The 121896-nt window shown below is 35.4% G+C and overlaps 6 protein-coding genes across 11 annotated transcripts; 5 read left to right on the forward strand and 1 right to left on the reverse strand.

Annotated features, from left to right (window-relative positions):
- Window positions 1-10919: 10919 nt before the first annotated feature.
- On the forward strand, window positions 10920-12914 carry LOC128211970 (neurotrypsin-like). The gene is made up of 4 exons (XM_052917160.1): window positions 10920-10936; window positions 11398-11445; window positions 12320-12467; window positions 12636-12914. Exons 1-4 carry the CDS (start codon window positions 10921-10923, stop codon window positions 12811-12813), a joined length of 390 nt encoding a protein of 129 aa, XP_052773120.1. The 5' UTR covers window position 10920; the 3' UTR covers window positions 12814-12914.
- A 4783-nt stretch (window positions 12915-17697) lies between these two features.
- On the forward strand, window positions 17698-33746 carry LOC128210816 (scavenger receptor cysteine-rich domain superfamily protein-like). The gene is made up of 21 exons (XM_052915169.1): window positions 17698-17732; window positions 21480-21556; window positions 21860-21928; window positions 22786-22906; window positions 23579-23704; window positions 25565-25735; window positions 26503-26673; window positions 27167-27231; window positions 27593-27701; window positions 27935-28105; window positions 28785-28920; window positions 29054-29232; window positions 29580-29727; window positions 29884-30062; window positions 30433-30559; window positions 30726-30904; window positions 31275-31422; window positions 31582-31760; window positions 32125-32263; window positions 32442-32620; window positions 33651-33746. Coding segments are annotated over exons 1-21 (2694 nt in total). The 5' UTR covers window positions 17698-17713; the 3' UTR covers window positions 33653-33746.
- A 1865-nt stretch (window positions 33747-35611) lies between these two features.
- LOC128210817 (putative protein CRIPAK) lies at window positions 35612-36514 on the reverse strand. The gene has a single exon (XM_052915170.1). The coding sequence runs from the start codon at window positions 36512-36514 to the stop codon at window positions 35612-35614; it is 903 nt and encodes a 300-aa protein (XP_052771130.1).
- A 2886-nt stretch (window positions 36515-39400) lies between these two features.
- LOC128210818 (uncharacterized) lies at window positions 39401-49422 on the forward strand. Its single transcript, XM_052915171.1, has 7 exons — window positions 39401-39416; window positions 39866-39907; window positions 40675-40742; window positions 42366-42434; window positions 44504-44627; window positions 48423-48548; window positions 49154-49422. The coding sequence occupies exons 1-7, from the start codon at window positions 39401-39403 to the stop codon at window positions 49420-49422; spliced, it is 714 nt and encodes a 237-aa protein (XP_052771131.1).
- A 2894-nt stretch (window positions 49423-52316) lies between these two features.
- On the forward strand, window positions 52317-63776 carry LOC128211969 (neurotrypsin-like). Its single transcript, XM_052917159.1, has 7 exons — window positions 52317-52420; window positions 54311-54481; window positions 56815-56950; window positions 57493-57665; window positions 62234-62381; window positions 62514-62686; window positions 63694-63776. Coding segments are annotated over exons 1-7 (837 nt in total). The 5' UTR covers window positions 52317-52386; the 3' UTR covers window positions 63696-63776.
- Window positions 63777-69745: 5969 nt separating this feature from the next.
- Window positions 69746-121570, forward strand: LOC128211593 (leucine zipper putative tumor suppressor 2 homolog). 6 transcript variants are annotated; one of them, XM_052916570.1, is made up of 4 exons: window positions 69746-70013; window positions 93737-94678; window positions 117838-118058; window positions 119244-121570. In XM_052916570.1, the coding sequence occupies exons 2-4, from the start codon at window positions 93767-93769 to the stop codon at window positions 120340-120342; spliced, it is 2232 nt and encodes a 743-aa protein (XP_052772530.1). In that variant the 5' UTR covers window positions 69746-70013; window positions 93737-93766; the 3' UTR covers window positions 120343-121570. The 6 variants fall into 6 exon arrangements, with proteins under 6 accessions (XP_052772530.1, XP_052772529.1, XP_052772533.1 ...); XM_052916569.1 differs by lacking the exon at window positions 69746-70013 and adding an exon at window positions 73897-74026; XM_052916573.1 differs by lacking the exon at window positions 69746-70013 and adding an exon at window positions 80759-80775.
- Window positions 121571-121896: the final 326 nt, after the last annotated feature.

Consider the following 121896-nt stretch of genomic DNA (forward strand, 5'->3'; position numbering starts at 1 on the left):
CGTCTCTTATCGCTCTGATTTTCATATTTATTGACAATCAATTGTTCCAAATGCCTACTTTATGTCTCATCATTTTAACAAAACAGGTCTGATTCTCTACCAGATACATCACAATAGAAGCTGTATACTGAATATTTGGGTTGTGCGCCATCTTAAAACACAATAAAAAGAATTAAGAGAGTATCAAATTTTAATGACCATGATCCGTGAGCATTTAAACACACGGCCTCTAAACGCCAGCTCCACCACTTTACGGCGGTGCTAAGAAAAAGAGCTGTCGACACTTCCGTGGTGGAGCTGTGTCCAATGTTTACATGAACAAACGTGGGTATGATTTAAATTTTATTTGATAATTTCATTTAACGGACATATTTCGAAAATCGGAGAATGTGGTAACGTGTAAGAACACTTCTACTTCAGGCTGGTTACGATTTCGTTTCAATATTGTGCAAACTGTGGTGTAAGGAGCTTTTCTCCCGAATCGGACTTGTGCATATTTCGAGTATCGAGTAATATGTAACATGTAAACATTGGGCACAGCTCCACCACGGAAGTGTCGACAGCTCTTTTTCTTTGCACCACCGTAAAGTGGTGGAGCTGGCGTTTAGAGGCCGTGAAACAGGATCTTTGTGAACTGTTAGGCTACTGGGCTTGTCCCTGCAGGTTCTATATTGTTGTATTGTGTTCATAGTATCATAGAGACAAATATAGTTTACATAATTAAACGTTTTTCATTTGTTTTAAGTATTTGTCATGGATTTTTGTCAGTCATAATGAGACAAATGATTGGAATATTACTTGAGATATATGGCAACAATACAGTGGATACTAGAGGGACAATGTCAGTATCCAGACCAGATTCTGAGGCACAGAGTTAATCATGGCGTACATAGTGGCTCAAACCTTAAACTATAACAAAACGTTTATTTTCATATATACAGCTAGAGTTGTATATTATAGTTGGTGTTTATAGTTGTTGTTTATACTAAGTGTTTATAGTTGGTGTTCAAAGTTGGTGTTTTTTCCAAAGAAGCATTACATTTGTTCTGTTGTTAATATACAGCTTTTCTTATAAGTGTAGCAATACGGTGGGAAAAGAACAATATACATAATTATATAGGCAGCATTAATTATTATTAATAATAACATGTTATTTTGTAATTGTTATTATTATTACTGCTGTTTTGAGCCTGTTGGTACGCCATAGTTAAGGCCGAACAGGGAGACACACACGTAATGGTTCACGTATTTTCGAATCAAGCCATCAGAGCGAATATATACACATCGCATTAATTTCGTTTCTAATCCAAACTATTCGGAATAACCATATCTAAACTGTTTCCCTGGAGTATGTCTAATACCCCTTATTCATACTCGGAATAAATTGTTGCCAATAAAGATGCATAAACGATGCATAATATCCTAATAAAATTCTTAGACATTGATAGTGTTCGCTCTATTGACTGGTTATATCAAATTAATTCACTGGCAATTTTCTTTCACTATCCCCTCGGCTCTGTTTGTATTGAGTTAGTCGGTAGTATCAATAGACAATTATTTGGATGGCTGGTTATTAAATTGGGAGATGACCAGTCGCAGACTCTGTGGTAACATCTCAAATCAAGGAATCGCCAGTGGCCCAACTTCCATTAACAAAGTGGCTACATGGGGGGAAACCATCGACGGGGTAAACACCGGTAAAGCTTTAACCCCCAAAATACACTCTTTTATAATAAATGAGCATTGCTTGTATGGAAATACGAAATAAATAAATAATTAATTGATATTTACGTAATAGATAAAACGTGTTCTGTATGTAAGTATTCAAAAGTAGAATATGTGTGTCCACTGTCGAATCTCAGCGGGCAGAAAACAAACTATTTTAAGTTTTCCTAGGCGATATCACAATATACAGAGTAAATAACAGATACACATCTGCTGTTAAAGGCCCACAATATAGGCTGGTTGATAAATAACTTCTTTAATTTGAATGCAGGTCTAACTCATGTGACGTAAATGATGAAAACAAAAGCACATATAATTTAGGTACAGATAAAACAATATAAGCCTGGCTTTATCGATGGATTTTTTAATTGAAAGCTACGTGGCCACAATAAGCCCAGTTTAGAAAGCGCCAAAATTTCGCTAATATTGTTTATACCAAAAACATTCTCCTTTTTTATTTGATCATTTAAGTGATAATGCATTAAAATGAAAAAATATATATCTTGCCATCAATGTATATTGCGCGTCTTTAACACCACCATTACTTTGTCAAAAAAGGTCACATATTTAAACGTAAGTGATATCAAATATCCAACGTTCATGCACAGATATATGTGATGCATTTACAATCCGTCTACACGACAGTCATGCAAATGATTCCAAACAGGCGTATATGGCCTAAACTTTCACTCCAAAACAGGCAGCGTCCATGACGTCATGGCGGCGTCCAACCAGACACGCATGAAAATCGGCTATTTCGTACAGTATCTCCGCGACGTCACAAATTCACCTGTGCATGAACGTGTGATACTGGATACTACTTAGTCTTAGGTCTAAATATGTGATCTTTTTTTCGAAATATAAATGTTGTGTAAATAGCAGATGATTCCCTTTTCATCTTTTTATAGTGTACATATATATATATATATGCAGGCTAGGAAAACTTAAAACCAATTTTGTTCTAATCCCCCTGTGTGTCGAATAATGAAGGCTTTGTGTGTTTATTTCACGCTTAATTGAACGATGACCATACACTTACAGACCAGTTGGTGTATCGTAGTGGTATGATTTGAAAGAGTTTTGCGTACTCAATGCTTCATGTCTGAGCAACAACGTCATTACGTCGTATTTACCGATATTCTATTTCTATGGTGTTTCAGGCATCATGGCTACTTAAGTGCAATAGTTTAACGTTATTACAGGCTCGAACACTTGACCAGTCCTTGCCACGTGTCCATGCACGTGCACACAGTGGAGACCACCACGGTGGTACAGAAACAGCAGTATGGCATAGGTGCCGTGTCGAAATGAGATTGTGAAAAAACATACTAGTCCAATAAACCTGATATGTTTAAGTAATAAAACACCATTAAAGTGACACTCTCATTCATAATCAATACAAACATATGTATAACAAACATTAATTTTGAGTGATAAACCTTTAACTAGTTACTAAATTATACTGTTATGGAAAATATAAATAACTGATACAAATATTATAACCTTGTATTTATTGAAAACGCAAAAAACATTAAATGATTGGTGAGTGCTAAATGATTTACTGTGATCTACCATCGTCTCATAAGATAGAAATACCGTGTTTTTAAACTTTTCTTTCAAATTGAACTCGGTATCCTTCATCAGAATCATAGTTATTGACATTTATTCATCCTTTTTGGTATATTAAAACATTTGTATTAATTGTGGTAAATCTCAGTTGGGAGTAAGAGTGCATCTTTAATGGGCATATGTCTAGTAAGAGTGCATCTTTAATGGGCATATGTCTAGTAAGAGTGCATCTTTAATGGGCATATGTCTACTAAGAGTGCATCTTTAATGGGCATATGTCTCCATTGCCTCGAGGTGCTAAGAAACACAAACACTATTGAGACAATTGTGTTCAAAATATGAACTTAAAACTTTAGAAGATAAACACAGTCATGCCACTAAGACGAGAAAGAAAACGTAAATGTACAGCTGCTTTAGATATGTTTGAGAAACAGTTAGCTCCCTTTAGCCATTGGCCATCCAATATCATATTATCATTATTGCACGCGAACGCTATGGTACTACTAACGACTACTTTTTAAATTGGTCACGTACAACACTATTCATTCCGGTAGGTGTTAAGCGACAAAACGGTATCATTTTAATGTTGTTGTTTTAATGATAGCTACTCTGTGATTACATTGAAGAAATCGCCATTGGCCCAGCTTGATATTAACAGAATGACCGCGAGTGTGGAAACTACGACTGGTTAAGAGACTAACACTAGGAAAGCTTCACACAAAATACCCACGCTTTAAAAAAAAAGAAGAGTCTTGCTTTTGTGAAGTATATTTGCAAACATAGACGGTTAATTGAACGGTTAATTAAAGGTGGCCAGACAGTTACAGACATTTAAAGCACTAGCACTTCAATCGTCCAAGGTTCCCTTTTTTATAGATAGCTAGATTTATTTCAGTAAGGAATGCACCTACATGGACATTTAAAATAAACAACATGTATAGTAAATAACATTATACATACATGATATTTTCAATAGCCATGACAAGCACACTGAACCAAGGATGACACAAAAAAGAGAAAACTCTTATTTCCATTGTGGTCCTTTGTTTTGGTGGCTTGGCATAGGGAGGCATTGCATATTTAAGTAATAATATAGCTGTAATCGAAATTGCACAAATATATTAAAAGTTAGTCTTTATGCATTAAAATAAATATTGCCTTAGTTGTATCACAGTCACTTTACATAATTTAGCACCATAAAGTTAAAAGTTGAGAAAGTTAAATGTAATTATCACAATATAATATGAATATGACAGTATGCAGTACTTATAAAATGCGAGATTAAGTTAAAATAGTTATTTACTGAAAATCTTTGAATAAATAAATGAAAAAAACAAACAAAACCTTTTAATAGCATAACTAATTATGCAAAATTATCTAAAAAAAGATTCTTTACTAGCAATTTAAAAACAGGTAATTTCAGGAAATACCAGAAAAGAAGAAGGACTTTAACCCAAAACCATTGACCTCTGGAACAGCATAAGCCCCTTTCTGACATAACCTTGCCCTATGTGTGTACACGGTATCTTGGGAGATAAAATTGTCTCCCATGTAGTCCGGGGCTATGCCATTTTTCATTCTAAAGATATGACCCAAGCTAATCTGGTCTACACGTTTGTTGACAGGTAACCAGTTGAGTAATTTAAAGTGTTCTGGGCCAATGTGAGACCTTGCATTTAGACCCAAAACAAACCATTAGTTTATTTTGTGTGGTTTGGAGCTTGGTTTTAAGTAACTTGGTCAGACCATGATACCACATAAAACAGGCATAATCAAAATGGCATTGAATTAAGGCCATGAAAAGGGGTTTCTTGGTGTGTTTTGTAAGGTTACCCTTCTTTCGATATAGATATTTCAATCTTGCATTAGCCTTTTTTTAATATAGAACGAGCCATAGAATCAAAAGATAGAGTCTGATCAATAGTTGCGCCAAGATATTTAACAGCAGAAGTTGGTTCAATAGTGCTACCATTACATGTAATATCAAGTGTTGAGTTTAACCTTATTTTATGTTTAGACCCAAATAAAATTGACTCAGTTTTGCCTAAATGAAGTGACAACTTATTATCAACCAACCATTGACTGACAAGATGAAGGTCATCTTTCAATGACGTTTCCACAGAAAACTTACATTTACCTGAAACAAGTATGCCAGAATCATCAGCGTATATCAAGAGCTTGTTTTTAACCACGGCTGACATATTGTTAACATAAATCAAAAATAAAAGAGAGCCTAGTATGGAACCCTGTGGAACTCCACATCTTATAGTAGAAGTAGTAGAATGTGTACTGGAAACATCAACCAGTTGCTTTCTATCTGAAAGGTAGGATTCAAACCATCTTAAAATGCCATCACCAAGTCCTGCTGATCGAAGCTTCATAAGAAGGATGGAGTGGTCGACTGTATCGAAAGCCTTTTGGAGGTCTAACAGAATCATACCTACTACGTGACCTTTGTCCATTTCCATCCTTATGAAAACTGTTAAATGAATTACACATGTATCTGTTGAGTAGCCACTTCTAAACCCAGTCTGAAATTTATACAATAACTTGTTTACTTTGAAGTATGATTCAACTTGGTCATATACAACCCTTTCATAAATCTTTGATACAATACTTAAAATAGAAACAAGGCGGTAGTTACCTACAGAAGTTTTGTCATTCTTTTTAAATATGGGAACTACTCTAGCTGATTTAAGATCATCTGGTACCAAACCTTGAATAAGGGATAAATTTATAACATGAGCAAGAGGTTCGGCAATAATAGAAGCTTCATCTTTTAAAAAAACGAGATGACACACCATCTAAACCTGTAGCCTGATTAGCACTTCACTGAGATAAATATTTCAAAATCTGAGTTTCGGAAAGTAATGAAAAAGAAAAGCTATTTAACAACACGCCTAAATTGAAATAAAATTTTGTCACAAAAGATTTTCCAAACTTATTTACACAAACTGGTAATTTTTCAACAAGCTTAGAGGCAACTGTGGTATAAAATGAGTTAAAAGAGTCGGCAATAGTTTTCTTATCAAAACAAATATCTCCACCAATATTAAGACAAATATTGGAACTTGAAGAAGATAACCCTTTCTTAGAAGGTAAGCCAAGATTTTGAAGAATAGACCACAGAGACTTTGAATCATTTTTGTTTTCTTCCAGAGTCTCAGTGAAAAAGCTTTTCTTGGATGAATCAATCAAATATTGTGTTTTGTTACGTAATGATTTAAAAGTACCATAATTTTCATCACTTCTGACTTTTCGATACTGTTCAAAAGCTGAGTCCCTCTGTTTTACTGCATTTAGGATATCAGAATTCATCCATGGTTCCGTTCTATGTTTAATACGCAGTTGTTTAACTGGTGCAATATTGTTAACAACTGACATTAAAGTATTCTTAAAAAATTCCCAAGCTTTAGAAGCGTTATCAAAAGAATAATACTTGTCCAGTCAGCAGCTAACAAGTTTCCGTGAAACTCTTCTTTACTATAGTTTTTCATGGATCGTGTTGTAATAATATTATGCGATCCAATAAATGACTTAGAAACCTTTCGCGTACAAAAATGATGCTGTGATCACTGAAACTTGTTTCAATAACTCCAGATTGTGAAATATTATTCGGATCTGACACTAATATCAAATCTATAGTAGAGGATGTTGTACTACATATCCTTGTAAAATCATGTATCAGTTGTGTAAAATTAAACATATCAATAAAAGAACTAAAAGCAAAAAACAGAGTGCATGGTTTTGACGTCTTAGTGACATCAGTATTAAAATCGCCTAACAAAATTGTTTCATTCTTAGAAAAATGGCTAGTTGATGAACACAAACTGTCTAGAAGACTATAAATGTCTGTATACAACTCCACACAGAATAGGTTTGGATTTTGGCAATAGGACTTCCAGCCATGTTGCTTCTAAATCTTCATGTTGTAAATCGCTGCGACTGTTAAAAGCAAAGTCTTTGCGTATATAAATTAGTACTCCACCACCGTGTCGATTTCTATCTTTTCGTTGAACTGAATAATTATCAAGTGAAATTTCAGCATCCGGAACCGTGTCGTCCAGCCAAGTTTCTGTGATACATGTGCATGCTGCTTTTGTTTGACGTGAGATCATCCGAATTTCATCAAATTTGGGCAGGAGACTTCGCACATTTACATGAATAAAATGTAGGCCACGTTTGGTAAATGCCTTGTAATTGTCAGATATATCACTTCCATTAGCAGGTCCTGGACATGGGTGAACATCGCCACATAAAAGTAAGCATACCGATAAAAAGCTATCATGTCTCTTTATAGAATAGCACGACTGAGTGATCTTCTTCGTATTAGTGACATGCAAACTGGTAAAATGCTGATAAAAATATAAGTTGGCCATATGAAACTAGATGTATTTCAACAGTGTCGGAAATCCAATTGACGTCTGAATAATGGTATACGTTATATTTACATGAATTGTCTTCTTCAGGTAAAATGTCAATATTAAAAGCGTCTTTAACATATTCATTTTAAAATCTGTATGTTTGCTTTGTGGTTACTTCTTGAAATAATTATGAATTTCTTTAAATGTAAACAAGCCTCTCTAGGAAACACAACGCCTTGATTGATTTTCTTCTTTGAAGTTGAAGTTCTGACATCCCATTTCCATCTTCGTCACTCTTGATTTCCTGCGCCGACGTCAAGGCAATTTGAAGTTTTTCAATGATAACACAATCCATTTTGATATTATTTTTTTAAATTTTACTTGAGAAATAGCGTTAAAATAATTTATTTTCTGTTGAAATTAATAAGAACGTCATATTTTACGACTTGTTAGGATGACGTCTTAACTAGTGTGTGTATGCGTGCTTGCGTTTGTGCGTGCGTGCGTGGTGTGTATGTATATGCATTTGTGTGTGTGTGGGGGGTGTGGGGGGTGTGCGTGCGTGCGTGCGTGGTGTGTATGTATATGCATCTGTGTGTGTGTGTGTGCGTGTGTGTGTATGTGTGTTAGTGTGTGTCTCAAATTCTGTGTGTTTAAGCGTCGAAAAGTTATTACATTTTTTTTAAATGATTTATTCTTAAAAAAAAGCATCTCAATCAAAGAAAGAATATTGATGCCATATTAACAAATCTTTAACGACTTTAACATATTCATTTTAAAATCTCTAACCATTATTCAGACGTTACAAAAACGTTATTTCAATATAGGCCAAACAAGAAATAAAATACACATGTACGCCCGAAATGCACCATTTCGGACTAGAACCCAAAAAACCCTGCCCACATTTTAAACCAAATAAATTTCGGGTCTGAGGGAGGGGCACAAGTCAAAAGGAAACGCCCCTAGGATCAAATCCTGGTACCGCCCCTGGCTGGCAACAACACCATAACTTGTAATTCTGTTATTCTATTTAAAAGGACTACTAGGCATGAATAGTTATGGAAATATCAACAGGCACCATTTCTTAAATACAATAATTCAACGTTATTTCAAGCTTGAACACTTGACCAGTTTTTGTCACGTGTCCGTGCACGTACATGCAGTGGAAAGACAACGGTGGTACAAAAACAGCTCGGCAGTCTGACATAGGGGCCGTATTGAAAAGGAATTTTGAAAAAAATAATTAAGGTATATTTAAATATATATCAACAAGAAGGTTACCAAGAATGGTTCAGTCACTAGTCCAATAAGCCTGAAATGTGTTATAACAACAATAATCGGCATATGTCTGCATTTGCTGCAGGTACTTTGACACACAAACACTTTTGCTAAAACTGTGTTCAAAATATGAAACTTTTTTTTTCTTAAAGATGCACTCTCACAGATTGAACGTTTTGACATTTTTTTTTTATTTTTTGTCTTGGTAAGAGGAAATTTCATCCACTGAAATATTCATTGTCATATCATTGCGCGTCAAACTGGACAAGTATTTTAATTGGTCACCTATATTTCGCTTAGTGTGAAGTGATGGAAACACACCCTTATTTATAATCAAAGCAACCCATTAATGAGGTTTCATGAGTGTATCGTTAAACTCATACGAGAGCTCGCTCTTGCACAGTTTCAAGAGGGTGAACCCGACAACCCACTCTCTAAATGTGTCTAGGTAAACTTTATGACAACATGATAGATATGGTATGGATACAGTACACCAGAATGCACCATTTTACACTAACTTTAGCCAGATTAATATTGGGGAAAGAAAACCTTAAATTAAAAGTGAAATAATTTAACATTAAATGTATTTAACTTTGATGCCATTGCTGTTCAAATGTACCTGGTGTTTTAGATTTAAATGTATTTTTTTTTTCTGAATAAGCGAAACTTATAATATTATATGAATATTATTTCTACCATATTGTCATTAATATAAAGATATATAAGTATCAAGGATCCGGGCGCCGGGTTCACCTCCTAAAACCGTGCCAGGGCGAGCTACTAATCTACATGTGTAATCGAATTGAGTACAGTTTACTACATAGTGTAATGCAATACAAGTAAACAGCCGAACATAGTGTCATTCGTGGAAGACGATAAACGTTCTACGAAAGAAGCGCCAGTGTTAAGACGAAAACTAGACCAGAAGATAACTGATTGTGGCGAAAGTTTGATAACGTCTTAATAATATGGCGTATGATTTCTGCCATATTTACCAGTTTCATTTTTAACATCGTAGGATGGCCGAGATTTGGATACTACATGTACCAGTGTGTGTATACCACGTGATAAATTACGTCATATATGCTATGTCGGAAGGCAACATTATGCTTAAAATGAAAACTTAAATCAAAGATAACTTTTCTTTTCCTACATAATTTTAAATAAAACAAAGGGCAGTCGATGCCGCTTTAAGGGCCCCGCCTTCGTTTTATTTCCGAAGTTTGATAAGGTGGTTAATTTCATCAAACACTTCGACAAACCTGTTTCCAAAATTAGTGCTTGGCAGTGCTCCGTCAGACGGCCGTTGTGTCAAACGCTTTGTCGAACTAAACTCTCAATCAATCTCTGGTAAAAGACCGAAGATTGGGCTCTGTAAGCGGCATAGACTGCGCTATGTTTCATTTAAAATGGGGTAGAAATAGTGAAGTTATCTTTTTTTAAAGTCTTCACTCGAAGCAAAAAATTGCCTTCCGTTGTAGCATTTATGACGCAATTTATCACGTGGTATATACACACACTGGGTACGTTCAACTCCAATCCATGTACTGAAACAGAATGTTTGATAATGTTGTTTTGTTATGGGAATCGGAACGAAATAAAACAAACAAAAACAATGGGGCCATTTGGTAATATGGCATCAATATTCTTTCTTTGGTTGAAATGCTTTTTTTAAGAATAAATCGTTTAAAAAAATGTAACAAATTTTCGACGCTTAAACACACAGAATTTGAGACACACACACACACACACACACATGCACACCCACACAGATATACATACACACCACGCACGTACGCACGCACCACGCACGCACAAACTCAAGCACGCATACACACACTAGTTAAGACTTATATTTACTTTATGTTATAAATTATTTTGCTGTACGAAAAATAAAGAGAGAACCCTGACAGAAATCATCCACCGTATACGTATAGTACAGATAGATAATGTACGTGTTTAAAACTAATTCTGACTCGGAACGATGAAGGTGGTGAAATGTAAGTCGCTGAAAATTCTTTGAAGTATTTTAAAACTTGATAAAATATATATATATATTTACTTAAATCGTATTGGTTTTGGTACTACCTATTGATCCTGTAGATACTTGTTTCGAATTTGGACTAGCTCAGAGAGCCACTATGAACATTGCGGCTCCTTGACTTGTCAGGTGTGTGTGATATTGAATTCGACCTCCAGGTCAAAAATTCAGTATCACTTACATTTTTATTTTACATCCTTTCGTATAGAATATCATTTGATAAGCAATTTTTAACAAATTTGAACTATTTCTTCAAAGAGATAAAACCAACTATGACGGCCGACATGGATCAGTACGTACAAATATTTGCTTAAATTGCAAAAGGTATTTGAATATCATTTGCCACTTGTTCATTGTAAATTCACTTCTTTTTCATATCTAACTAGTGTTGTTAACATTTCAATTGAATTTATTTTTCAGATGTGATGTTGGCCACTATCTTGACGGATGTTGGCGGATCAAGTACAGGTAATAATGTAAGCTTTAAGCTATATCCACAATCCTTATACGACGATAAATGCATAATATAAATAGTGAAATAAATAATACCTAAACTATGTACACGAATCAAGTCCAAAATATGACTTATATGTGCATTATAACACCATGAGTATTGAAGTGTCACTTAAACAACATGTATAATCAAAGAGACAACATTCATTGTTTACTTCAATATTGCGCTCCGATTGGATTAACGCGACATCATTTAACTATTTTTTATACAAACGTATGTTGTCGATTACACTTTTTTTAAGAACAAATTCTCAATGGCAGAATATACTGTTAATTTTTAATCTCAATGAATAATTTTTGTTAATGTAAATATAAGTACTGATCTCTTTTTTTCTTGCGTATATGCTGTAGGAACGCAGTAGGGCAAAAGAGCAAATGACCAAGAAGCTCTAATGCGCTTTATAGAAATTGCTCGCGTGTCCTACTCCATTGCTACAGTAGAAATAGTTCATAACATTTTAGATAATACCATTAATTTATTGTAGTGTTTTGACGTGTACTTGGTATTACAAAGTTTAAACTGATTGCCAGTGAATTAAATAATTGCACAAATAGTTATGATTCCCAAGAGCAAAGTAAATAAGCTTAACTGCTAAATTGGAATTGCAACGCGATTTACTAGCAGCATAGTTAACTGCAAAGATTTCTGACATTATAAACCGTTTATATACATCCAAGGTTGTTTTGATGGAAAATGGGCGACGTGTTTCGAATATATCTACGGGCTTCCGTGACAAAAATTCGTCATGTTTCTCGTGTAACAGAATAAGGACCCTGTGGAAACGCTTATCATTCAAACACAGGATAATCTCATATGCTTTATTTCAAGACGGTGCAGTACGACTATCGGGATCAGGACCCAACAGCTATCAAGGCCGCGTTGAAATATATCTGAATAACACGTGGGGAACAATTTGTGACGATTCTTTCGACAACGAGGATGCTCAGGTCGTTTGTCGCATGCTTGGCCTATCCCGGTTTGCAACGATTAATTCATGTATTATAATATTCAAATAAGAACAAGAAACATAACAAATTCTAATTTCGTTTGTGTTTAGTGAGCAACTTCAAATATATTTTTACAATCTATACTTCACCGTTAATTTTTAATGGTGTACGCTGAATGCTGACATTCACACTTAAAGCTCGGGTGCTGTAGCAAAGAGCAGTGCATATTTTGGACCAGGATCTTCGAGTATGCCTATTTTGCTTGACGACATCAGCTGCTCGGGATCTGAAAGCAGTGTGCTCAGTTGCAGTCACCGACCTATAGAAACTCACAACTGTGGACATGGCGAAGATGCGGGCGTTATTTGTAAATAGTGTAAGAGGATACTTTGTAACAATTTTGTTTGTATTTGAATTTTCCATATTCTTCTGTGTCGCTCATATTTTTGTCCCATTAATAAATAGTGCGCAACTGTGTTTGTGTTATCCGATTTTTAATGAACTTTGAACCATCATTACTTTTGAAATCTCATTTATATAATTATAGTAACCGTGTTCTAACATGTCGGTCAAAGAATTAAAAAAAGAACAACATAAATAACCCGTACTAATAAATCTGAAAAAGCCAGTTTTCCACAGGTACGTTAGTGATGACGGCCATAAAACCAATCCTAATTGCTCTGTCGAAAAACGTCAATATATCAAGGGTCCCACTGATCCTACGGATCCCATGGATAGTGGTTTAGAAGCCTGTCATAGATATGGGAAAAAATGGGGTCACCGCGTGACCAGTCCTGGACCAATTGCGTTGCGTCTATTACTTGCTTATTTACTCAATGCATGATCATTCTACAAGTGCCATTTCCGGATTGAACTTCAATCACACGTTCGTTCTAGTACCTCTTTCTCAAGAGCCATATTCGTATGGCTCATTTGTACGTGTATGTCTCTCCATCAGTGTCAGTTTCACCTTTCCCGTGTGCCCAAACAGGGCCTTTGTTAATACTTTAGATACTGGGCGTGTGCCTGTAGTTTCCATTTTATTACCTATTGCAGCGTGTTATTGAACATAGTTCTGACAACAAGGCGATGTTCACTTAAATGTGTACTTCGTATGAATAAATGAGAACAAATATGAATGCACGTATTATGTTATTTTCATATCTAGTAAAATACTAACCAAATGCCACAGTGTTTATACGACTCAGTTAAATGAATAAGAAATCACCAATTTCAGCCAGAGTAAAGAAACAATAATACCTACCGAACAAGGCTTTTACATATCTGAATTGGTAAATAGTAAACTCTGTTACAACCTTACTCGGTGACATACGTAAGCAACATCGCGAACTAAGCTGTAAAACGACATGGAAGTAGAAAGTGAAAGTTTGTGTTCTCTGTCGAATGATGAAGACTTTGTCAGTTTATTTGTTATATTGTTTTGCAATAATATACACTTAATAGCTCAATAATAATAATAATAATAGCTAATTTGTGAGTTCAAATACATGATAATTGTCAAACAATTTAATCCCAAAAACGAGTTTTATATTGCAGTCAAGTCGTGCTTTGCTTTGGATGAACATTTTTTTAATTAAAATCACTATTAAAGAATTAAATCCCAAAAAATGACGTGAAATGAAACAAACTTTGAACTGTTGTTAAAATAGATGATCATTTTTCATCTTGTCAAATGTCACCATTCAAACATCACACGCTAGATGCATTGTAATGTCCTGTGTTGGCATATTAGAGACAACTACATGCATGAATGCAGTGCGCCTAATACGACGGCCAATGTAGGTGTTATAAAGTATTATCGTAGTTGTTAAGAGTAGGGCTCGCTCACAGTGGTCACTTTGCCTCTTAATCAATAAGTGTTACTTTATATATTCTAACTATTACACAGGAACTCATGCCCTTTAAGTGCACATGTGCGTACTACTGTCATACGAGCGACGTTGGAATTCCACTATGAAAAAGTAGGCCTTGCTCGCATGATAACAGTGCAATCCTAGTGACAAACACGTCATGTGATGACCTTTTCTACAAAAGTAGAGCCATTGTCAGACAATAAGACGAATACCACCAGAAGATAGATGATTATGGCAAACTCCTGATAATGCACTAAAAATATGGCGTATTATTTCTGTCATATTAACCTTATTTATTGTCAACATCGTAGGATACCAACGGTTCACATATTTCGTGACATTCGAATGAATAAAGAGAAACTGAATGTTTGCACATACACAAAATATGAAATATACACACACATACACACAGACTCAGACTTAATTTCAGTTCTAATCATGAAAACAGTTTGCTATACAAAACTGCCTATTTTTCCTAATGGAGAACAGAGGTGCTGGAAATAACGTTTCTGGCAAACTTACATAACAGGCATGTTTTCTCACTTAATGTTTTGTCTACAAACGTTAAAACTTTAGTCATTTGAGTATAAGCATGAAAATGCAATACATCGATACCGCACATATTATTTTCATTTATCATCGTAAGGATTTCGCAATTTGCATGACCTTTGTAAATGTAATCGTTTGTACTTTTGTTTTTAAAGTTTGTTTACAAAATAAAATACCGTTTTAACTATTCATCGTATAGGAGTTCAAAGCAAATCACAGCCGAGGAGAAGAATTGGTGCCATAAGCTAATGTGGTTCTATACACAAACATATATATTAATTATTGCCTGCAGCTAGCAACATATAGACACACACTACTCCAAAAGACGCTCCTTGCGCATCCAAGAATTCCTTGAACCCTGCCATAACGGGCCTACACAAATGTGTATGACTCGCTATGCGTTTGTTATTACTTATCTTGGTAAGAAATGCTAAGGAAATCAAGATATGAAAAAGCTTTCAAAACAATTAGGACGTTTAATGAAATATTTACATAAAATGGTATTCCAGATTCCAGTTCGAAATTATTCGGGTATTCCCAATTCCGGCAGGTTGGACATCCTGATCTATTGATACAAGTATAGACGTTAATTTGAGTTGGGTTTGTTTTTAAAAAAACAAAATCAGGGGGGTCCAACGTAATTTATTTTTGCGGAAACTCAAGTGAGGCGAATGTTAAATGTGGAACAAAATGGCGGTTTGGTAAAGTATTTTGGTGTTTTCGGAAGATATTTTAACCTGGTAATCACTTTTATCCCTTTTTTTCCATGAGGCCAGAGGAGTAAGCTCTCATGTCTTTGTTTTAACCCATGTTCCTAGAGGCCTTAACAGAAAGGTTAATGAATGTATTAGCTGAACGATAGCTTCTTTACAAAGTGAAATTAGAAAACTGCTTGACTTAAAACTGTACTATTCTTGTACATGTTTTAGCTATTTTATATTGAGTTTTTGCATCATTTTCTTTTCGGCGGCTTGTGCACTTAACATGGGCAATACACGGCTATTTTTTACGTTTAATCATCTTTCATGTCTGGCGAAGAAGTGTTATGCAGGTTTTGTTCGATGCAAAATTAGAACAAGCGTGCGTTAATACAAGTGTAAAAAGACACGAGCTGTTAGACATGTTAATATTTATTAAAAAAAGGCAATTTTGGTACCCAATAAGAACGTCTCGCGTATTTGATATGCAAAATTGTTTACTAGATACACTTGTATAATTTTATAGCAATTTATATATGTGCTCATAAAATTAAACCCCCTGACAATGGCTTAACAATAAGAAGATCGGCATTGAATTTGTGCGTTAAATGGTTTGACTTTTCGTTTCCTTCTGCCCCTGTTCAATGGCAAAAGAACAAAACAAAGATTTAAGGGTTGGTGTTACATTCTTGTTCGCCTTTCTCGTAAATTTAATTTCATCCTTTTACTTACATTTAAATTTCGGGGCCGATCAAACGTAGCTTAGGTGTCAGAAAACAAAGGAATATTTAACGCACCGGTTCTTATCGAGGGGCGACATGCGACAAGTCACTTTCAAATTTGAAATTGTGTCTTCGTTCTGACGCCTGTAACAGTCGATTAAAGATTAGACAGTGCTGGCAGAAACCATCCACCATAAACATAGATAAATCTCGTGCGTATTTCTATCTCTTTCTTTGGCATAATTTCGACTAGGAACAATGACGATCGGTAAATGTAAGTCGTGGCAAAATCTTTGGAAATTTTTTAAAACATCATAAAATATAGTTATTGAGTACTGGATATTGATGCAGTAGGTTGTTTTCCATTGACATATATTTTGAATTTGGACTTCTGCAAGTCGATATGCAATAATCTACAAGTCATCATGATAACACATTTTGGCTCCTAGTATAAAATTATTATAGAATTCATTTTGGCAATCTACTAAAAGTTGAGCGGCCGCAGCTCGCACTAAAGATTGCTACAATGAACTCTTAACTGATTTGGTGTTCGCACTTATTTGACCCATTAGATCCGCCATGTAAAGTCACGTGTTTTTTGGCGCGAAAATTAAACCACTCAGGCGTTTGTTTCATTAAGTGAGTGTCGGGCAATAAAAAATTGTCGCATCTTTGTGAATATGTTTAAAGACAAATAAAATGGATTGATGTTTGTGCAAAAAAATGAAAGCATGGAAACACGAACTTTTAAGGTACTTTAACTTTGAAATCAAGTAATTCTTCGTATTTCGATTATTAGTTTACCTAGGAATGATTGCAAAGCACAGAACTTAACTGGGATGACCTCGTTAAGATTTTTATCCATAATGATCAACGAAATATTGCACATTTTGATTTTGAATTTTCTTGATTGGTTATAAATTATAAAGAGCATATTTAAGGAAGAATGCTTGAAGAGTATTTAAATATTTTCACATAAATATTTGATTCTGCACTAAAATGTGGTTAGTACGATTTTGATGACTGTTTACACGTCTATTTTTTTAATTCAAGTACACCGACAAAATATGCTCTTTGAAAATAAATAGTATATTCACTGTAAATTCTACCCTACATGATATGGAGATACAATAAATGGGGGTAAATCCTCGATTGTCATTGGCACACAGAAGTCCAAGCTTTGTTAAGTGCATTTAATATTTATTTTTATAATACACTATTCTGTTTAAAATCCGAGCAGAAACATATTTTTAACATGCTTCATATTTAAATTTTGAACTATTTTTAATAAACGCTCAAACAAAATATATGTAAATGTCATTTATCACTTTTACATTATCGTATATATTCAGCTTACATATTCCACATGTGTACATGTTGTTTTCTTCTAAATTTAATTATTTCTGCAGATGTGATTTTGGCCATTATCTGGATGGATGTGGGCGCTCTTGGTAAGTTCCGACTCTCATATGTATAAGGCGCGTATGGGCTTAGGTGGCAGAGTTCGCGTTCACATCCCCATAAGTATGGCTTGCAACGGTGATTCGGCCACTAGCATTTATGTACCCATTTCTACTGCCATTTGTTTTAGCGATGATATCAAATACAAGTAAAAAAGTGTCATTATTATTTTCCGGCAGACAGTTGGCCATCACGGGTTTTCTGTCCGGATATGAGAAGTCAGAAGATTTTCTAAAGACATGTAAAGAAATGAGAGTGACAAACACATTCCCTTGTTCGATGTAAGATTAATAATGTATGTCATGTGTTTCCGGTCATTTTAGAAAAATCCGAGCAAGGGCACCAGCGTTGCCAGGTAACGAGCCTTGACGCAGCGTGCCCGGGGTCGGAATATTCTATAGGAGGGATTTCTAATCAGCCAGTGCTAAAAATAGATTTACTGATAAGCACAGTCCATAGCAACTGTAACAGGTGACTAAGAGCCTATGTCTTTTAAAAAACAACACTCTGTTATAACACAAAATGAATATTTCTTTCATACCATTCCCTTAACCTTAAATATAGTAAATCTTTTGGTAGAAGAAAAGGACTTTCTGAGGATCATCCAGGCCCTAAGCTTGAAACATATACATTAGCATTTTGAAAAATAAATGTAATATAGCCAGATTTATTTTTAAAAATAAAACTATTTTTGTTTTTTTGCTTCAATTTAAAGAAACCTTGTAACCGAATAGGTATTGATATTACATGTACATACTATTGTGGTATTAAATAATAAAAACAATTTTACTAGAACTATTGAAGGTGATTACAATATGTTTCAGATTTTACAGCAGATTGATAAATATGCCAGAAACAGAAAGGCCTTAAACACTAAGAGCTACATCTGTATCAAAGAATACGTTGAAGTTTAAAAGGCTCTTTTGCAGTATGACAAACAGACGTTCAACTCACCTTAATACATAACACAATATTCAGATTGATCAAGTCTTGCAGGAAATGTGCCATATGTTTGTATGCATATACATGATACCTTATACGATTAAGGACGACCATTTCGTGCGAACATTCTTACTTGTGTGTTTCATTAATCCAAATTTAATTTAAATGCAGTGACCAGCTGTGAAGCGGATTCCACTCAAGAGAATTCAAAAAAAGGGAAATAGGGTATACATACTGTAAAAGAAAAAAATATATGTCTTTTAAGCAGCTTCTAAATGATCTTTTTAGTTCTTACACTGGCATCACCATTTATCAATTTAGTCATTTATATCAATCCCTTACACAGAGTTTACATTTTTCGGTGAAGGAATCTGTATTCTTTGTAAACAAATAAAGCAACTTTGAAATGTATTATGTGCATTCCAGTTCTGGTGCTATAACATTTCTATCGGATGTGAATAAAGGGAGCAAGTGTGACAGGAACATGGTCATAGCTTCACAGTTTACGCACATCTTATAGCCTTGCGAATTAGTAATTGCTAATGGGGGATTTAAGACATCCTTCAGTATAAAAAGTGCAATTGCCCATTTTACCATTTTTAAGCGGCATTCAGAGACATTGAAATTAAATAAATACACTCTAACGAAACACAAGAATGTATTTAGTATTTTATTTTAATATCTGTATTGACAACACATCGATGTATATATATATATATATATATATATATATATATATATATATATATATATATATATATATATATATATATATATATATTTGTACTATGTGTGTACCAGATATGTTACACACTTTTCTGTATAAATCATGACATTGTGGACTGTTTTTCATTGATTCATTTACAGGTCAACTGGCATAATCCGTCATCAACCGGCAATATAATGACCTTGTCTTCCCTAGCTTTAATACAGGCACTGCATCTGAAACAAATAAATGCAATTAACTTCTTAATCATAAAACAATCATAAAACATCGAAACCTATTTTATACATTTAGTATCTGGGTAGATATCATTTATTCACAACTACGCATTATGACACACACACAATATCAGCTGTATGATAAGACAGAGAAAGTGTTCCTGTTTCTGACCAACTGATATACATTGTATATATCCATTTCATATGCATGTTTACCTAAATTCTAGGCTAGAAACAATATTACAATATATTAAGAATTCCAATGCAGCTGTTAGACAATTTTTTTATGTTAAACATACAGCATACCATATCATCACAATATTATACGTTTTCTTAGATGTAAACATATATACATGGATTGCATAAATTGCTTACCTGTTTATTAGTTCTGGTCTTTTCCCGGATGAAGTTAAACCTCAGCAGCACTGTCTCCATTACTTAATTCAACAATGGAATTCTGAGAGAAACTTTGCACCAGGAAAAACATTTCTAGTGAATGTTACTGCAAAAACATCAGGAGTAGCAGATCAGAAGTCAGAAGTAGCCATTGTTTACATTTCTTTGTAATACCTTCCTGGAAATTGTGTATCACGTGGTACACATAGCAAAAAGCAATGACGGGATGGAACACACATGATTGATATTATTTCTAGTATAGAACACATTTTTGTACATTTCACCAAGTGTAAAATTTTGTTAAGAAGCTATATTTTTGTAAAGTTATTGTTTATGGAAATCATCTATTGCAGGGGCGTAGCTTCCTTTAGTTCCTTTAGGCCGCGGCCTACACATTTTTCAGAAAATCGAATAAATAATATTGCTAAATCTGCAATAAAAACTGAAGGCATAGTGGGTTAGGGGCTTAAATTTGAAATCCCGATAAATGCGCCTTAATATAAATTTAATTCAAGGTAAAAAAGAGTGATATTGTTGTTCTCATTAATGTTTTTACAACAAAACGCACCAATCACAACCTAGCTAAAATAAAAATCGGGGTGGGGTGGGGGGGAGGGGTTGACACCCCAAGAAAGTGGCCTACACATTTATTTTCGTCAAGCTACGCCCCTGTATTGAAATATCATAATTGAGTTTACTTAAAGTGTATAATAAAATAAATAATAAGTATTACGTCATATCACGAGACTCATCTAGCATGGGGGTCCCAGATTATAAGCATTTTCATGGCCGAGAGTGTAAGATTAATTCAGAGCCGAGCGTAAGGTGTTTTGCGGAAACGAGGATAACCGAGTTTCCGCAAAACACCCAGCGCGAGGGTCGGGATGAACCTAGTTTACACGAGCGGCTATGGTAAATGCTTTTTCTTCCACCTCAGTTAAACAAAATTAAGTAAAATTGTATTTTTTTTTTGCTGGAACCCTTTTGTGCGTTGTGAAAATCAATGTGTATGGATATGTGATAATTCGTGGTTGTCATGGATATGCGCGCAGTGATTCAGATTATTTTAATAGTCAAATCGGTCTTTAAATAGTTCTGAGGAGAGTGAAGCATTGTTTATTGAAAGGTACGTGAAAACTGTTTTATGGTGACATTTGAAGCGAGAAATAATTAAAAAGCATTCTAAACATTGCCACAGTATGACTGAACTTGTTTATGTCAGTTTGAAAGTGTTGGTCTCTGAAAACTTATGGCAAAGCAATCCTGATCAAGGAGTGCCAAAACCAAAAAGAACAATGGTTCTAAAATTGCTCTTGGCTTCACAGGATGAAAAATACAACAACAACAGCTAATTATCATGCGCTAATGCGTAAGTTAAAAACCAAAGTGCTCCGTCTTTTTGGTACACTAAGTTAAATAAATAGATCATTTGTATGGAGTGTAGTTATATATTTCAGCCTTGCAGTGCTACTCCTGTCAAGGCACCAACGATACCAGCCAGTGTCAAACAACAACAACATGCAATTCATCAGAGGTAAAGAACATTTGACACAACTATAGAATATTTATAATTATTATTTTTTTATTTATACACATGTATTTTGTCTGACCCAAATTTCTCGAAAAGTCCCGGTGTAACTGTGTAAAACTGGGCATTAAGCTTTCGATAACTCAGATTTTCGAACAATTTGAAATATTGCATTCGGTTATGAAAATATTTCTCTTAAAATTATATTTGCCAACCTATGAAACTCCTTTTAAATCCAATTACTAGGTATGACATGGTGCTAATGTTGATTCGATATTTTAGCACTAATAGTAACATTTTCTTCGAAAGACGTGCTTTACAAACAAATCTTCACGTGCCTCAGGAAACATGGTTACAATGGGTTGTGCTTCGCTGCAGGTAAGATTTTGTTTTTTATTTGATTTTTTTCTATGGGAAAGTAATATTTGCAATGCATTATCAATAGTTCCTTTCTCTATGATTTACACAAGATTTTTGTCAGATAATTAGAAGTTCTTAACCGTCATGCGTTTTATCGAATAGCAAATGTAAGCTCTGTGTGGGGTGTTGTAAAAATCTACCTAAAAGTTTATCAAAACAGTATTAACATTAAAATATTGGGAGCAATTATAAACCTTTTGCTAAAGTTAGTTTTCAATAAGAGTTCGTGTTTTTGTCTGTTTGTTGTTTCTGTTTTTGTTGTTATGTTTACGGTGCTTTATGACAGACACAACAAATGGGGAATATCCCTTTTTCTTTCGGAATGCACGTACATGTACAAATGATACAAAATATTAAGTGAAAACTTATTTTCATACGAGACCGTTCAAACGCATTCTTGGCAATGAGGGCTCCATTTAAACTAGACATTAATTTGTTTTTGCTGTCAAAAATGGTCAAAACAGAAATCTTACTAAAGCTTATGTTCCGCGAAAAATTGTGCTTTACCTTGTTTCACTGTTCAAACATGTATCGATATATGAATTATTGCTTGCCAGCTGTCTATCCTCGCTGAAAAAAACTTGAGGCATCCGCCTAAACATATATACCAAGAACTACTCTGGTAAAAATGCACACAAATACTTCTAGGGACTCGACTGCTAGTAATCTGAATAGAACCTGTCGTTAAATTAGAAACCATAAATAACATGCAACTAAACTTATTGATATTTTATTACCCTTTTTTGTTAAGGATACTGATAATGGCATGCTTTGTTTTCTTTTTGTGATTGTCTTTTCCAATGAAATGAATACAGGTTTGTTCAAGCTCGGTGCATCACGGGGGTGGGGCGTTGGTCGGTCGAGCAGTGCTTGGTGACTGCCACGAATGCTGCTCAAGAAATTTGTGCAATAAAGCACTTTGCAACCACCTAGACCGTACGTAGTAAACATTACTATCACAGAGTTTGACTAAAGTATGGTCATGGGATGACAAAGGCTGACATGTGGCTCGCCAGAAATGAGTCCATGCATCATTTTGGAATAGAAATGTTTCTTGGGGAGAGGGGTAACTATGAACACAACTGCCAACATTTTAAACTACTTAAATTTCGGCTGAGGAGGGGGCGAATGTCAAAAGCAAAAGATTGTGCCCCTAAGTTACACCCCACTAACATCAATTCCTGAATAATGGTTCAGATATTGATAAGTGCAAGACCATTACAAAATTATATAGTAGTCAATAACATGTTTATTTAGATTAAGTTCTAATTAAATGATATGAAGTATCTTATTCATGGAAGTCAATGTATCCGTTCGAAAAACATTTTTTTGTGGAGTCTGGTTTTCATTGTTTGTATGCAGTTTTCTCTTTCAAACGAGGTCAACAGTAAAAGTAAAAGTACACCTCCAGTTTATTTGGTTAATTATTGTGCCTTATTTTTGTGTCTATTTTACACAACTATATTCGGGTTAAAGTCTTACTTCTCAAAAATGAAATCACACACAAACATGTAAATGTGTTCAAAATGTGATCGTTAGATGTTTGAGTTTTGTAATTGCGTAGTCTGTCTTAAACGAGCAGAACAATTCAACGTCAAACTATTGCAGCATCTGTGTGTGTGGATGACGAAGCTACCGACTGCGCCAGACTTCAGTCACTGTTTGATATATGCAATGGGGATGCGGAGAAGGCTGCGAGCATATGTCCTAAGTTCTGCAATTTATGCACCTACAGTAGGTACCATTTACTTCTTTTGCACTGGATGAAATCTCCGCAATCTGACGAATAAGTGTTTCTGTTTTTCAAACTTACCTACGAATATAAATTAAACTTTTATACAAAGTAGCATTCCATGATCGTGTAAAGTTCTCTTCTCTTTAAAGTTAATGATAGATTTAGGTATTTTTATCTGTTATTTGTCATTTTAAATTTGAATAGAGTCGAATTCGTTCATTTTAAATATAGTTTTATTTCCGAACGTTTAATATACACCTAACCTACTTTGAATTTGGGTATGGAAACATCAATCGACGAAGTTTACTTATATAAATGAGCAGACCTTTCCATTCCATTGAATTATCCAAAGAAACAAAATCCGGAGCAATGCTGAACTGGTCGGAATAGGGCCGCTATATTTTGCTCGCAAGATCATCTATTATTCTTCTGCATTTTGTTACAAAACTCTGAACTTCGCATTACTTTGTGCCGTGAAGTTATATTATTTAACAGTTATGTTAAAAATTGTAACGAAAATCTTAAAAAATAACAGTTTTTGGAGATAAACGTTTAAGGCTTTTAACAAAAACACATTCAGTACATTTAAAAGTCACACCATATAAAACTTTTGTCTCTTCGGCAAATTAGGTTTCAAATGACATCTATGTATCTGTTATAGTATTTTGCCACATTGATTTTTAGGAAGCTATACGCAGTTTTTGGTGACCAATTATGAAAATGGTGATAAATTTCAGTTTTTGTAAATGAGCGTTTCTGAAACTCATTTAGAGTCTTTGACGAGTTTTTTTGTTATTGTTAAATGGGTATGCTAATATACATATGTAGTAGCAAAAATGGCAGGTGTTTTAGGTCATTAGGCGGCCTTTAGCGAAATTATGTGAATTCAGCCGATGAGTGCTCTTCATTGGATTGTGATGATAAACGGGGCGCGAGGCAAATTACGAATCTAGTGCGCTAAGGATAGAGGGCACATTTGCTCCGTGTCTTAACCTTTATATTGCATACTAGTATGTTTTAGCTTGAAAGATATGGCTCTGCTACAGTATTTTCTATCGATTACACTATTTACATCAAAGGATATTACTGATTGGGAGATTGAATATGTCTTGCGAAAGAATAGTTAACTCGTGTAGGAACTGTTAACGTTGATTTCAGAGTTAATCCTCTTGTGGATATATTAACAACATTTTACCGCGTTACTTTAGGAATGACGTCACCATTACGTTATATGTACTTCCGTTGTGTGGAAAATTCCCAATAAAAAAATGTTCTTATGATTGATAGACATGTTTTCACATGCTCAATACACTGTAAATCAAAACTATCATTATTCCTGAAACTTTTATACCTTAAGTATCTATTCTTGCTTGATTTATCATTTAGAGTAGAGATTAAAGCATAAACCGCTGCCCTATAGTTAAAAGGTCATTTTGAAAGATCTGTCATGGCGGACGGTGCAATATTTAGAGTTTGTTTTTCAAGTGGAGTGATTTTTCTTAGGAATAACTTGACCCCCCTTTTTTATTGGCTTAAAAGGTAATTTAACGCTCGTACTTTAAGAATATATGTGGTTATCATAGCCTGCATTCGCTCGAAATGCCTTTAAATGTTGTCTAAAAATTATAATTTTACATTGAATTATATAGGGAATAACAATGGTGGTGTGTAACCTTTAAAGTAACGCACTAAATACTGAGTGGTCACGTCTAAGTTGGTGTTATCTGCCCTAGACTCACTGAGATCATTGTAGATCACCGCTCTATGAAAATTTGTCAACAGAGGAATATCCGGACTGACTTTCGTGCCTGTTAACTATGCATGTTTTCAATTTGACTATTGTTTCTTGATAACTGAAGCAAATGGACAGTGGTCGGAATGGTCCTCCTGGTCATCTTGTTCCATCACATGTGGAGAAATGACACTAACACGGTCAAGATCTTGCACAAACCCTGCTCCCTCCCCAAGAGGCAAACCTTGCGTAGGCTCCCCAGCGGACCACAAACAATGTGTTCTGGAAAAATGCCCTGGTAGAGTCCAATTCATGATCTATTTTCTTACTAAGTAAGCTTTTTAAAATAAGAGTCAGATACATAAACTTTCGTCTAATGTTATATTATATGTTCCTGTTTTATTTCAAATCATGTGTCTTTATGTTATTTTATATTGCCAATCATCATTCTATGTGACTTGAACACTATAGTTTAAGTGTAGTATAAGTTGAATAGCTGTGGCTTTCTTGTGCCTATTTTGCGAGAGTATGCATGCACACTATCATTCGTTGTCATTTAATTCAGATAACTGTTTGCCTTTTTATTCGGAAAACTGCTTAGCATTTTATCTTGACATATTGATATCTTTTTCATATCTGGTAACGATCTGCCATTTCTCGCGATAAATTATCACGGATTACAGATTTGCCACTTTGTTTGTAAAACAGATTTGCAGATTAACAGATTAATTTTAAATAATTATTTTTGCGATTTATGTCGGATAGTAATTATGCTTTGACATATCTTATAGGATGCCTGTTGAATCGTCAATACAAATAGCTGTTTTGAAATTAATACAGGATCACTGTTGCACCATTTCTTTTGCAAAACCCTTTCTTAACTCATAACGGATATTTCCTTTACGACACATCTTAAATATATTTTTACGACAGATTATTTGATAATTATTCTGACATTAGTATTTGGTGAATGTTTCGCAATTGATATGGATCTCTGTTTTGCTCAGTATCTTGAACAATAATTTCAGATTAAAGTGTTTGGCAATGTTATACTATTTGCTTTAGTTCATGGCGGTTGGAGTGGTTGGGTCGGATGGGGTACTTGTTCAGCAACCTGTGGAGTTGGAATTCAGCATAGAGAAAGAAGCTGCACGAATCCGGCTCCGTCTAGATTCGGCGACCATTGCTTTGGGGACTCAACAGATGATCGCGTCTGTGTAATACGACCTTGCCACAGTAAGTGTTCTTGTTTTTAACATTCCCCAGACCAAATACTACAATAAGTTAAACTTTACTAAACATCGTCTTTGATTGCTAAGCGTTTCGTCTTTTATGTTTTCCTGGTATCTCGTCCAAATAATTGGCTCAAGACCACAGTTATCTGCCCTCCGCCCGTTGATTAAAATCCGGATGTTAATACAGAAAATAGAATGAAAATTGATGAAAGAGAAGAAGTGGGTGGTCTTTTTGCACAGTATTGCAAAAAAAGTTGTTTGTAGCCTTATTCCGTCTTGACCTCAGGGTCATATATTTCTACTCAAATTTGTGAGACACCGTATTGGTCAACCTTATGTTTTCTTGTGATTAAGTTTTGCGTCTTGGACTGTTCTACAGCAGCCAGTTACTTGATTTTCAATTGTGACTGTTTTAAAGTGAAAAGCCACGTTAGTGTCTAAATTAAATATATAGTAAAAATAACTGTGGTCTTAGGCCAATTATTGTATTTCAGACGGGGGTTGGTCTTCGTGGCAAGCCTGGAGTTCTTGCCCAGTTTCATGCGGCGGAGGTTTGAAGGTGAGGTTTTTAACAAGTCAAAAATGTAAACCCATGTCTGAAAACCCTTCCGACCCCACTATTCTTCGTAAATACATTGGGGCGAAAACGATTATTCGAATTAGGTTTATTATAAGTTTAAAACATCCTAATAAATGCTTGAAATGGAGGGATGACATGAAGTGATTGATAACATATTAATCCAAGAGGACGCCATGATGCACGTTAAAGATTAAACGCGATTTTTCAGTTTTTTTATCAAATGGTAAGAAACGTCCTGATCTCATCCAAATTTTATTTTTTTGAGAAATGTTAGTAATTTAGTGTACTCTTTAGTGTATGTTCATTTATGCAAAACATATCTTGAAATATATCGTTTAAGAAACGAACACGCCAATGCAACAATCCAGCGCCTTCCTACTTTGGTCATGATTGTGTAGGGGATGCTATCGACACAATGATATGTAACAACACTCCCTGCAACACTGTTGGTATGTATATGAATATAACGGTACGGTATTGTACGGGTAATCGAGTACAACACTTTCAATAAATATAGAGGCGTAATCTGAAAATATAATATATATATATATATGTAATTCATAATATAAACGTAAGTAGCAACATATAAAGATCTAAAACACTGTTAAATAGCATGTGCGTGTATATTCCCCAGTCGTTTGTTGTACTTGTACTTTTTGAGGATTGTTTTTCACGTTTGCAGACGGGCACTGGTCTATATGGGATGATTGGAGTCAATGCACCGTTCCATGTGGCGGAGGATACAAACAGAGGCACCGCTCCTGCAACAACCCCAGCCCCTCTCAATTAGGACAAGTGTGCATAGGAAGTGATATTATCACAGTACCATGCAATGCCAATGAATGTGGCAAAGGTACGTGTTATGAAGGGAACATATAAGTTACGACGCCGCCGGACTATCCATGGGCGTTGGCCCACGTGAAAATAATTGTATTTCCTGTTGTTTGGTTTTAGTTTAGAGGCACCATATCTGGGCTGGTCGAGGTTTTCATGTATGGAGCTGAAAACAGCTTGCAAAAGGAAAAGTTAGATTCGGTAACAAGGCTGGGTATTGCACGTGTCTTACCAAAATATCATTCTATGACACCACAATGTTTAAAAATATAGCAAATAAAGTTCTAAAACAAAGCCACAAATATGGAGAGGAATGACGAAACAGTTGTTAACGTTGTCAAAATAAGTTTATTAAGTTCTAGCAGGTAATGCATGCTCGAACGGGATTTTCATTTTTTTTATGTTTGTTCAAAAAAAACATACAACAACCAACGCTAACGTCTATTTCCATGTGTTAGCGGATCCGTTATTGTAATCTGCAGCTACATTAATTTTGACCTTGATTTTGTTTCGTATTGACCGGATTGCCTTGCCTTTGTGGGTGTTTAATACTTCTCCCTTCTGCATTTAAGGTTAATTCTTATATTTTGTCTGCAAGAATAATTCCGATGCATGGTCACTAAATTTATATATTGGACTGACCATAGACCATAGAGAATACACAATACACGTACATTAAACATTTACTTATATAACAGACGGTGCAGTGAGACTATCGGGATCAGGGTCCGGCCGCGTTGAAATCTATCTGAATCGCACTTGGGGTACAATTTGTGACGACTCTTTCGACAACGAGGATGCTCAGGTCATTTGCTTTATGCTTGGCTATTCCAGGTAAGTATTTCATTAGATTCAAAACAACAAAAGCATAATAACTCGTAAACCGTTCGAATTAATTGCAAAATAAGTTGGATTTGTTTATTTTTTTAGATTCAATATTTAGGTCAATGTTTGTTTACAATGTAAGGTCGGGTGCTGTAGCAAAAGGCAATGCATATTTTGGCCAAGGATTGTCGAGTATGCCAATTTTGCTTGACGACCTCGGCTGCTCGGGGTCTGAAAACAATGTGCTGAGTTGCAGTCACCGTCTTAAAGGGCATGCCGACTGTGGACATGGTGAAGACGCGGGCGTTATTTGTCCCACAAGTATGTATTGACAAATTGGATCTAAATATCTTTCTTTTATTTCTCGTTCTGTGTTGTTTTTTTAGATATTTTACTCTCTTTTTAACATTCGCAACATTTTTGCATATCAAGATGACCAAACTTAAAATAACTTTATTTCATGTCAATATATGTCGGACATTTAAATCAGATCATGTACCTGCCTGTTCCTAGTCAGTGCGTTTCTTAAACTGTAGCTTTTTCTTTCGGTGGCATGTATGTATTTAGTACATATGTTTACTTGTCTTAAATGCTTTCACACTTTCGTGTATGAGTTAAACACAACATAATATAAACACGAAATTATTTAACATTATTTAATTTTAAAGACGGTGCAGTGACCTTATCGGGATCAAGTTCCAACAAATATCAGGGCCGCGTTGAAATATATATGAATGACACGTGGGGTACAGTTTGTGACAATTCTTTCGACAACGAGGATGCTCTGGTCGTTTGTCGAATGCTTGGAATTTCAAGGTTTGCATCAACTAGTTTATGTTACGTAATATTCAACCTATAATAATAAAAACCGTGAAAGCTTAGAAAAGTCAGAGGATTAAAAAGTATTTTCGTCTGCTGAATTACATCGCTAATTGCTATGGTATATATTGTATACTGATAGTTATATTGTAGTCCGGGAGCAGTAGCAAAGAGAAGTGCACATTTTGGGCAAGGGTCCTCGAGTATGCCAATTTTGCTTGACGAAATCGGCTGCTCTGGATCTGAAAGCAGTGTGTTGAGTTGCAGTCATCGTCCTTTAGGGCAAAACACCTGTGGGCATGGTGAAGATGCGGGTGTTATTTGTACTACAGGTATGTTTTCACAATTCGATTCCCATATCATCATTTTGTTTCTCGTTCTGTTTTGTAACTTATTTCGTTCATTATCAAATTATATTTACATAAATAACAAAATTAGGAGAACGTATTTCGATCTCAATATCAGTCGGACATTTGGATGAGAGTACAATTATACAAGTCAGTTCCTACAGAATGTTATTCTTAAACCATAAAGCAATTTTTATGGTACATGCATGTAATGCATTACTTTACTTTTCTCTATGTAAGGTGAGAAACAATAAAAGTTAACCTGTATATATTTTGAGTTCAAAGTTTGAGCATACAGACACGAGATATTTTTTGTGAGAGTAATTATTTCAAAACGATACAGTGATGCTCTCAGGAACAAACTCCAGCAGCCTTCAAGGCCGCGTTGAAATCTATTTGAATAACAAATGGGGAACAATTTGTGACGATTCGTTTGACAACGAGGATGCTCAGGTTGTTTGTCGTATGCTTGGCCTACCAAGGTATGCATTAATAACTCCTTGAAGCATATTATTCAATTGAAAACAATAAAAAACAATTACTTAAATACAGTTTCGAAGTAGTAAGCAAATTTAAAAATGTCTTTGTCTTCTGAATTCCACATTTAATTGATGAGTGTAACTTAAACATTGGTATTAACACTTTAAGTTCGGGAGCTGTAGCAAAAGGCAATGCATATTTTGGCCAAGGATTATCGAGTATGCCTATTTTGCTTGACGACCTCGGCTGCTCGGGATCTGAAAGCAGCGTGCTCAGTTGCAGTCACCGACCTATAGGGCATGCAGACTGTGGACATGGTGAAGACGCGGGCGTTATTTGTCCCACAAGTATGTATTGACAAATTGGATCTAAATATCTTCCATTTGTTTCCTGTACTGCGTTTTCGATGTATTTTACTCTCTTTTTTAACAATCACAATTATTTTGCATATCAAGATTACCCAACTTAAAATATCTTTATTTCATGTCAATATCTGACGGACATTTGAATAAGATCATGTACCTGCTTGTTCCTAGTCAGCCCTTTCCTTTAGCTGTAGCGTTTTTATTTGGTGACATGTGGGTATAAAATGCATAAGTTTACTTGTCTTAAATGCTTTTGCACTATTTAAAATAAAAGTAAACGTCAATATATTTGTATGAGTTAAACGCTTCAGTATACACCCACGAGATATTTAAACATTATTAATTTTTAAAGACGGTGCAGTGACCTTATCAGGAACAAATTCCAACAAATATCAAGGCCGCGTTGAAATATATCTGAATGACACGTGGGGTACAATTTGTGACAATTCTTTCGATAACGAGGACGCTCTGGTCGTTTGTCGAATGCTTGGAATTTCAAGGTTTGCATCGATTAGTTAATGTAACGTTATAATCAACTTAAAGCAAAATAAAAACACACAATGGCTTAGAAATGTCAGCGAATTAAAAAGTATTCTGGTCTGCTGAATTGCATCGTTAATTGTTATGGTTTATATTGAATACCTACAATTATATTGTAGTCCGGTAGCAGTAGCAAAGAGAAGTGCACATTTTGGGCAAGGATCCTCGGGTATGCCAATTTTGCTTGACGACATCGGTTGCTCTGGATCTGAAAGCAGTGTGTTGAGTTGCGGTCATCGTCCTTTAGGGCAAAACACCTGTGGGCATGGTGAAGATGCGGGCGTTATTTGTACTACAGGTATGTTTTCACAATTGGATTTCCGTATCATCGTTTTGATTCTCGTTCTGTTTTGTATTTTATTACTTTTATTATCAAATTTTTGTGTAAATGAATGACTAAATTAAAATGACTTAATGTTATTTCAATGTTAATGTCAGTCGGACATTTGAATGAGAATACAATTATACCAAACCGTTTCTACAGATTGTTATTCTTAAACTATATAGCCACTTTTTCTGTTACATGCATGTATACAGTACATAAGTTTACTTGTCTCTATGTTAAGTGAGTAACAATAAAAGTAAACGTGTATATTTTGAGTTAAACGTTTGAGCATACGAACACGAAATTATGTAAAATTATTTATTTCAAATCGGTACAGTGCGGCTCTCAGGAACAAACTCCAGCAGCGTTCAAGGCCGCGTTGAAATCTTTTTAAATAACGAATGGGGTACAATTTGTGACGATTCGTTTGACAACGAGGACGCTCAGGTCATTTGTCGCATGCTTGGCCTACCAAGGTTTGCATTAATTAGTACTTGTAACATGTTATTCAATTGAAAACAACGTTAAATGACGACAAACACAATTACTTTAATTTAGTTTAGAAGAAGTGAGCAAATATAAAAATGTCTTTGTCTTCTGAATTCCATCATTATTTGATGGGTGTAACTTGGACATTGGTATTAACCTTTTAAGTTCGGGAGCTGTAGCAATAGGCAATGCATATTTTGGCCAAGGATTGTCGAATATGCCTATTTTGCTTGACGACCTCGGCTGCTCGGGATCTGAAAGCAGCGTGCTCAGCTGCAGTCACCGACCTATAGGCCATGCCGACTGTGGACATGGCGAAGATGCGGGCGTTATTTGTCCCCATTGTAAGAGCATATTGCTTTTATTCGTTTCAAACTCTTTTTTTAATTTTCCTATTTCGCATTTTTTTTTTGACCTGCAAATAAATTAAGCAAAATCCATATTAAAATGGGTTTAAACAATGATTATTTCTGAAATCTCCATTTATAGTCACTGTGTTCTGAACGGGGGTTGCCAAATTGCTTATACATGTGACATGAAAATGCGAATAATCAGACATGTGCGATATAGCAATTCGTACTAATAAGTCCGAAAAAGCAAAATTTCATATTTAAGTTACACGTCGTAAGTGGTGACAACCAATCACATAAACACACATTACTAAACAACTTTGCCAAAAGTTCCCACGACTAGTGTTTTAGAAAACTTGCATGATGAATAGATATATTTCTTTAAACTATGACTTGCCTATTAGTTATATTATCATTTGTTTTATTCTAAAGTGTCCTCAAGTTAATGCATACTTTGATTAGATTAACCATTTACGTTTTTACTTTGGACTGACCTTCGTTCACACGTTCGGTGTAGTACCTGTTTTTCCAGACTTGAACAAGTGTATTCGGCATGACACACGTGTACGCTGTGTGTCTCGCGATCACAGTCTGTTATGTCTTTGCCTTCTGCCCTTAAACAGTCTTTTTTAAACATGGTCCCTATAGTGTATTGCCGCAAATATACACACCTTAAAGTTATTTTTGGAACGAACGTGTGTGTATGGACTACTGAGTATTTTTTAATAAAAATGCAACAGTTTGTGTTGGACAAGTACATATATCATATTGATAAGCGACTTGTTATGGAAATATGTATATTTAATACTGTAATTATTTGCTTAAGTAACATTATCCAGTAGAAAGTTCATAGACCCTGTATACTGTCATTTAATTATTATAAGGCTGTAGAAAATATTTTATGATTTTCGCTGCTTATGTTTGTCAAGTGTTAGAATTTGCTCTGATGTCATGTAACTCGTCATGTAAACCGGGTACAAGTTATGTTTGGTTTGTGGCTGTAGTTTCCATTGTTTATTTTCAGAGTGTTAAGAAACAGAGTTCGGGCAGCATGTCGACATTTCTTTGCAATGTGTATGTTGTAAGAATACTGTAAGAATAAAGGAGAAGAAATGAGAAAGCGCATATTTTCTTGATGTTTTTCATACCGAGTCAAATACAAACCAAATGCCAGTGTGGCGGTTCAGTGACTAAGGAATAGTCCAGTTTCAGCCAGAGTAATTAAAAGAAAGGCCACGTGCACCTCTGACAGTCCTTGGAAAAGTTTATGATAGAAACGGTGAAGGTCGTCTGCTTATTTTTGTCAAAATATTTCCTTTTGTCACCGAAGGAATTCTGAGTGCGATATACTGGGTAATTCTTGGAGTAGAAAAAGTTCGTCTCTGTGACCTTTTCTGATGGCATATGCCGCCGTCTAAGAAATTACAAATAACTGTTTTGATTTTGATTAAATGTGCGTTTCTCTGGTAACAACCAAAAGCCATATTGAAAGAAGAACAATACAGGAATAACTATAAATTGTTATTTAATTTTATTTTTTGCCGCAATTTATAAATTTTGAATGGCCGCAAATATTTGTAAGGCCTAAACGTTTAAACTAATTTACATCAAGATGTGATACACTCATTAACATTTGATGCTTCCTTTGTCTTCATAATTCTTAACCCCATGATTGCAAAGAAAGTTAAAAATGAAAATCGAGGCGACCTTTTGTTTTCATCGGAGGTTTTATACTGAAGTAAGGTATTTGACCGAGTTGTTTATTGAAAAAAATAAGTAAACTTATTTTAATGCGTTTTATGTTCAATAATGTTTTATCCCTTCGCAAATTCGTTACAAATTTGAGCCTTGGGCTTGAACGTCCTCCAATCACACGTGAATTGATGGATGTGGAACTTAAGATTCGATCTGTTTAACTACCGACATTGAAGAACCCTCACGTATTGGGTCATTTATGACCATGTTGAGTTTATAAATTGCAAGAAAACTGCTTTGAAAATAGGGATAACGTACGAGTTTTGTTTTTATTTGTCTATGCTTTATAATATATTTTGTTTTATTCCCTTACACCTTCCTCAGTCATGCATTCATAACCTCTACGAACCATGCCCACTCCGGCTCTGTGCTTCTCCGGAACCAGTTACATCAACTCTAATGAAGACTTTGTGTATTAGAATTATTTGTAAAGTTTATATGCCAGCTCACAGGCATCTGAATCATTGTTTGTCACTTAAATATTGTTTAAAACCATTTTGGGTACATACAATGAGATAAACAACACATCTGAAGATATTTAGTGTCTTTGATATACAAAAAAGAAACAAGGTATGTAACTCAAACTTACCCGATTTCACGGTAGAGTCCAGTTTTATGTAAATTTCGCAACCAACATATAAACAATCCATTTTTAAATAAGTGACATGGAAAGAAGAGTCAATTACCTTTAAAATGGTGTGCGATATGTTGGTAAAACTATATTGTCTTTAGACAAACAAGCATAATTTAATGTAAAATTCTCATGTTTTTCTTTAGTCGGAAAGAGTACAGCAAATTAAAATCTTCAATTTTCCCCGTGTAAACAGTACTGAACACAGACCTATTAAAGTTATTTTATGCTTCAGTGTACAGATAAATTAATTCCATTCCATTATATCACGAAAAGACTAACATCACAATGTTAGAAACAACTGTATCAGTCTTATACTAAATCCTTTTTAAATTTCGTAGGCACCCGGCCATTTTACCGACAAGCGCCCAGATGATGTCATTGACATGTACATTTAACATCTTTGTACCGGCTTGAATGTGAGCCACACAAGCTTGGATGGGTCAAATACTCTTCTTTGGAGGTTGATCAGAAACATCTGAGCGCTGTCAAGAGAATGTCCGCCTCAAACAAAATTTTAAAGTGGATTTAATTTGAAGACTGATACAGTTCTTTCTTAAACTGTGGTGTTAGTCTAAGTGTGATATAAAGGAATGGAATTAATTTATCTGGCGGCAGAGGACTAGGCCGGAACGGCAGTAATGCACGGCAGGTGTGTTATACTGGCGGCAGTGGACTAGACCGGCACGGCAGTAATGTACGGCAGGTGTGTTAAACTGACGGCAGTGGAGAAGGCCGGCACGGCAGTAATGCACGGCAGGTGTGTTATACTGGCGGCAGTTGGGTAGGCCGGCACGGCAGTGATGCACGGCAGGTGTGTTATACTGGTGGCAGTGGACTAGGCCGGCACGGTTGTTATGCACGGCAGGCGTGTTATACTGGCGGCAGTTGGGTAGGCCGGCACGGCAGTGATGCACGGCAGGTGTGTTATATTGGTGGCAGTGGACTAGGCCGGCACGGTTGTTATGCACGGCAGGCGTGTTATACTGGCGGCAGTGGGGTAGGCCGGCACGTAAGTAATGCACGGCAGGTGTGTTATACTGGCGGTTGAGGACTAGGCCGGCACGGCAGTGATGCACGGCAGGTATGTTATACTGGCGGCAGAGGACTAGGTCGGCACGGCAGGAATGCTTGGCAGTTGTGTAATACTGGCGGCAGTGGGGAAGGCCGGCACGGCAGCAATGCACGGCAGGTGTGTTATACTGGCGGCAGTGGGGTTGGTCGGTACGGCAGTAATGCACGGCAGTTGTGTTATACTGGCGGCAGCTGACTAGGCCGGCACGGCAGTGATGCTTGGCAGTTGTGTTATACTGGCGGCAGTGGAATAGGTCGGTACGGCAGTAATGCACGGCAGTTGTGTTATACTGGCGGCAGCTGACTAGGCCGGCACGGCAGTGATGCTTGGCAGTTGTGTTATACTGGCGGCAGTGGGGAAGGCCGGCACGGCAGCAATGCACGGCAGGTGTGTTATACTGGTGGTGTGGAGTAGGTCGGCACGGCATTGATACACGGCAGTTGGGACAGTGGACTAGGCCAGCACGGCAGTTTTGTTATACTGGCGGCAGTGGTCAAATCCGACATAGCAGTAATGCACGGCAGGTGTGTTATACTGGCGGCAGAAATGCACGCAGGTGTGTTGTACTGGCGGCAGTGGACTAGGCCCGCACGGCAGTTGTGTTATACTGGCGGCAGTGGACTACGCCGGCGCGGCAGTTGTTTCATACTGGCGGCAGCACGGCTGTGATGCACGGCAGTTGTGTGATACTGGCGGTAGTTGAGTAGACCGGCACGGCAGTAATTCACGGCAGTTGTGTTATTCTGGCGGCAGTGGACTACGGCAGTACGGCAGTAATGCACGGCAGGTGTGTTATACTGGCGGCAGTGGGGGAGGTCGGCAAGGCAGTAATGTACGGCAGGTGTGTTATACTGGCGGCAGTGGACTAGACCGGCACGGCAGTAATGCATGGCAGGTGTGTTAAACTGGCGGCAGTGGACTAGGCCGACACGGCAGTAATGCACGGCAGTTGTGTTATACTGGCGGCAATGGGGGAGGCCAGCACGGCAGTAATGCACGGCAGGTGTGTTATACTGGCGGCAGTGGACTAGGCCGGCATGGCAGTTATGCACGGCAGGTGTGTTATACTGGCGGCAGTGGACTAGGCCGGCATGGCAGTGATACACGGCAAGAGTGTTTTGCTGCGTGGACACTCCAGGCGGAGATCAGTTATGTTATATTGTTGACAGGGGATCATTATGGAAGACTGCGGGCATTGCAGATACAATATATATAGTTGGCAGTGGGCACAACCGGCGAGGCAATTATGTACACAGTTATGCAATACCGCCGGCAGTGGGCATTTTTGTAAATGTACGATATATCTAGATGTGCAGTTTAAGACAGAAGAGAACAAAATTCATTTCAGGACGTACAACTTATTAATTGAACATCAAAATCCTTTTGGTGCATGTGTCGTGAGAACTTGGAAAATTGTGGCCACGTAGCTTACAATTGATAAAACCCATTCATTAAATCATTACACAAATCTGTACACAAGTCATATATGTTTTGTTTAGTTTTGATCATTAAAGTCAAATGAGTTGATATAATTATGAATAAGTATAAAAATGCATCAACTTAATAACATTATGTTTATATTTATAATAATTGTTATCATTGCACCAAATTGACCTTATATTGGACTCCTTCACAGGGACTCGCTGATTTTTTGGCACCTAAAATAATTTTCCCGGTTATCTGAAAACAATTAGTTCACTCTTTGGTACCGAAATAGCAGAAAACGATACAATTAAAGTATAAAAAGCAACAACCTGGTTGTAGTCGGGAGCGAACCCTCGCCGGAACAATCAAGAAAAATAGTAAAAACCGATATCATATCCACTCGCCCACAGGGACTCCTACTTCATTGACGGATATTTAAATCATAATTGAAAACACAAATATCAACATTTTTTAAAGGGTTCCAATCGCTTTTCAGTTTTAAAACTCCCATTGCTTTTCCATACTTTATTCTGTAAAAATCAAACATAAAAAGGGTATTTTACAAAACATGAACGAGTCCATATTAAGTGTTTTACTTTTCATTGTAAACAAGTTGGCTATGGCCGCTTGATGGCGGTGCAAACCTAGTGCCATTTATGTCAGATGATAACCTTGTCTACGGAAAGTAGAGCAAGTGTCAGGCAGACTAGAAGACAACTTGTTATGGAGAATGTTCTAATAGTATAGCGTATGATTACTGCCATATTCACCTTTTTTGTTGTCAATATCGTAAGATACCCTCGATTTATTCGTTACAATATAATAAATGGAGAGAAACAGAATGGTCGTGCATGTTGTTTTGTCCAGATAGTCGAAACAAAACAACAGTTTATTGATACTATATTTATCTTCTTTTTACAGTATGAATTTTAGAAAAAAATAACAACTGTACGACGTGTTAACACAAAATAAATTAAATGCAAACACACACAAACGCTCGCAGTCACGCACGTACACACGCACAAACAAACACACACACGTTTATATGTACTTTGAGTTTCAATTATGAGAATAGTTTGCTGTACTTAAATGCACTTTTGATCAAAGTGGGATCGAAATTATATCTTAATTTCGCTTAGACAATTTTTGAGATTGCTTAAAAAACAGAATTTAAAAAGACATTGAAACCAACGTTACTCGGAAAAAATAAGTCCTACACATCAAACAGCATTACAGTATAAAAGGCCTCTTGCATTGTCAATCTTACACGTCAATTATAGCAAACAGTACCAAACTTCGCCACAGATAAGATATAGCATACAGTCAAGAAGCTGTCTTTCAACACTAAGGTCTTGTCCTTTACCTTTCTTACATGTCGTGTCATGATGGAGGATCCGTGGTCTAGTGGTTACACACTTGACTATCAATCCAGGGGTCACAGGTTCGATTCCCAATCGCATCACTAAAAATACTAATCGTCTTCCGGGAGGGGGTGCCGTGTGCGAGTATGAATAAGCATACACACCACTTGCCATAAATGTCGTATCATTCCCGAATGATTGGGCGACATTGTTGAGGAAACCATCTTGCACCTTTTCTAGTTTTTAAAAACCGAAACATTCTCAATTATTTTAATCATTTTTTTTCTCCTGGTCTTGATTACCACAACAAACCGGCGTTTTCCTCCGCGATGGTAACGTTAACGCGCCGATTTTTATCGTTTGGCGACACGTGACTTTTATTTTGTATCGTTGAAATTGTTGTCTTTTCGTAATGACGCCAGTCGATAAAGAAGAACAAAGGTGGCGGCAATCATCCACCGTATAGTATAAGTAGATAATGTGCGTGTTTAAAACCTCTCTCCGCGAGCTAGTTCTAACGGGGAACAATGACGATCGACAAATGTAGGTAGTTGAAATTTCGTTAAGGCTTTTAAACATTATAAATATATTTGTGTTAATTTAATTATTTTGGTATTGGTACTGCATGTTGATCCAGTAGGCTATAACGCATTGTAATACCAGACAATGCCAATTCAATAATCATGGAGGGTTATCACGATAGAACATTTTTAAATTCTTTTGAATTCGACCATCAAGTACAAATACGCAGTATCAATACCAATTTTTTTATAATACACAGTTCCATTTAAAATGCAATTTATAAAAAAGCGTATGTCAAAATTAATTCATTTAAAAAACATACAGTTGTTAAATGCCGAGGTACTCAAGGGACAAATCCATATATTGCAACATAAGTCGACTGAATGTCATTTGGCATTTGAACATTATGGTATAGAATCATTTGACTTATCTCATGTGTTGTTTACCTTTCAATCGAATTATTTCTGCAGATGTGATTTTGGCCATTATCTGGATGGATGTGGGCGCTCTTGGTAAGTTCCGACTCTCTCCTGTATCAGGGGCGTAGTAGCTTGGGCCTCATGGTTCGCGGTCGCAGCCCCAATATTCTGGTTAGCAAAGGCAATTCGGACACGTACATTTCTTTACCCATGTCATTAGACGCGCCTCGAGCCGATATAAACTAGTTCATGCAAATTTTAAGTAAAAGTTGACAGTGAAGTTACATTTTAATGATTAAGAATTGGATGTGTTGGCTGAAACATTATCAACACAAAATCTCACGGAAGATGTGTGTATCGGATCAGTGGCAGTAGACGGACCTTTATTAACACCCGCGAAAGGAGAAATTCTTAAGATTAAGTCTGGACTTAATGATTAATGCAATGGCTAAAAAAGTAATCCATACCTCTGAAAAAATTGCTTCCATCATTTAATGAGACGGATTGAGTGCTGTCCTCAATGCCCAGATTACTGAAATAGGCAGACATTTATAAACAGAAAGTGTGATTACGTACCTGACATCGACCATTTTCCACGTACCTCCTTAATTGTCTCGCATACATTTAATGCGAAATAACCTTTTTTGCTCTCATTCGGTTTATGGGAGGGGTGCATGTTTTATTAACATTAACATTGCTAAACATGTTTCTGACAACATGGCACTCACTTGATTTTATGTATCTGATATAATCAATTCTTATCATCGACGAAAAATAAAAGCAACCGAATGTTCTCCGTCTTGTATGTACATACTTAAATTAATTGATGCATTTGTAGGGAGTGGAGTTATATTTTTCAGCCTTGCAGTGTTACTCCTGTCAAGGCACGAACGACACCAGCCAGTGTCAAACAACAGCATGTCCAGAGGTAATACATCGTCGGATACCCCCTATACACATAACGCATCGTTGTGTACCGTGGGCAAATTCGACTAGGACAATCTCGTTATCATGAATAATTAATGATTGGCAGTATCAAAACCACACGGCCACGGAGTCTGCTGATACTATAATATTATTGTACAATATTTGAGTGTAACAATCGAAATCATTGGAAGAAGAGTTTTCTCTCCTGCCTCATGCAAACTGATTAAAACGATATATTGTCAGCCAATTGTCCCACGATATGCATGGAGTGTAACGGAAGAAAGTACCGCGGTTGCCGACAATGACGGTAATGAAACAATTTTCTGATGATAAACGTTTGACTCAACTCATTGAATACTTAGTACTGTTGGTCGACATATACATTTTTGAATTTTGGCTCTGTGGCTTTTATTTACATATTTAAGCTTTTGACTTGAATATCTATGTTTTAAACATATTTAGACATTCCCTGCATGGTTATAGTAGTAACTAACTATTTGAAAAACAGAGAAACACATTTTTCTAAAAGCAATATATATATATATATATTTATAGGACGCTTTTCTGGTGACCTGTATCACGTCAAGTTCGGTGTGTCGAGACGGATACATGTTTACTCACCGAACGAGACGTGATACAGGTATAAAGAAAAGCGTTTTTTATTTATTATATGCCTGTCTATATAATTGTTCCTTTTTATTTTTCTGTTACAATTTGATTTAAATTTACCACCATCTGTCAAATGCGCCCATGAATTTGAATATGTTACGTAGTTTTGTGTAATAAAGTCAAGGGAGGCTGCTACAGCGAAACGAAGTCAGAAGTTACAGAATTCACTTTATTGAGAAAAATAAGAACACAATAGTTTGTATTTTAGCAAAATAAACAAATTTCTTATCCGAGAACAATTATTAAATGCCGCAGCACAGAACAACAACAAATTACGGTACTTATTTTACGAGTATACACTAATCGTCATTTCCTGTAGACGTAACACGGCCATATTTAACAAAATAAATATTCGCGGGATTTTTTGTAGATCATAATATGCATAATTGAGTGAAGTTCGTGAGTCGATCGCTATTTCTATCGATGACGCGAGTAAGCCTTCTTCTTTTTATTGGCGAACTGCTCATATTTATGATAATAAACATGGATAATGCAACAATTTATGGACTTCGAAATGACAAACAACTAGTTCACTGAAGTAGCTGTCTAGATAGATTGGAAGTGTCCTCTGCATTGTGCTTATCCTCATGGTTCTTTGAAGAAAATGAGAACCTGAATGTTCCAGAATATGTACATGCTTTTGGAGCGTGGGAGAAGTTAGATCATTTAAAAATTTGGTTTTACCATTTTTTTGGTCACGCTATTTTTAGCAAAACGAAAGTAGTTCCGAGATTGCACACAGTACTCGCATGATACGGAATCAGAAAACGACAGTATCATGATACGGGTTTTTCAATACGGCGGGCTGTATTTCGACTGTTAGATATTGAAACGGAATTTGATAGGTATATAATAAATATTCAAATCTATGAGATTCCCTTTAAATCCGTGGTATAATACGATGCCAATGATTATTTGATATTTTAGCACTAAATGAAACTTTTTTCCTCGAAAGGTCTGCTTTAAACTGAAATTGGCAAGTGCCTCGGGAGACAGTTTTGCGATGGGTTGTGCTTCGTTGCAAGTAAGTATTTATTTATATTTTCTCACTGTTTGTTTGTATGAAATACTAATTTGATAATTATTATCAGGGCCGTTTTGTCCTGAAAGTTTCGAGATTGAGTTTGTATCTTTTATGAAAATAATAACTTATAACGTATATCATGTTCTGGATAATATCATATTATATTGTCACAATTTATTATTTGTATTGCATAATTTTAAATCGAGTTCATGCGTAGTAAGAAAAAAATGTTTCTTTGACAACCCATGTAGCATTCTAATGGGCACAATTAAGATTAAAAAAATAAAGATTTCTTAAAAATGATCACAGGGTTTATATTTTTTTCCCTAAATCAAAAAAGAAAATGATGATTGCTTTCACTCTGTGCAACATTCGAAAAGAAAATGAAAGTTAATTGGCGGTTTTGAAATAACAGATGAAATAAAGACGACAACGTCATGCGCGAGGTTAGTAGAATAAAACAAATCAGCGAAGTAGACTAAATGAAGGTTATACATTACAATCATTCGTGCGTAATCAAAACCTACATGAGAAAAAGTAAATAAATAAGATGCTAAAAGACAATGATAGAATCATGCCGAAATTAATGTACCGTACTATTCCCAAGTATATCACAAATGTTCAATCATGTAAGCCATCTTTGTGTAGATCGTATAAGTACTTGTCCTAAATGTTGTCCATAAATCTCGTAGAATGTATTATCATTTGGGTATTTTGTTTAACAATGAAACAAAAATCTTCCATCCATCGTCACATTCTGACATACTCTTACGACCACCGAACGCAACAGTAAAAGCGAAATCAGCAACATTTTACAAAAATGAATTTCAAATGACTAATGCTAAAATTGAAGTACCTAGAAATAAGAACAATGTCCAAAAGTTCACAGTATTTCTCCCACCTCAGATAAGTAGATCCATTAATTTAACCATGCTAGAAATTCTTATCTTGCCCACGTGCGAAGATAAAATGCCCGTATGGAACTTCTTTTAATGGTTACCACATTGTAATTACCTCCCTTGTTGAAGACTGCCGTCTGTAGCGCATCATGGAAACCTTGTCTTGTGGCAATATTTAGAACGCGAGTTAATTATTTCTCGCTTCAAATGTCACCAGAAAACAGTTTTCACGCACCTTTCAAGAAATAATGCTTCACTCTTCTTAGAACTATTTAAAGACCGATCAGACCATTTACATACTCTGAATCACTGCGCGAATATTCATGACAACCACGAATTATTGCATATCCGTACACAATTATTTTCACTAAGCACAAAAGAGTTCCGGCAAAAAAAAGCATTTTTACTTAATTTTGTTTAACTGAGGTGGGAGAAAAAGCATCTACCATAGCCGCTCGTGTAAGAGAGGTTCATCCCGACCCTCGCGCAGGGTGTTTTGCGGAAACTCGGTAAACCTCGTTTCCGCAAAACACCCTACGCTCCGGTCGGAATGAACCTTTCTTACACTCTCGGCCATGGAAGATACTTATAATCTTCACTGATCCTGGACTGGTATTCAATATGATCGATGTAGCTAATCGGATTACTTGTTATTTATAACTGACCAATACTGTGATTGAAGGCAATGATGTATGACCATAAGATTAAGTTGTGTATTGAATTTTACCCCAGGTAGTATTGAATGGCTACAAATTTGAATAAACATAAAATTTTGGAAACACACTATCAATGTAACGACAACATCAGAATGAGTTCCACAAGGGTTAAAATGTTACCTTCACAAAAGATGATGATGAAGTTCATAATTTTAAAAATGCTCTTGTACTGTCCAAACATTTATGAAGACTTAAACTTTTGTCTTTTCGAACGACTTACGACCAGGAGTTTGCCCTAATATAACAAGAACGCTCAATGCCAAACTTCAAACACCCTGAAAAACTTTCTACCAAATTCTATAAGAATCTTATTTTTGGAGACTTTATAAACGAAACAAATAGAAAAAATCGGAACATTCTAAATTAATCCTTACAAAATGATGCTAATATTTATAATTATTAAGTAAATAGTGAAATTTCTTACCTTTCCCTTTTCTCGTGTTTCAAAATAAAGGAGTGTTCAGGCTCGGCACCTCACCATGGGGGCGCGGGGATAGTCGGCCGATCAGTGCTGGGGGATTGCCATGAGTGCTGCTCCAGTGACTATTGCAACTTTGCTCTGTGCGACCATCTTGACCGTAAGCGCCTATAATCAAATGTTTTAACAAATGCAATTGGTATGATATATGGCTTGATATTTGTTTGTTTTATGGGTGTTTTTAATATTTACTATAAAGTACGAAAGAACAGCTTAAAGAAGTAATTAGACTCACAATATAATTATTTTAACATTTTATGTTGAGGTTCTAGTTGTTGTTGTTTTTTGTATGAACGAGATAAAAGGAAGGGGAAGAAAACATAATTGTACACCGGACACGCCTATTGTCTTTGGCTTTTTATAATGCTTATTGTGCTTTATAAAGCGACTACTTTGGTAATTAAAACAACAAAATAGGTATTTTATCAAAATTAGCCCAAGCAGCAAATGTGAGTTCATAATTTTCTGCGGTCCGTTTTCTTTTCACTGGTTGGCTTAATGCTTATGAGGGATATCACACACACATAAATGAATTAATTTATAAGTGTAAACCAAAGTATTCATTGAATATTTCGAAAATGTCATTGTTATAATAAACATAGGAAATATTTATTCTTAAGACTAGCAAAGAGTGATGCGTGTTGTGTGCGACTTCTGTTTTCTGCCGCAGTTCTCCTTTAAGTTATCTTTAGTTAGTTTAACATGTTTGTTAAGTTGTCATTCTAACAACTTAATTAAAGATAAGTATAAACCTAAGACAAAATAGTTTTACACTTTTTAATACGGAAAGCCATCGTTCTCCGTATGTAAAGATGTAAAACTATTTTGTCTCTGGTTTACTTGTGTACCTGCCTGGCAGCAAATTTGTGATCCACATCAACCGAATTTTCCATATAAACATTATACTACTCTCGCTAAAGTGCAGAGACAACACGGTTTGCCCTCAACTGTTCACGGAAGTTGACAACAAAACGAGTTTAAGTCATAGCTACTTGGAAAACCAAAAGGCAAATCCGTGTACTTAATTAATGAACCTTAATTATAAAGTTGTAAATCCTTTGAATCATGGCGTCAACATCTACAAAATATTTTGTCTCTGGATCAAAATTTTGCCAAGGTTTAATTGATGACTATAGTTACACTAAGCTTACACTGATCCAGGGGTTTCATATCAAGAGGACATACCATTGAACAACTGCAGCACTAAAGGCTCCACATCTAAAGCTTATGCTGGGGGTCAAATCGCTAACAATTGTCCTATCATCTCTCGCAATACTATCGTTGAGACATCTTAAAGATGCACTCATACTCCCAAATAGAATTACCACAGTTAATAAAATTGTTTTGATACACCAAAAAGGTTGAATTAATGTAAAACAAATGGTTATTCTGAGGGATACCGAGAAATTTGAAAGAAAGGTGCAGAAAACACGGTATTTCTACCAAATGAAATGATAGTAGATCAGAGTAAATCTTTTAGCATTCACCAATCATTTGATATTTTTGGCGTTTTCAGCTAGTAAATGCATAGTCATAATCTTGTTATCAACAATTAATAATTTCCAAAAGTGCATGGTTTAGTAAGTAGTCTAAGGTTTATCACTCAAACTTTATGTTCGTTTATTCAAATCATTTATCTGATAAAGGTCACCAGCCCAAAACAATCATAATGTACAAACAATGACAGGTGGATGCTGAACACAAGTTACATGCCAACAATATTTGACATAGAATAATATATGTAGTGATAAATGTGCATATAATACCATGTACACAGTAGAATAACCTTATATAAATTTATGAATAACAATATATCAGTATGGTGTATTTCAACACTGTTATGGTAGATTATTATTTACAAATTCTTCCCGCAATTTTAAAGAATATAAGATAAACATTGCTTAGTTATAAACAGTGCTATCTGCTGTTGTGTTCAGTAAGAGATGGAATTTATGCATGCTCGGATTAATGTAATACTTACTGGGGAGATATTCGATCCTAAGTTAGATCATTAAAAGTAGTGCATTTCAGTATGAAATGGTACTCAGTTTCAACATCTTATTGACATTGTTTACAAATTCTATTTTCATAGTGAGTATTATAATATCTACCTGATTCAACTTCTAAATTATGGGCGGAACACCTAAGCTTTGCTTAAGCACTTTGAAACTTTCTCATTTTTACATTATTTAAGTATGGTGCATGTCTATTATCCGTGTTCAAATTTCTGAATAGGCTAAGTTTATGAGATTCTGATATTAACCTCGACAATCTTGCATGTATTGGTCTTTAAGTAATTGCACAATGTTGGTCAAGAATACATATTCATTTTGGACCAGTTGATCTATCCATACATAACTATACCCCGTCACATTTAATATATGTTTAACCCGTGTTGTCCAATTTCTTAGTATTGACCGTAAGGTTAAATTCCTGTGTAAAATCTGATAGTTCGTAGAGTATTCTTTGATGGCCTACTACAGTGTCAGCCATTAAAGCTAAATCGTCTACGAATGGTAGGCATACTATTTCTCGCCAACCAGGGAAGAGCTGAATTCCTTTTAGTTGGCTATTCTCTCTATGTTTAACAAACTCATCGACAAAAATACGAACAATATCGGATAGCAAAGACAACATTGTTTTTAACCGGTTGGACAATCCAATTCATTTGGAATGATTTAATTATTAGATCGGACTCTAGCTCTATTAATATCAAAGTTTAGCGAGCTTCATTGACGATAGCCTTCTAATAACTCTCGGAACAATCTGTCATCATGGAACCGTTCCCTTATCAGACAAATTTAAACTTCTATTATGCCTGAACTATCCTTAGCATTTGAGAGCCTTCATGCTATCGCGTACTCAAAAGTTCTGCGTTCATTCCGAAGAAGACACATGGAAAACATCCTTCTTGAATTTGCACGAAGCCGGTCGACAAACGCACCTACATTATCTAAGCAAGTGTATATTTTTACCAGCTGATGATACATACAATTATACGAAGGTGCGACACGTCAATGTAGTACATATATTTTGAGTTACATGTAGTATCAGATCTCTCTGACGATAATTACGAATAATTTGATACCACAGTTATATCATTCCTATTCCTAGTATCACCAACAGTATGCGCTGTGTTATCTCGAAGCAGTCCCGTATCATGAAAATATTTTTTGTTGATTTCGAAGTAGAAGTTCTTGCTTTGGTGGTATTCAATATGGTGCTTAAGCAAAGAACAATATGAAACTTTCTCCTACCAAGACAGTTATGAGTCTATTGGCTTTTTTTGAATGGGCAAAAGTCTTATTTTTGGCACTTTCGGCAAGCTCTCACCGCATTGCAAGGTATAGTAATGGTCTCCTAAACTGACCTTCAACGTATTTGCTAGTGGTGTCCAATGTTCTGGTACTGTTGTATCACCACTTGAGTACATAATAGCTGACTAAGTCTCTTAAACCCAATTTGCATGGACTGATGAACAAGTGTGTAATATTACGAATGCCAATTTTCTTCAATGTCACGCGTCAATTTTAATTCCACACCTAGGTGACCTGCTTTGGATTGTCACTAATGTATATGTGTGTAAACGTGATAGTGATGCTGTGCTCTACATTACAAGCGACCAGAAATAAACCTTGTTCCGGTTTTAATTGAGTAGTTAAGAAAACATCAGGCGACTAGATTAACGTGTAAACCTGAAGCTCTCAGTGTTGGTGTTACAATAAAATATTACAGTCAGTTGACCAGTAAACATGTGTACTGACGGATAGTCAACCATGTGCCCAAGTAGTTTCTTTCGAAATGTATTCGTGTTAGAAGTTGTTAATCTCCTTTGTTTCTGGTTAACTTGTCTACTGGCGTTATACGCTATATTGACTTAGTCTAAATATTACAGCATCTGCATGTGTTGATGACGAAGCTTATGACTGTGCAAAACTTCAATCCATATATGATATATGCAACGGGGATGCAGAGACGGCTGCGGAAACATGTCCTCACTTTTGTAATCTATGCAACTACCGTACGTATCATTCATCTCCAGAAAAATGGTTTAGACATTTTGTTTATCGCGTATAGAAGCTGCGCTTGTGACAGCTTAAACTACATATTAAATAAAGAGCAGTCTGTTTATTTTGCCTTCCCGGTTGATCCGTCGGTAGACCAAAGCTTGTCCGAGTGATTACTCGACAATTCCTGGACGTATTGTTATCAAACTTAAAATGAATGTTGGGCCTGACCATAAGATAATTCCTATTGATTTTGGGGATCATCGGATCAAAGGCCAAGATCACTGTGACCTTTAATAGTAAAAGGTTGTCTAAGCTTGTCCGTGTGATAACTCAACAATATCTATATCTATGGTCATCAAACTTGACATCGAGGCTGGGTCTGTCCAGTAGATGATCCCTATTGATTTTAGGATCATCGTGTCGAAGGTTAAGTTCGCAGTGACGTTTAGTGTCAAAAGGTTTGTCAGAGTGATAACCCGACAATGCCTACACCCATGGCCCTCAAATTTGTCTTGCAGGTTGAGCCTGACCAGTAGATGACCCCTATTGATTTTCGGGGTCATCAGGTTAAAGACCAAAGTCACAGTGACCTTAAACACAAACCCGACAATTCCAGAACCTATGGTCATCAAACTCGACATAAAGGTTGGGCCTGGCCAGCAGATGACCCAAATTGATTTTAGGGGTCGTCGGGCCAAAGGTCATGAACAGAGTGACCTTTATCTCGATATGGTTAATAAAGCTTTTTCCAGTGATATCTCCACTATGAATGTCAAACTTGACATGGAGGCTGGGCATGACCAGTTGATGGTCCCTATTGAATTCAGGAGTCATTGGATCATAGGTCAAGGTCATAGTAACCTTGAATGTGAAAATGTTGTTTGAGTGACATATCTACGAAGCCTGCCCCCATAGCCCTCAAACTTGACTTGGGGTTGGGCCTGACCAGATGTTACTCCTTTTTATTTTAGGGGTCATCGGGTCAAAGGTCAAAATAACAGTGACCTTGAACGTAAAAAACTTGTCTGTGTGATAACTCGATAATGCCTGCACCCATGGCCCTCAAACTTAACATTTAGGTTTTGGGTGACCTGTTGATGACCCTTTGGATTTTGAGGTCATAGAGTCAAAGGTCAAGGTCATACCTCATATCTATCATTAAAGGTTATGTCATATTTACTTATTCCCTGTTACTAAAAAGATACATTTTATCTGCAAACATCATCTGAACAGGAATAAAACTTGTACCTTCTATCCGCATACTGTATATGGTCATAATCTTAAAACTGCCTAAAGGCATCCAATGACAATTCGGCTGCCATTTCGGTCCATGCATATTTCATTCAATTTTCCGAATGATCTTGACAACATGGCCCTCAGGAGGGCACAATGTTTGACAAACATCTTTTGTTTTACGTATGTTTATATGTTATGCTTATTCCATGTAGTATTGTACAATTATTGAAGTCCCGTAAGAAACTATGAGTACGAAGTTTGGCTTACATTCGTTTACTATCTATGTTAATTGTCAGTGTGTCAAGCAATGTTGTTAGTGTGTACTGAACTTCGTTTAAATATCATGCGATTCAGCTCGCTTCTTGTTGATTGGTTTTATCGAGGAAAACGTTTTGTAATAAATCTGATGTCACCGTCTACCTCTTCTCATGTAATAGTAAAGAACTCTTCTGCGATAACTGTCAGTTAACATTGCATTGATGTATATTTTCACCTAGACAGTACGCATAATGGATAAAACGTTATTATAATAGGTTCAAGAAACTGAAATTGTTTCGGTCGGCCAAAGTCGTCACTTTTTTAGTGTCACTTTTTCTTACATTGCTCCTGATTTAATTTGACCATTTTTTCATGACAATTCAAGCAAATGGACAATGGTCAGAATGGACTTCCTGGTCATCTTGTTCCATCACGTGTGGAACAATGGCAGTTACACGGTCAAGATCTTGCACAAACCCTGCTCCATCACCAAGAGGCAAACCTTGCGTTGGCTCACCAGCGGACCACAAACAATGTATTCTGGAAACATGCCCTGGTAGTGTATACTTTTATACAAGAAGGTATTGTGTATGTGTTCTTCTCTGCATGAGTTGGCATTAAATGGTAACGAATGTAAGTTTGTTATCACCAAACACTGACGATACATTTTAGGGCGCAATGACGTTGGGTAATATTATATAGTTTCATAGTTTATTTCAAATGCATAAAGGCCATAGGCCCATGCGAATACAAGAACTATGCATATTTACACATATCATGACAATTTATAGATCAATGGTCATATACAAGCTCATGGATACAATTTCTTAAAATAACTAACACTATATTATTATATAATTCAAACAATAATATATATAATTTTATAATATTATCACAGTGAGGAGACAGTGGCTGCTATATAGATATAAACGTATTACATATATACATATCGCATTGATTCCAGTTTGACAGTACATGTTGTCAACATGAGGGAAATATTGTTACGCGATGCGAAACTTTCAAGTTTTATCAATTTATACTGTAATTTTTTAAATGTTTTTCTGTAAAAATATTATATATAAGTCTAAAAATGTTACAAAGACAGTATTGATAAAAAGCAAATCAGCATATTCACTGTCAACACAAAAAGTTGCAAACACCTGAATTTACAGATTTACAACACATTCCACCTCAGTCTTAGGAAACCAAAAATGTATATTATTAGACGCGTGTGCTATGTGACAGTATCACGTCAACTGGTCATAACCGTACTGTCAGTTTGTTGCAATATGAAATTGCCCATAATGGGTATATGACAATTCAATCAGTCAGTATTGTTTAATGATATCAAATATAACACGTGATGGTTGTATAACATGCAAAATAAGTAACGTAATGTAAATGCGTAATTCATCTTGGATAATTGTTTAGCCACTTTTGCTAGTTAATGGCGGTTGGAGTGGTTGGGCCGGCTGGGAAAGTTGTTCAGCAACATGTGGAGTTGGAATTCAGCATAGACACAGAAGCTGCACAAATCCGGCTCCGTCTAGTTTCGGCGACCACTGCTTTGGGGACTCAACAGATGATCGCGTCTGTGTTATACGACCATGCCACAGTACGTGTTTTTAAAACATTATTCAGACTTTATTGGCTAAACTTTAGGCGTCTCGTCTAAGAAATTATCTGTATTGACGGAATAATACTATATTGGATTTCAGACGGAGGTTGGTCTTCATGGCAACACTGGAGTTCATGCCCAGTTTCATGCGGCGGAGGTTTGAAGGTGAACTTCCAGAGTATCGTTTTAATCTAATTAGTTAAAATTGTAAGGCATTGTCGAAATAGGCCTCGCTCATCGCCCCCTCTACCCCCCTCCTCTCCCCAACGTCAGTTCATGAATAGTTGGAATTAAGGCACAAACGATTCATTATGCCTTAAAACATTAAAAAAAAATTTGAAAATTCAATTATTTTATGCTAGAAATCAACCTAAAACTTTGTTCTAGCAAGTACATTTGACAGTTGGTGCTTGGTGTTTAATCATTTTTCTTACAGACAATCGATAATAGCTCATGTTTTGTGTTTGTTTTAAGTGTTGTAGAATTACATACTTACAAATAAGACGCGCAATCTGTCAGTTTTTTAACAAATGACAAGCAATATCTCTTTTAATGGCCCATCCACCTTTTTCAGTAAATGATAAATATAAGTGTACTCTTTAGTGAATTTAGTTCATTTGATGATTTGTGCCAAATAAAGATCTTTAAAAATATCGTTATAGCAACGAGCACGCCAGTGCAACAATCCAGCGCCGTCCTACTTTGGCCATGACTGTGTGGGAGATGCTATCGACACAATGATATGTAACAACACTCCCTGCAACACTGTTGGTATGTATATTAATAGATTGTAACAAATACTCGGATATGCATTAATTTGTTATTGATATGAAGTTTGTTATTTTATTATGTCGAGTGATCATATTGGGAGATGGTAGATAGGTCGTGTAGTGTTTACGTCCACCATGGAAAATGAATCACGTGCAACAACGCGCCAATTGAAAATGTGTTAATATATAGTTTCATAAGTATAATTCATGACGTGCCAAAAAAAAGAAAACGAATAATTATTTAAACATAGCGTAACAAAATTATTTAAACTCAGTGTTCTTTAAGATTATTTTATGTCAATATTTCTTCCAAGCTACTGTGTGCCAGGACATCAGTTAACAACAACACACGCACCTTTTGGTGAAATGAACAGAAACTTTGTTTCTAACGTCTTTATGTGAAATTTCGTATGCCTAACGTACCAATCACATGTTTCCGCCTCGGTCGGATTTTCCAATACGTAGCGGAATCACATGAATTATTTCTTCTATCTGGTGGCTTGTGTTTTCGACAGCCTCTTGTTAACACTAAAACGACATTTCTTACGAGGATCGTTCCCGAGATTTTGTGCCCGAATGTTAACAGAAGCGTAATGATGACCTAGTTTTTTGTTAAATAACACTTTCTCTAAATTAAGTTTATGTAATACTCACCTGTTTTGTTATTCTTATTTGCCCATAAAGTTCGAATGTACTGGAAATCTATTTTAATATACATAATAAACAAAAAAGACATTTACTTCCATGGGTCTGCAAACATGTCCGACTTCATTGGTCAAATAACTATTAAAGGGTTTCCCAAAAATACGTTTCAACTCATTAATGTTGTTTATGAACATTTATATATTCCTTCAAAATAGCTGGGTCCACCTTTCGGAAATTTCTTAAGTGTAACTCACTTAAGTATCTTATTTCATTTAGCAAATTTTCTTACTTAATGTGATGTTATGAAACAAAAACTAGTTTATCTGATTTATCTCAAATAATATTTGCATTAAAAGCCTCATTCAATGTAGCTCTTTAAAAGGATAATATTACACAATTAATAACAAATCCAGAATAAAGTGTGCTGAGCTTAATCCTGTAATAAGGAACTTCAGATGTTTCAAAATTTTGGGCCACAGCCCTAATTCATGTCTAGTATTTGTCCTCAGACTTTAAGGAACGATAGCTAAAACATCTTGATGCATTGTATAATTCTACGTACCGAATAAAAACAAATACCTGCTGTGAATGCATGTAAATACAGTCAATTCAGTATATAAAACAGACCTGCCAGTTAGAAGTATATGCACCTACCTTGTGGCCGAAAAACAGGTGATTGATGCACAGACAGTTGATATATACCGTGTACGTGTTGTGTTGATGTTTTAAAAGTATGCGAACTGCATTTGCATTTATTTTGAATATTGTGAATATTGTCAGTAAGAACTGATTCTTGAACTAAAGGGAGTTTTGCTCGTTTCTTTTCTTCATTTAAATTGTATTTCTGGAAAACACTTGTCAACAGGATATTACTGCATGAGTTGGTAGGATAGTGTTTCTTTAATATTGAATGTCAGTTGTAAAATAGAATAAAAAACGAACCTCTATTTAACATTATTATCTAAAATACACCAAAACACGGTTTCAACTATAACCACTTAATTATTTTTATTGTGAATTTGTTGCTTTCACTGACAGCTTCACGGCGACGATATACGTATACATTTGTTTTACTGCAAAATTATGATATGTCGTTTCACTATGCAAAATGTTCTTGTTTGTTCAGTGCTCTCTCGCCATTATGTATAAGTATAAGTAAACAAGATTAAAGTGCGTTTTTTCTAGCTTGCATTCCCCTGTGGTTTGTTTGAATACTGGTATTTAGGACTGCTAATCCAATTTGCAGACGGGCATTGGTCTACCTGGGCGTCTTGGGGCTCATGCACTGTGTCATGTGGCGGAGGGTACAAGCAGAGGCATCGCTATTGTAACAACCCCTATCCCTCGCAGTTTGGAAAAGTATGCATAGGAAGTGACATTATCACTGTACCTTGCAATACCCACGAATGTGTCAAAGGTAGGTGAATCAATAGTATGACTTTGGTTATGGTTATGTTGGGGGGGGGGGGGGTACTAGCTAAGTTCTTAAGGGGGGGGGGGGATAATTTCTCAGATAATGTTTTCGTTGTACATCGAGGACATAGTACTGTATTTACAAAAAAGGGTAAATTTTGGCATATGCGTTAATGATGTTTGTCTTATACTTTTATTGTTTGCAAACGATATGTGTATACTAGGCACGACACCACAAGATCTACAATCCTCCTTAGACTTTTTGAATATTGTACAAACTGGGGCTTAGAAGTAAACGTTGCTAAGACGAAAATAGTAGTATTTAGAAAAAGGGGTGCTTTAAAAAGAAATTAGTTATGGATATATGGTACTGAAACCGTCGACGTCGCAAATGATTTTAATTATCTAGGGGTCACATTAAAACATACCGGTAATTTTAATCTTATTATACAGGCTTTGCACGGAAAGGCACTGAAAGCAATGAATACGATGTTAAGCAAGCTTAAACAATACGAGACTATGCCAAAGGTAGCCGCTACTTTAACCGTTACAGTTATTCGATGAGTGTGTTTCCCCAATTGTTTCATATGGCTGTGAAGTGTTGGGTTTGAGTAAGTCTAAACTTTTGGAAAATATTCATCTTAAATTTTGTAAAACATTAATTGGTGTAAGACAATCCACTAGCAACGTTGCTGTCTACGGAGAGTAAGGGCGTTTTCCACTGTATGTATATAGATACATTAAAATAATTATTGGTCATTATAATCTCATATTAAAGTACAGTAGGAGTCTTAAATCGCTGATTGCTAATAGTGTTGCTCATCCCGATTTTTATGGTGATGTTTTAAAGAAAATTCGTAAAATTAAAATGTTTCCAGCAGGTAGTTGGGCAGATAGACTCAATGAATTACTTGGATTTTATTTAAACCGTGGATATAAAGGCAATATTTTGAAGAGCACTTGCCTTCTAGTTTTTGTAGATGAATTCCTGAAACAAAATATAGGGTTGAATATAGCATCCTTACATAACTAAGCTTTCAATCCTTTGATTTTATGAAGATTTTGCTAACTCATGGTATCTTTAAAACCTTTTTTAGCTAAAACTTTTTTGGCTGACTCGGAGTGTTTTGGCATGTGACTTCATTTTCTTCAAATATTTAACATTTTCAAACCATTTGGAAGCAAAGATTAGCTAATACATGTCGCTTTTATTTTTAATAATGTTTTCTTTATTTGTTCCCAGGTTTAGTACAATGATGCTTTTTACAATGTATTATGAAACTCTATGATCACACAGTTGTAAACCTTTTATTTTATAAGGCAGACTGTGTGGGATGTTCATAGTTTGACTGCATCGTATCTTTGATAAGTTTTTGCATTAGGTGCTCTGAGTTGTATTCCTCCGTCTGCAGATAGAGTTGGGATCTCTAATCATAGAAGTACTTGGGGTTTACCTTTAGGTTTATTATTATTTGTTTTATTGTTTCCTTATGTTAATGCATACTTTGATAAGATTTACCTATTGCGTTTTATTTTTATTTAGGATTGTTGGAATAAGAGTGAGGCTTGTGTACTTAAACTGATTTAAACCCCAAGAAAACTTACATTTAACTGACCGTTCCAAGGCGGTACCTAACACTCCTTGATAAACATACCTAGTTTTTTTATATATAGTATGTATACACTGTGCTGCTATGATATCGAATGATATTTGAGAGTTGAAAATAATAAACCCACACTATGTTTTGAACTAAACACTCTATTCAAATAATATTTGAAAGTGAACATGCTATATATCCTTTACATTGTGAAATGGTTTAAACTTATATATTCCTTATAAGATCATCAATCCTATGTGCTATTACCTTATGCCTTATAGTTTGACTTGTTTAAATGTATTTATTAGTCAAAAGAAACTATGTAGTTTACGTGAATAAAAATATGTTCTGTTCTGTTCTAAAACTGAGCAGGTAACTCTTCTTTCCAAACACTCGTATTTTCTTGATATACTCTTCTGCAAAATCGTCAATTATTTATACTAGCTGCTCTGATATAACAGCATTGCTTTTGATAAACTAACAATTACGCATGCAATACTTTATTAGCTGTATGATTTTTCTCTGAAGTATATGTTTGTGTATGTATGATTTTCATATATAAGTTCACGTCTTCGCCGTAATGAATATATGTTTGCAGTGAATGGCCAAATGCAATATGCCGATTTGCCAATACACATAAATGTATCACCAGATGCTCATCTGCGACCTATTACCGTATGGGGCAGTCTTGGGAGATCAATAGTGTGGGCTAATGGTATTTCCTGCTGTTTTATTTTAGTTCGCCTCACAGGTGGATCAGGATCCACAAGTGGGCGTGTCGAGGTGTTCATGTATGGGCAATGGGGGACGATCTGTGACGACAGCTTTGACAGTACTGATGCTGGAGTTATTTGTGTAATGCTTGGCCATCAAAGGTGCCTCTCATACAGTTTTCTTTCTTTGTATATATTTACTATGATTTCTATTTTCCGTAAGATGTAAAAAAAAATCTTAAGACAGTTATGATATAAGTATTCATAAAATGCTATGATATATCGATAAAATGATTAAAGGTTTAAGTATATTCATTTATTAAGCTACGACCTTCTGTTTGATCTTTGGGAATAAATTCGTTTACTTTACAACATACTTCATAAACTATACGTACACATTTGTTTTAAATGTGTTCACGGAATTCATGCACATGTACAAATTAGTAAACCATGCAGACTTAGTGTGTCAAGAAAAGCGTTAGATTGATAGATTAAATGTAAATTTGAGTAAAGCTTGAAAAAAAGTCATTTTTCGACTACTTAGGCCAATACATCGAGTTAAATATTCTTTAAAAATCAAAAACACAAAAACTCTCCAAAATAAAAATAAATTATCAACGTATACGTCCGTTAATATATAGCTAACATGTGTCTTTATCAATAAAATAATAATCTTATCTGTAAGTTGTAGGTTTGTTTTCTAGGGCTGATGCGGTGGCAAAAAGTGAAGCTTATTTTGGACAGGGCTCAAGCTCCATGTTGACATTGCTGGACGATCTTCAGTGTAATGGAGACGAAGCATCAATTGCAGAATGCCATCATAGTGTTCTTGAAGACTGTTCTCATGCCGAAGATGCTGGTGTGATTTGTGCTACAAGTGGGTATATAGCATCAGTAGTATGATGTGTTTTGTATATATGTGTGCTGGCAACAGGCTGTGATCAGTCATTTTCATAAACAACTCTATACCTATAGTAAGAAATATAAGAAACACGCCGGGCAATCATTGGAGCCATAACATTTTGTTATGTGTTGAAAATGCTCCAACGCGTCTTCCGTTATAGTGCCAATGAGTGGAATATGGATGTAAACAGTGAGTATGGTTTCTCATTTTTCATTTTTAGAGGTTTATACGAGTAAATTTAAAAAATTGGATATGTAGTTCCACATAGGAATGGCCATGAGTTGTTCTAACTGTAAAAGTTCAGAACAAAATTTAATATCTGATCGTCTAGAACTTGCATAACGAGCTAGACGTAAATGTTGACAACGTAAAAATCTGGATTTTCGTGAGAATTGTTCTCGTACCTTAGGTTTAAGCATTTTCTTTACATATGTGTGGCTTTTTTATTGACAAAAGGTTGCCGCGTTACAAATTTTTGCACTTTATTTGTTATACTTGCTGCACTATGCTCGATTTTCTGAACGTTGTGGTGCCAATGAATAGGTTGTGGTGCACATGAATAGTAATTTAGTAGGAAACGAATTGTGAAAAAACTGTAGAAATTTCATAACATGAAAATTAACAATTAACTGAATTAATTTCGTTTTCGATCTTTAAATGCTTAAACCTAAGGTAAGATATTTTTTCTTCAAAAGTGTTCTCTTACAGACGTAAGAGACCGTTTCGCTAGGACGAAAACGAATTTTATCGGCTTCGCCTCTGACAAAATTGATGATCGTCCTACCGAAACGGCTGTTAGAGGACACTTTTGAAGAAAAAGTTGTAATGTATCTTTTACAATTTTTTTAATCAAAGTCTTGTAATTAATGGCATAAGTCACATAACTGGAGATCACGAGAGGCTCGCAAGGGGGTGATAAGTCTATTGACGATGAATTACTGAAAACATATCATGTTTTAAAAATAATTAAATAGTTTGCGCTTAAATATAATATTTCATGTGTTTTCACAGACAGCTTTTGCTTAGGGAAAGTAATTAGACGTCAGTATCCAGAAAATTTCATTTCAAAACATATTTTTTCATTTCATATTAGTGCCTCTCGAAGGCTTGCCGACTAAACTATACTCCAATCAAAGCTGTTCATTTTCTTTATTTCTTCTACATTATTTATTTAACACTATATGTGAATGGTCTTTAATCTTATTCATTTGCTTAAACATCTAGGTCAAAACTTAGGTTAAACAGCTATCGCCGAAAAACATCAATAACCAGTTTTTTCCGCAATCCTACTGGCTAGCTTCTGTGCACGCAATGCCGAGCCCGAGCTGGAACAACTTTCTATACCTTATGCTGTTTAAACTCATTAAAACCCGGAAAACGTGGATCGTATTGAAGATGCTATTAAATACTCCCTAGGTGTACGATATCAAAGCGTAAAGCGTTGACAGGAATTCGACCTGCCTCGATTTCTGAATTCTCTGTTTGCCTCCGTAATATCAGCCCAGAGTCTTGGTCGTGTTGCATAGGCATACTTATAAACCACTGATATAAATCTGTTCATTTTGTCAGCGAGTCACATAGGTAGAGGGCAATATTAAGATATATCAATACATACAGGGATTAAATAGTATGTAGGGGATTCATGTTTGAAGGGTAGTAGTGTTTAGAATCGGTGCCAGTTTGACTATCGATACAATACAATAAAATACAACAGAAGGCCGCGTTTGATTATGTTTGGCACACCGGCTTGTTTTACGAACTAAAGTATAATCTGTTTTTGACAATACCTGTATTGTAGTTTAATTCTTGTACAATAACTCGTAATACTTACCTATGCTTATGGTATGTGTATGTTTGAAGTTATTTTGTGTTGATGTTGCTTTCTGCCATTTTGTTTAAGATAACAACTGAACACTTTCGAATGTATAAATGAACTCAAAGGAGAAAAATGTTGGAAATTACCCGAACTTAAATAACGAGAGGAAGGAAGAAAAACAACTGATCGTTTGAATCGATGGTCGATTATGACAAAATACAATCGATTGTCGCCAAATTTAGGTCAAACCAATAAATTTTTGATTATAATCTATCATCGGAAGATCACTAAAGTGTAGATAAGATTTTAATAAAAAGATGCTTATTAAGTGCATTGTTTATGAAACCAAAGTTCCAGATAAGGTTTTATATGCACCTGAGTATTACTCCATACCTTTGTAATTCTTTGGTTATTCCACATATTCAATGAGTATTTCAAGTGACTGATACGACATGGTGTTGTTTTAATTGTGTACCAGCATAAAAATCCAAAAGTGTCTGTGAAGGAATTCATGAGCAAGCATATACTATCTTAAGATATTTGTTTTAATTTTGTTTTACAATTACATGACTATTCTCACAAAACGTTGCAGGCCGAAAGCCTTTCAACGCTTTAAGCGCTTTGATTAATGCATAGAAATCCACCGACTTGGGATTACAAACCGGTTTCATGGATACCACTATTCTTCTAGCACTGTGACCTCGACATCTGTAGGGATGAAACCAGCGAGTTCTATCAGTAGACAATGGATTTGCTCTAAATACATATGATTCGTTACCCTGTTTAAGAGGAAATACTATCCATTCACGACGTATGGGTTCAGCACAAAGTTTACTTGCATACCGGACATGTGTTCCCGATCATGTGACCATTGCTGGAGAAACCCGTCTTACACCCCTCATGTAAGATGAGTCACGCGCAACAACGCGCCACTTCTTATTTCTTTTATTTTATGGTTAATGAAATGTATACTATGACTTTTCAATTAAGCGCAATCGAATATACAAGTATGCAAGACTTTAAATTAAAATTGAAAATATTTAATCGTAAAAACGCAATTTATAGGGGAACTATTTGACGTCAAAAGTGATTTAATATTACTGCGCTTTATGACATCAGTTAACAACGCCGCACGCGCTTTTTGGTGAAATGTACAAATGTGCGTTTTCTACGTCTTTTTTGCCACAAATTGATCATTTTAGATATGCAAGAAAAAATATCAATTATGTTTTTCCGGTCCGGTTCGAAAAATACGACTCTCGAGCACGCTGCGTGGCCGGCAAGGCTCGTTACGGGCTTACGCGCGTGCTCTCAGGTCGGAATTTTCGTTCCGGACCGGAAACACATGATAGATACTTATAATCTATTGCATCATTGCGATACTTGCTTACAGGTTATCTGCTCGATTTCAGCGCTCTTGATGCTATGTAATCATATACATAACCATTCTACAAAGGGCTTCTTTCTTTAGAACACAATTGGCATTGATAGTTATTTACGAGTTGAGACAAAACTTTATGTTTACTCGCACTTCCACGTCGGCTGTTGACGTCATAACTTTGTTGCAGCTTACCACACTGTTTTTGCTATTACTTATGTTATAAACAACGCACAACGGTAAAACTCAACGGAAATGATGTAATGACGTCGTACGTGAGCGTGATATTTTGGCGCAATTCTACTTATAGTAGTAGTAGTAGTTTTATTCGTGCATTATGTCAATAACAGTACATTTTACATCAATATAAGATATATCACATATTGTATTTGCATGATGTTTAGAGCCCTAATAAGTTATATCACAGAAAATTTAACATGAACTACATAATACTAGATCTACTAAAACAAGTATTTGTTAATGATAAAGCTATCTAATTTATTACCAAATAGAGTTTTACCAAATAAAGTTTAACATAATAAATGACAGTGCACAGGATAACCCGTAAAGATTTGCACAAGTACAAAAGCTTATTTCCAACGGGGTCCACGTCTAACGTATTAAAGTTGGCATTAAATGATTTAGTGAACAGTATTATATATTATTATATCATATACTCAGATTAATTAAATTAATATATGACATTCATCACAAATAAACTACTATCAGTATCACATATTTATATAATATACCACACAATTATACAAATAGTTAAGGAATATTTAAAAATTACCAAAGCAACTATATAAAAATTGTTCGTATTCTTAGAAAGCGCACTTATATTTATCTAATACATAAACATTATGAATACAAAAAGACAGACTTTTCAAACTTCTCCATCTCCTTTAAGAGGTGAGTTTTGACTAATTTCTTAAAACCATACTTTGATTCTGTGTCTTTGATGTTATTTATTTATACTTATACTGAATATATATAACATTTAATACTGGTATACTTTTTTAAAAATCGACGTGCTCCGGGTGTTGTTTCCATGGCTGCAATAGAAGCCACCTGTATGCTTATAAACGACGCTTTATCCTAAGTTTTTTTTTATAATATTACTAGGGATATTTATATTAATGTATTTGTAATGTGTAGCGTTTTCATAACTATACGATTGAAATTAAGAATATGGCACCACTTTTCCGCGAACTTTTCATACAGCCCTCGTATAGTGTGTGCTGTGTTGTTTCGTAAGCATTATTTCAAAAGAAAGAAATTGCTGGACGCTAGATATAGAATGAACTAACCATACAAAACATATATCTGTGGTTATTATTTTAACAGACGGTGCAGTGAGACTGTCAGGATCAAGTTCTACCAGATATCAAGGCCGCGTTGAAATCTATCTGAATCACACGTGGGGTACAATTTGTGACGATTCGTTCGACAACGAGGATGCTCAGGTCGTTTGTCGCATGCTTGGCCTATACAGGTTTGCATGTATATAAGGTTAAACCGAATCATGACTTTGTTCAGAGTTTTAACAATACTTGTAAATGAAAATGTCTTAATATTTCAATTTAATATTTAGGTTGTGCATTGTTTTGTGTTTAACATTTTTAAGTTCGGGTGCAGTAGCGAAGGGCAGTGCATATTTTGGACCAGGATCTTCGAGTATTTTGCTTGACGACATCAGCTGCTCGGGATCTGAAAGCAGTGTGCTGAGTTGCAGTCACAGTCCTATAGGAACGCACAACTGTGGACATGGTGAAGATGCGGGCGTTATTTGTCTCCACTGTAAGAGCATACTGGTTTTATTTGTTACTAACCCATTTTTGTAAAAATGTCCCAGTTAAAAAAAAAACGTTTCTGACGTGCAGACAAATAATGCAGAATTGTATTCGTGAACGCGGGGAATCAAACAACTGTAAAACTGTTAGAAACCTTTAAAATTTAGCTGTTCAAGTTTATTTAACTGTTTGTTTTTTTTAAAACAAAATAAGAATCAAGTATGCTTTTAAAATTCATATGCATATTGAAGTGCGGTTAATTTTAGATGTTTGTATATTGAAAGTTAAACACACCATTTTGACACGTGTATAATTTAAGCCTCAAAGAGGACCAAACAGCTATAGTTAACTTTGGATTAAAAGATATCAATTGCTTTTTAGAGATATTTTTCTGAGGAATTTCGACATAAGGTGAAATGAAGAAATATGTATATCGAACAGTATTATTTCTATAATTGTATAATTTATATGCTTAATATTTACTGAAAAGCCCTACCAAAATCGAAATACCCCAGGGGCAAGTCAGGTTTAAGTGTTTGTTTTTTATACCGTCACCCCTCTCAGTTAAGGGTCAGCCCGTTTGGCTTATGAGACATCTTCACGCCAATTCCTATCTCATATGTCAGGAGCCTGGCAGGAAGGCCAATCGGTACCCCTCCATTTTACTAGCTGCTGGGTCAGTAACTGGTCATGTCAGAACAAGTCCCGTGTGAGACTCGAACATTCGACCTGCCGCTCCATAGGCGGACGCCTAACCCACTAGGCCAGGGAAATCGTTAATATTATATTAAAACCTCGCAGGGGCAAATTTTCCCAATCTTCAGACAGTGGGCAAAATTTTACCAAAGGGTTAATTTACCCCACTGGGTATTTTCATTTATCCCTGGGGTAATTTACCAAAGAGAGTAATTGAATCTCATCATATTAACGGTGCATTTGATAATTTGTTAATTTCTGGGTACTGGGTTGTCACTCTAGTTCCATCGTAATATCGTAAATGTGTTTATTTTGCAGAACGAAAAAGAGGAAACAGAGTTCTGACATCTAGTCGACGTTTATTTTAAATGTGTTTTGTTAGAATAAATGAGAGTTCATGTGGATGCGCAAGTTTGTTACTTTCATTCCGAGTCAAATGCAAACCAAATGTCGCTTGTTTAAAGGTTCAGTTCAATGACTAAGGAAAATACCGAGTTCGGTCAGAAAGAAGAATTGCTGAGTGCAAACGCGTCGAAAGAGCTACGATGTTACAAAGGTGAACAACTTCATCAAATGCTACCCTTTCTCTTTGGTCGAGTTATTTACCTTACTTTGACGCTGCACACCATGCACATGTTAGGTTTGTGATGGACTTATTACAATCTTGCAGACTTCGCTCGAAATACATGACAGTTGTGACTTTGAACATGTAATGAACTGTAATCACTAAACAGTTATAATAAAGCAAAGGTACACGGCCTTTGTGGGAATCATTGTCAACTGATGCAAGGTGAATGCAATGTTAAGTCCAACCAGCGTTGTCGCATTTCGATGTGTATTGTTAACATAGCTCCTTGTATGGTCATAATTATACCATTTGGAGCCACTACTGGGTGTCTTAGCTTATACTACCGCCGGCGCTTGCCCCTGTACATCCGTGTGCAGGCGCGTAGCTGCTGAATCCAAGCGGCTGAATCCATATGATTATGACCAAAAAATGTAAAAAAAAGAAGATCAGCCAAAGTTGCAGTATTCGTACTTGACTACATGATGCTAAAACGGTCCATTTTTCCAGTACTTAATAAAGCACCTCGGAATGCCCAGAATGCACCATGGTTTTCAAAAATTTCCGCGGGGGCATGTCCCCGGATCCCCTAGCACAAATATGTTTCCGCATGAATAGAGGGCTAGCTACACCCCTGGTTTGACATAAGTGCCATTACTTACTTTACTTACAAGATCACCTTCCAATATATACAATTTTTAATATTTTACAGTTTTGTATCCTGCGTATATATCCCCTACGGGACATAACAGAGTAGAGATTAAAATGGTTTGGACTTCAATATCTGAAACACATGCCGCAGGCTGATATGCAGGCGCACCTATTAGACACATATAGACACGCATTTCTGTCAACAAACATGCCGGTTTTATGGCTGTTTTGTGCTTATTCCCACAGCAGACTAATCCGCGCCACATGTGGTGGTTGTAAGCCCTCGCACAGGCTGGGAACTTTGCATTTTCCCGTGCACGGCTACTTGTTCAAATGTAAAATTAGTTGGCAAGTTATACAGATGTGAAGAATAGAATTCTGCGTTGAAAGCAAGTGTGTATTTAGGCAATATATTGCTGCTTTAAAAAGTAATATGGTGTTTAATTATAAAATGTCTGGTTGTCCAAATGCAAATAAAATGTGGCACAATCCATAACTCGTAGTTCAAGTTTGATTGCTGCATATACATATTTGTCGCCATTTATACGTTACATGTAAGGTCACATAGACCACATGGGTCTATGATACGCTGGTGAATAAAATTAATCTTCTGTTCTGATCTACATGGAATAAATAAGGATATTTATCATACAAACCTGATTAAACAAAATGGTAAAAACGCTGTATATGTATGAACTATATAGTATGTATCTAACACTGTTTACAGCAGTGGGTACTCGGCATCAAGGATCTGTGCAACATGTAATAATTTAAAAAAGAAAAAAAAAACATGTACAGCTATTATTTTGTTTATTGTAAATAGGATGTGCCGATTCAAAAGCAAAGGTCTTCAAACAATAACACAGTATGACAAGGCGAGGGCCTGTACTCGTCCCCAAACAATGTCACAGTAAGACAAGGCCAGGGTATGTACTCGTCCCCAAACAATGACACAGTAAGACAATGCCAGGGTATGTAATCGTCCTCAAACAATGACACAGAAGAACTAGGCCATGGCCTCACGGTACTCGTCCCCATACAATGACACAGTAGGACTCGGCCAGGGCCTGCACTCGTCCCCAAACAATGACACAGTAGGACTCGGCCAGGGCCTGTACTCGTCCCCAAACAATGACACAGTAGAACTCGGCCAGGGCCTGTACTCGTCCCAAAACAATGACACAGTAGGTCTTGGCCAGGGCCTGGACTCGTCTCCAAACAATGACACAGTGGTACAAGGCCAGGCCCTCGACTTGTCCCCAAACAATGACACAGTAGGACTAGGCCAGGGCCTGTACTCGTCCCCAAACAATGACACAGTAGAACTCGGCCAGGGCCTGTACTCGTCCCAAAACAATGACACAGTAGGTCTTGGCCAGGGCCTGTACTCGTCCCCAAACAATGACACAGTAGGACTAGGCCAGGGCCTGTACTCGTCCCAAAACAATGACACAGTAGGTCTTGGCCAGGGACTGGACTCGTCCCCAAACAATGACACAGTAGGACTAGGCCAGGGCCTGTACTCGTCCCAAAACAATGACACAGTGGTACAAGGCCAGGCCCTCGACTTGTCCCCAAACAATGACACAGTAGGTCTTGGCCAGGGACTGGACTCGTCCCCAAACAATGACACAGTGGTACAAAGCCAGGCCCTCGACTTGTCCCCAAACAATGACACAGTAGGTCTTGGCCAGGGACTGGACTCGTCCCCAAACAATGACACAGTAGGTCTTGGCCAGGGACTGTACTTGTCCCCAAACAATGACACAGTAGGTCTTGGCCAGGACTGGACTCGTCCCCAAACAATGACACAGTGGTACAAGGCCAGGCCCTGGACTTTTCCCCAAACAATGACACAGTACGACTAGGCCAGGGCCTGTACTCGTCCCCAAACAATGACACAGTAGGTCTTGGCCAGGGACTGGACTCGTCCCCAAACAATGACACAGTAGGTCTTGGCCAGGGACTGGACTCGTCCCCAAACAATGACACAGTAGGTCTTGGCCAGGGACTGGACTTGTCCCCAAACAATGACACAGTAGGTCTTGGCCAGGGACTGGACTCGTCCCCAAACAATGACACAGTAGGACTCGGCCAGGGCCTGTACTCGTCCCAAAACAATGACACAGTAGGTCTTGGCCAGGGACTGGACTCGTCCCCAAACAATGACACAGTAGGTCTTGGCCAGGGACTGGACTCGTCCCCAAACAATGACACAGTAGGACTCGGCCAGGGCCTGTACTCGTCCCAAAACAATGACACAGTGGTACAAGGCCAGGCCCTGGACTTGTCCCCAAACAATGACACAGTAGGACTCGGCCAGGGCCTGTACTCGTCCCAAAACAATGACACAGTGGTACAAGGCCAGGCCCTGGACTTGTCCCCAAACAATGACACAGTAGGACTCGGCCAGGGCCTGTACTCGTCCCAAAACAATGACACAGTAGGACTAGGCCAGGGCCTGTACTCGTTCCCAAACAATGACACAGCCCGGTACTCGTATTTGATCTTCCAAAATATTGTTTTTTGGTTTTGCCTTGCCCTTAACAATCACGTAACGTTCAAGATCTAGAAAGGTTATACCATTTTACTCCAAAACAAAAAGATACCTATCAAATTACACACTGTGTCGATTGACAGAAAATAGCTGGAATTTTGTCTAATGACTGCAATTAGTTCTTGAAATGGTGTGATTTAACTCAATTAAGTGCCCTGGAACTGATTTATTGATTATGGTTTGTATATTTTGGGTTGGTGTATTGGCCGACCGTACCTCTGTTTAGTCACAAAAGTTTTACTCAGAATTTTATGGCTCGACCATGAACTTTTTTTGTCCGGATTATTTGTTTTTACCCGCGCAAACAAAGTTTAAAAGGGGGTATATATTATAGGAGTATGGAGTCACCATACGGTTGATTAGTTTGTTAGTCTTTTAGCAAAGTTTAGGGAGCGAACTACGCCAAACGTTGGAAAGGGAACACTCTGATACGCTGTACACATTGCAACCCTGATTGGTTGAAGTGCCTGTCGTAGTGTTCGTAACCAACGGCCATTTCTTATTAGTAATGTGCCATCGAATATGATTTTTACCCTTTTGGATATTCTGGAGTTTATGGATCGAACTACTCCGACAGTTTAAGAGGTGGTCTCTAATAATTGATACACATAACCACCATGGTATGTAGTAGTGGATGGCGTATGTGTCATGACCTACAACCCCTTGAGCTTATAGTTAGTTGCCGCTGTATATAGTTTTTGGTGGGCTATTTTTGGAAATTGTAGACGTGGCGCATTTTGCATCGTGACGTGTTCATTAGGTTTTCTTGGACTTTCTGAACTTTCGTTAAGATGACAGCCAACTAGAAAACATTTCTGTAAGCTTTGCAAAAGAAAACGATTTAAGTCATTATCGCATGAAAAGATGCCATGCTTTGACCAGAACAGGCGTGGTTTTAAATTTGAATGCCTGAACGACACGTTATATAAACCACATGGAAATGACGTCGAACTATAATGTCGTCAACGCCGAGTAAGAACGTCGGCACTTCTTTCGGGTCACATCTTGTTTTCAATCTCGCCGCACTCATACAAATAGATATATAAATGGGGATATTCAAATTAGTGTACAATGTATTATATACAAATCATCCCAATTCGTGTGAGATACACACCGCGTGCATGCGGTGGCGTGCACGCCATACTGTAGTAAGTCCTCCTATACAGGCAGGTAGTTACAACAGTCCTGCAGGCATCCCTCGAGGTTGCAATGCGTTTCAATTTTCAATTATATAAGACCTTACTTAGCTGCTTATAGGCGCACAATATAGGTAGATTTTCTTTTTAATTTTAATGCATTATTATTATTTAACTCATTTGATTAAAGTGATAAGATTTCTTTACAGATAAAAAGTATTAGCCTATATAAATGTGTTTTTAATAGCTAGGTGGCCACCATATGCCATTTAAAGCTGCACTCTCACAGATTGAACGTTTTGACAACTTTTTTTATTGTTTTCCTTGGAACGAGCGAAAATCCATGGAAACCTGTTATATAAGATTGCTAACAAAAAAACAGATCGCAGATTTTTATATTTAAGTTCAAAAATTGATGTTTTATGTGTTTTTCTTAGACCGTTAGTTTTTAAGCCATAAAACATTAATTTTTGAACGAAAATATGATAATCTACGATCTGATTTTTTGTCAGCAATCTTAAATTATTGGTTTGCAGATATTTACGCAAAATATTGCTCTTTACAAGACAAAAAAAAAACAGTTGTGCAGATGGTATATCTGTGAGAGTGCATCTTTAAGTTATGATCATTAAATACAAATTCGTTTAATACGATAACGCACTCAAATTAACCTTTTTATCATCAACCTATAGCGTGCGCCTTTAAAGGTGCACTCTTATTCCCAAATAAGATAGACCATATTAATAACATTGTTTTAATATTCCGAAAAGGATGAACAAATGTCGAAAATAGAGGTTCTTACGAAGGAAACCGAGTTTAATTTAAAAGAAACGAGCATAAAACACGGTATTTCTACCTTATGAGGCTATAGAGGACCACAGTAAATCTTTTAACATTCACCAATCATTTAATATTTTTTGCGCTTTCAGCTGTTGATTAGACGGTTACAATCTTGTTATCAATGCTTAATATTTTCGATAAATGCATTATTTAGTTAGTAGTTAAAGATTTATCACTCAAAATGTATGTTTGTTATACATGTTTATGTATTGATTTTGAATGAGAGTGTCACTTTAACAATAATTAACGTTTATTTAAAATCGTGTTATGGCCTGTCTGAAGTATTCAGTTTTGAAAAAGCATGACTATCTATGTATGTATAAACTTAGTAAGGGTTTCATTCATTGTTTTCCACCACTGAAAAACAATTCATTTTCGGGTCATGTTTTTTATTATCTATTCCTCAATAATGAACAAAGGACTTCCTGTGTATCGCTCAGTGGTACAATAACTCAGTGGTTAAGCGTCGTTAACTGACTCCTTTTTTGGTTCAATTGTGTTCGAGTGATATCGTTCTTCCGTTCGGATGGCTCCTAAAGATAACTTTGTCCTCACTGGCAGTATAATTGGCAGTTTAAGTCTCCCTGTTGACGAAAACTGGCGAAATATTTATTTTTCTACAAAGGAGAGAAAGTGAAAATGCAAAGCGAAACCATTGTCAGAGATTATTGACTGAAATTTTGTAACGAGCAGTTTGGGAAAAGCGTTAACAGTAGTTCCTTCTGCCGAAGTGTTTGTATCGACGTAAGGATATTGCCTGAACGTGGCATATAGAGGTTCTGTTGTTCTCAATATAATATACTTAAAAGTTCTTAAGGTTACGGAGTTTACGTTAAAGTGCATTTGTGAGTGGATTTAATACCTTCTGTATGCACGAGGGAAGAAGCAGGTATGTTCAGGTCAGGTTTACGATTTTATGCATCTTTATTATTCCCATTTACGGGTTACGAAATCAATTTTCATTATCGAAAATCTTCCTATATGTCATTTTATAGTACTAGAATTACAGCAATAAAGAGACGGCGTTTTTCATTGTAAGAATGATTTACTAGACAATAATTTATATTATATTCACATTATATACGCGAAATGGAGATATACGCACAGAGGTAGGTGGTTTGATATTACTTTAAGCTCCGAAAACATTAGCTTAAGAAACTAGTGAGTGGCTTATGAAGAAATCATATATACTGTTGTTTTGTTATAGTTTAATTTAAGATTGTGACGTCATCAGCGAAAATGAATCCGGTGGAGAAAAAAGTGACGTTTTAATCTTTGCGAGGTTTCGTGCCTCATAAGTAGGCCACCATAGCGAGTTTAAATATTTTTGGAAAGGTTCTTTAATTATTCAAAATGTTATAAGTTTGTCTTATAATCATATATCTTGGTTAAAATATGTGTGTTTTGTTATTAGCGTAAAAAATTCAACTGGGCAAATGTTCGGAGACGACGACATACAAGCGTCTCTTGACTAAAAAACACATCGAGTGATAGATGCACTAAAACTATACAAAACTAGACAAGACTAAGGATTATTTATCATAGAAACAAAACCTTTTCAAATTAGGTTCTCAAGTTGACATGGAAACAGTTAAACCCTCCTGTCATATTGAGGGATGTTTTCGCAGTTCCAAATTGCTGATTTCAGCAAAATTCAATATGATGAGTAATAATGCACCGTTTAAGAAAGGAAATGTTTGCAGACAATAACGATATTTTATAACAATACACTCAGTCTGAGTTCTGTGAATTAGGCTCCAATTTCAATGGCTAATGTCATTTCCGATTTCATTCTTGATATTCCACTGGCATTCAAATAGTTCCCAAAGGGGTTTACATGAACTTTTAATCTTGTTTAAATTGAAGCGTCTTCAATCCGTGTTCAATATTTGTGTCAGGTTGGAAGAACATTGTTAAATACAATGAGTGTGAATAATGTATGTAGCTTGTCAGGATTACGTCGTAAAGAAGCTTTAGGACAATAAAAGGGAAGGGAGTAGACCATCAGGACGTGCAGGTCAATACATGTGTCAGCACTGCAGTGTATTAATTGGAGCTTAGGAAATGTATGCTATAGAGTTCATGTGCAGGGCCAACAAGTACCAGAAGCAATGTCTTTTAGAAATATCGAAAATAAGTTTATAATACCATGTAACGGTTATAAAAACAGTGTGTGTATACCACGTGATAAATTGCGTCATAAATGCTACGTCGGAGGGCAGTATTTTCCTTCGAATGAAGACTTTAAACAAAGATAACTTCATTATTTCTTCACTATTTTAAATGAAACATAGCGCAGTCTACGCCGCTTACCGGGCCCCGCCTTCGGTATCTTACCAGAGTTTGATTAAGAGTTTAGTTTCTTAAAACACTTCGAAAAACCTTTTCACAATACGGCCGTCTGACGGAGCACTGTCAAAACATTATTTTGGAAACAGGTTTGTCGAAGTGTTTGATGAAACTAATCACCTTGTCAAACTTCGGTAATGAAACGAAGACGGGGCTCTGTAAGCGGCATTGACAGCCCTTTGTTTTATTTAAAATGGTGTAGTAAAAGAAAAGTTATCTTTGATTTAAGCCTTTATTTTAAGCAGAATGTTGCCTTCCGACGTAGCGTATATGACGTAATTTATCACGTGGTATACACACACTGAAAAATACGGCCACTATTTTATTGCTTGAAAACGCGAAATGGGTGTACCGACAATTTATTAATAAACTATATACCTTTCGGTACATGGAACGTGGTGGAAGTACAAGTTTAATAAAAACTTGAATGCCTCAAACATAAACTTAATAAAAACTAGATGTGTTGTAACTGTTAGTTTGTGAAAGGTTAAAGCGTACATACAGTACCAAATATGCATTGCAATGAACATAATTATGTTTTGTCTCTTTGTAGCTTATGAATTGTTAATTTGTTAGTACTTAGCAAAAACAATACGTCTGGTTTAAGATTACTACAGCATAACTTTGTAGTTTTCTGAATCATAAGAACACCACTAATACATTGACTGAATTGTACGTGTATTGCTTATATATGTGTTGTTTTTTTTTAATTAGAGTTCAATTGTTCATGAAACTTACGACAACATCCAAGCAATTGAATGGACATGAGTTATAAAAAAAATCATTGATGCGGATGAAATGTTGTGTTGAAATAATTTGTGTTCCATTCTGTTTTGTTCTGTATTATAAAGAAGCATAGCAAAGTGAACGAAAGGCAACTGTAATTGGTAACACTAAAGGAGTACTGAAAGTCGTCGCCAATAGATCAATTTCACAAAGATGGCATTTTCTGTAATTTAGACTTTGCCAAACTTTAACAAGTCCAGAATGGCCTCTTACATTACAGTATCCCGGTAAAACTACTGTACTAGAACTGACAGTTATAACAGGATGGAAAAGTCAATTTAAAATCAAGATTTATTGTGCTATATTTATAGCCTTCAGTCTAAGGCACATAATAAGACCAGTAATTGACAAATCGTAAGTCTATTTCTTTTTACAAAGGCTTGTTTCACTCTATATTATAGAAGTGGGCATTCTGCACTAATGACACTTCAGAATTTCAATTGAACACTTTCAAGTATATTCTTATTACCAACTGCCCTGCATTCACAACCATGCAATAAATAAGTTTGAACACCTTGTTAAAAAAAAAAATAAAAAAAAAATAGCTCAAAATGAATATTTTAATTTTTTAAGTTGTATTTCCTTTGTTGCCCGTTTGGAAATATTGTATTATGTTTAACCAACCACTTTTGAAAAGAACACCCAATTAGAATGCATTCTGTAAATCTGTAGCAGATTCAGACAATATAACAGTGTATAAAGTAATACAAATAACTTATAAATATACATTACTCTTTAAACAAGTAATAATCAATAACAGTACAATTTACAGTCGAACTATTTAGAAAATATTGAAGCAAATAATATACAAAGATTTAAAATATCAAGAGCGATAAGGTCTTAACATGTCGGACGCTACCACAGCATGGGCAATCTTCCGTCTTTGCTCCATTAACTTTGAGCTTGTTCATACAAACTTTAAAAAATGCTTGTAGTTTGTGTCAATGTTAGTTAAACCATAACAAACTTTCTGTTAATTAGATCAATGACATTTTAAGGTCATAAAGGTCACGTACAAAAAGTATATAATAAGTTTGATACCCCGAAACAGCCTAACAAAATTAAGACATGCTTAGTTCCATGGAAAATGTACCTGTCCAAACACTGATGGATGAAATGTCAGAGTGAATTTTCGAATCTTTATGGAAGAGATAGCATGCAATGTGTCCTGGCTTCTTTCCTGAGTTTGGCAGAAATTTTGCTGTGCTTATCAGACTTTAGACTGGTACAGGGAACGGGTGTCTGCCTTAAAAGTTGATACCTCAACGTTTGTTTAAAATATTATCTGTACTTAAAGGGTTAGGGATAGTTTCAGTTGACCTCTTGCGTTTTCTTCGCAAGTTAATCGTATCGCTCGTTAAAAAAGTTATTCATATTCAAGTTATTATAGATTCCTTTCGATCTATTTGTTGCATTTTGTGGGGTCAAATAAATTAAAATACAACACTTAAACGTTTAAGAGTACTCAAACATTATCCACCGTATAATTTCCATTCTTGTTGTGTATTTTACAGTAAGGAATTGATTGTAGGACTTGGCTGTTATGTACAATGTATCTCGTGGCAACTGTTTTAGAACTATAAAACATACATACAAGAATCTCTTTGGGCACCATTCTATACTGCAGACAGGTTTTTCCCAGATAAACACTAGAATGTGCTTGCTGACTTGGACAGATCACTGGATTCGTTTACAAACATTTGGATCATATACAAGTGTGCATATCTTTTCTGGGAATATTTCCATATTTTTGCTGGATAACCATGGGTATGTTTCATGCATTTGCTTCTTGATAATTAATACAGTTCATAGAAGATAAGTTGTACTTTTTTTTCGAAAATTCTGGTGAAACGTATAACTGTGCTTTATAGAAGGATCGCCAGATTTTAAACACGAATGCTTGTTAATCTAATTAAATGCTGACTAAATTGATTTTGTTATACAATTATGATCACCACTTATATACTGGTAACTGTTAGGTTATAAAGGACCAGTCGTAGACTACAACTGTGCCAACATGGTCTGACAGTTGTAGGTATAAAGTATATGTGCATTTTCTTTGTTGTCGCAGGGCAAACAGTGGATAGTGCAGTTGCCCATTATTTGAACAAACAAGAAAGACATATCCATACAATCACATGTTTGCTTGCGAATGTCGTGTTACTTGCCAGGTCATATACATCATGTATGTCCACGCATAATTATTGAAGCAAATATAAATTAAAGTCTGTGCAGTGAACACTGTGATACAACCACATTGATCAATAAAACGCGAAATGGCAAAAATACTTGTCACAAATTAAACACGTTTGAAACCATTCAATCCGCTCCGATGCAAATCATTCCAATGTAAAGAAAGGACGTGCAATCAATCATTTTGGCAAGGGCGCAATCATTTAACAACAAATGCGCATTTAATTGGGCTACAGGAAATGTAAAAGTGTGATTTGCATTTGTGTTTATTAAAGTTAACATGCTATTCAGAGCTACGCAAACAGGGCCAAATTATTTCGACCTGATGTAAGCGTTTGATAAGAGACGGTGTATGTTTCACTGAAATAATGGTCTTTCATTTCAACGACTTTTAAAAATATTATTGAATAATTTTGTCACTCAAAATTAGATCTTTTCCCACTTGTGCTAACATACTGATTATGGGGTGAGGGTATTGAACAAATAAGTCATTAAACGATAAAGAAATCTCAATGACAATACTTGTATTTTGGTTAAATGGCCCATCTCAATGATATCTCGAATCTTCAAGGATATGATAATCGGAAAGACGAAATGATGTGCAAATAGAACATATTGAGGCGTGCCTGCCGTACAATTGTCTGAAATTATGTAGAGTTAAAGTACTCATTTCTAAAATGATAAAAGCAATTCAATACGATTTAGCGAAAATCTACAACTTTTGAATATGTGGTTACTTCGGACCTTGGTCTTCGGTTACATACATCCTGGTTCAGAGAGAAACGTAATCTTCATACCGAGTATTCTTGGTTCGCTTTCAATGTGACCATATGCATGGTTGTTCAGAGAGACGCGAAGACCACACTGGTGGGTTTATATTCTGGTCCAGGGAGAAGCACAGACTGTATGCCGAGAATGCTTGGTTGGGTTTATATTCTGGTCCAGAGAGAAGCACAGACTGTATGCCGAGAATGCTTGGTTGGGTTTATATTCTGGTCCAGGGAGAAGCACAGACTGTATGCCGAGAATGCTTGGTTGGGTTTATATTCTGGTCCAGGGAGAAGCACAGACTGTATGCCGAGAATGCTTGGTTGGGTTTATATTCTGGTCCAGAGAGAAGCACAGACTGTATGCCGAGAATGCTTGGTTGGGTTTATATTCTGGTCCAGAGAGAAGCACAGACTGTATGCCGAGAATGCTCTGTTGGGTTTATATTCTGGTCCAGAGAGAAGCACAGACTTCATGCCGAGAATGCTTGGTTGGGTTTATATTCTGGTCCAGAGAGAAGCACAGACTGCATGCCGAGAATGCTTGGTTGGGTTTATATTCTGGTCCAGAGAGAAGCACAGACTGCATGCCGAGAATGCTCTGTTGGGTTTATATTCTGGTCCAGAGAGAAAGAAGCACAGACTGCATGCCGAGAATGCTCTGTTGGGTTTATATTCTGGTCCAGAGAGAAGCACAGACTGCATGCCGAGAATGCTTGGTTGGGTTTATATTCTGGTCCAGAGAGAAGCACAGACTGCATGCCGAGAATGCTTGGTTGGGTTTATATTCTGGTCCAGAGAGAAGCACAGACTGCATGCCGAGAATGCTTGGCTGTGTTGGTTTGGTTCCTAGGTTAGACTGTGCACTGTCAACAGTGGCAGATACTATACTGTAAACCCATAGAACGGTAAAGATTCTATCAGTGTGTGTATACAACGTGATAAATTGCGTCATAAATGCTACGTCAGAAGGCAATATTTTGCTTCGAAAGAACACAGGCATCTGAATCATTGTTTGTCACTTAAATGCTGTTTAAAACCATTTTGGGTACATACAATGAGATAAACAACACATCTGATGATATTTAGTGTTTTTGTTATACAAAAAAGAAACTTTTTCAAAGACACTAAATATCTTCAGATGTGTTGTTTATCTCATTGTGTGTACCCAAAATGATTTTAAACAACATTTAAGTGACAAACAATGATTCAGATGCCTGTGCGAAAGAAGACATTAAACAAAGATAACTTCACTATTTTTTCACCATTTTAAATGAAACACAGCGCAGTCTACGCCGCTTACGGAGCCCCGCATTCGGTCTTTTACCGGAGTTTGATTGCAAGTTTAGTTTCTTAAAACACTTCGAAAAACCTTTGCACAATACGGCCGTCTGACGGAGCACTGTCAAAACATTATTTCGGACACAGGTTTGTCGAAGTGTTTGATAAAAGTAATCACCTTATGAAACTTCGTTAATAAAACGAAGACGGGGCTTTTTAAACGGCATAGACTGCCCTTTGTTTTATTTCAAATGGTGCAGTTGAAGAAAAGTTATCTTTGATTTAAGTCTTTATTTTAAGCAAAAAGTTGCATACCGACGTAGCATATATGACGTAATATATCACGTGGTATACACACACTGTCTACGGTATACTACTCTTTTTTTCACTTTTCTCTGATTATATGTAGACATGGTAAAACATTGTTATAAGCATAAGGTATACCCGCTTGAGTACAATACGTATGTATGACATAACCAAACAGTTTGGGGTAGAGGTTCGGCCAGTCTGGCGTCAGACAGTGATGACCTGCAAGTGCATAATTAGCCTTAATCTGGCCTTAATTAGAAATTTAAACACACCGTCCACTTATCAATACAACTGTAATGAGAATTGTAGATAAGTCCATTACTTTTGGCACCAGCTCTGGTCCATGTTTTCGTTTCATTGGCCATGTTTATGTGGCTACCGATAGTGGTTCATGTTAACACATTACTCTTCATGATTTCATTGTTGACTTGTCATCATTAATAGGTTATTAACTTGCACATAATTTTGTATTCACATCGTAAATGTGTATTCATTTCGGAACAATAACTAAGACCGAGAGTCCTTTGCTTTAAAAATAAACATTTAGTGTTATAATAAAAAAGTACGCATGTAACTCTTGCATATCGCCTATTGACAGACGGACTTATTAAGAAGGCTGATAAGCGGTGTGGCTTTCAATTGAATCGTGCCTGTCATCGCGCATGGAACGCATTAAACATGTACGTGCTTTCATATCAATGGTTTGATTGATTTTAATACGGTGAGGATGAAGACACGCATATACATTTATACGATCTCAACACCCATTGGTATTCAGTAGATCCAAATTTGTCTGTAATAGGCTTCTGTTTACCATACATGTATGCACACTTCTTCAAACGTTAATGCTATAATAGCGTCAGCATTAATTGAAGGCTATACTATAATTGAATGATGGAAACTTGAGCCTATCTGCTGTCTGCCCTTGTCCTCGCAGCAGGCCACTGGTCCTTTGTCCACTAAAGTGACCACTCAATGACCGCCCGTGTCCGAAATGATATATAGGAGACAAGGCTGATCCATATCATGTTACAGTCAGCTTTGTGGAATAATAGACGGCTCATTTTTATAAGGACAAGCAATGACAATGACGCATGTATGGTTGTCTAGTTTTGTACTCGTCGGTGGAAGCTGTGTCCGTTTTTTGGATAGAAACTAGATGAAAAAATATTTGAAAATACTGGCACATGATAGAACACAAATTATAAGATGCTTGTTTAACTTGGCATGAAGTCAAATAACGAAGTTTTAACGCTCAATATATCGCAAGACCTTGCGGTTTATTATTTGTCAGAGAATTTAGATGTTTTGTCTCCACACTATGATAACCAACTTGTTTTACTTATCATCGTGAATCATTCAGACAAAACAAACATGGCGTTTACTTCTCTGCATGCATTTCAAATTGTTGGTAGCTCACCTGTCAATGTCGATTACTTCATTACAACACATTTCACTCCGCATCGCAGCCAAACAGTAAACAAAGCATTTGTCTGGCTTCCAAAAGCACGTCATGATTGCTCATTATTTGTATTGCATTTTAAAGGAATTAATGCCAGCAAAGTTGTCCAGGCACCTGCAAGGTAAACAAAACAATATAATACTGAACCGAATGAAATCGACTGAAACCTTCACGACATCCAAATTGTTACCGACCTTCGCCTTTTCGCACATTCCTCCACTACATTTGTTGCACATGGATCACTGCAAATGTCTTAGGACCTCAGTGCTATTCTTATCTTTAAGCTCAATATACTGGTAAAGGAAAAAACAACGATACAATAGTAGTTCTAAGTTCTTATACATGTACGCACCTTATAGGCCGAGACAACACAAAGACTGCTACCATTCAATCAGGTTATTGTTGGTTTCCGTCCTCTTTGATGGAGCTCTAAACAAGATGTATGGCAACAGCCAAATGACAGACAGTTCCACATGTGAATGCATACAGGCTGTGTTCGGGCTGATTAAACAAGCACTAGATGCCAATTAACTGTAGAAACTGGAGTAATAAAACACATTGACGTCTTTCCTGGAACTATCTTCAAAAGACCAAACTGCAGTGGGAACGTTAACTAGTATGCAGAATGTGCAACGTGTTCATTTAATGTAACTTGTCAGGCGTTGGAGTCTGTCCAAAGGGAACTTTGATGACATTTGCATTAGCAACATAAAGGTTACTGAACTATCCTCAGACGCTGTAGATTCCATTGGAAAACCTGTTATTCTTCATAAATTTATGTTCTCTTAAAAGTCTGATTTTACCTGACCCATGATACCAGAGGTAGCTTACGGCAGCAAAAGTAGGTTAATTGGTAGCTAAGGAGGCAGAATGGCTGACTTAAGTTATCTGGAGGCATGCTTCATTAAAAGCCAGCATGATTAACTATAATTTACTTAACCGATCTTCTCAGTGAGGGTACTTGATTGAAATATAATCAGACATCATACACGCTGCATGATTGACTTCTATTTGTAGGATGTGTGCCGGTTATTGTCATAAAAAGAAAGCATATATATGCAGTGGCGGTTCAATGATTTGATGGAACTTTCCCGCCAAAGGATGATTTATTACTGCCATACTAATCAACTCAAATTACCATTACCAACTGTCTAAAAGATTTAAATATTTACATTTTGGATAAAAAGGATGAACAAACGTGCTTTTTAAGAATGATTTAAATAAAACAATGTTAACTTATAACTATTTAGCTACAAGCAATCGTCAGTGATAAGAAATCTGTACAGGTTGTAAAAAGGACAGCACTATCGGCTTCAAGGGGGTAGGGAGCCCCCAAAATCGTCCAAATTTACTTTTTATTTCAATATAGGAGAAGAAAAGTAATAAAATACGCCCAATATGCACCATTTCGGACTAGAAATTGTAAAATTTTCCCAAACGCCCCTGCCAACACTTTACACCGAATAAATTTCCTTTCTGAGGGAAGGGCACAGGTTAAAAGGATACACCCCCTCTAACGGCGATTCCTGGATCCGCCCCTGGACAGTAACTTACTTCTGAAAAGAAAAACAGCAACACTTACCTTCGGATGCCAACCCACAAAATTACAATCATTAGAATTAAATGATGTTCAGTTTTTTTTCCCCAGAAATTACACTTGTTTGTATGACGTCCCAAGAAAATGTGTATCACGTGGTACACTTTATAGCAGAATTCGTTGACGAAGCTGGAAAAAAACATACATAGGAAACAGTCAGGTACATGAATTTTAGTCAATGGTAGAGTATAGAGATCCCTAAAGAAAACGATTTTTTATTTTATCCGAATCCAGCCAAACTACTGAAAGGTCAAGGTCATATAACGATTAAAGAGGTCGAAGGTCCGAGGTTATAAGAGTGACCGTAGGTTATTGTTCAGTGGACATGTGACGCATGGATCGTGCTCGTGCGTGCCAGCGTGTGTGTGATGAAAATATCAGGCCAGGGACTTTTAGAGATTGTGCATTTCACATGATTTTAAAAAACATTTTGGTGTTTAGATATTTTCATTCCAAACAAAATTAGTGCTGTGGTTACAGTAACCCAGCCAAACTTATTTTCTTAGTTCTGTTCCTGATTATTATTTCTTGAGTTAAAACATAAAAATAGATTTGCAAACTTAAAGTGTAAGCATGTTCATAATTTTAAAAAAAACAACACGGTTATATGCATACATGTATATGGAAATGGATTGGAACATTAGCAAACAGCCATTCATGGAAAACTGGCCTTTTGTATCATATAAAGTATGATGGATACTTTCAACAGGGTTTTTATATATTTACTGCTGAATAACTGGATAATCATTATAATGACCTTTGATTGAAGCATTATACAGAAATTGGACCAACTGGCATTCATCAAAGTTTGTGCTAAGTTCCTAAAATGATATGGCCATGTATCAGAGATCTGTTTGTCTGAATATCAGGATGGGCAACACTTAGACTCCTGGAATCATAGAAAGAGGTGAAAAGGAAAAAAATGGTTTAATGGAATTTAGTAGTTTGTTGTTTTGCCAAAATATACTTGCTGGATGTGGATTTATTATTGTTATTGATGGAACATATGTTGGTGTAATCATTCCATGTAGATTCATATCAATGTGAAAACTAATTTTAGTAGCTAACAAATCTCAGAGAAAATGGTTTATTTGGGTCACAGCCAGTTTATCAAGAACTATTACAGAATGTTTATTTGTGATGACAAGAAAAACTCAAAGAATTTGGCCAGAAATATCTTAATCACTATTTTTTGTTGGTGAAATGCAATCAGATTGTTTCCTTTGAGGAGAAATATAGGAATAATCATTCTTATTTTTCAACAGAGCTGTTAGTACTTCTCATGAAAGGAAATAGTTGAGATGATGGCTTATCAGCAGTGCTTAGGTAATTGTTGTTTCTGGATAATTACTGTGATTTATCATGCTGTTGTTGATAATTGATGGCTGCTGGCTGTTGGTAGGAGGTCAAAGAAGGGAAAGAGAATTTCCTGCATGGTACCAATGATGTACATACATGTATGTTTTGTGCATGCTCTAAAGACTGGCTGTGACACATAGCGACTTCAGCCAAACCTTTACGAAAATTTCTTTATGATTGTCAATTTATTTCAATGTAAACAGGTTGCATGTGGGTATCACTGTCTGTGAGATTGGGCTTTTCAGTGGATATATTTACCTTGCAAAGTCTGCAGGTGAACAGTAATTAAGCCGGGGTGTCTTATTGTATTTTCGTCCCTTGTTATTGTACATTCATTTATTTTAAGTTTATTTAAAAATATGACTTTATAATTCATGCTGGTGTCTGTTTCTCGTAGACATACAGCAGTCCTGGGGAACATGATTTCAAATAGTGTAAAGTCTGGGTTCAGACTCAAGTAGCAAAACTGCAAATCTTCATTGTATAGATGGTTTGTGATTTGATTAAACTTGCTTTTCTGGGTCTAAGTCTAGACTCGGCTGAGAAAGTGTTCCTGGTGATGATTGAACACAGTAGCCCCTGGGTGAGAGGGGACACAGTAGCCCTTGGATGAGCGGGGGCACAGCAACCCCTGGGTAAGAGGGGACACAGAAGCCCCTGGGTGAGAGGGGACACAGCAGCCCCTGGGTGAGAGAGGGCACAGTAGCCCCTGGGTGAGAGGGGACACAGTAGCCCCTAGGTGAGAGTGGACACAGAAGCCCCTGGTTGAGAGGGGTTACAGAAGCCCCTGGGTGAGAGTGGACACAGCAGCCCCTGGGTGAGAGGGGACACAGTAGCCCCTTGGTGAGAGGGGACACAGAAGCCCCTGGTTGATAGGGGACGCAGTAGCCTCTGGGTGAGAGGGGACACAGTAGCCCCTTGGTGAGAGGGGACACAGAAGCCCCTGGTTGACAGAGGACACAGTAGCCCCTGGGTGAGAGGGGACACAGTAGCCCCTGGGTGAGAGGGGACACAGTAGCCCCTGGGTGATAGGGGGCACAGTAGCCCCTGGGTGAGACGGGACACAGTAGCCCCTAGGTGAGAGGGGGCACAGTAGCCCCTGGGTGATAAGGGGCACAGTAGCCCCTTGATGAGAAGGGACACAGAAGCCACTGGGTGAGAGGGGAACACTAAGACACCTCATTAACCACCCCTGACATATGCTACAGTCATGAATAAAGGAAAATGATCAAAGAAAATATTATTTGTAAATGCTACTTGTAATTTAGAAATAAGAACAATTTGTTTCATTATTTTTCTTTCTTATCGTTTATTTTGGATTGAAATGTTTGCATAATTGAATGGGAATGTTTATTACTTATCAGGAATTAAAAATAAACCTGAGTAGGCGTATTGATTTCAAATTAGGAAATGCAGGGATAACATGATTACTCTTTGAGGGTACAGATGTGTGCACTTTAAACTGAACAAGTTTAATTTACGTTTTACTTTGATGTTTATCCTTTGGTATGAAACATGATATCAATTTGAAGTGTTCCTTAAATTAGAAATTGATGTATGTATTGATGGACATGGTTTAAAACAGGTATTTTTTCTTCTTTTTTTGTATTTTTTTTTAAATATTTAAGTGTTGGGTTTTGGGCCAATTTGGGGGCCAAATTTCAGCCACATTCTGACTGCTAAAATACAATTTTTTTTTCCAAAATATTACACATGCTGATGATGTCCCCTTCTCTCTTTCCCCTCTTGAAAGTAAAACATTAATTAATAATGTATTTATGTAATAATATACAGCAACAAGTCTTTTTGTCATCCTAAAAGGGACATAGCACTTTTAAATGTTCATCGCTGTTCATGATGAACCCTGAACTGAACCAGTTTACTTCGGAATGTACATAAATTCTTCCTGAGCGTTTAAAATGTCTATTAAATTTTAGATGACACAAATGACGATGACATAAATGATGTGGTTCCTATAATATGATAGTAGTATCATCTTTTGCCTTCAAAGGGTATATTTTATATGGTATTGTAACCCGTGTGATCTGGTGCATTTAATATAGTTCACTGTCACGATATAATGGTGAATCAGAAGAGAACATCATGTTATACCTGCATTGGTTGAACATTTAAAAAAGTAATGCTGTAAATTTGATTTACCCTCAATGATTTTGTAGTAAGGATGATAATTCTGTCTTAATTTTTGAGATGCACTTTTAACGGATTGAACCACCGACCTTCCCAAACCCCCATTTTCCAGGTATTTATGGGCTATACCCAAGTCTCAAGAGTATACAGTTTGGTATGCACAAAACTTTACTCTGTACAGCAGAAACTTAGAATAAGGTATTGTTCCGTATGCAGATTATAAAGCATAATAGTTGAATATTTATTGTTAGGCCCAAATAAAAAAAAATAAAGTTCTTTGTAATCAACATGCAAGGGTGGTTGGTGGCAGGGTCACCCTCCATCTTGAGGTCATGGTCACTGTAGAACATGCTTTAATTATATTTGCATGAGATTTTGCTTTGCAATATTTTTTAAGGTTTTTAGCTAAATTCAATTGAATATTTTTTCATTCAGTTTGTTTGGCTTTGTTCGACAAAATGGAGAATATTGTAAATAGATTAAAGCACTGTAGTTTATGCATTCAGCCCTTCATTTAAAATTCCTTCTGTCAGAAAAGCGCAAAACTGAATAGAAAAGTTATTGTCAGATAATTGTTCAACTGTCTGCAGGATACCTCAAATTACATGCAATTGAAAATGACATTTACCTATGAAGGGTATCTAGTCCAACATTGATATAGATAAATAAAAAGTGCCAATTCTGACAGGCAATTGATACTTTTGCTGTCTGAAATGACAATGCAGTAGTGTGGCAATAAATACCTAGATAATTCGTTAAACGATATTAAGCCAAAGGTTAATAAGTTACCCAGACAATAAAGTAATGGTTTCCTTTAAAAACCAAATGTAAAATTGAATATATTTTTGATGAAAATCAACAAGTGCCCCTTTACTTGTAAGACACTTGTTAATTTTAATGCAAGCATGTCTTGTTATTTTTTAAATAAGTTTACAAATGCTTTGTCAAATAAAACATGATCAACGAGGGAATTCCACTAAATTGTGAGTCATACGTAATCTCTTTTATTTAAATTTCAATTCAAGTGATTTGTTTAATGTAAACAAAGGTAACAGATCCTGGACTTGGTAAAGTAGGTCTCCTCAAAAATGGTAGTTTTTTACAATTTATATAAAATGTATACAAATATATGTGGGAATTATTCTGTTAGATAATGAATAAGTTTAAAAACTGTCATTATATTATTAATTGATGTTTAATTCTTGAAATTAACATTTAAATACCTGTACATAAAGTATTTGCATTCTTATTTTAATAATCAAGAAAAGTTCAATTGTAAATATCCACTAATGACGTGGGTTAGAAGCTTTCTATAGAAATTTTGCTTGAAGTATTGAATTTTAATGATTTCAATTAATGTAATATTGGACCATTTATCCTGTGTCATTTTGTGCTTGTTGTACAGATGTACGCCAGTGACTCGGTCCAGTAATTAATCATTGCATTGTCGTGTAGACGCGACTCCATCATTGTATTATAAATCCGACAACTATTTCATTTGAGGTTTGGAGACAACTATTTCATTTGAGGTTTGGAGAGATAGCGTAAAATGTATTAACTTGAAAATAAATATAAATTCCTTACGTAGTGGAGTATCAAATAAAACTGTGGGTTTTCTGTATTTCAGGCTTTGTAGTTAATATTATTTCTGTTCACAAAAACTGTTTTCGTGACTCAGTGATGGGTTTAGTTGTGCCTGTGATCACTGGCGGGGATAATAGTTGTATCATTAGATAAGCCATGTTCTAATTCAGTTAGTGATTTTGAATGAAATTTAAGGAAATAAGAACAAGCAGTTTGATATTTGTGGAGATAAACGAAAAATGGAATCGTTGTAGTGAATTAAAACAGAAGCCGAGACACCTGTTGGAATGAATTTCTAGTAAGTTTAGACTGGTGATTGAAATATTTGTGACGTATAGCTCAAATTCTGACATTAATATATTTGTGTTATGATTTTTGAGGATTACATGAAATGAACTGCTTGATTAAAAAGTTCAGGATTTTTTAAGATCTGGACAGCTGTGTAAATCTGGATAGCTGTGTTTCTTAACACCTCATACAGGTTAGAAAGGTGTTGTTCTTGTTTTGGTTTTGGTTTTCTATCAGTTTTCTAATTGCTAATTATAAATATGATATTGAACATTGATAAAATATCAAACTTGAAGTTAAATTCATCGCTATCTTCAAATCATGCAGTCAGTTGTCAATAGTAAAGTTGACATATTTAACACGAAATTCATGATGTATGTAATGTTTCACAAGTTCAGAAAAGCATATAACTGATTCTGGCAAGGATGTTTCAGATCAGTAAAGAATGAAGGAGTATGGTTATCGGTTTATAAGCTGTGTTCACACTACAACATTTACCAACGTTGTTTAAGATGTACAGAGTTTGCCCAAGTTTGACTCCGTTGGCAAACATCGACTAAGATGCTGGCGGTGGTGAACTTAAACAAACACTTGTCCAATGGAGGCCAATGGGAACCAGACACAATGAATGTAATGGTAGCCCTGAAGACGCTTGCAAAGGCAAAATTTCCACAGCAATCTTGTAACTTGTGAGCTTTGGACAACGGATCCTTACTAAGCCTGACGCAAGTCAACTTCCAACAACATTCACCGGCTAAGTTAACCACAGCCAGCGTTAAAGTCAACCTTTGCCAATGGAGAACTTTGGCAAACTCTGTACTAATGATTACAAATGGGTACAACTTATGCCAACATTTATTTTCAATATTCAACAAAGTTTTTGCATACAAAATTTTTTCAACAAACAAAACATTCCACTGTGAACATCACCTCTTATAAACTGTTATCAACTTTTACTAGTGGTTCTGTATGTTTGCCCAAACGTCGGTCCAAACGCTGTAGTGTGAACCTAGCTTTAGTAAGTTGAGAGGGAGGTAACGTTCTCAGTTTGGGGATCAAACCACAAGATTGACCCACTCTATGATGGAAATTTGTCCTCGCATTCCCTGACTTCACCATATATAATCATGTTGTGTCTGAGCTGACCTCCATAGTATTTAGTTTTCTTATACACTGGATCCAACACTCAGGGCACAAGATGTTGCCAGAATCTCGGGACACCTGGGTGCTAGTCAGGAGCTCTACCAACAGAGCCATTCAGATAACTCAAATAGATATATATATTCTGATCAATGTACAAGTTAGAACTGACACTCAGGATAGAGCCCTTGATTATAGAACCAGCTGAACACATTTTTAAAACGGGGATGTAACACTTGATCCGTTTTACATTATGATGTTTTTTAGCAAGATCTATTTCCAGTCGATAAGTATGACAATTTCTCAAAGCAGTTTTGTGGGAACATGAGTGACATGGGAATTAGAGACAAGAACATTACTCTGTTTTAAACTGGTTCCCGTCTAATTAAACAAGGAATTGCACAGTCTGGAAATGGGAGGGGAAATCAATGAGCGTTGATTTAAAAAAAAAGATTGAACCCAGAATGGCCAGATAGGAAATGAGTGTAGGTCCATTGATAAAATGAACCTCTGAAACATCTGTGACAAAATATGTGGTTGCATATCTTGGTCAAACAAAATTTGTTTCAGTTTGTCTCAATATTGTTTCAGATATTGTAGACTCCAGTTTAATATGATGTAGGAAAAGCCACATTATGAAACACTCACAAGTTGTTTCATTATACAGCATGCATCATAACCATATAAAATGTACTGGCTACAGGGGGCAAGCACTTTCATGCTAAGGTAAGCATAGCTTAATCTTGATGTTTTTTATAAGAATGGAACAGTCAGCAGTTAGTTAATTAAGACTAATTTTGTACAATAAGGTAAATTGTCTTTGTAACCACATTGATAAACAAAAACATGGTGAATGAACAAGTGATACAAAATATGAAATATGTAATAGTAGGTATTAAAGCTGCACTCTCACGGATTGAACGTTTTGAAAACTTTTTTTAGTTTTTGCGAAAATCCATGGAAACCAGCAACCAGACTGCTGACAAAAAATTAGATCGCTTTTTATATTAAAGTTCAAAAAATGATGTTTTATGCATTTTTCTTAAAACTGTTAGTATTAAATCTATGATCTGATTTTTTGTCAGCAATCTGAAATCTTTGGTTTGCATAAATTTATGCAAAAATTTGCTCTTTCTAAGACAAAAAATAAAAAAAAGTTGAAAAAATGGTATATCTAAGAGAGGGGAGCTTTAAATATAAGTAATTATATTATGAATCTATGTGAGGTTGGACAGAAGCAACGTTGAACAATTCGCATTCAATACCGTTCACCTTATACACAAAGATTCTTTTATTAAATCATAGAGTTTTATGAAATCAGAACATGTACAAATAAATTCAGCTTTGAAATATCTTAAACAGTTCATAAGCATTTAACTTCAAATAAAAAATGTAACAGGTTTTGATATTGAACTAAGTACATTTTAATATACTGTACCTTAATAAAATGAATTAGGAGTTCTATTGATACTTTGAGATACACAACTATTTAATTTAGCTTGATAAACATCTGACCACCAACTGTAGGGGGAGTTCTTTTGTACTGGTCAGAAAAAAAAATTCTAATTAAAAAGTTGTCTATGTTTGAGGCATGTGGTTTCAACAAAAACTCTGGTTGAGAAATATATCTAACAATGTAAGTAAAACTATATATACTATTTTTTAATGATATCAAATTTTGTATTTGTGTTTAAATAATGCTAATTTGGGTAAAAAATGAAAAATAAATGTATGGATTGATAACATTATTAAACTTAAAGTTAAATTTAAGACTTAGTGAAGTATAATAAATATGAAATAAAAAGACTAACAGCATGAAATCAGACTTGAGTTGTTAGGCAGGGGATTAGTGAAAGTATTAAACAAGCATGCAAAACTAATGTTATGTTATGTTATGTTATGTTGTGTTATGTTATGTTATGTTATGTTATGTTATGTTATGTTATGTTATGTTATGTTATGTTATGTTATGTTTGGTATAATTATTTTTGGATACAACAATTGCGGAAAGTAAAAGTAAATTAGATAACTGAGAATAGAAAATGAAATAAAAATACTGCTGATCAATTAAAGGAGATAATTGTAATAGATTAGTGTCAGCTGGAGGTTATCATTTCACATCTTAGTGCCTTCCAGGGTCTGTTAATTGGAAATAGTAATACCCTGAAAATATACTTTGTAGGCACTGTGAATGTTCGTCCATTGAAGACGAAAAGCATTTTCTGTTTGACTGCAGTCTTTATAGTGACTTGAGAAATACGCACTACAGCGATATTTTTAACCAGGACATCAACCTAAATGTGAATGAAAAACTAGTTCATGTGATGTCAAATTATCCACGTAGGCTTGCCAAATTCCTGGTACATGCCTTTTTGAAGAAGAAATACTTTGTATAGATAGACTTATATAATGCATGACATAGAAGGTTGCTATATATTTTATAATACATCTCCATGATAAGTACTTAATTATATAGCGTTATCGCATTGATGTCTTATTCATTACTATCTCTGACATCATAATTATTTATTTTCAATTAGCTTAATTTCCACGGCTAAACTATACTGAAATTCCAATATTTGCTATTGTTCTTATAGTACACATCGTATACTCATGATATCTGAATGTTTAATATTCATATATGTCTGTTTTGTATTAGTATGCATTCTCTGAATTATTGTAACTTTTTTCTAATTGGTGACCTATAGGCCCATTGGGCCGGGTGTTATCTGTTTGATACTTAACTAATGAATTTGTATTATGTTTATACACATGTCACGGTCACGGTAACAAACAATTTACTTACTTATACTAGCTAGGTTAAACGAGATTCGAAGATAAAGTTTTGTATAACAGAAGTTCTTATTTAAATTTAATAATCAGAGGTCACAGGTCAAGTTACAGGAAGTGGAATTAGCCAAGATAAAAAAAACACATGCAGAATTGTGTGACTTGTGTCCCTGTAGTTTACCGGGGAAACCCTTGCTGTGATTTTGTATAACTTTTTATAGTTCATAGTTATCCTTCTTATCTGATATATTTGTTTGTTGTATATAATTTATGTAAATTTTTGTTCGATATGTTTCCTTGTATTATGTTCTGATTATAATGTTTCATGTCTCTTCATATCGGAGGAAATAAAGAATCTCTCTCTCTACAATGCTTATAATAATAGGGATGTATTAATGAAAACAGCTCTATCCCATTGAAATCCATCCGGATAAAAAAAAGGGTATTTAAAAGATTTACTACCCCATTTCGAGATACTTAACATACATAAATATACATTTTTTTAAACCTCATGAAAACTGTCTAACATTGCATTGAGAATGTGTCAACCCATTTCATTTAATGCCTGGTTTTCATCAGTAGTTTACAGGTAATCAGATTTCAATTACACTCTTGTGTGGTCCTATTACAATTTTAATGGGATTTGAGTGTGATTTTGAATATAAAAAATATTTTATGTACAAAAACTGTAATGGACATCAATTATATGCCTTAGGTTAGCATGGGCTGTTCATTATTTCCAAATGGATTTCATTTAAAAAATAATTGTCCCTCAAATTTCAGTTCTGCAATTCAGCAAGTTTTAAAGTGAATATAATTTTGGATGTATACATCATCTGTTGTTGCTTAATTGAAACTGGACATTAGTGTTCGGGCCTCATGCCTCCACGGGCCTCATGCCTCCACGGGCCTCATGCCTCCACGGGCCTCATGCCTCCACAGGCCTCATGCCTCCAAAGGCCTCATGCCTCCATGGTCCTCATGCCTCCACGGGCCTCATGCCTTCACTGAACCGGATCACCTGATAGATTCACAAGAGCTCTGACAGCCAAAAACCCATTAAGCAGATTACAACCTTGTCATTAATGGGTTTTATTAAGTGGGTTATTTAGAAACCTGTGCAAGCAGCTGGCTAGAACAGAGCAGGCATTTTGCACTCAACTCAAGGAAAGTTAGCATTTATTTTCTGGTCTTCTAAAACATTAAGTCTGCAGGCACTAACCATTACTTAGATGGCAAACACAAAAGATTGATAACAATCTAGTTGTTATGAAGTGTTACTGTTACCTGTCAAAAATCAAAATTATTTTCATAATTTGACAGGTCAGTTATCACTATTTACTGGTCATCTTCTGTGAAAAGGCTGTTATCAATTAGGGATCAATTAAACATCAGATAATGGGCAAATATTTACATTTGTTGACCATTATGTACACAGGAAGTATCAGTTTTCAGCAACACCACATGTAAGCCTTGAAGGTAACAGTAATACCAATGGTGATCACCTTCTTCACTAACTTCATCTACTGGATCTTACACACTGATGTCAGTTGAAACATTTTCCGTGTAGTGTTTAGGGGGTTGCTGGTGGGAGCCTTAATTTATTGGCAAAGCAATATAATTCAGGAGAAAAAAATATACTTCAGTTAGCTTGTCAGTTTGTGAAACTATGAGGATTATATGAAGAACATTTCATTATAAGGGATTGTTGGATAACAGACAGTAAGGACATGCATTTTCATGTTTATATCAGTCCTTGAAATCTCTTGTCTTCCCGGCACCCTGGGTATGACAACTCACGTGTCAAAACGTGCTCACTGCTGTCTCAAAATAATATTATAGTAGATAATGATACATGCTTGAAAGTGAGGAGGTTTAAAAGGGCACAGTCAAAATAGGATATATTTATGAAATATGTTTGATTTTTAACCTTAATATGGCAATGTTTCTTGGCAACTATTTGCCATTGAAATGAACTACTGTGTTTCATGATGGTAAAGTCAGTAAACTATTGCAGGTGCTATTTGGTGAAATGTATAATTATGGAATAAACACCATTTTTACCTAAATTATAATGATCAATATTTGCAATATAGTATCATTCATGTGTATGACATTGATGCATGTCACCTGCTTTCGCTGGTCAGAGACTTTTATTTGCCCTGCAAACACATAAATGATACTTATTTATATGATAGTGTGAATTTTGGTGTTTAATTTGATTTGGATTAACTTAAAGTTTAATCTCATACATGTAAGTATATACTCATATTAAAGTGGTCAGCTTTTAAGCCTCGATGTTCAGGTGTAAGAGTTAATGATATTATGAAAATATTGTTTTTAAGAATATAAATATTTTCAATGTCAAGATTTGTGTGCACTCCAGTTGTGACTTATATATAAAAAGCTGGTGCACATGTTGATAGATATCAATGACTCTTGAATGACCGAAAGGTTACGTATTTACCAAATGAACCCCTAGTTTGCATTGTCACTTATGAAAACATTGTTAGAATAGATTTAGGAAATTAAAATACAGTAAAATTGTATACAGTGGTCAACTTTAGTAGACAAACTTGTTACGAAGAAATACATTGTAAATATTGGTTTAAACAAAACTGTTTTGATTTGAACACTTCTAGAAGCTGGAATAAAGGTTAAGTAAAACCGTTGTGAACATTTGGAACTCAAACCAGCTCATTTTTCTTAGTCTAAATGTGACAGTGGACAATTATTTCATTGAACACTGACAGAACAATTATTGAGAGGTAATGATATTATTATTGAATTCTTTATTCTTATAATAATATTATGTTGTTTTTTTGTGAAGATAATATTATTATTTTTATTATTGTTAGTTAAAATTGGAATCAATTTTGCTACCAAGTTTACATGCATGTTACTACACAGATATTATAATTAATTTTCTTGGTCTCAAGTTATGTTATAATCCGTAAGCTATGCCCCTGACAGACCTCTCGGCGCATATGCCAAATAATGAAACTATTCAAAACAAAGATGATGCCGAATTACTAATATAAATGTACGAACAAAAATAAAAAGATACTGCTATCCTGATGGACAAATATTATTTTTGAACTCTAAAAGATGTTTGTCCATGTTTGTTTGAGTTGTGTTACAAGACTTCTGTATATTTTCATATCTACTAAAAGGAAGGGGAGGGTTGTTTTACTGTAAATCAGTAACATTTCATAGTTTTGTAAAACCCTTACAAACAAAATTAATAAGCTGAATGGAAATGGATTTGAACAATACAAACATCTGGAGTATTAGCATTGATAAAATCTGATAATATACCAGTGTCTAACAGAAATCGACTCCAGCAGTTGATAACATTTCTTTTGTGGCTTCATTTATTTTGATAGAAGTGCCTTTGGATGTCAACGTTGTGATGTGGTGTATAAATTGTTAAAATTTCAAATTTCCGTTTGTTTAGTGTATGTGCTATGTACAATTATACTGCTTAGTTTCAATACTGAATATTCATATCATAGGGAGGGTATGTGAAGGATATAATATTATGGGATGTTTACAAAATATATACAGGGACATCCCTAAGACAGAAATATTACTCTGCAGATTATGGGGTAGGGGGAGGGAATGGGATGGTTAAAAAATACATCATTTGTAAAAAAAAAAATAATGTTATAAAATTTATAATTATATGAAAGATATTTTCAGCATCTATGTTTTAGAATATAAGACATATATTTATTGGTTACTGTGTAGAGCTGGGCCACATTTCACTTAAGATCATGATGTACTGGGCTTCAGATTGTGAATTTCCAGGTATTCAATAAAACATATTGTTAGATAATTTATATAGATTCTGCTTGTAACTAAACAGTTTTCCACCCGTGTGAATAGCAACTAAAATATCTTATTGAAACTGTGCCCAGCCCCAGTTATTGGGACCATTAAATCATTGATTTATACCAATATTGTTTTTAAGTTGCTTTAATATCATGACCATTCATTCATGAATACTCAATCAGGGAATGCAGACATAATGTTTAAGAATGCTTTCAAAAGTAATAAAAACAACAAATTGACACAAAGGAGTAATAAAACTGTGAAAGGTTATTGTTACAGCTAGGTGATTGTCATTTGCTCGATATTGACAGTTAGTACTTAAGCCTTACATCACATGGACTGGTTCTTCATTAAACAATGAGTGGAGTATTCATATTTAATTTACACTTCACAATGTGGTACTCTCTGTGAAAACGTTGGAACAGTTAAAGAAAAATGTTGATATGATATGTGTGTATCAGTTCTTGGAGATTAAAAATGTAATTATGCAATATGCATGGTTTATGATTATTATTATTATAAAGTAACAAATATTTTAACATTGCTCTTATTTTATCCAGAACACGTTTTGTGGTTATGGAATTATTATTATTGTTGACCAAACAGTAATTATCATTACATGACAATAAAGATATTTTGGGAATTTATAGGTGAATTGCAACATGCTGTTTAAACATACATGGAGATGCAATAATTCTAACCCTGAATAATTGTTCTATTTCCAGACAAGACATTGACGTTTCCCGCCTTGCACTATGACAAGTTTCTCCTACCCCACGGGCTGGGAGGAGGGATCTGACGCAGTCTTCTCTGAGGAAGAGTTTTACCCTCCGCACACGTTTTCTCAAAATGATGTATTTTCTTTGAACAATTCAACCACTTCACTCCAAGATGGCTATGTGTATTCTCCCCGCGGATCAGTGAGAGGGGAGGGTTACTCTCCGACTGTGTCAAACTATAGCACCTACTCACAGGAAGTGAAATACATCTTTGACCCAAACTTTGGAAATAGTTATAATAATAACAAAATGCAACAAAGGTCAAGGTCTCATTCTAACATCAAAATGCATTCAACTCCAGCGCAGTTTGAGTCCATGGACAGTAATCTGAATTTTGCTGAAGATGACTATTCTCATATACAACCTAACAGAAAAATGCCAGTTCAGCGAAAGACTAGCAATGCGAGTCAGTCTAGCTATCGGGGTCAAGATCAAGGTCAGTTAAAATCTCAAGGGATTTATTCTCAAGGTCACAGTCAAGGACACAGTCATAGTCATTCAAAAAATCCACCGCCACCACCACCAAGAACTTGCAGCGCAGTTTCTACATCTCAGCTTCCCCAGCAAGATGATGCGACCTTGACCCCTAGAAAACCGACCTTGTCTCATTCTATGTCTGCTTCCTGCTCATCAGCCTACTATTTCCCACAAACTCAAGTACGAAGGAAAACATGGTCCCCTGAGGGTGTAAGAGTTGGGAATTTCACCACAGCCAGTGCTAGACGAGGTCAGCGTCTTCGGAGTTACTCAAATGAACAGCTTCTAAGTGAGCCCCCACACCCGATCTTGGAGCGACCCCTTACACAGTCTTCAGCGGACCGAGACCATATCTATGAAGAGCTGGAAGCTGGACCACCTAGGCTGGCACCCAGTGGATTGCTGAATAGGGTATGTATCTTGGGTTATGATTATAAAGAAAATTACAAATATGTGTGACCATTCTAGAAAACAATATTTTTTTTCTATTTATTGCCAAAAGGGGCTTTTCACTTCAATATGAAGCATAAGAAACCTTTAATCATGGTAATTGTGCATCTTACAACTTTGCATAAATCGAATGTTTGTATATATGACAAATTTCAATTTAAGTTTAAACACAAAGAAAGTGTTTCCTTTGTTTAAACCAACTTCTTACTTGCAAAGCACAATTTAGAAAGTTGTGAATATAATGAAAGATATATCATGTTTCAGTTTCTCATGAAAATGTTTTTGGTAATAAATGTCAAATAAAAAAACTGATACATGCTGCTCATTAGATGAATATTAAAAGGGCACTCATTTAGTCTTAATCACATGTATGCATTGCTTGTATCAAGCACATGCTAAGGACTTAAAAATGAATTCAATTTAGAGAAACTTGGGTTTAAGAACATCACTGTACCATATTGTGAGTACATTGTTTTTGTGTTTATATTAATACCAGAAGGCAGGGATCTGACCATGCAATAAGGAGCATTCAGATAAATTACAACGATATTCACTTATAATACGCATGCTACTTACTGAATTCTGTTCTTGACAACAAGGTACATAACTTCACTCTGATGTATTCTTTCAATAACTTTTTAGGGGCAGAGAGTGCACTGCAGTAACTATTTAAAAATATGCGTTATGTAAAAGGTGTAACTTGAATAGATTTGAAAGCATAGTTTCTGTTATACGATGCCATGACAATCTTACATGATTGGGTTACTCCTACTGCAGACAATCTTTGTTGGATGAGAGTTGCCTTTTAAATCAGCCCGCATATGATTATGCCATTTACTGTAGAAACCCCAAAACTGCCATAGAACATGATGATTAACTTTGACCTGATTTGGGTTAAAGGTATATTCTTTCAGATCATTTACCATAGTTGTGTGTGTTTTTTTAAAATTCACAGATGACTTGTAGGCAGTATAAATGTGGATGTTTTCGTATAGTTCAGGTAACATTTCTGCACAGGGTGGTCAAGTTCAGTGTGGTCGAGTTCAGGTGACATTTCTGCACAGTGTGGTCAAGTTCAGGTGACATTTCTGCACAGGGTGGTCAAGTTCAGGTGACATTTCTGTACAGGGTGATCAAGTTCAGGTGACGTTTCTGCACAGTGTGGTCAAGTTCAGGGGACATTTCTGCACAAGGGTGTCAAGTTCATGTAACATTTATGCACAGTGTGGTCAAGTTCAGGTGATGTTTCTGCACAGTGTGGTCAAGTTCAGGTAACATTTCTGCACAGTGTGGTCAAGTTCAGGTGACATTTCTGCACAGTGTGGTCAAGTTCAGGTGACATTTCTGCACAGTGTGGTCCAGTTCAGGTGACATTTCTGCACAGGGGTGTCAAGTTCACGTGACATTTCTGCACAGTGTGGTCAAGTTCAGGTGACATTTCTGCACAGGGTGGTCAAGTTCAGGTGACATTTCTGCACAGTGTGGTCAAGTACAGGTGACATTTCTGCACAGTGTGTTCAGGTGACATTTCTGCACAGGGTGGTCAAGTTCAGTGTGTTTTAGGATGACAGATTTTGTTTGGAGCCAACAGTGTGAAATATTTTTTATTGAAGTGGTGCACTTACAGGGGTTTGCACATTTATAGCTTTAACCTTTGCATTCACTTGTGAAAATTCAGTATCCAAATCCATATCAGCCCCTGGTACTTTGTCAGCTGGAGTGTTCATGATAACATGTTGGAAGTATTTAAAAGCCAATTTCATTTCCATTAAAAATGCATCAAACAGCAGGAATTTTTTGAAAGTTTGTGTGTATAAAATTGCACAGCTTGTAATTGCACTAAAAAGAAATGGGATTTTTAGGTGAAGTTTTTCTGATAGGGTTAGGGTTAAATTTATTAATTTTAGGGATGGCATGTTAGCAAGATATGAATAAATAAAAATATTTGGGAATGTGATACAGCATCTCGGAGTAGGATTTGTTATTGGTCCCAGATGGTATGATTGCAGTCTGGATAGACCAAGGGAGGTAAATGTATTATCCTGTCAATGCATTCATAGATGTGTTTGCCTCCCTTGCTCAACAATAAAATTTAATTTTCATAGAAACAGGAATTGTTTGCTGGAATGATTTTTCCAAGGACAATTTGGTTATTTCTTTTAGTTTGTGAAATGATTTGTTCTATGTTTAAATTGCCTTTTATAGAAGAGATTTTAGCTATCATGAGACATTTAAAGAGAATAATATCCTAATACAATATAATAATCATTTAACTTTATAAATTTAATATTACTTGTATCACTTCCTTTTAATAATGTAAGATACATGTTAAACATACAATGTATGTGTTAATACTGTTTGATGTAGCTGATGTCTCATGCTTATACGAAAACATGAATAAGCTTTAGTTCACCCCAGGCGTAATATTCGCTCACACCTCTGCGTTTAAACGGCAGTTTGTATATTTTAACCTGCGTGACTGCATTACCTATATACACATTAGCCCATTCACTACTGTGACTAAATTGAGTTGGAAAATAAAGCTTTTTTCATCAAATACATAAATGTGATGCGATTTCATGGATTAAGATGTAGATTGATTGTGTAGAATTGATGTATTTGATAAAAATCAAAACTAAGTATGAATGACAGTATGTACCGAATCTGATTACATATAAGATACATAAAATATAAAACAATAAATAAGTGGCAGCTTAAATTATGTCATTAAAGATCAAACAAATTTGAATGTAACAAAAACTGTTATATTGTGTTTAATTATTTTTGAATTTGCATAATATCTAGAATTTATGGAATTTCTTTGAAAGTAAGCTTCTGATGTAAACAATATACAGTGAAAAAACACACAAGGATGCGCAAGGAAACTGCAGAGTTTTAAGTGGAAATGCTTGTGTATCTGTGAGGGTAGTTAGAAATACTGCACCAGATTGAATGATGGCTGATGATTCAGGGAACTATGTGCTGTTACAGGTTAGTCTGCATTATTCTGCGTCTTATTTTTGTTGTTCAATTTTGTCCTTGGTTGAGTGGCAGGGAAGTGTGTGTGGGGGTGGGGTGGGATTTGGTACACAGTCAATTTTATTGTTACGTTGCTTTTCTGTAAATTTGGTACACAGACATGTTACTTTTCTAGTCTGTAACACTGGCTTAAATAACTGGGTAGTTATAATGTTGAATAACCATGTTGACTCTGTGAGAAAGACAGTCTGCTTGGAGTGCTCTTGTCTGCCTTGATGTAACATTGTGCTGACAAGTTTGATTGGAATCAGTTGCTTATCTTCTATCACAAACCATGATGACCAAAACTGGAGTTTAATATTATAACAAGATATGGTGATAATCAATAGCAACCAATTGACCCTTGTCCGCCACTCATAGCATCAATCAAACATGTGTTATTGTCAAGTCTACCAGTTGTATGATGTCTCCTAAGACCTTCTAGAAACAATATTGCCCCGGCCTTCAAGTGACCGCTATTGACATCAATTTGTAATGAAACTGGAATAAAAGGCTAATCTATTATGTCGCTATCAAGTTCATTAAGTTTGGAGCAATTCACATGTTCATGAAAAATTGATTTTCGGTCATTAACTTTCTAGTATAGCGTATCTTTGATGTATGACTGTTTTAGGGTACAGTTGTTCGAAACCTATACCAAGGCTTATAAGGTCTATAGTGTGTGTGATTGAAAAAGTAAACAATTTTCAAGTTATTGTGCCTGATTTATGATAGATTAACGCTTATATAAGTGATATGGTATCTTGTATTGCCAAAGTTTGTGCAAGTTTCATGGATTGGAAAGTGATTTTATGGTCTCAAAAATATTGTTTGATTATCAATGGACAATTTATTCAATATCGTGTTAATTGATTATTAAGGGAATATAATGATGACAAATTTGTTTTGATTTCACATATTAGCCATTGAATATGTGGCGTCAGATGTCATGTTAATAATGTGAATGGATGTGTTCATTATTTCATGTTATGTGAACTGAATTGAAACTTTCATGAAGATATCTAATTAATAATATGATATATATTGTATTCAACAGCATAATATTATGAAATCGAACGGAAAATCTAACAATAAGCCCTGGCAGCAGACGGTATATGAAAAGCAAATTTAATTTATTATGTTGGACATGCCATAATATTTCTGGACATAAGCTTTATTTAGAGGATTTTCATACTTGTTGATGAGACTGTACATGTGTGGGTTCAAGATGTTCATAGTGTCTGTCTCTACAATGTGCCCGGTTCAAGATGTTAAGAAGTTTCTAGTAGCCAGCTCATAGCCATAAGTATGGCATCTTTATTATCAGGGTTTGTATCATAAAAGATCATGAACTGTTGACATAGTCATTGAAAATGGTGATAAACTGTGGAATTTCTATTGTTTCATGATTAAATTTAATTCCCGTGGGCAGATACGCCACCAATACAGGTAGCTGACATCGGGCTTCTGAAACTGACATGATAACATTATCTTTATATTTTTTTTCTTTTCCGTGTTTTTAAAAAACATAATTTCTACCATGCATTTAATTAGATAGTAAATTATTTATAACTATGGTCATTGGAGTAGAATAATGTGTTATGATACATCAAGAGTTATGTGAATTAAATTTATATTATACATAGAATTTGAAAAGAAAGAGAAATATTTATTTTCTCAGTCACAATTAGTTACAGTAACAGATTATATTACAATTTTGCAAGTTCCTTAGTTTGAACTAGAATGGGAATGGTGAATGTTAATTACTTCTAGTGGCTAATCAAGTCAGTAATTTGCATACATGTACATAATGGTCAACAGGCTCGATGGTCATTGTCCGAAATGAAGACAAAAGGCGGACAATTTTTTACACTATTCTCTAAAGGGAAGGGAATATTTTATACAGTTTAGAGATTGTGGAATGTATGTGTGTGGACTACTTTTTGAGTTCCAAGTTATTCAGGTGCGTCTAGACAGTATAGTTTAAGCGAGGATACATTTCACATGTGTGATCTAAGTAACACAGGTTTGGCTACTCTTGTGCAAAGATTTGTTTATGTATCATATTTAAACATAGACACAGCAGTCATAATCTGTACAAAAATCAGCTGGAAAATTGTATGTTGTGTGTCAGCGAGAGCCTACAGTACAAGGAAAGATGTGCAAACGATTGTTCGGTCCAACCTCACTTTATACATGTAAGGGTGGCTATGTACAAGTAGTGTTTTGCAACGACTTTATTGTTCTTTGAAAGGAAAGCATAATATATTTAAAAAAATAGTTCAAAATGGTACAATGATTTGAAATAAGTGCTTTGAGTTGATAAAAAAATCTCGGTGAAGTGTTGTTCAATCTACAAAATTAAATTGTTTAAAAATTGAAACCAAGGTGACCTTAACATTGGTCCACAAGATGAAAGGACTGGTTATCAGAATTTGTGATAAATAACGGTGGTACTGATATACTAAGTTGGCGAATAGCTGATAAAAGTGAATAAATAATACCCTCATGTGATGATGTAAGTAATGATAAATGAATGATACTTACAGAGATAAAAGTTTTAACATCCACTGTAATGTCCACTTCAAAAGGGATTTGTTAAGGAAATGTTGTGCTCTAGTTTGTCAAATTGTCTTGGTAAGTTTAAGGTCATGTAGACAAAACTGCAGCATCAGTATAACTTGCAAGTTTTAGGGATGTTTGTAGGTCAGAGGAATGCTGAATCTGGCTCAAGAAGAAACTATTTTAGTTGAGAAATGATATTTTAACAGCATTGGACAGAGGAAACAATTACAAGACGGTGATGCATGTTCTAACTGAAATATCTTCCTTTAAGGCTTTGAAACTCAGATGTTTTAATTAACTTTCAAGCAATTAAATGACACCTGATTTTGTCAAGGGAGATAATTTAGATAAAAAACTGATTTTGATCAAGGGAGATAATAAATAAATTGTTCTATGAAGGGAAGTAATCAAGATATGTGTGATGCATTAAGGTGAAAAGATGTTAACAAGTCAATGAGATTAAAGTAAAGGGAGAGAGAACAGATAACATTCAAGGAATCCATAGGTAATTAAATAAGTCAACATTGGATCCAATTAAAAAAGAAGTCAATATAAAAGACCTGTAGAACTGTCCTACAATGGAAAAATAAATAGAGCCATAGCTATTTATGACAAGGGAGATAATGGATAATAAAATAAAGTGAAAGAATTTAGTCAAGGAAGGTAATGAAATAAAGAGCTTTATAGTCAATGGATAAAATGAAGTGTTCAGTTGGTGCCTGGAGGAGATTGTTCCGGCGTAGGGAACGTGAAGTCATACCAGGGGACGATCAGGAATGGCAGGTCAGTGATTTGGTTTAGGAAAGTTATATCCCTTGTGTGATAAACCTGACTTGATTTCTATCTTAAAGGTGGAAACTGTAATACCAATATAATTGTTGTTTTTTACCCCCAAGAGGAGGGAATGTAGAAGTTACACTGTCAGTCCATCCATCCACTCAGCCTGTCCGTCCTAGCTGTAACTTTCTCGATTTTATTTCAAATTTCTCTCAAACTTTGCACATATATACACCAGCATGGAAGGATGTGGCACGCATAGCCTTCATGCTCTCGTTTAAAGGTCAAGGTCCCAAAAATTGATGGAGCCTGGAAGAGATTTCATAATAATAATAACACACTCAGCTGTAACTCAGATTCGGATCAAACAAATCAAAAGCATCATGGGAAGGTAAACTGTAAAACCAATACATTAATCTTATATTCATCCAACAAGACCCATTTGGGGGCATTTGCCAGGTTCTTTGATGACTTTATTAGTAGAAATGGATGTTCTATTACCTTTATATTGATAGCTTTGTTCCTTACGAAGGGAGGAGATATTTACAGAGCTAGCTCCCCTCAGTTTTATTCACAGGCTAGATTAAAGAGCTCATGTCATGAAAAGAGGTATGTGTTTGAGATGAAAAAACGTGGACTTATTTTGGATGGGTCTAATTACGACCCTTAACGTCCTACATGGTGATTCCTGACACTATTTACCACTTCAAACAGGCTCAGTAAAAAATTACCGCCATAAATATCCATTTGTAGTGTACCCCCCTTCATCTTTTAAATTTTACGTGTGGTCGAGGCATTTCAAATATTTGACCTTATAAAGTTTTAAATCGTATTGTAATAAAGTGTTTATTTGTATTTTCTATGGGAGAATACCATTTGTATCCACAATTATGCCCACTGATTTAAAGCCCACGAAGGTCAGCTTGCCTATTAAATGGCCTGTTTAACTTCTCTTGTGAGTCATTATAAATTTTTATGTAGGTAAAGTAAACAATAATATTGAAAACAGATAATAGGTATGATTTTTCACACAGATAGATCTTTATAAACTGTCAGCATTGAGGAATTGCAAATATTTAGCCGAAGGAACTCCTTTTATGAAGGACCATTATTAATATTGTATATCTGCTATTTATACGGCATGAAATAATTTGGCGATTGATTTGATCAGAGGTACAAAAGGTTGACAGTCGATAACACACAGCCATGGAACAGTCCTGTTATCTTGTCCATGATTCATACATTGCTCAAAGGTGTTCTAGTATTTCGAATTATTTCACAAAATTTGTTGATATAATCATGAGTGACCCAATATCATTTTCACCAATTATATCAGTGACTAAGTATGATAGAATTTTTTTTTGCCCAAGTCTTTAATGACAATTAATTGATAATGCTGATTATCAAAGTCCCTTTATTTTTGCTTGTTGACAGCTACTGTTATCTCATTCATCACTTATCTAGTTCAATGTTCAAATCCAAACCACGTTCAAGAGTGTTAAATTCATGTAAATCATGAAACTATCTTGATCAAATGTTACCGAGAGGTACGATCTGTTCTGTTTCAGTGGTGAACTACGAACCGCTCGTAACCCTGCAACAAACTTCTGTCACGATAATCATCTGTTTTTCCGAATGATCAAGAAATTAAACAAGGGTCGCCAATGTCAGTGAATATCAAAAAAAGACTGCCAAATACACAATGTATTTGAAGGCTTTGTTTTTCCTGATGTTCATTATTTCTTGTGGCTGCTTAATTTTTTGTTTGAGAGCAAGGTTTTGATAAATATTGTAATAAATACAATAACTTATAATGGTCTATATTTATCTATCTATATCATTTACTAGCTGTCGGGAAATTATTTGTGATTTTTTTGAGTCATCAAAACAGAAATTGGGTTAATATGATCAATCATTTTATAAAAAACATTTTTTGTATCGTGTAGGTGTTAAAACATTCCAATGATATTTCAAATTAAAGCATTTTTTCCATAAAGATTTTAGCAAGCTTTATAGAATGCTCACACTGCTAAATAAATATTGTTTGTATGTAACAAGCAAACATTCAGGGTTCACAATCGTCAAACCCCTTCAATTTTTTATTTCCCTCAGTTATTGAATTGACGCATAGAAATCATTGATGTATTCCAACCCTTCATTTAAGAATACTTCTATACATATTATTAAGTGGACAAGAACTCTGTGTATTATATATAAATATTAGCGTTTTAATTATAATGGTTTAAAAAAAAAGAAATATAAGAATAATTTATCATACCACCAGGAGTGTTTGGCATGGGCCGTTATATGTGCCCCCCCCCCCCCCCCCACCCCGCTGGAACTGCCACTGCTCCTTCAATAGTTTCATGTAGGGAATAAAGTGGCCAGTGACACAACAATGGAAAGCTCCAACTGTTTGCCATCTTGGCATTTTGTTTGAATGGATAATTTAAAGAATTTATATTCATACTTTTTTTCTTTTTGATATATTAAGAACTTAACATTGTGCCTTTGAAGTATTGTGTTTTAAAGCAAATATTTCCTATTGAAGGAAAAAATGAAGGAATGTTTACTGGTAATCTGTGTCAGATTTCACTTTTAAAACAGGAAAAGTGATTGACCTACGTTATGTAATCTGGAATTAAATAAATGTTTGAGAGATATAAATCAAAATGATAAGTAGCGATGCTGATTAATTCCAAGTTGTAACTTGTACTAATATTCTTCAACTGATTGGATGACAAATAATACCTGGTATCAGGTTGAGAGGAAAACTGACAAGGCTCCAGAAATACTGATGATCTCTAACCCCGTAATAATATGCGTTAAAGGTAGGCGTGGGTAAAGTTTGCTGTAGGAATTTAAGTTCTAAATGTTATGGGCAGTTAAGGACAATATAATTACAAGTTTCTTTCTCATTTGAAGTTGGCTACAATTTTGTTCAAAATTGATGCGTTTTAACGTTTCATTAAGTTGTAAATGGCAACGTGTGACAGAAAGACCTTGCTCTAAAGAGGATATACAGTGGCATTAACTCAGTAAACCAACATGCTGGTATTGATATAAGTCTCTTTTTACTATTGCACTGTGAACTAGTCATCGTCCAAATGCGTTTTACATAGGTAGACCAAAGATGATATTTGTAAATGATAGAAATTACAAAATGTAAAAAGATTCAGATAAAATGAGACAGGTTTGTTCACTTTAATAACTTGTTCCGTGCAACTTTTACTGTTAAATTTTATTATCGGTCAGAAAAATCTTAATAGAATCAATCCATGTGACAAATGTATCATCATACTGGGTGAGCCTGGTGGTCATCTTGATTGTGTGTTGACCAATGGATGCCGGTCAGTTTCGTGTGACACCTGTCTTTAGCGGAAGCAGATGGGATTTTAATTGAAGATTAACTGTAAACAGGCACATTGGAGAGTCTGAGTCGAGGTTTCAAGTCTGGATTGTTATCCTGGTGTTTATTTTTGAACTATTTTTTTCAATGAAACTCTGGAATTTTAATATCATTAGAAGGAAGCTGTTTTCACTTTTTAGTGCCTTGTTTATAGATGGATGTTAAATTTTAATGAAAGAGGAGCTGTATTCATTTGTAGAGTAATTTGTTTTGAACAAATATTCAGATGCTATCATTTGCAATCCAGTGTTTTGACACGACCGTTGGGAAAGGTTAAAACGTTATAAATCTGTTTTTAGGCCCTTTGCTTAGCTTTGTAAGCTAAATGTCTTAACTGGAAATTAAAGTGTTTTACATGTGCACGGCAAACAAAAAGGAGGGAAATTGGAATTAAATTGTCACTGGACGATACGTATACGTGTCTCCATGATTTCAGACATTGCGATCATTTCATGAACAAGAGCGGAAATTCCATGGCAGGGCTATTAAAGGACAGAGAATTACGAGCCAATGTACTGCTCATTAATGGACTTGCTTGGAATGGAACTGGTCTGATGGAATAGCCATTTGACACCATGATATTTTCTCAGAATTGGCCCAAGGGACTGTGGACATTTTGTGGTATTTTGGACATGAGTAATGTGCTGGGGTTATAGATCTGGAACAATGGCCTCATTGCCTGTGGGAACTAACAGATAAAACAAGCTGAAGATATTCTGAAAAGAGTGAGAAAATTTGATGACAAATTTGCAAAAGATTGAGACAATATTAAACGGATTCCTTTGGGTATAGTTGTATAAGAATTGTGTTGGAAGATGGAAAGCACACAACATGATGGACATCAGCGCTGTTTGACTTTTACTTGCAAGGTAAATTGCAGTACTGTTGTTGATTTGGTATATTTTAAACCATCTTGCGAAATTGAGCTAGAGTTTTCTCCTACCATTTACCCAAGTACATGGTAAAATGCAGAATAGTTAAACGCTAATGATTTTATATTGTTAGAAACTCTTTATATGTAACTTGTACAAACCTATGTATGTTGATAAGTCATGAACCATGATTAGGAAACCGTGCAATCAATTATGTTAATGAACCAGTGACCGGAAAAGAATGTCTCCAACTTGTTGACGATACCATGACTCTGCATTTATACAACACAATTAGATACCATAATGTTATGCAGGTATTTAGATTAAAAAGTCTTCTTAAATATGTTTCATTCTCTTCTACTTATAATTAAGTGAGCTATTTGGCAAAAATTGAGCAAAAATGTACATGAATTCATAGGTTGCAATATTCGAATTATTTCGATGGTGAGTTGTTGAAAATTTTGAAATGAAAAACATTGTCGAGCACAAATTCAGCTGGAAATAGATTTGATTCCATAAGATTAGTATATAAAAATAAAACAATGAAAAAGAGAGAGTAATGAAAAACAGCAGCAGGATAAGAACATGGGACCTTCAATCCCTTGACCTTACAGGCAATTGGTAGTAAAGGGAGGTTATATACTGTAATCATTGTGAACACCTTTCATAGGACAACTAATTTAACCCGGTGTTATTTATATTAACAAGTACTCTGGCCAAATTATAAAATGGGGATTTAACAAACGTCTTTAATAGATGTAAGATTTTTTAACAGAAATAGATGAAAATAATCTAAACCTATGATTTATTTCATCAGTGCGACTTTGAAAGATAAACAAAAGCCCATTAGCAACAGGTGATAGCATTAAATGAGCCCAAAAGTTTTACCCTTTCACCCCATATGTACCATGCACAGACAACATCCAAGGGTCACCATGAGAGCACGACTTTAGGTGTGGGGCGCACATGAATAATTCACCCATTATCACCCCCTTGAGCAAACAATGGGCAGAATTCATCTTCATCTAGGGTTGCAATGTGATACTGGTATCCATTTGCAATTAGGCGGAACAGTTGGGATACACATATAATTGTCATCCATGGCTGTTGAGTGTCACGTCTGTGTGCAGTTGGATTTATAACTGATGTCCAGAGGTCATCATACACAAATAGAGCAACTTTGGGGATGGAATTGGTTACATCTGAAATCTTCCATCCAAACTTATATCCAAAGGTTTTCAGCTGTATGTTATCAAACTTGATCATAAAGTCATTCACCCAGATGAACCCTGGTATGACAAATTCAAATTAACCCTGTGTCAGCCATAATAACAGGGTACATAGCAGATGAATGTGAATTTCTCCACAATGTCATTGAAGTCTGCTAATATTTACCTAGACATCTAATATTGACCCCTGGGGTGTTTTACAACTAACAAATATAGTCCTTGACCGTTGTCTTTACTTGCATACAATTATGGGGTCCAATTCAGTCCTCTGTGGTAATATTTACAAACAACCGGTCAAGCTAGTAGTTGAAATGTAACAGTTGTTTAATTTACTGCTGTATTGACAATTGTCATGAACCTAAAAATGTGATTGAACAGGACTGGATGAAGTCAAGTCATGGAGCGCCGCATGACTTGTTGGACCGATCAAAGTACAAATGATGTACATGCAAATTGGTCAAATATTTCAACATATTGCTGGTTACTCGGGAATTTTAGAATGGAATTCTTTCCTTTCTTTGTAGAATACCATTTAATCTATATTTCATATACTATATCATTCTCTGTGTTGAAAATGAGATAGAGAATTTTGACATTAATTTTCAAAATGTCAACTTGTAGATATCAACTGTTTTGAAAGTGAACACTCAAAAGAAATAATAAAGACTCTGCAATTTCCTTTTGGCTTATCAGTAAAATTCTTAAATATTTTGACTTTACTCATGTTTACTTAAATTTAGGTAGATTTCGTAGATATTCTGATGGCAGGCATTGTAATGGTTCACATTAGCGTTTGGGTAAGCATGGATAACCTCGTTGATACTTGGTTATACCCGATAAATCCGTATAAGGGTACAGATGTCACTTGATCATTTCAATATTGACTCAAAGGCTTTATGATAGGTAAACATGTGGAAATATAGATAAATTCTGAAGTGGCGGTCAGTTATGGGAATGATATTTGTGGACGACCATCTTTTGGTATCCAATACTTCAATGGACATAATGCTTCGGTCAATTTGTAGAAATTAACAATTAAAAACCATTGAATATATTTATCAATGCATGATATTTATGTAGATTTGATGCACAAAAGTTAACTTCTGTATGTGATAAACAATTATACTATACTTGGTTCAGATCTCGTGTTTTTGAATTATTTAATTTATAATGCACATCTTAAAGAAGACGGATAATGGAAATTCGACGTGGATTCAGGTAATATAAAGGTTATTCTTTACATCTTTCATACCAAACTTAGACATTCATTTTTCAGTATTTCATTAAATTCTAACAGGAGTGAAGATTTGCCAAAAAAAATGCTAAATTCAATAAGTATGATAAAATGTCGTTTGTTCTGTAAAATAGTTAAAAGTATGATGGTCTCTTTTGAGCTCAAACAAATTTAACTCTGAAAAGAAGGCTAACTTTCTGTCATTTTAAAAAGCTTCTTTCAAAGAACAAATTCATTAAATGCTTCATTTGACTTTATTGCAGAACTCCAGATCAAAAAAGTTTGAATCATTGTGATCAGGTTCTCATGTTTTAACTTCACTTGTTTGATCATTTTTTTGCCTGTAATGATTTTTATATAAATCACTTTTATATTGCTGTGAAATGAAAATATTATCAAAATGAATAATTAAGTAAAAAAGAGACTTTGTAATTTGATAGGGGCAATTAAAATTGTCTTATTTTTACGAGTGTGAATGAAAGGTTGATATAAGATAAAAAAATGTCAAGAGTTTTTTATATTGGTTTAAAAGCCTCTTTCATATTTAATGTATAAGAAATGTCAATTACAGGATAATTGAACTGACTTGAAGAATTTCATTGTTGAAAATTTTACGGAGTATAAAATGGAATTGAACTGGTAGAAATTAAAATAGTGGGTGCGCCTTTGCTTTTTGCTATAGAGCACTATATATAAACCCAAATCCTATACAACTATGCATTTATAGCATAGAGCACCATCTATGTCCCCATAGCGGCGGGGTTTAAACTTTCTGACTATCATTCTTTTGGGTAACATATTCTCTTTTTAACTTTATAGCGCTTTTTTATTCAGATTGTTGCTTTAAGTTAAAGAGTGCTCTTATGTGGTACTCTCCAATACTAAAGTGCTATCATCATCCCAGCCTGCAGCTGGCTTTCAAGCCTAATACAGTCACCTTATCAGTCAATAGGGGTTGTAGATTGACATAATTTACATACATCTTTGATTTTTGCCAAAATGTAATGTTGCTTATCTCAACACCATAACTGACGGTCTTGCTCAAAAGATCACCAAAATGTTTGGATGATGTAGGCTGTGTATGTCAGTGTCCTTATTTTATTGCTAAGTAGTAATTAATGTGTCATCTTATAAAATAGAAGGGTTTCGCACGTAATTGATATGTTAACATAAGAGAACAAAATAAAAGCAAGGTAAGAAATTGTCTTGTTATTCAATCGGTCAATGGACTATGAGTAGATGACTGATATAAGTTATAACATTACAAGTCTGAGAACAAGTTTTGACCAGTATGAAATCTTTATTTTATTTACACATCAGGGAGGTGGTGGGGTGATAAAAGAAATGAATTGATTTGTTGTTTCAATTGATCTCTGTATCTAGACTTGTAAGTTGAGTACCCTCTTCTAGACTAGAAAAAAGAAAGAAAATCCACTGTTGAAGCTTGAATCATTGTTCGCCAGTTTCCTTTAGATATTGATTACTACCTGGTATTGCCATAAACCTTTCAGAATTTATGGTAGCTTGTAAAAATCTTAGGATGTCAAAGGCTTGATTATTGTCTTTGTCATTTCACCTGAAAAAAATTCTGTTGATTTTCATAGAGCTTTCTTGTGACACTGACTGCTGAAGCTGCTCAAGTTTGTAACAAGTTTTCTGATTGGTCAACTCAGTTATTCAGATTAATCTGATTGGATGTAGCAGTATTTTAATTAATATGGAACACCAGGTGTAAAATTAATTCCCAAATTCTATTTTCATTTCCATGTTTGCCTTAATTTCAATGTTTTCATGGATTTTGAGTTTGTTTAACATATCATTGTATTTACTAAGATGTGCAAATATTGACAAATATTGAGGACTTATAAATAATAGCTAGTATTGTCATTACCCTAAATGCCCATATAAAATTGGTAAACCATCTTTAAGCGTGTAGTTGGGTTTAATGTTAAACGACAGATGGTCGTGCGTTTAGAACATGCCCTAAAGCGGATTATATCTCTTGTTTGGTTTAATACAGGATGTTAATGCAGATAAAGAGATGATACCATAATACAGCAGCATTTCACCATGGTTATACTTAAATTTCAAGACTGGATTTTAGCTTGTAGCAGCTTGGATGTGTTTGTTTTAAATCTTTCAGAATTAAGATGTGTATTTTCAACATTGTATGAAACTTGAAGTGGAATTGTGGTTTGAACATTACAAAAAGCGGTGAAGTAATTCAAATACTGTAAGAGTGTATAATTCTGTTTATGTTGAATTTTGACCACATTGGAAGATTTAATTTGAAATGGAATTGTGGTTTTTAAGTACAAGTCGTGTCTTAAACGTGAATGTTTATATTAAATGTTGACAACAATGCGTAGAACAATAATGGAAGAGGTAATTCACGAGTATGAGAATATTCTGAAGTGCCAAATTTGGTGTTCTCCTGCGGAACCAATGATTGTGGTGAGAGTTTGTTATTTTGTGTTGCCAAGCAAATTGTTATTTCTTAATGTCTGTGCTGTTATTAAGGTATTTGTTAGAATATATAATTCAGAAGTTCTTTAATTTTTCCAAAAACATAAAATGTATGATTAATTAAGAATTTGAAAGCTAACAAATTTTGTACCCATGTTATATTATTTGATGTTATCAAATATAATCTAGTTATTAAAATGCCATCATTTCTCACTATGACTGTGTGCAGCATTCATTTTCTACTCGGAATGTTTTACTTGCAATATTTTTTAATTCTTTTTAATATTTAAACTCGCTTGCATTTTAAGAATGAATCCAATCTTTAATAAAGAATGGTCTCTGTCATGCCACCAACAGTTATGATATATTTGGAATAAAAGATGGAACAGAGGTATATTGTAAGAGTTGTTGAGTACAAGAGCGCAGGATATTGATCTCTCGTGACTTATTCATGTTGACTCTCTTGACTTACCAGCAGGGCTATGACAGAGGTGTCAGTGGTAATGCCCGATTACCTCGATTACCCAGTGTATTGTCACCCGTAGTCTTACAATGGCACCCATGTCTCTGGGGTCGTATTGTGCCCCTATTGTTTACGCTGATCAGGTGCGGAGATTACAAAGTCAGTATTGAACTTTGATGATATCTCTTGTAATAATAATCTGATTGATATTGATCAAAAACCCTGAAGGTTTACCGGGCTTTTATATATTGAAATATAAAATATTGATATTGCATGTAAAACTCCTAGATGGGATATTTCTCGTGGTATTGATATAAACAGAAATGCCACATGTTAAAGGTTAACAGACAGTAAGGATGTTAATTAAATGAATCATTAGAGTTTGTTTATTTCCCTCCTCCCCAAAAAAGGAAGGTTAATGTCATATTTATTGATGTGAATATTTCATTCACATTCAGCTTCACAGTTGTAAATACAGCATTTTATTTTCATGCTTTGTTTTATTTGGCCTCTTGACATCTGATAAAAATCCATTTTTAGAGCTTTTGACTTCCTCACCTAGATAGTTGTGGAGAATGAACACAGAATTATCAAATGTTTGTGATTTGTTTAAAGTAGTTATTTCCTTGTTCAGGCAAGGATAAGATATCCTAAAGTACCAATTCAATGTGTAAAACTGTACTTTGATTAAAAAAAAATATGTATAAAATGTAATTTTGGCTTGTGATGTCGCTGCCATATTCATAATCAGACTGATTGAAGTGGGACATGATGCATTGAAAGTTGTGTAATACAAAAATAACAAAATCTTGTCTTTGGAAATACATTTATTTCCAAAAATATGGTGTCTATCAGAAGACAAGGGGATTTAAAGGCTGTAAGGGGTGATTGAGGGATCAAGGGGATTTTATGATATCAGTATTTATATACTTAGTGTCAAGGGTCGTTATGCATAACTAAATAGTCATATTTAGATGGGTCATGCCAATATTGGTAAGTAATTAAACAATTGTATTGTAATTGTAGATTGTTCATTAGTCTTTTGGATATTAAGCTATAATCTATTAAACTACAAAAGCATTCTAAGCATGCCTCTGGTTGAGTTATTCCCCTTGTTTTAATAAGTTCATTTTTTGCAGTTGCTTCCCTTGTAAACCAAAAAACATTATGGGGGAAAAAGCCTAATTTGGCACAGTAAAGGCTCTTAATTGGATGGATTAGGTTTTACGCTAACTAATTAATTTCCCTATACAGTTTATTTCAATGCAAACAGGCAACACTTCAGATTGGAAAAAATAGGCCTAAAAAATGCCATTTCCCACGTTTTAACATAATTTTCAAAGGAACTGAGTATTTAGTTATAACAAACCTCAAATTTGAGAAAGTCTACATTAAATGGTATATATAAATATGTTTATGTAATGTTTCATATGTCTTCAAATAGAAGTTATTTAACAGCATTCTTGAAAGTCATGGAAAACATTGACAGGTTGTGAAAGTTTGTTAATTTCTAATCCAAAGAAACAATAGTTACTTATTTCAACATCAAAGATCATAACAGTGTCTTCTTAAGCTATAAAGTCAGCAAGTTTCTGACCTATTGTGCTCAAGTGTGAAGAACTTATTTGCTGAAGGATTTAACATGAGACCACTAATCTACTAGCTCAAAGGCAAACCATTTGGCCAAGGACGGATGACTTACTGGGGTAAACATTGGAACGCGCTGTTTAACCGTCTGTTCAGGGGATTATGGGAAATTTGATGTCTGTCCGAGGGATTATGAGGAATTGGTGTGTTTTTTAGTGGGTCATTTTAGGTGAGGATGTGGTCAGACCAGAAAATGAACATCCTGTTGAACCGGAATTCACAGAGGCAGACATCAAAAAATATTTAATAACTGAATTGATTTTGTTGTGTGTTCCTGATTCAAGTATTCAGTTAGTGGTTTGATATAGAATTTTGGTCAGACATTTGACTCTGTATGAGAACAAAATCTGTTTAATGACTAAGCAAACTTTAAAGAATTGCCATGGTTATTGGTAATATAAAACAAGGTTAAATAGTACTTACGCCTCAAGGGCGCCTTTCAAGCTTTGAGATGACTTTTCATCATAATTTACATCACTCACTGTGACACAAGCTAACTTTATTGACTTTCAACTTTTTCTTTATCTGTTCGCTGAGATAGTTGGAGAAATAAAGCCCTTGGCTTAGATGGTATTATAAAATTAGCAAAGAAACTTGTAAATCGTGGAACACTACAAAATGTCAACTTCATCTCCAACTGACAAGAAAATGGGATTGCGGAAAATTGTATTTTAGTTAAGCAGCTTGACCTTAGAGCATAGAGGGTTCTTAATTGACTGGTAAAGTTATCAGTGAAACTGAACTCAGAGGAACAGCGTGGGTCAACCTGAATGATTTAGACATGAATTGTGCATTTACCGTTTGTCACTTGTGTCAAAAGTGGGGCTTTCACCGTGTTATGCAAGTGACACAAGCTTCTATATTTTGCCCTTGGAGCTGAAAGCTTTTAAAATTTGATAGCTTAGGATAAGAATTTTAATATTGTGTAACCAAGGCGCAGTTCAAAAATGTAACATTTGTATGAAGGCATTGCATAAGAAAACATTATGGTTTGAATTAATGAAGCCATGTTTTGACGATATTCTGACACATTATGGGATGCTTGCTACATGGGCTAAATCAATGAAACCGATGCTTGAAGAACGATATTAGTTTTGAGAGTAAACGAGGTGTTGTATTAAACTCAGTGACTTCTGAGGGCTTATGCTGAGAGAAAAGATGTTATCTAGCAGGGGCTGAAAATTTGCTGCTGAGACAGAAGCTCGGAGAAATGAGTGATGTGAAATATCTGGGACACGCTGGGTCTGCAGATTTTCAGTGACGTTTTTGATGTGTCATGCTTCTTGGATGGATGGCGGTTCTTTGTTAAGATTTCAGTCTTTTTCTGCAAGCATGTGTTTCCAGGATTTGGGACGTTTATACAGGAAAAAAGGATGTGACTATTACTGCACATATGTATAATTTCCAAAATACATATTTATTCTATTGAAATTTCAAATAATTTGAAAGCTACTGACAGTGACAACAAACCTGGAAGTTAATTCTTCTGTGATGTTAAAGACATCAAATAGTTTTATATTTAATGATATCGACAGCACATCAATTAAATCATTTTTAGCCATTTTATGAGGGTATGTTATAGGTCTAGAACCTCCAGAAATTAAGATACCTGGACAGTTATGCGTCTAGAACAAGTATTACCTGTGAGTAATTAATACACTTTCATGTTACTAGTTTTCCTTACATGTCAAAGGGTTTATGCAGCAGAAATCCTCCAGGAATCATCGTTTGCTGACTGGCAAAGCATCCACAGCCCTGTGAGCTGGAAATTCATACAGAATTGGTTATGAGACAATGACTTTGTTGGTTCTTTTATACTGAATTGCCACCGCAAAAAGGAGCTGATTTCCCACAGTGCTCTAACTAACATTGATTAGTTAAGGATTTTGGAGAACAGGAGCTGTTAGTGTCATGGATAATAGATAGATATATACTTACGTTGGATGTGTTATTGTTTGTTATAGCCATATGTGGAAATATTGAATTTGGTTGGAATTTATTGAACCCCTGGAAACCAAACTGTGTCATTTGTTGTATTCATTTGTTGGCAGCAGCTTGTTTTTAGTGTGGAAAGTTGGCAGTAAATGTCGAGGTGTTAAAGGATAACTTTTGGCTGCATTTCCATTGGATCAAGAGATTAGCCAAATGCATTAGTCGTAATGATTGGATTATAAAGTCATTTGCAGACATTGAATGGCTTGGTAGATTAGTGCAATATCATTGTTATTTTAATCATAAAGAGCTATATGGATTTATGCGGATTAAAATTATTTTAATTAACTTCTAGTATTATATCATACATTTTCTCTGAACAATTTTCTATATCTGGCCTAAGACTGGAGTCTAACATTGAACATCTACAAGTACAGTTGTAAAAAAGGGACACTATCAATAAGTGACTGAAAGGGAGATAATTGTTGAGCATGAGAAATTTGTAAAGAGGATGAACTGAAATAAAGAATAAAACAATGTTTAAATAATGATGCAGTGAACATAGAAAAGAATATTGTCTGGCAGTTGAATAAATGGAGTCTTAGAATAAAGTGACATAACTGTGTTAAATGAAAGAATGGATTTGGATGACATGTACAATATGGATATCGAGGAATTGGAAAGATTGTGTATGTCAGACAATCGCCATCTGTATGTGAACACAGCTCTCAAAGTATTCTGGGATGAGTCCATGACAGTGGTATGTTTTTGTCATCTCTATAGTACTGTTGAAGCGGTGTTAAACAATTATTTCATGTTTTGACAAAAAATTGTTTGCAAATAATGTATCTGTTAGATTTAACTTGTATGGATAGTTTGATGACGTCTTGGATTTTCAAAAAAACGTTAGAAGTCTTTAACAACCATGATATACTTGATGTGTTCTTTGTCATGTTGAAAACATTTTTAACATCAAGATTCTTAGTTTCTTCCATTCTTGCTACACAGATATTGATCACATTACTCCACTGAACAGATCTGATGACAAAAATAATGGAAGCTCCTTAAGTCACAATAACAAAGCTTAACGGAGCAGTCAATAGGTGGAGAGCTATAAGGGAGCAGATGGTTAGTTCAGAAGAGAGGGAAGTGTGTCTCTCTAAATTATAGTCCTCACAATGAAATCCCAAGTTAATGTTTCTTCATCACACAATCCAGGCATTAATGATTCTTTTCTTGAGGGATTGATGCTTCATTTAACCTAATTTTCTGTGCACTTGTTAAGAAAAAAGATACTTGATGACTTTTAAGCTCATTTTAATGAAAAATGTTTCATTCTGTAACTCTTTTGTTAAACTTACAGCTGTTATGGAAGATTCTATCAAATGAACTCATTTTAGAGTTAAGTACACATTGCGCTGTTTGTTCAGTGCACATCATTGTTAACGTCATCGTTGTTAACTTTCAAATCCTTATTACTCTGAAAATCACATAAATTCACTTAATATGATCAGCAGTATTTCTAAAGGGGTTGGAAACAACTGTTTCATCTGTATTTGTTTTATTAAAATGTATTAATGTATCATTCAAAAATTATTTTGACCATTAACAACGATGATGTGAACAACCATGTTAACCGTTATAAAGTTCTGAATAATTGTCACCATGACTACAGAATTTAGAATAGCAGACTTGGAAGTGAGACAAAACTTGACTCTGACTATTAAAAAATAACTTGGGGTAGATTCTGTACATTACAGCTATGCTAAATTCTGTTTGAGAATTTTAGTTGATGCTGGATCTAATTCCTTGGAATTAGAGAAAAGGGTTTCCTTGTATATTTGCCTTAATGCCATCCAGATGTTGATATAATGAATAATACATTGGCAAGTATTAAATGCCTGCCGAAATTAATGTTTGTGAGAGTGGAGAAGTGGCAAAATATCTTGAACACTGTGAACTCTGTTTATTTGACATGATTGCTGTTGACAGAATGGATATTTTGTTATTTTCATTTTGGGGTAACAGGGAAAATACAGCATCATATTTCTAATGAGTTACTGTTCTCCTCTTAGAACTATAATCAGTCATTTTATTAGCTTGTTTGAGGTTGTTTTTTAGGAAAAAAAGGTTACTGTCATGACGCTGATGTTTTGTTTGTTTTTCTATGTTAAAAATTTTGATAACATAAGTGCAATAACTCTAGGCAGATACTGTGTCTGATATATTATGCCCATAAGCAGTATTGTAGCCAAGTTTGGTAAGGATCAGAATGATGAAAATTGGTCAAGAAGGAAAGCAAACAAAGTCAATTTACCGGTATGTTGATAGTTAAATAATTATCTATAAATTGTATCTTCAGAGCAATTTCAGTATTGGTTTAAAATTCACCTCCAAAATATTACTCCAGAATGTTTGCCTTCATAAGCATCAACTATGTTGTTTTTTGTCTTCGTTTTAGAAGTTTGCTTGCCTTGGTATTTTTTCTCCAGATTTTTTGTATCATGAAATCAGTAGGGAAAAGTGAAATGTAGCCCAGGCTTTGTTTAGATATTTATTGCCAAGAAACAGAAATATTTTGTCTGAAAATGTGAATTATGAAGGGTGGGGATTTCTCCTTCATAGAAGCCATCTGGTGTATTATGATCTAGCAAGTGTGAAACTGATGGCAAAATAATTTCTTTCAATTATGGATGAAACATTATGAAAAATTTTGGTATTCCAGGCCACTGCGCTTTGAGGCTAGTGGAATTTTAAAATAAGGGTACAGTAAAAAATTTAATACTAATTAGTGTACAAAAAAAGTCATGTAAATAATGCTAATAAAACTACCAGTGTTGGTACTTTGGCCAGTTTGTATATGTCACATATCATGAAATTTTAGAACACCTACTGTACTTGACATCAAAAAAGTGAACAAATGTTTCCCATCTTTCACTTTGCAAGGAGCTTGGCGGATTCCAATGTTTAAAGCCTGCAGTATTTCCTGAACAAAGACTTCTTGTAGAAATCTAGCTGTAACATAAACATAAAATGTAACATACAACACATGGAAGTGGAGATGTGGGAAATTATTTGTGCATTTTCTCTGACTTGGTTGGTGATATGATAAATGATTCTTGGCACTGAGATGCACTTAGTCATAGAATATGCCATAAATCCATACACATATAATGTACCCACATATAATGTGCATAGAGGACACCCAAGTCAATGGAACCTTATTATAAGAGTCCTTAGTAATCGGACTTAAACTTTATTTCTAGTATTACATAAAGTTTTCTCAACACAGTCACTTTTTAAGTCACAAGACTAAATTAACTGTTTATTGGGTTTCAAATGTTAAAAGATAATAATTATCTTAACTATAGCCTACATGACCTGTCCTTTAGTTAACCACTGTATAACAAGACAACAGCACCAGTATTCTATGAATATTGCTGTCTGGACTTGAGGTTCAAAATTTAGGCACCAGTATTTTAAATTCAACCTCTCTCTCTCATTTCAGTCGCCAGGTCGAGGCATCGTCAAACCGATCGCCTTCAAACCAGTGGTCCCAAATCCAAAACCGACATCAACGCCAAAGCACTTTAATGAGCAGGTCAGAAAATACTCAAGTCACGACGATGGTTATGGTTCGCAGGATTACGGGGTGACGAGCAGCCATAATGTCTCCAACATGTCCAGCGCCTCACACGGGTCAGCTTATTCTCATGTGGATTTTGACAGGTTAGTTATCAATATGATTTTACATTAGCTATTAGAGATGCACTCTCACAGATTGGACGTTTTAACAACTTTTTTTTTTTTTTTTGTCTTGGAACGAGCAAATTTTTGCTTAGATATCTGCGAACCAGTGATGAAGGACTGATGACAAAAGATCAGATCGCAGATTTTCATATTACCATTCCAAATTTAATCTTTTATGGCTTAAACCGTTACTAATGGTTTAAGAAAAATGCATAAAACATCAATTTTGGAGCAGAAATATGAAAATCATCGATCTGATCTTTTGTCATCAGTCTTTTATCACTGGTTTTCAGATATCTACGCAAAAATTTGCTTATTCAAAGACGAAAAATAAAAAAGTTGTCAAAGTTCAATCTGTGAGAGTGCAGCTTTAAGCTTTATACAGAATAAGTCTATGTAGCTTAATTAAAGAACATAATTCTTATGATCTTTTTTTAACAAGCTCATCATTCTAGCATGTATTTAATTGATGCAGATGTTGAAGTTTATTGCCATATCCAGATGAGTCAGGCTAGACCTCAGCATAAGGATTGTATCATTTATTACCCATGGATTTAGTGTTTAACTTTCTGGTAATAAATTTCTTGTCATGTCATCAATTTTATTGAGAATTTATGGTTGACTGTCATGAAAGCTTGTTTGATTATCTACCTGTGCTAAATCAGCAGCTTTTGGTGTGATGTTCATGTATGTCAATGAGGAACACAAGTTTGTCGGCAACTCCAAAGTCCTTCAGCTGCTCTGATCTGTTGAAAAAAATGAATATTGAAAATTGGCTTGTAACCTATGAGGCCATAGTTGCCAACTCAAGGTCCATTTACCATGATAAATAATCATTTTGCTGAACATTGTTGGTGATTTAGGTAGTTAATGATGTATGAAATTTAAGTATTATGGTAAAGTACAAAACCATAAATCAAGTTTTAGGTCAAAATGGTCATAATTCTGTCAAAGAAGTAAGTAAAAAATTCATAATACAAAATTATCGGGAAATCTTAAATAAAACTGAAGTAATACCAAAATGTCACTTTTTAAGAAGGGCTTCTAACTTAAACATTCATTGCTTCATTCTAACCCTATTATTGATTTCATTGTTACCAAACATTGATGGATAAGGGCTATTTGCATCATTAGTTAATTGAAAATCTGTCTGTTTTGTTTCAGATCTGCCAGTTTCTCCAGTGAATGTATCAGGACTTCTGACAGGGCGGATTCTGTGGCTGCATCCCACATGAGTAGGCTCTCGTCGAATCAAATCGAAGGTTACATCCAGACTCCATCACCAAGTGACAGTGGTGTTGGGGAATTAGAAGCCATATTGAAAGAGAAAGATGCGGAAATAAACACTCTTAGAGATGTGATGGATAAAAATGAGCGTGCAATATTTCAAGTTTACGATGAAAAACGGAATGGATGGATTCGTGAAATTCAAGAAATAAGAGACGAGTATGAAGGCAAGTTAAAACAACTGCAGAGAAAACAATATAAGAGTGATCAAGTGTTAAACTTGCAGGTATTCAAACTGCAACAAGACAAGAAAACAATGAAAGATGAAATGGATAAACTTGTTGCAGAGAAAGATGACTTGGCTCAAAAGTGTGAGGTTTTCGCTAATGAGACGAATGCTCTGCAAGCGCAGATGGATGATGCTACGTGGCAAGGAAGACGTCGTAGCAGTCCAAGTGATATTAATGGACTACATAATGAGATTGATTCACTAAGACACAAACTTACAGCTAAGTCTAATGAGGTGCTACAACTAACTGGTCAGTTAAGTGACATGAAATCCAGACTCGAGGAAACAAGTATGCATTTTGATCACCATCGATGCCGTGCAGATTTGTCATCGGAGAGTTTACAGCGGATGAACAATTCGGGGTCGGACCTCGAGCCGGATATACCACTGTGCCACTGTGAGAAACAGATTCAGACGGACCTTTCAAAGGCCTTGACCCCAGAGAGGGAAACATTGAAACCGTCTCTGATTTGTGAGAAAGATAAAGAAGTGATTGCTTTGAGGGAGGAAGTGGAAAAATTAAGACTGGATGTGTTAGTGAATAAAGAGGAGCATGATAAGGAGAAGGAACAATGGCTGGAGGAGAAGAACAAGGTGATCATGTACCAGAAGCAGCTGCAGTTGAACTATGTGCAGATGTTCAGGAAAAACAAAGTATTAGAGGCGGAGGTTGAACAGTTGACTCTAGAACTGGAAAGTCGGGATATGAAATTAATGGCTTTGAATGGGGAAGAAAGTGTTTGTTGAAAGCATAATAATGGGGTTGAACATTAAAACAAATGATACATCAAAAATGTAACTTTTTTATACATGTGTAGAAGTTTGATATTTTATTCTAACATTACCTTCTAGAAAAAGAAAACTCTTGTGTGTATAGCAGTCATTAAAAAAGAACCAATTTTGAAAGAAATTTAGAAAGTTATAACAGAAACTCAAGGGAGGTAATTTCAAGATAATGGTATTCTTAGTGTATGATCTAGTTACTTCCCCTGGAAGGCATTGTTAGGAGATTTTCGTGTTAAACTAGTCATGTTATATTAAAAAAAAAATAAATACATGTATTTCAACAATTCTGCAGTTTTGATTATGTTTCAGCATATGTTGTGAACTGTTTGTAAGCGAATTATTTTACATTATTGAATTTTTCCCACATTGAATGATTGTACTAATAAAGTAACTAAATTGTATTCACGTTTATAAGTGGTAACATGTTATTGTTGCCAGAAATGGAAGGCAACCCAAGAAAACAGCAGCTGTAACAAAAAGAAGCAATTCAATCATTACTATTATATCAGATGTTTAGTTGAAATGGAAGTGAATGTAAGACATTATTCTTTACAATTTCACTTGCAATGTTTTATGTTAAATGAAAAATGATTGTCATATATGTAATCAAATTGTATGGTTACTATGATAGTGCTTTTTAATGTCTTGTATATTATTGGCACAGTGTCTTGTTATAAAATATTACTTTCGACTCATGAATCAAAGTGCGTAAAAATAAAATATCACTTAACTGAACATTCTATTTTCATGCTCATTTTTTTTCAAAATGTTCAAACTAATGACAAAATACACTTCAGAGGCTTTATGTCTCATAATAAAGAATATCTGTTTTGCTTCGATTATAGACTGCACCAGTTGTTCTAAGTTCTAGAAGTTCTAGTTGTTTTCAGTTGTTTTGCTTTTATTTGACACAAAATTGTTTTATATTAAGTAAATGTTTTGGTAGAACATCACCATTTGGGAAATTTGTTTTTTGTACCTAGTTAATTTGCCCCGTTACAAACAACATTTTGCATGAAATAATGCTGTACACAAGTCCAAGTAGGACAATTTAATTTTAGACTAGTAAACATTGCAATATATGTATAAAAGGTAATCATGTGTATATGTTTGCATCTAGGACTCGATAAGTCTTTTTTATGCATATGTTTATTATTTGTATTATGGATATTAAAATCTGGAAAATCTTTGAATTGTTACATTAAGTTTTATAATAGCAGTCCATTAAAATTAAAAAGTTTCTATTGTAAGTTAAATGCTTTGAGCACCATCCAGTTCTATTAAGTGTAGAGGTCTCATCCACGAGACTCTGTACCACTTTCTACCCAAATGCATTCACATTCTCTCATAAAATGTGTCACATATAAATGCATTTTTTACAATAATTAAGTTAAGATAGAAGCCAGGACAACTTGAGCAATTGAAAGGCCATAACTTGGATGTCTTTTGTCAGAGATGGCTCATGGGTATATGTACAGTCAGGGTTGGACACTAACGGTAGTGTGGTAGTCTGAG

This window comes from Mya arenaria, chromosome 12 (assembly GCF_026914265.1).
Source record: "Mya arenaria isolate MELC-2E11 chromosome 12, ASM2691426v1".
Taxonomy (NCBI): Eukaryota; Metazoa; Mollusca; class Bivalvia; order Myida; family Myidae; genus Mya; species Mya arenaria.

Excerpts from the sequence above, each read along its gene's own strand:
- LOC128211970 (XM_052917160.1), top strand. Across the intron at positions 11,446-12,319 it reads TGTTGGCGGATCAAGTACAG|ACGGTGCAGTACGACTATCG; the intron begins GTAATAATGTAA and ends CTTTATTTCAAG. Across the intron at positions 12,468-12,635 it reads CGCATGCTTGGCCTATCCCG|CTCGGGTGCTGTAGCAAAGA; the intron begins GTTTGCAACGAT and ends TCACACTTAAAG.
- LOC128210816 (XM_052915169.1), top strand. Across the intron at positions 21,929-22,785 it reads TGGGTTGTGCTTCGCTGCAG|GTTTGTTCAAGCTCGGTGCA; the intron begins GTAAGATTTTGT and ends AAATGAATACAG. Across the intron at positions 23,705-25,564 it reads CTGCAATTTATGCACCTACA|CAAATGGACAGTGGTCGGAA; the intron begins GTAGGTACCATT and ends TGATAACTGAAG.
- LOC128210817 (XM_052915170.1), bottom strand. The coding sequence starts at position 36,514 with ATGCCGTGCCGACCTACTCCACACCACCAGTATAACACACCTGCCGTG.
- LOC128210818 (XM_052915171.1), top strand. Across the intron at positions 39,908-40,674 it reads GATGGATGTGGGCGCTCTTG|CCTTGCAGTGTTACTCCTGT; the intron begins GTAAGTTCCGAC and ends TATATTTTTCAG. Across the intron at positions 42,435-44,503 it reads TGGGTTGTGCTTCGTTGCAA|GAGTGTTCAGGCTCGGCACC; the intron begins GTAAGTATTTAT and ends TTCAAAATAAAG.
- LOC128211969 (XM_052917159.1), top strand. The coding sequence starts at position 52,387 with ATGATATGTAACAACACTCCCTGCAACACTGTTG. Across the intron at positions 54,482-56,814 it reads TACCCACGAATGTGTCAAAG|TTCGCCTCACAGGTGGATCA; the intron begins GTAGGTGAATCA and ends GTTTTATTTTAG. Across the intron at positions 57,666-62,233 it reads TGGTGTGATTTGTGCTACAA|ACGGTGCAGTGAGACTGTCA; the intron begins GTGGGTATATAG and ends TTATTTTAACAG.
- LOC128211593 (XM_052916570.1), top strand. The coding sequence starts at position 93,767 with ATGACAAGTTTCTCCTACCCCACGGGCTGGGAGGAGGGATCTGACGCA. Across the intron at positions 94,679-117,837 it reads CCAGTGGATTGCTGAATAGG|TCGCCAGGTCGAGGCATCGT; the intron begins GTATGTATCTTG and ends CTCTCATTTCAG. Across the intron at positions 118,059-119,243 it reads TCTCATGTGGATTTTGACAG|ATCTGCCAGTTTCTCCAGTG; the intron begins GTTAGTTATCAA and ends GTTTTGTTTCAG.